The sequence below is a fragment of the Rutilus rutilus genome (assembly GCF_951802725.1).
Source record: "Rutilus rutilus genome assembly, chromosome: 16".
Classification (NCBI taxonomy): Eukaryota; Metazoa; Chordata; class Actinopteri; order Cypriniformes; family Leuciscidae; genus Rutilus; species Rutilus rutilus.
In genome coordinates, this window is record NC_140224.1 from 20,581,986 (window position 1) to 20,726,164 (window position 144,179).

The window sequence follows — 144,179 nt, forward strand, 5'->3', positions numbered from 1 at the left end:
TCAATTATTGAATTAAAACAAAGAAACATACCATAAAACGAATAAGAAATGTTTCAGACTCTGCAGTCAGATTTCTAGGTCACTAATCAAGTAAATTAGCTAACATTTTACAATAAGGTTTCATCTGTTACCATTAGTTACTACCGAACAAACAATATATATTACATATATTAATATCTTAATGTTCATTTGAACATTTACGTCTACAATAATCATAGCGTCCATCGACATTAGATAATGTACTCTAACATAAACAATGAACAAATGTACTTTTATTAACTAACATTAACAATGGTTAATAAATGCAATAGAAATATACTGCTCATTACTCGCTCATGTTAGTTAACAAATTAGACCTTATTGTAGTGTAACCGTAAATTTGCAACATTAATCATGTGAACACCTTTGTACAGTGAGTCAAATGTTCCTGCAACTCAAGTGTCTGCTATTAAAGCAAAAGGAGCACAAATAAAATACTAAAACATTCTGATAATCATGTTCGGTTTTCAATTCAACTTTTCACTCCAACTGAATGTCTTTTACAAAATGTATCATGAAAACTTTCAACTTTGTAACCCCTCTGCATGGTCATAGCATTAGACATTACATATAAATATTACGTGGAAAGATCCAGAGAAAGCTGGAAAACATCCAGTTTAATTTAGCATGAATGACACTGGTGAGGAAGACACAAGATCTCAGATTGAATTCAGACAAGAGCTTGGTCATTTACAATGTCTTTATTGTACGCCTGCCGTTTAAGTTGTTCAGTCACACTCGGCTGCGTTCGTCCAAGTGTGAGGTGAGGTCAGCAATTATGTTTTCGGTGATCCACCCACAGTACAAGTGACTCGATGTCCCGGTCACCGCAGCCATGTCTTTCAATAGTTACCATGGAGATTCCCTCTTCCCTCCTCTCAGAGACGGAACAGAGTAATGAGCAGAGAGGAGCAAAGAGTGAACTCATCAAACTGTCATCCAAAATGTTCAGCACTATTAAACTACCATTGTACCCTAGCATTTCCTCACTCCATTAGTATGATGAGGTGATTTAACTGAATTCTCAGACGCATTTGCATGATTAAAGTGTGGAGACAGATGATGCGAGTATCAAAGATCAAAAGTGGCTAATGTATTGCTAATGTAACGCAAGAACGTTCGTTCCTGTAAAAAAACCACCTGAAATCTCTAAATGTACAAATAACGGCTCAGTTTCTATAATGAAGGTTGAAGATAAAGACACGACCGCATGATTATTTAACTGGAGATGGTTTCAAACCAACAATTTTTTCAGGTCTTCATCCATTCCTCTTTTGGTTAATTGATCCAGACTATGGTAGCGATGGATGATATCATCTTCAGTAACTACCACCACTCGCACACCGTGAGTGTCATTCCCCAACTGACAACCCACTGCTGAGCTCACCACCATATCCAGCCCATCATGGCATCCTCCTGCATTTCTGTGGTAGTGACCAGAGAACACAGCTTTCACCCCTGAAATGAGACAGGTTGATATCACTAACAAATGACATCATTTGAAAATCATTCCCGAGAGAAATCACACACAATAGTCATTTCATGATCACATTAGTCTCGGCTTCGCACCTACAGATGCCCACAGTCCACTTGATGATCGACTGATACATATTGTTTACAAAACTGGAGGGTACTTTCTCAATTCGGCAAGCTCTAATCTGATTGGCTGACTCTTTACAACTTCCTGTCGCTTGAACTCCCAATAAATGCATCAACTGATTTAAAAAATATATTTTTATCCAAATCTCTTTAGATGTATAAATCCATTGAAATCAAGGTGTGTTTACCAGGTTGATTCAAGCTCTTTTTAAAGTCCGCGTGAACCGGAAGTTGCAAACGACTTTTCTCCAGTGTTGTGACGTATTTCCCAGTGAAAAGGAATATTGAACAGAGGGCAGGGTTTTACTTCAGCGCTCCTCCTCTCCATCTCTGCTCATAGCAGACTAACGGTTTGAGGGGAGTGGTTAAGCGTTTCCCAACCCAAGCCGTCAAACCTACATCATCAGAGAAGGAACGCCATTCCAGACCGGAAGTAACTTTTCAGACTTTGATTGAAGATTACGACGGCAAACCATTTTTTTCTGTGTATTAACTTGCACGGATTAATTTTTCACCACAAGACTAGTAATATGCGCTAACAAAGTAAATAGGGTCAATTTTGATTTCAGTTGGACTTTAACCCTCTGGGGTCCTTCGGGTTCAAATGGATTTAAATAAAAAAATGTAAAAAATCATAGCTTCATCGGAATGGTCCGAAATTTGGTGACTTTGTTGGTACTTGGTATATGAACAACCAAAAAAATTGGGGACAGGATTTGAATAGTCTAAGTGGTTGTAAAAAAAATTGTCACACTCAGGACCTTCGGGTCCAAATGGACCCACCATAGGAAATGAATGGGAAATTGGCAAAAATGTGAAAATGCAGAGTTTTTTTGTGCGTACAATCTACAAATCAGCCACGATCCAGAAAAAAAGCACACAACAGTGAAGGGGTTAATCTATAAAACATCAAGAGTGCAAAACAGACACATCCACACACACACACACACACACACACACACAAACACACTTTTATACACATACACACTAATAAATTCAGATTACAAAAATCTGTTTTGAATTTTTAAAAATCACAGCTTCATCGGAATGTTACGAAACTTGGTGACTTTTATGGTATTAGGTATGTGAACACACAAAAAATGTTGGGGTCATGATCCAAGCACGTCACACTTCTGTTCTTTGGTCAAAAATGACCCCTATAGGAAATGAATGGGAAATTGTCAAAAATATGAAAACAGAATTTTTTTGTACAATCTACAAATCAGCCAGGATGCAGAAAAAAAGGACTCAACAGTGAAGGGGTGAATCTCTAAAACATCAAGAGTACAAAAAAAACCACACACACACACACATTTTTTTTTTATAAAAATAAAATAAAAAAATACATATATAAAAAATGTCTATTATATTCAATGGGAAAAAATGGGTCATAATTATTGCATAAATATTAATTAAAATCATAAAATTATCTCAAAACACCAAAAAAGAAAAGAAAAAATATTATAAAAAACAAGTAAAAAAAAAATATATATTTTAATATTAATCCCGCCCTCCGGGTCCATTTGGACCCGAAGGTCCTGAGTGTGACTGTTAAACGAAGGACCCCAGAGGGTTAAGGATGAAATAAATAGCTGGATTTGCCCATGTTTGCAAGGTTACTTGAATCACTGAGAGAAATTCTTTCAGTTTTGAGAGTTTTGTTTGAGGTACTTCAGTAAACTAGGGGTACGTTTACACGACAACGACGTACAATAAAAACTGAAACGTTTTTTCTTTGTACACATGACAACATTGTCAAAACGATCCCTGTTAACACGAATCATCGAAAATGACTAAAAACGCTGTATTATGCTTGCCAGGCCAGTAGTTTGTGAGGTCAAGAAAGAAATGTGCCTGCGCACATACGCATTATTTTACTACAGAGCACTCGCGGCAAACATGCATGACTATACTAAACGTGTAATACGCATGTGCATGACGTCTGCGTTTTCAGGCCCCCATTTCATTTTCAGGCCCCCAAAACGCTGTTTTCTGTTTTCAGTTGAAAGCAGTGTTGTGTAAACGGCCCCTAGATGTACATTAGCAGAACTTTTCACTTTATTTTCAGAGTACTTATTACTTTTGGAAAGGTAGAAATGCTTTTTACAGAGTCCATACACATTTTCTGCTGCTTGTCAAAACAAAACAAAAACATTTAATTACACATATATACACTATCGTTTAATGTGACCACTGCTAAATGGTGTGAACTGTAAAAGTTTGAGACCATTACAAAATTAATAAAGATATTAATATTTAATTCAGCAAGAATGCATCAAATCAATAAAGTGACAGTAAAACATTTATAATGTTACGAAAGATTTATATTTCAAATAAATGCTGTTCATTTGAGCTTAGTAAAATCCTGAAAAAAACATTAGTTTCTACAAATATATTAATCAGCACCACTGTCTTCAACATTGATAATAATAATAAAAAGAAAATCTTGAGCACCAAATCAACAAGACTAGAGTAATAATGCTGAAAAATCAGCTTTGACATGTAACAGGGATACATTTTACATATTAAAATATACTATAATATTATATTATAATATTTCATTATATGTTATCTAGTGTATATATATATTTCACAATATAACTTTTTCTGTATTTTTGATCAAATAAATGCAGCTTTGTTGAGCATAAGACACTTTTTTCAAAAACATTTAAAAAAATCTACAAACTTTTGAACGGTACACATCGGTCAGATGGTCTCTTCCAGTCTAAAGTCTGTTTCTTGGCCAGTATGAGCTGCAACATGGACCACATTTATACTGAAGGGGTGGATTCTGGAATCTACTACTGCTTCAATGTATATCTAATGAGTTATTATAATCAAGGTATTAATCAATATTTTTCCTTGTAAATATTTAACGAGTTGAATGACTACCCTAGGCTTATGAGATTTTACTTTGTTATAGAAGTTACCAGTGTGATTACTGAAATGTTCCTTCCATGTATTCTCTAATGTCTTTATATATCTTGATATCAGAGAGATGACTGCGGGTCTAGTCTATGCTAGGAATACAGCAACATTGCTTGCTTATTTAGCCCGGCTTCCAGAAATGAAATATGGACTCGTTTTTTTAGAGAAAGGTCTTCAACGTGTGTTAAAACATCTACAGTATCTGTTCTTCTAGGGAACCATGATGACTATAGGTCACAAGGGTCATTGGAACCAATAGTTTAAAGACCCACTCCGATGAAAATCATGTTTTTCTAGGTGTTAACATGTTCTTGTGGCATTTTTCTGATGTTAGAGGACATATATTGAGAAAAATAAGCTCAAAGTTGTATTTCTGAGTATTTATGCATTCAAATGTCTGTGAATCAGTAGCAGGCGCTAAAATGCCAGCTAAAATAGACTGGAGTTGTGACGTAGTAACTCCACTGGGTGGGGCCACAAGCTCATACTCCCCTCCGCCCCGCCCGCTCAGGTTCTGACTCTGAGGCGTAGAGAAGACGATGGCGAATCAACACCTATGTGCGGTAGCGGGTTGCAATACTAACTGTACGTTCACACCGCCGCCGACTTGAGCAGCAAAGAAGCTCTGGCCGCCCTGTCAAGGACGCTTGTCAAAAAGTACGAGGAGCTTGTTGACGCTTTGGCCGCTCTGAAGTAGCAGCATTCTATGTTCGATCATGGGAGAAGAGAAGTGCCACACCATGAAAAGTAAACAGAATAAACAAGCAATACATTGACACTAGAAACCTTTTATAATGACAGCATTTGTATAACCGTTTTGGTCACATTATTATTTATTATTATTAGTGAGTGCGCGCGCGCGGCCGGGGCTTCTCTCTCTCTCTCTCTCTCCCCCCTCGTTCTTATATGCCCTGTCAAGCGCGCCCTGTTAAACTGGCAGGACTTAAAAACACATAATGATAAGCTTTCACTCTGTGATGGTTAAACTGCAATTAATCCGATAATGATAGGAAACCCAGCAACGGCGATGATCAGCTTCTCCTCCGTTTTCTCGGAAGCTCAAGTCGGCGCCGGCGGGTGTGAACGTACAGAGGAGAGGAGGGGGAGGGTCGTCTCCGTGCCAACGGCTCCGCCCACAACGCAGAGGCGAATTGCTAATGAGCTACTGCCGCTCTGCTGAAGCGAAGTCCCAGAAAACGGCACAGGTTTTGTGATTTTGGCTAAAAACGGCATAATCATCATTTAAAGACCACTGAGAATGTTTAAAAATAGCTCAAAATATGATCGGAGTGGGACTTTAAGTGACCATTTCTTAGCTAAAGTCTTTACTGTTTGATTAAAGTGTCCTCTCATTGAGAGAAAGAACGTATTATCTTGATGTTTTGAGAAGACTCTCCTGTTTATCATTAGAGCCTGGCCAAATCCAACCTTGAAGAAGCTGTGTGTGTGTTAGTATTCTTGGTTACAGGTTAAGGAATAATTGGCATTAGTCGAGATGGACTGACTTGTTTTCTTCGACATGCTGGTGCCTAGAGACAGTCTTGTGACCACGGAGGACCATTTGTACCTAACTCAGGGTCCTGGTGGCAGCCGTACAGACTATAGAGGTGTGCTACTGCCTATCAGTCCATGTGTGGAAAATTACTATGTTTATCTATTTCTTAGCCAATCAGAATCATTCAACCTGAAGCAAGAATGTATCTTAGACCTTGATGAAGGGTATAATTGCTGTGATCTTTGTAACTGTAAGCGGAGCGGCCTATGAACTCCTTGTGAGTCTTGAAGGTGACTTCTGCTTGATGAAACTACAAACTATCTTCAGTAAAACTTTTCTTCAATTGACTACACTCTTGACTCCGGGATCATATCTGGTTCTTTGACTGTAAATCCGCTTACAATACACAAGACTCTGATCAAACCAACATGAGGCCATGAGCTCAACACTGCAACTGAATCAACTGAATTTCCTGTCTGATTGACCATGTCTGCACGCTGATAGACTGAAAATCCATATCGGCATGGTGGGGGCCGCTTCAGATTCAGTTTCCCCGTTGATCTGCATAACCATTGTGAAGCTTCTCATCTCTCTCATGCAGCAGTGGCCGAGGCTCTGCCATTCAGGAATTTAAAGCAATGGACCGAATGCAGAATCACTATAGTTCATCAAACAAGTCACCCAGAGGGAAAGGCACAAATAAGCTCTCTCTATTGTGAAGGAAGTGAGATTGGAGGTGGCTCTTCCACAGTTCAGCCGAGGTTTCATTTCTGAAGAGAATTCTGAAAAGGTGGTACCCCCATACTGAGGTAATGGATGCATTTGGAAGCAGGAAACAAAATCTCACATGAATTTTTCATTCAGACAGAGCAAAGGTGCCAAAACCCACAGGGATGATGGTAAGACAGGAGATGGAACGCCAAAATACATAAAAGAAGAAGAAGAAAGGAGAAACTGATTATGGCAGGAACACAACATTGAGAGGTATAATTACAGATTGTTGCTTGCTGTCAAGAGTTCATCTAAATTTCACTAGTTGTTCTTGTTCCTCATGCACATGATAGCTATCTGCATGCTCTGTTGGACAGAGAGGAACACTGCTAATGAAACCACACAAACACCACAATTACAACTACCTTGACACTTAAAGGCTTACACAATGCAGCACATAAAGCAGACACCTTTTCAAAAACAATTAAAACAACGGGAACAAAACATTAGGATGAATTATAATTGCATGTAAATGACTTCAATAGGAAGATTATGCACATTTCAAGCATCTTTCACATAACCTCTAATCCACTTGATGGAAGCAAGCAACATAAACATGATGGATAAAAAAAAGAGAGTCCAATTATCTGGGGAAGTCAGATGTGAAACTGAGGAGGGGGAAGAAAAATCAAAGCACTTCTAAAACAATTTACTCTAAGGACATCCTCTCTACTGCACTACCAGATAGAATAATTAGACATGCAATACTGTTAATGACTGCACACATCTACTGTAACTACACATCAACCTAAACCTGTTAGGTTAACCTACACCTCAACCTAAACGCTATAGGAACTATCCGTGACGTTAGTATACGCTGATTGGCCAAAAGCACACGAAATACCACTTTACACAAATAGAGTAAAAATCAGGGCCTGAAATTTCTAAAAAAAAGTGATTTCTGATGGTAATGGTAATGGATGTGTCATTGTTAATGTATTTGGTCTTGGCGGAATAGATCTGCTACGCTGCTGCAGATTAAGTACAAAGACTTGCTTCTGCTAATACATTCACAAAAGGGGCTTTCACACCGGAGGAACCTTTTCACAGTTCCTAGAACTATTGGCTAAAGTACCCGTATGTTCCTGCGGTGCAAACACGCCGACTAGGAACGACTTTAGTTCTAGGAACTCCATTTGGAGGAACTAATTTAGCTCCTACTTCAGAGTAGGGTCTAAACCAGCACTATAGGAACTACTCGTGACGTTAGTGTACGCTGATGACCGAACGCACGCAAAACACCAGCACTTGACATTTTTAAAACAGCTATATGTAAACACACAGATTATAGCCTATATATTTACTCCAGAAACTAGATACAAACATGGAAAACAGTGATAGATGGGCCTCTAAACCTTTATGCTGAAGAGAAAATCCAACGCAACTTTGAGGGGACCAAGTCAAACATGATTATGTATTTCTGCTCAGCTAGCAACACTGGACATCAACCACACGGCATAGGCTAATAACTTTATTTTCATATACTGTGTACTTTCTATAACAATTCTATCTAATAACATGTCGCTAACTAATAAACAGAGAATGCGAGCATTGTTTGCTCTGGCGTTCTCAGCGCCGTCAAAATAAAGGTCCGTCGCTCTGTCAAAATAAAAGTCGCCGTGCTTGCGTCACTCCCTTACCCCTCCTACCAGTTCCTATGGCCACTTGGCCAGTGTGGACGCAAACAGCAAAACCGAGTTTGGGGGAGAGTAGTTCATAGAACTGTTTAGAAGTGGACAGTTCCTATAACTAAGTTCCTGTAACTACTTGGTCGAAAAGCGGCTATAGTTACTAGAACTATTGGTGGAAGTCCCCTGATTTTGGCGCATTCGCACCGCAGGAACTAGGAACTATTTTAGGTCTAGGAACTCTTTTGGAGGAACTAATTTAGCTCCTACTTCAGAGTAGGGTCTAAACCAGCGCTATAGGAACCATCCGTGACGTTAGTATACGCTGATTGGCCGAAAGTACGCTAAATACCAGCACCCGCCATTAAAAAAAAAAAGGCTGTGTACAGACACCGATTATAGCCTATATATTTACTCCAGAAACTAACTCTACGAACATGAAACAGTGATAGATGGGCCTCTTAACCTTTACGCCAGTGGTCTCAAACTCGATTCCTGGAGGGCCACAGCTCTGCACAGTTTAGCTCCAACCAGCTCCAACTCACACCTGCAAGGAAGTTTCTAGTAATCCTGAAGACCTTGATTAGCTGGATCAGGTGTGTTTGATTAGGGTTGGAGCAAAACTGTGCAGAGCTGTGGCCCTCCAGGAATTGAGTTTGAGATCACTGCTTTACGCTGAGGAGAAAATGGTACATTTCATGTCTATAAAAATAGCTATTTTTTCATGGTAGCCTATTTTATATTGCACAGTGTATCAAATACATAGGTCTTACAACAAGAAAAACATGATTTTTGCTTTTAATGCTATAATAGGTCTATTTCCACTATCATCTTGAGGTTTTAAAATAAACAGTTTTGTCCTCTGTTCAGATAATCATACTTATCTGTGTCTCTCTGTTTGGACATTGTTTTGCTTTGTATGCCTTAGAAATGTCTGCATTTTGTGCACGCTTGCAGTCGCTTCTTTTCTCGGCTGTGATTTTTGGCTGTGAACATTTCAGTGTGTCCATACTCCCACCAGTCCTGTAATCATGCTGATTAATAAGCTGTGATCACTTAACAACAAACAGTGCTGTTATGGATTTAGTTGTGGAGATCTGATGTAAAAGATGATCAAAAAAATGTCATCCCTGTGGAAATTCTGGGATTCCACACTAATGCCAACAGCAGTACTATGAACACAGCCCCCTTCTGTACGGTTTCTACAGTATATTCCCTTGAATTTTGTCCACTGCTCTCAGCGACTTATTTTCATCTCATGAATTACGTTATTTCATTTCTTGAAGATACATTTGAGAAAATCCCATTTATCTGCCTGTTAATTAATGGGCTCATTACTGCAAGAATAGTAGTATCTAGGGATCAACATGCCTTTTGGCTGAGAGAGGTGAAATTTGCTGAGAATGTGAGAGAATAGTACGTACCAAAAATAAACATTCACATAAAATAAGCCAGCAATCTAGTCCAATAAGGAAGTATGATGCCGTTCTGTGTTCAGTTCTCTGGAGACACACTAAACGCGCTTCTAGAAGTCTCTATTCCCAGCCACAGAACTAACGGATCTGCCAGATATGGATTATATGTAAATCCTCAAGTCTCGTCTATTCAAACTACTCAGACTGCATTAACGGTTTAGTTTGAAGGTTGTGTGCCTGTGTGCTCCTGCCTGTTTATGCGTGCTGTCATTAGGCCACTGGGATACATTATTCACAAAACTCTGCCAGAAATAATTTGCATGACAGAAGGAAGTACAAAATGATTTTGTGCAGGGAGAACATTGCTTATGCCGGTCATATATCGCACCCATTTATCACTGTAGATCCTTTAAATGAGGGACAGAGTTTTGTGTGTAGTGTAATTATGATTTAATCCAAATATGCATGAAAGGCGACTGGCATAGTGCTTAGCAATTTCAATCATGCTGATTCCTGTACACAGCAAAGCTGTTTCTCATCGGGGAAAACATATTTAAAAAGAATACATTACGTGTTTCACTTTTAAAAGATGTATATGCTTAAGGATGTTTGTGTGGTTTTGTTATTTTATCGCTATTGATCGACATTGGATATTTAAAGGGATCATGACATGGATTTTTATATTTATTAATATGTTCTTGAGGTTCATTTATAATGCTAATAAAGTTTTTTGCACAAAAAACAAACAAACAAATATATATATGCAGAAAAATTATTATTTTCAACCCTCATTATCTGTTTTAAGGGTCAGCTCCAGTGTCACCGGCCCACCGGTGGGCCCACAGCCATTACATACTTAAAACAGTAATATCCTATACTAAACCTAAACTAATCTTGACAAACTGATTTTCAAAATAAATTACAGAGGAGACGTAATTTATCCATTTGCAACAAGAATATTTTACTCCTAAGGTGTGTTCAGACCTTTATTTTGAAATAGCGATGGACATGAAAAATCGTGAAAGAATGGTAGAAACCTTAGTTTGTTTTCATGCCAAGAGTTAAAAAAATAACACCCATTAAATGTTTTAGAAAAAAAGGTCTGAAAATGTTTTAAATATAAAGAAAAAAATAATAGATTAACCATTTGTGATGTGGCAGCAAACTATAACGCACATACGTGTTCTTTTGGTTGAATTAATATCAAAATCTGCCAAACTTCCCATACTACTTCTGAAAATGATGTCTACTTAATAAATTATATGAAAATTGTGGACATATATGGTTCAGATCACTCAAGTCAAACCACATATGGAAATAGAGGCGCCCTTATATGGGCAGTAATGGAGTCTGGTTGTCACCGCCCAAACAAAATCTTACTGAAAGCTCATTTTTTGAGATATCAACCTAAAATAACGTGACTTGTTTAGATTTTTGGCTTTGATTTCCTTGCAGATTTAGAGTGCAACATGTTTTGAAAATTTATATTTTATATAAAAAACAAAATTACATTGTACATTTTCATTAACTCAAAAATTCTATAACTTTTTCACTTTCTTAATTTATTTCACTTCTACAAAAATCTGCCAAATGTCTTCTTTAAAACAAGACCAATCTTACGTCTATATTCCAAAGCATTCTTGAATTACAACCATTTAAGTTCGGAATGTGCATTTTCATGTCTAATAAAAAAAAATGGGGGTGACACTTAAGGGGTTTGTCAGTAAACGGCCACTGTTATGATTGGCTAATGTCATTGCAGGAAACAGTATCAAGGCCCACTCGCTATTGCACATGAGTAAGTTTATATCCATAAAAAAAAAAAAAAACATAATTTACAGACAAAGCATTATGAAATAATTTACTTGCGTCTTATGATGGAGCTGCTGTCAGATCCAGTACAGTCGGCTGCTTCATATTTCAACAAAAGTTTCTTTGCGAACTCTCCATTACACTGTGCCTTACACTTACACATGTATTTTTTTTTTTTAAATAATTTTTCTACCATCTGCGATTTACCTTAAACCAAATTACAAATCAAAGACATCAGAGTTGAAGAAACTGCAAACAGATAATATCCAAATGGATATTGCCAAACGGGGCTAGTTACAGTATATCTCTATGCCCTTGAAACATTCCTTATAATGATGCAAGACATTGAGATACACAAAAACACAGCCAAGCCTTTCCTAAAGGATATCTGATAACAATGGGTACTTCATCACACTGTAACCTCCACAAAACAGACTATTCTTCATTGTCTACCTAAAAACAACATGCTTGCCAGCTAACCTACAATTCTCAGCAGGTGACAAGCTTTCTGTTGATTAACCAAATCCCGCGCTCATTTCTACTGGAGTGTGCTGAATGAGAGCGTTAAGACAGCTGAAATAGCAGAGGAAACACTTGGCTTATCACTGCTAATTAACACACTACAAGATAGCACCACTGGCAGTGTGAGAAACGTTGAATGGTAATTTAAAATGAAATGGTTTGCATTACAATAGGGGGCTCAAAAACACAAGTTGCCTTTTAAGATAGCACAAGCTTCCTTTCTGCTTGTGCGTTTAGTGCGGTTGTCAAGAGTACTAATTTAGATTCAATCAAGGGTGTTTACAAAGCGCACAAACATTCTGTAAAAAAACTCACTTAATACTAGCTCAATCTTCTGTGCTCATAAGATGCCATCCGAATGGATCTCAAAGTAAAACCAAACCATAAATAAATACATTTCTTATGGGTCTTTTTCTGTGCCTGATTTAGAGGGAAAATGTGTGGAATGTATTTACTCATTGTAAAAAACAAATGTGTTAAACAGATGAGTTCTTTACTCTAAACATATCCTTCCACTAAAGATACACAAATTACTCAAAATATGAAATAAAAGAACAATTCTTAAAAGAATTAAGGGCATTTCAATTGACCTTTCACTAATGCTGGGTACACACCAAAAGATAATCGGGCTGATTTTGGGCCGATTTCCCCCCTTCCGACAATCCTAGCTATGTCCCGATTATCTTGATGGTTCAACAGATTATCTTATCAGATTTTCCCTTGGTGTGAGGTGTGTTAAGAGTGTCCGAACCTGCTCGGAAGAACGTCGGAGCCGCTCCGATCGCGAATCGTAAATATTCAACATGTTTAATATTTACGATCAGAAATCCTGATGTGTGGGGGGAACCCCGAGGACAAACGCGCGCACGTTCTGGAGATTATCACGTGAAACAAAACAATATCCAATCAGAAAGCGAGATGATGGAAGACATGGTCATTCTCACACACACACACACACACACACACACACACACACACACACACACACACACACACACACACACACACACACACACACACACACACACACACACACACACACACACACACACACACACACACACTTGCAGGAAGCAGTGTTAAGATTTAGTATTCATAAGTGTAAATTTGGAGGAAACAAGCCTTTGTTTTTCATTTTAAGAGCAGAAATTTTACAATAGCCTACCTAAACACAATATTGGGTTTGAAAAATAAGAAAGCTGCAAAGTGCGTTTCAATCCGTAAACATTTTCAAATTTTTGTTTAACTTTTAAGTTTGTCACTGATTATGTATATGTCTTTTTATGTTTGATTATCGGCTTTACTCTTTGTACCCCCCTGACTAATTGTAATTCTTAAAATCAATTAAAAAAAAAAGAAAATAAAAAAAAAGAAGCTTTTCTTCGAAAGAAGGGTTCAGTGAGGTTCTATAGATGGATTAAATAACTTTTTCTAAAGAGACAATAAAGCCAATAAAGAATAAATAAAGATTGAATATATTTCTGTATAATAGGTTATAATGGTGGGTACAATGGTTTTTTTCACGTGAATTTTCTGTGAAAATCCTTCCAAACACTATCGCAATTTCTTCCTTCATATCGTCCGCTATGCTTATTCTGAAGTCTCACGATATTTTGCAAGATTTCCTGTGTTCACAGTCGAGACTCTGGTTGAAAATCTGTTTGTGTGTGGTGTGCTCTCTTTGTCACATCATGGCACACCACACAGGAGCAAAACGCTTAAATCTAGGATTTTTTGTCCTCATGTTTGTGGTCTATCACATTTTGAAAATCTTATAAGATGTAAAAAATCTTTTGGTGTGTACCCAGCATTAGAGAACATCCAATAGAACTTATGAGATTTCAATGAATGGCCTGATATTCAATAAAACATGCTCATAATGGCTTATGATTGGATATTATTCTTACTAGAATGAATTGTGACATCACAGTGCAAATTGTTAAATTGTCAACTCACAAAGAAAAAGAAAAATCAATTACCTTTACACAGTTATTGAGATCTACCATCTAGACTCTATATGCTCATGTCCCAGGATTGACAGAAAACAAGATCAGCTCATTGTACACCAACAAAAGAATAGAAATAGGAAATTATTAGGAATAGAAATAGGAATAGAAATTATTAACATAAAACTTATCACAAAGCACAGAGAACCTGACAGACAGACATTACAGGGCATTAGAGTGTCAGTACAGCAGAGGAATATATAGGTCTGTAAACAGCTCAGGATATCAGGAACTGTGTATTACTGTATATGTATTCATTACAAATGCCACCCACTGAACAAACCTCAAAGCTAACAGACATCTGGAGTGATCAGCATGTTTTCCCCCAAGGCAGATGTCTCAAAAAAGGATCATCTTCTCAAAGCCTTGCTGCCTTTTAGAAAATGTGGTTTAAATCATAAAAATATCATTTGCAGCACGATATTAAATCTACGAGCTCAAGGAGCCCATGAAAACGAGTTTGTGGGCAGTGGCTGAGTTATCCTCTGACAGTGATCCCTGATATTTTTTTCAGTTTATTTCATTTTAGCATTCTTCGTGTTTTGATCATATAGAAACAATTATAGAAATAGTAAAAGTGGCGTTTCGAAGGAAGCTGTGGAGTGCATGTGCATCAAGCCCCTCTCTGTCGCCCACAGCAGTGCCCGACTTATTTACATTACACACTACTCCATTTCCATTAACACAGCGTGTATAAAATGAGAGATGAAAGTTCAAATCTAATATTAAAGATGTCACATCTTTCATGACTAGAGAGATTGAATCTTCCTGTTTTGCCCATTTTTTTAAATCGATTTTCAATATCGTTGCACCATGATGCATCTCTCTGGCCATACAAAGATCAATATATATTGTTTCTTTTGAACACTAACCTTTGGAACAAAGGAAGATGTGTGTTTTTCCCCCTCATGGCTAACATAAACCACAACCTAGTGGATTTACTTGTTACTTTCCCTACACAAACAGCACAGCTTGTTTAATAGTTTGTGGTGCCAGAATTACTGTATAACTGAAAGTAAATCAGTCTGACACATTTAGAGGAGCATATCATTTGATAGCTGTAACAATAACACTGCCATTTCTCTTTTCTTGAAGCTACATGATAACATCCTGTAGGAATTTCAAATTTGAACAGCAATCAGATTTAATGCTTTAAGGCAAAACTATTGAGTCGCTCGTTAATAGTGGAAATCTTTATTCAAGCAAAGGGACTGCAAACCCCAAAAATGCTCATTAGATATCAACACGAGAATAGAGTATTGAGTAATGTATGCTGTGTATTTCAACACAGCTGTTAAATAAAACAACATCCGCTCTGATCCAACCTTTTCGAAGTTCTAAAATCAATAATTAACTTATGCACAATATGCCTCTTATAGAGTCCATTCTCATAATAGAATCTCAAAATGTATATGGACAACTTGCATATTTCTTGTCTGTAAAGCTTTTATTATACATCCTGGAAAAGCACTCCAGGGCACTCACAGCATAATTAAAGAGCCATGGGCAAGACAAAAGCATTATTCCAGCATGTGGCCATAAATGTGCCATTTACTGCAGCATTCTTGCACCAATAGTTTCATGGTCTTGTACACCTTGTTTGTATTTACCAAAAAAATATATATATTTCTTTTTTTCTTTTTTTTTTTAAGTTGAGAAATCTAAAATTGCTTACCGGTAATTCTATTCAATTAATTTAACAGATACTTGTTTTCTGGATTTTTCTGGAATAAGTTTTTTTTTTATATATATACAGTACCAGTCAAAAGTTTGGAAACACTACTATTTTTAATGCTTTTGAAAGAAGTCTCTTATGCTCATCAAGCCTGCAGTTAAAAAAAAAAAAAAAAAAAAAAAAAAAAACAGTAATATTATGAAATATTATTACAATTTAAAATGATGGTTCTCTTTTTTAATATACTTTAAAATGTAATTTATTTTTGTGATGCAAAGCTGAATTTTCATCAGCAAGTACTCCAGTCTTTGGTGTCTTATGATCCTTCAGAAATCATTCTAATATGCTGATTTATGATCAATGTTGGAAACAGTTGTGCTGCTTAATATTTTTTTATAACCTGAGATACTTTTTTCAGGATTATTTGATGAATAAAAAGTTAAAAAGAACTGTATTTATTTAGAATAGAAATTTTTTGTAACAATATACACTACCGTTCAAAAGTTTGGGAACAATAACTATTTTTTTTTTTAAGAAATTAGTACTTTAATTCAACAAGAATGTGTTAAATTGATAAAAGGTGATGGTAACGATTTATATTGTTAGAAATGTTTTTATTTTGAATAAATGCTGTTTTTATGAATAAATGCTGTTAACGTTTTACTCATCAATGAATCCTGAAAAAAGTATTCCAAAAAAATATATTAAACAGCACAACTGTTTCCATCATTGATAATAACTGAGTATCAAATTATCATATTAGAATGATTTCTGAAGGATCATAAGACACCAAAGACTGGAGTACTTGCTGATGAAAATTCAGCTTTGCATCACAAAAATAAATTACATTTTAAAGTATATTAAAAAAGAGAACCATTATTTTAAATTGTAATAATATTTCATAATATTACTGTTTTTTTTGTTTGTTTTTTGTTTTTAACTGCAGGCTTGATGAGCATAAGAGACTTCTTGCAAAAGCATTAAAAATAGTAGTGTTTCCAAACTTTTGACTGGTACTGTATATATTTTTTTTAAAGAAAAACAATGATAACTGCACATGTTTATAGTTTTCATTGGTTTGCTGAATATGAAAAGTTTCACTTTTCTATGAAAAAAATAAATAACTGAATGATCTTTTTTGTCCGTATGGCTACTATTGTGGAAAAAGTCTTCCCCTCTTTGCAGAAATCACTCAAGTCATGGAGTTCCAGATGCTTTTGGTGGAGATAACAAAGCCGAGATGCCTGCAGAACATCTAACCCTCTCATTCAAAACGTATCCAGTCTTACTACTTGCTTACAACTTCGCTCAACCAATGAGCATTCATTGGTTTATCTTTAATATTTATTAACCCATCCTCCTTAATCCAGTTTAATTAATTCCTTATAATTTTGGCTTCTTTTTAATAATTGTGTGGTTGGCATCACAGAGGCGGAAAATCATGGTTTCATTAATTTCATTGTGCAGGCTATTCTACAAACATATCTTAAATGTCTAATAGAAAATATACTATACTTTACACTGATGTGTTATGTAGACTAGTAAAAAATGACTCATTATGCTTTTTTACATTTTCAACTTTCTTTAGTAAATATTGTTGCTGTCTGAGCATGAAAATGTCTGCAAAGTTACAAAGCACAAAGTCACTCCAAAGGGAATTATTCTCTATATCAATAACCCCGTTTCTGAACCCCATGAAATGCCTCGGTTGTAGTCTTGTGTTTTCTTTCATGAATGAACGTGTCACAATATTCCTCATTTAAGTTATTCCATGCCAAGGGAATGGGATACACACAAAAAAAGGGGTGAGGCCTGGTTGAGTTGTGTTAGAAGTGTGTTAAAACTCAGGGCTATCGTGAAGGGCATGACATTTACAAAACAGGCTTGACGTGGTTGTCAAATCACTGGTCCAGCCAACCAATCAGAGCACATTATGCTTTCTTTGTAGGGGCTTCATAGAGACCGGAACTAAACAGAGCGTTACTGACAGACTGGGAAGAGAGGTGCTGCAACAATGTATAATGTGTGAAAAATGTTCTTTTTTTGAACATTCAACAATGAAAACCTATTCTAGTAGGCCCCAAAGTCACACAAAAAAAGGTGCTGTTTGGATTTAAATAGACAAATGCTGAAGAGTTTATGATTGGATCATTATTGCAGTGATTATTATGTTATATGTTTGGCAACAGTTCTTCTAAACCTAACTGATAGAGTGTGTAGCTTTTCATATCTTAAACAACCATGTAGGAAGACAGATCATGGCCATATTCCAGGATGACAATGTCAAGATTCATCAGGCTCAAATTGTGAAAGAATGGTTGGGAGGGAGCATGAAGAATCATTTTCACACATGAATTGGCACCTCTGAGTCCAGACCTTAAATTCACTGAAAGTCTTTGGGATTTGCAGGAGACTTTACGGTGATGGACTCTTACAATACAAGATCTTGACCAGAAAATGATGCATCTCTTGATGAAAATAAATGTTGTGATGGAAATAATTTCCATCACGAGGTGCATAAATTTTTGGTCAAGATCTGACTTTGGTCAAGTCTGACCTGAAATGAGTAACTAAAACCGCTATTTATGCCTTGTAAAAGCAAAAATGCTCATTTGGAAATCAATATAATTACTGGTGTTCTTATGACAACATGAAGAAACAGTTTTAGTGTTTTGTTGCAATAAACTGTCAAATTAAGTCAGTTTAAATCTGTAAACTAAAATAAAAATAATTTATGTATAAAATATATGTTTAAAAATATATATTAAAATATGTTGGAAAAAACTATTTTGGTTACTATTTAGCCTATTTTTGGGGACAGGCTAAAAAGTCACTGTGGTAAAAAAACTTCCAATACTTCATGAAATGAGGTACGAACACTTGCAACTTGTCTTGTTTGAAGTGTAAGGCTCAAGTGTTTTCTTCTCACCTGCCTGTTTGAATCTCTGGATCAAGCGCTCTCTGATTCCCCTCTGCAGGTTGAAGTAGTCATCCTCTTCGTCCGGCGTACGGAGGAAGAGCGGAATGTGCTGGAAGACAAGCACGTGGCGGGAGGGGGTCTGGATGGCTCTCTGCAGCTGGCTCTCCAGCCAGACCTCATGGGCCTCCATTAACTCAGGGCAGCCTGATGAGTCGAAGAAGAACTGAGAGTTCAACACCAAACACAGCACCCCACCCACCCAAAAACTGAAGTAATCATCGCCCCAGTCACGGCAGAACTGCTCCACGGTGTCCGGAGTGGGTGTGTTGCCGAGGTCGTGGTTGCCGCTGACGAACACAAGAGGAATGTCGGGGTCAGTGCCTCTCAGTGCTTCTTTGAGGTCCTTAACCTGTTCTTCTCTGAACTCATTTCCTGAAAAATGAAAATAGATTTTTAAGAAAGTCAACATGAAATGGCAACCTATTTTCAGGACATTCAGAGCTTAATTTTAGGCAGAGAAAGTTATATTTCTATAGATTTAATAATATTATATTATACATACAGATGATTTGTGCACAACAGGACCAGAAAGCCTACAAATTACAAAAAACTACAGTTAAATCCTCAAGAGGAATATTGAGCACAGCAGGAACAGTTGGTTTTCCGTGGAATGTGAGTTACAGCGTCAGACATGAGGCATGTGATGGTATATAAGTACTATCTTCAATGGCTCCTTCCATCTTCAAAAGAATACTGAAGCAGGCAATATGTTGAGGATTCAGAACGAAGTTTCCGTTTCTTGAGGAAAATAAGCATCCTAACCACATTTCTCTAAAGTAAAGGCAGACTGTCAAGCATTGAGTTTTGAAGCTCGTTAATAACAGCCTTAGGTTACCTCTAATATGACAAGTAGGGCATCTTGCTAATTGCCTGCTGTGAATTTGAAACTCAATGAGAAGCGGAGCTGAAATTAGAGCTGGCATTAGTGACTGCAGTTTTGTGAATGCTAGACAAAGAAAACTAAACCAACAGACCATGATTTTAGTCTACTGAGCACCTCACTAAAATGTTATAGAAAAAATTTTTTAGAAATGCATTTTTTATATATATATATATTTTTATAAAAAGAATAGCCACACAGATCTTTTCCATAAGACAGTTCAAAGTGACCACGGCTAATCATTTTCATGATTACAGAAGAAAATAAAACTGCAACAAAAAAGTAGTCCATACAACTCTGTGCAATATCTTTATTTTTTTTCAGGTTTCAAATTACATAAAGATGACTAAATTATTTATTAAAAGTTTATAATAAATAGGGGTGCAACGATACCCCGATTCGAGCACATACCACGATTCGATACATATCACGATACTGAACTCACGATACGATATTATTGCGATACTCCAAAACATATGGTAAAAGGTTAACAAAAAATGTACTGTTGATTAAAATGCACAATTTGGTGTTATATTGTGGGTGTAAATGAATACATAGTGCCAATTAATGTCACGTGACCTCCCCGGAGACGCCATCTTTGAGGGCATAAGCTGCTGTGTTTACAAGGTTTTACAAGCAAATTTCGAAGATTTCTTCCTATTTATAATGTTACGAAAATCATGAAGAGACAAAGTGACAGAGATTATAAAGACACTCTATTAACACAAGACAGAGAGAGGTACAATGCGAAAATTTCAGTCATAAATGGTGTTGATCCGTATGCGCTAAACTGAGCACTGATTTTGCAGCTTTGGCTCAGATACTGTATTATCCATGTGTACCATTATCTGGTATTGGCTAGGAGTTTTAACACGTTAGCAATTCCGAGCCTGGAAATATGTGCATGAATATGAATATACACGGTATGAAAATAAATAAAACTCGCGTGCAAATTAATGTAACAGTTAATGCGGAACTACTTTATACGCGGGTTCTTTAGGGACATAATCTGAGATTGCAAGGCTGGAATGTGTGTGTGTGTGCGTCAGTCTGTGTCTGTGTGTGTGAGTGAGAGAGAGAGTCGCGGGCGCGATCGAACAGTGGAAACAATGTTGTTTTTGTATGTTTTTAATACCTCATCATTTTGTACATACAGGACATCATTCAAACTGCAAAGTGTTAACTTATATTTGTGTACACTCGCAATAAAAAACAACAAATTCTTGCGTGTTTTGAGGGAGTTTCTTTCCTGTTTATCCTCGCCAGCCATAACCTCCATCGTTGTTCTGACAAAAGCTTTGTCTTGTCACATTCATGAAGTCTAATGACGGGTATACTGTAAAATCCAAATTTAACTGAACCTCCGGCACAATTTGAACATCCATTGACCCAGCAGGAGATGACCATTTTCACTTTTTATCACGAAATTAACTTGTTTCAGCTTCTTCGTCTAATGTTCTGCCCACAGAAATGACGCCGGGTCAGCAAATGCCCGTATGTTGTGACGTCATGTGGGAACTATGTATAGGCTTGGGCTCGTAACCCAATGCACAGGACAATGATGACACCAGAATAAAAATATTCATTATTCTGAAGCTGAAAATACAGAATTATTTTAGACGAATATGCTTGCACTCTGTCACTGACTGGATATATTTAAAACAATGTATAGGCCACTTTTTACTGGTAACATAAGATAATTTGGCATTATCAGAACCCACAAATATTCCCCCATTGCATTATTATACATTATATTCAACATTACAGTATGTAGTTTTGACACTAAAAATCCACTATACAATATACAATCCACGAAACGTATTGTTGCATTTTTGTATTGTGATATATTGTTACACCCCTAATAATAAATGAATCAGTTAACAATAAATGACATAATTTTGAATTACTTCAACAAATAATAATAAAATAAAAGTTATAAAGCAACTTCTTTTTTCTGTGCTCTTGGTGTGAATGGGTCAATTACTAGTCTTTGTGATCAATGCCATTTCCCAATATCTGAATCTGAGCCTCATTTCGACTTTCTCTCTGAATTACGTAACATTCATACTCAACAGGTCCCCCCCTTCTCCCAGCAGTGCCAAATCCCACAGAAACCTATTAAAATCTTTCCCAGAAGAGATCTCTATCAGCTAAACATACAGAGAAGAGAGGGCTCTTTCAGAGCTGATTTCCCTCTGGTCAGCCCATTGATATGCAGCTGCTCCTCAGAGAACTTCACTTTTATCCGCTTTCAACAGCAATTAAAAGCCTAACGTATGTGGAAGGAGAAACAGAAGGAAGAGAAATCCTCCGCCTCACCTTCTGAAATGTCCCCCACCACAGCACGCATAAGGCTACGGGCGCAAGGCAAACGTTTTTATAGTCCCCATAAGGAAAGCATCAGGTTCAGTGCTCTCAAAATCTAATCACCTCCCTCGATGATCTCTCCTGCTGCTAGCCAGGAGAAGTCCTTGATCCGGAAAGCTCACAAGGATTGTGTGTCGATATCACGGAGCGGCCCTTCAATTATCGCGCGGAACTTTGCTTGTCCAACATGCTGCCGCTCACTGTTCATTACGGCTGGCAGAACGCAGGAGGGAGAGTGCTGGAATAGAATCAGATTTGGTCACCAATGAGGCTTGAAGAGATCACAGCACGTGTTTAATGAAGGAAATACTGACTGACAGGGCTGTTCAAAACCCGAGATTGCCAATACAATGACTCAATGGTGATGCAAAGGGACAGTTCACCCAAAAATGATTTTACTCGCCCTCAAAAAGTTACAAACCACCAAACCACAATGTTACATAAACCACAAAAAGGTTCTTTAGGCAGAATGTTCAGCTCTTTTCCATATAATGCTGTCAAGCTCCAAAAATGACAAAAAAGGTCCATAAAAGAAGTGAAAAATAATTATTACATTATTCTTTGAAAATTATCATTAAATTATTATGATTTGAATATGCACATATTAAAACGGAATGTGTCACAACAAATGGTTATAAGACATTCCTTTTGCATCACTGATGTCAATTATGGCATGACACATCTTGACGTGACATATATGAATATTCACTACTCAGCAAGGATGCATTAAATTGATCAACAGTGACAGTAAAGACATTTATAATGTACAAAAGATTTCTATTTCAGACAAATACTGTTAACTTTCTATTTATCAAAGAATCCTAAAAAAAAATTCCACAGAAAATATTTATTCGCACAACCATAATAAGATTATTATCAATATTGTTGAGCAGTTTTTTGAGCATCAAATCAGCATATTAGAATGATTTCTGAAGGATCAAGTGACACTGAAGACTAGATTAATAGCGGCAAAAAAATTCAGCTTTGCCATTACAGAAATAAATTACATTTTTAAATGTATTACAATGGACAGTTATTTTAAATTGTAATTATATTTCACAATATTACTGTTTTTATAGTATTTTTTAATCATATAAATGCAGCCTTGGTGAGCAAAAGAGACTTCTTTCAAAAAATGTTCTTAGAATTTTACTATTTCGCCTCCATTTCCTTTAATAAATTATTTTACACTAGGTACACAAAATAGTTACACTCAGGACCTTAAGGACAAAAATTTTAACAATTTATTTTGCAATTTTTAATCCCTGGGCCATTTAACTATAAAATGAGGCAGTCTTTGTTAATAGGCTTTCATTATGTTGGCAAGGCTTCAAAATTTAAATGGTTACTTTTTTCTTTTTTTACCAGATGGTGCCATTTTCTCAGGTTACTTTGGCCTATAAAGCAAATTCTCGCTTTATTCCTGTTTTCTGCTTCTGCATATTATAGAGCAAACTGGACAAATTATGCCACTATAATTGTGTAGGTGTGTTGGTATGGATGTCCGAGTGTGGGTTGTATGTGTGTAATAAAAAATATTGAGTGTGTGTGTAATATTTGAGAGAGAAAAACTATCCTGTGCTGCAAATCACAAATTCAACCACTGTGTGTATCAGTGGAGCTTTGCTGCCATCTAACGGGGAAAATTTGGTACTGCGCCCAAACAAAATCTTGCTAAAAAAGCAAATTTTTTGAGATACTCAACCTCAAATTTGGAACACAACTTGTTTAGATTTACGGCTTTGATTTTCAACCAGTTTTAGAGTTCAACATGTTTCGTAAAATATATATTTTATATAAAAATATAAATGATAAATCATTTTCATAAACTTTAACCTCTATAACTATTTTTTGTTTTTTACTTCAACAATAAAATGCTATGGGTCTTTAAAATGAGACCAAACTTAAAGGTAGGATTTTTCTAAAAAAAACACATTCCAAATTTGTTTAAACTGTCTTTATATACCAATACATAATTAAAATGTAAGTACTCTGAAAAAGAGAATATAAAAATCGAGTGACTGTAGACCTTTTAATCTGCAATAAACACAGCTCATTATTTCCATTCACTCCCACCCCCTCTCTTCTGAGCTCCTTCCAAAGCCACGCCCCCAAAACACATGAACGCGCGACGCCAAACGCTCAGGCTCAGCTGGAAGACGCATTTATTACCTGAGACGAGTGGAGAGGAAGGAGCGCAGTACATACAGTGACATCATGTCAGAATCACATGTAATAAAGTACCTAACTTTATCACTATGAATATGAACAAATAAGATTTCTTTTAGTACTCACTATCAAGCAAGCATATCGATACTGGTAAAGTTTGATTCGGTAACGAGCTATATTTATAAGGCAAAACTAAAAACAGGTTGCATTGATACACGTTTTTCCATTACCATCAGTTACACTGTGATGAAGGTGAATTTCGTGTAAGATTCATAACATATACGGTGTTTTGCATGTAAGAGTTTCCACGATGAAAACATTGTTGACTCTAATGAAGACTAACGTACACTCCGAGTCCGGAGACAAGTACCGCATCGTCGGTTCGAGGACAGGTCCGGGGTTGAGGGCGAAGCAGAGCAGGTCGTTCAAGAGTGCGGGCAGGATCCGAGGAAGTAGTTTTTGCCTTGTTTGCCTTCGCTGACTGCATATGCAGGTGCTTTGAGCTGAATATTTCCGGGAACGGTGACATGTGATAAGTGCACGCAGGGCAGCGCACGCAGTGGGGCGCGGGCACGAGACATGAAGGCATCTGATTGGTTCTTTACACTCGGACCGAGTGGCAGTGATTGGTCAGAGTTTTTACTGTCCTGCAGCTGCTACAGAGGTCTGATTGTTTTCATTCCTTTTTCTGAACACATAATGTATTGACTACTCTCAGGATGGAAGGACCATTTCACCCAGTATAAAACAAAGTGTTTCTGAACAGGATTACCTACCCTAGCTTTAACTCCCAAGCTTAACATTTTTGTGACAGTTTTTTGACACTTACATTTGTGTCCTCTAAAGACCTCAGAGTAACTTTAAATTGATGCACAAGGGTTAAAAAAATCTAACCGGCCCTTAACATTTGAACCAGTGTATTTGAATGTGAATGACATTTCAGAGTTCTGGCAAAGTTTTTTTTTTTTTTTTTGTGAATAACAGTTTGATTTAACAATTTGTAGCTTACACAAAGCTAACACATGGTTTTAGAAAACTTGGAATATATTGGCAAAACTTCTATTTTACCTTTGGTCATTTTTGGAGTTTGACAGTCCCTGGTCACCATTCACTTTCATTGTGTGAAAAATACCTTTTGCGTTCCACAGAATAAAGTTGGTCATTTGAGTTTGGAATGACATAAGGGTGAGTAAATGATTTTGGGGTGAAATTTCACAAACATCACATTGACATATTTCACCATTGAGAAATATGGTAGAAGTCCCTCAATCAAAAACATACAGCAAGCCTCCAGCACTTAAAACTGTACAGAGCAAGGATGAATGCTTCAGGTCCATGTGAGCCAAAAGAAGAAACAAGCGATAAGGAAGATACAGCAGCGCCTCTATTCCCAGGAGAAGATCAGGATGGCCCCCCAAGGTACAGATATTATTTTACAGGTGCACTATTGATAGCCTCCTGTCAAGTAGTATTGCGATCTACTGTGTGAGTTGCACCACACAGGACCTGCACAAGGTGTGCATCACTGAGAGTTCACTGCCCAACCTGCAGGATAACCGCACCACGCAGAGCGAGACTAAGGCCAATAAAATCATTAAGGATCCCTGCTGTCCAAACAGCAGCCTCTTCTCATTGCTGCAGTCAGAAATAGCCTAGCAAAGCCTTAGGGTCAATCCTCAGAGGTTCCGGAGGAGCTCCTGCACCCAAGCTATCCAGACACTTAATGAGGACTCTGCCAGGGGCTTGCAACACCAACAACACAGCAGAGATCTAGATCTTGCACATATACACTTCATCACACACACAAGCACTCACACACACAGAACATCATAAAATAACCATTTATTTCCCATTTTCAGAATTCACACCCCAGTATTCCAACACTTATTTGCTCCCTAACTACAGTTTTTGTTTGTTTTTAACGTGGCACTGAGTTTATTCAGCACCCAGCCATGCGTATAACTGTTAACACCATGGTAGAAAAGAACATCTTATCATCCAGCAGTGCAGCAGCTTGGGTGAGTAATCAATTATAAAATAAAACTTGGGACTACTCAAAAAGATGAGGAAAAGAATGGGATATTAGGCTATAGGGTAAAGTGGTAATTTTTGGAAGAAAAAAATTGGAGGCCTGATTCTATCTCAAACAAAAATAAAATAGATAATTGTTACTTTGTTTCTCATCTTGTAACTTTATAACTCACATTTGTGATTTTAGTTATCTGCAAGAGCTATTATTGTCAGAGAAAGTGTTTCTGGTGGTCAATAAAGAAGGAAATGGAATACAAACATTGTTGCTGTTTAATTACAATGGCGAATCCATCATGGTGGAGAAAATCAATCGTAAATGGAGGTTTTACAATCGCACTGAGCCATATCGCAATAGCGATTTTATTTTAATATATCGTGCAGCCCAAGTACAAGTACAAAGGAAAGTGGACTTTTGAATTTTACTGAACATCAGTAGTGAGGAAAAGGTCAATAAAACTTTGAGGGAGATTTCTCTTTCACCAACTTCTGCTACCAAAGTCCTGGGGTCTCATTTATAAAACTGTGCATAGGATCCTTACTAAAAGTGTACGTGCGCCTGAAAGCCAAGAATGGCGTACGCCAAAAAATATTCAGACTTATAAAACCGTTCGTACGCCAGAACCTGCGCAGAATTCACTTTATAAATCCCAGTCATCGGAAGATTGTGCGCACATGCGTCTCCACCCCGAAATAACCATATATGGAGCTTACAACGCCTAGTTTTACTATGCAGATCCTCATCTGCATATCATTTGCATATGATTATTCATCCACGTGATAACGTTTAACGTTACAAGACACATTACATTAATAAAAATCATGTAGTTGCCTATCCTTGCCTTGTTTTTGAATACATAAATCAAATAGTGTAAAATACATTTCAGAGAAAGTTTTTCTCAATCTTTTCCACTGTTCCAATTGTATTTTTAATTGATTTATATTTTTAATGGAAACAGATAGGCCTTGGGCATTATTTGCACGAAACTATTTTCTCAGACAATCTGGTATTATCATGATAAGCAATCATCTCTGTGGTTAAAACATTCAAACACAGCACGCCGCAGGAAAAGTGTTCAAAAAACATCGCAAATCTTTCTATTGATGAATGTTGTAACTTCTCAGTAATGATTTCATGTTTAAGTGTTTAACTCCATTAATTTGAATGGCATACTTAATCTAAATGTTTATATCAGAAGTAAAACATATATTTGCGTCAGTTTCACTAAACGGCTCAACGTGCTCGCTGGAGCGGACATTTAAGATGTCATTTTGTTTTGACATTTTGTCATTTTGTTAAAGACATTTAAGAGGGAAATATATGGATATTTGCTTCAAGTTATAGGCTTGGTGAGTGAAATTATATTTGTATTATCTATCTGTAGCCTATATGTTTAATTTCTGTCTAAAAGTGACCAAAAAGACACTGAACTCCAGCTCACCATCGGTGTCGCCAAACTGCTCCATCTCCAAAACGTTCGTACGCATGGGTCAGAGTTTGCGTGCAGGTGCGCAAATTTTCCCGTCAAGTTTGTTTTTATAAATCACAACTTATGCGTCGGAAGTTTTGTGCGTACGCAACGGTTATAAATGAGGCCCCTGATGCTTAAAGTCACTATAAAATTAAAACTGACATTTGTTGTTTTGTTTGGATTTATGGAATACTCCAGTAGTCAACATTATAAACGATTTATCCATGAAATTTTTTTTATTTATTTTTTATTCATGTGCCCTCGTGATCTTTAATCAAAATAACTTCCCTTCCCACTTGCAACGACATCTCTTTTATTCTCTGATGACATGTTTACTGGCATGAGGGCGGGACAACCTGTCACTCAAATGACATCACAGCAGTAGCAAATCACAATCATCCAACAATCCAATCATTTCCCCATGGAGCAAATCAAGTCCCCCTACATTTTTTCCTCTTTGAAAAGCCCTTTCACTCAGATATACGTCACAAAAGAGAAGAAAAGACAATCGCAGCTTCTGTTTCATACCGACTTCAATGAAGAAGTGGTGAGGAGGAAGTGGCGTAGGTCTGGTGAAGCCCGTGCGGAGCAGAGAGGGGAGACAGGCTGCATGACGGACATGGCGTGTAATGCATATGGCATCGTCTGCCTGCTCTTCTGGCCTGACACTAATGGGTGTTGACGCTCTTCCATGGCTGTGCCTTTACAGGCAGCTTATCATAACCTGACCTATAAATTACATTCAGCGGGGAAGCCTGGGTTCATATTAAATCAAGCAAATATGACACTCCAGAGTTCCCTCAGATTCTAAAAGGGGATAATCTGTTAAGTCAGCCATTGAAAAACCAGTTACTGTCAACATTTGGGTGATTTAAATTCATGTGGTGAGAAACATTTACGACTGCTTTAAATGTACTGCCGCTTTGATACTGGCACTCAAGCGCGAGACATTAGCGCAAACACCTGACACATGAAACCTGATGTATAAACACTCTCATCACCTTCGAAGGGGACTTCCAGTCGACACATTCACATGTGTAGATAACTGCCGCCTGATCTTTGGAGGTGATTTATTTATTTCCCTGTGTGCTTTGCAGTTTGAGCTGAGGCAATTAGATATGTGTCGAGATTGCAGGAATAGTCAGCTCATGCAGATGGTCCACAGCTCCATTTCAGACCAGCCATCTCAAAGATTAGAGACGATAGAAGAATAAAGAACTTGAAAAAGAGACTCTGCTCGGCACAGACCCTGCCTCTTCAATCATAACTGTAAAATAAATTAACCTTAACCCTTTCCCTGCCATTGACGAGTTAACTCGCCATTTATGAGAAAACGCTTCCTTGCCGGCTTTCTGTGCTATCACTGTTATAAGGTAGGGGGCACTATTACGCATCTCCTAAACGAGTACAGTATCTTTAGATCAAAACACAGGCAAGCAGAAAAGAGCAATCTCATATGCAAGCAGATGCTGATAAATAATGCTATCATCAACAATAAGCAGCATATAATGTTACTGAATGAAATGTCGACCCAGAAAGTGCTATTGGACTGTGCAAGCATTAGGGGTGTTGATGGGTGTTAAAAAAACACTAGAATAAGCTATTTTCTTTCTTTTAATATATATCATGTCCAGACATTCATACAACAAAATATTGTGGAGGCCATGACATTTTTGTGAAAATGACCAAAAACGCTGGTGGTGGTGGCTGGCAACTTTTTTTTTAAAAAGCTGGCGGGGAAAGAGTTAAATTGCACTTTTTGTGACTTATTTTTCAGCAACTAACCGACTAATAAATGGTCGACTAAGCCTCTTCTCGTCGACTAACGTTTAGTCCAATATTAGAGGGCAGCCCTACATTTATCCGCCTATAGACCCTCCCCTCGAAGAAATCAGGACAGAAGTGGTCAAGAAGTGGACAAAAGAGACGGATTAAAATACCAGGTCTAAACGGGAATATGAGGTTTCCCTCGTCTACTTGTGGTCCGATCCAACAAAACGCATCTTAATACCAGGTGTAAACAGGGCCAAAGATACAATGGTCTTTTGCAGGTATGAAACACTACAGAAATAATGTAACCAAATATAAACATAAATCACTGCATAGTCTTCCCCGATCATTATCACAATATATATTTATCATCATACCACCTATTTGGCACATCTCCGATTTTTTTGTCTGCTTAAGCCCTATTCGCACTGGATTAGTATTATCTGGGGACCTCGTGTGATTTAGAAATTACCCACCCACATCTGAATTAGGGCTGCACAATATATCGAAAAATTATCGTTATCGCGATAATAGTATATGCGATATCCGTATCGCAGAGAGGTGCGATAAATTGCATTTATTTTATGTGCCAAGCATTTGTGTGATGCATGCATGCATAGGTTGTTTATCCAAATTCGACCAATCAAATGGGGCCTTACTATCTTTATACCCGCCTCCCCAGTAGGTGCTATTATGCTATTGGCTAGATCTGGCCCAAAGGGGAACCTCGTGGCTCAGAGCAGAGAGTGGAAAATAAAAACTAATGGCGGGAGTAGAGACAAGCGAGGAAAATGACAACAGCGAAGAACCTGTGCCTAAAAAGAACTGTACGTCTGAAATATGGCAATATTCTGGCTTCAATAGAGAAGACGTGTCATAAATGCAGGTACTGTGAAAGGGGCCGTTCACTTATTGCGTCTAAAAACGTATGGAAAGCGCGGCCGCGCCGCTATCTCCTTCTTTCCACAAGCGCTTGCATCTGTCGTTGCTATGCAACCATGGCCTGCATGAGCTTGCGGAATTCTGGAAGCCTGGAAAAATGTGCTTCCATATTGAGTGCGCTTGCCGCGCGCCTGCATTTGAAATAACGAATTTGCACGCGCAAAAACGCGATATGTGAACATAGCCTAAGTGACGATGTCACTAGGTCGTGCCGAAAAATTTTGCCCACGTCGAGAGGAAACTAATCTCCACAGTCACCTGGAACGCAACCTCAGGGAGCAATATGAAGACTTCAAAAAGTGTAAGCCCAAATCTACCAAAACTGCTAACGAAATGCCAAGTAACAATAACAGAGTCTCACAGACAACCATTAATCAAAGTGTTGCATGTGTAACGTTAACTGCTTATGAAAAGAAGAAGAATATCTATTAGCCTTCCCGCTTATTTTAGTATGATCATTACATATATATTAATAACTTCGCAAGAATATCGGGAATATCGCAAGAAATATCGTTATCGCAATACTCAACAACAATATCGCATGTCGCATATTTTCCCAGTATCGTGCAGCCCTAATCTGAATTTCGTGTGGCGCATTCGCACGGGATAACCGAAGCCTGTGATTTTGCTCGAATTTACTGACTTATCTCCCGGATATGATGTCAATAGGCTATTGCTTGGAAATGTCTTGTCATTATTATAGGTCTAGCTGTATGATATATCATAAACAGAAGAATGTTCCTTACCACATGTTGCTATACATGTCATTCATCTCCATCTTTTGCTCTTCTTAAGGTTTTCAGCTTTCTCTTTCTGCAAATTGTATAGTTGTATCGTATCATGGTGTATAGCGATATGACCCAGCACCCAAAATACTATCAAAACACTCCAACGCAGCCTCCATTCTTCGCGAAAGATGGATAAAAAAAGCGCACAGGAAACAAAAACCTTGAAAAAATTATAAACGACCCCGCCAAATCACAGAGATGCCGATTCGCACGGGACTAATATTATCACGGGACCTCGGTGTTCGGCGAAATATGTTGGCCATTTGCGGGGGAATTTTTTACTTTACAAATTACAGACATGGCTGATTCGCACGGGATTAAGATCACAGACAACCTCCGCAATTATTACAAATTACTAGAGGTCACCAGGTAATACTTATCCTGTGCGAATAGGGCTTTAGATGAACTTAAACCCCAACCGACTGTGTTTACTTTAAAGGGATAGTCCACTCGAAAACGAAAACACAAAAGAATTTTGGTAACCAAATAGTTTAGGAACCATTCCACTGACTCATTGTACTTTTATGTACATACAATGGAAGTCAACGGGTCTAAACTGTGGGCTACCCTTTTCTTTTGTGTTGCGCATTAAAAGAAATACATGCATACAGGTTTGAAACGACATGAGGATGAGTACATTTACATTTTTTTGGTGGACTATCCCTTTAATACTTCACCGAGATGTGGTCTGAAATATCAGGAGAAACCTATCCGAACAATTTCAGAGGAAAAGATGGCTTACCAGGCATAGCATGGACCAGGTCTCCACACAGGATCATAAAGCGAGGTCTGGGCTGTAGTTTATTGATGGCCTGGACTGCCTGCTTTGTGAGCTGGACCTCCTCAGTCCACTCATCGCCTCCTGAATCACAGTCACCAATCCTCCACGCCTTCATCAGACCCAGCTGAGGGTCTGCAGCCTGGATGAAATAAAAAGGCCCGCTCCACTCCTTCTGTTCATCTGGGTAGGACAAGAGAAAAAAAAACATGAAGCTGACAAACTATCTACTGTAAAAAATCTAAATTATTAATGGTCTGTTTGTGTATAATGCATACACTGCTTTACATAATTAAACATTACATAAGATGTTTACTATCAAGCTGTTTTAAAGTATTTATAAAAATCTTTATCTTTATCTAAGTGAGAGTAAGCTAAGGGCACAGCCCTAACACCTGGAATGTGTCTTATAGAAACTTCAGCTGTATAACACCTTCACAGCAGCTCTTGTGTTATAAGGAAACAAAAATGGCTGGAAAAAAATATCAATTTTCACAGCTCTTACCCATGATTCTTTGAGAAACTTCCAGCATTAAAACTTGGTCAAAATATAAATGAAGAAGATACCCCTGCTGGGAACATCATACAAGCCTGGTCTTTGCTTTTCTCTATACTCACTTATGTAGAGTATGTGTGAAGAGATTCAAGCAGCAAGCCCCAAGAGCTAAAAGAAAAAGAGAATTTATATCTGTTCCAAATCCTGGCAGTGTAGCCAAGAAGGATTTAAGTCTCAAAATTAAATGTAACCTGTGTGTGTTTGATTATTAAAAAAATAACCGGCTCATAAGAGTCATTCATTGGAGAGTCAAACTACACTGGTTGTGCTCTATGTTTTTGATTCACTGAACAGAATCACCTCATAAAACTGAGTCATTCATTGGAGAGTCGGACTACACTGGTTGCACAGTATATTTTTGAATCACTAAAAAGAACTGGCTCATTAGAGTCATTCCCTGGGGAGTGAATCGGACTACACTAGTTGCACTCTATGTTTTTGATTCACTAAAAAGAACCGGCTCATAAGAGTCATTTACTGGGGAGTCAGAAATGGACTACACTGGCCAGAGGACTACACTGGTTGTACTCTTTGTTGTTAATTCACTAAAAAAGAACTGGCTCAAAAGAGTCATCTACTCAGTGGCCAGGCTACACTAGTTGCGGTGCATGTTTTTGATTCACTACAAGAACCAGTTCATAAGAGTCATTCATTTGGGAGTTGGACAAGATTGTGTAGTATGTTTTAAATTCACTAAAAAGAACTGGCTCATAAGAGTCATTTGTTCAGTAATTGGACAATGCTTGTCCATGCTGTTGATTTGATAGCAGTGTTGCAGTGCCTTAAGTAAAGTATAGGAAACTCTGTCAGCGCATTTCAGTACGCTATTTCGTCTGCACTGCAGAAGAATGCTCGAGCCGGAATTCTGAATAAATAAAATCTATTTTGTCATTGAACCTATGTTAAAATAACTTTTCACTTTTGAATGAGCTACATTTTAATTAGTAATGCAACATGAAGTTTCAACACAAATCTCTATGGGCCAACCAAGTTGTTTCAATCCGTTCGTTTTGTCTTTCTAACAAGATGAAGTGTTTGCTATGCTCCGAGCATCACTTTGGGAAAGCACAAAACTTGGTTAAAATAAATAAATAAATATAATAAAAACACATGATATCTGACCAACTCAAAAAGCATTTAAAATGTACCATCTGCTGCCTGGAATCTTGTTTGTTGTCTAACACTTTCATGTACAGTCCCCAGAGACTGGAAACTATTTTCAGGCAACTTTAAACAACATGAATTGAGAGGAGCAGACAAAGCTCCCGTGACAGCCGATAAGCACAAGCCTCTTTCAGCAAACATAAATCAGAGGGATATCTCAGATGACTCCCAGAGCTTTCAAATACTGCTAACCTAATCATAAGTCAAGATAAAAGCCTCCTGTGATAAAGCATTAAAATATCAACTCAACTCACAGCATCCACTAACAGCCACTGCTGTAGGCTTTTCACATTAAAAAAAAAAAGAAAAAAAGTTGCAGATGTCAACACTGCCAGTGCAAAGCAAAGAATAAGCAAGAAATTAGTCTGGGATGAAGATTTCAGACTGGATTTACATAAACAGTGAGCAGAGAAACCACACAGGGACAGAAAATACTTGAAACTCACCTGACCAAACTCAAATGAAACCCACCAAAACCAAAGATTGAAAGTCTTGCATGAAATACACATTTCAAATCTATTTTCTAAAACGCATTTTAATGATATTATTGTGAACAATTTACCTATGCATCTATTTTCCATTGTTTTATTTGGCCTCTTCATTTTAATCAAAATGTCACACACCACATTTTTTTCTTATACTCGTATGTCACAAAAAGAAAAAAAAGGGTCTGTTGCTACATCTGTTTCATCGCAACTTTAAGTTAAAGGGGGAATTCACCACTGGCGAGATTGGTGAAACAGCTATATGTGACTAGAAAAACCAGAGAAAAATGGCTTTGACATTCCCTTTTGCCAAAAACTTCAACACCCATAATGCACTTTTGATTTCGCCACTACCAACATTAGTGGTAGCAACAGATTGCTTCAGGAATGATGTATTTTGGAAGGCCAAAACCCAGATATAACTTCCGGTTCCATCGTCAAAGTCAATGGGTTTTTGATTAAATGCCTGAAATAAAGTCTGTGGTTAACACAAGGTCAAGGTATTTTCATGATTTATTCTACGACATATAATATGATAAGTAATCACAAACTATACTAAGTCAACCTTTCAGGGAAAATGTTTTTTAAACAAAGACTGAAAGAGTTGTTGGTGCTTACGGGTGGTGACATTGACATGGCATTTAGCCTTTTCTTCTGCCGATTGTATTTAGCTTCAAAAATCATAAAAGTTGTGTTCTTTTGCGGAGATTATCATGAAGAACAAAACGAGAACGAAGTACAAACTTTTGTTGGTCACAGAGCTTTTCTGCAATAACCTAAAAGCCAACTGAAAAATTCACAGAGGGAACCAGGGTGATGCTAACTTCTGGGTTAGCCTACAAAAATATGTTGTCACTGCAGCACTTTATACAAGAAAATCTGCGGATTTATTCTAGCAGTCATGTCTATTATTCTGATATGGAAAAACTATGCTAAATGTACTTAAATATTTTATTGCACATTATAGGACTGCAAAATAAATGGCCTTTTCAAAGAGAGAAAATGCCATATCTTTTGTAGTTATTGTCAAAGATGGTTTGTCCTTGCAAACTCTATGGTACGGTGGTGCAAATTTGTAATCACTTCAGTGAAGTGCAGCACTTCTGTTATTTATACAGATTTCCCAATTTCATGTGAATAATTGCATATTGTTGGTTTTTGTTTACTATAAACGTTTGATATGTTTAAATCTGTGTCCTCCTAAAGCACAAAAAAACAAAACAAAAAACTTAACCCACTTAGCCTGTTAGGTCAACGCCAGTTAATACATGTCATGTGACATGTTACAGCTTCTAACTAAATTGACCTGCAACTATCTACGGCACATTCCCAGGGTGGTTTGATATTTGTCACAGAATACTAACTTACCTGAAAGGTCTGTTATCAAAATAATAGTCGTAATAAAGAAGCGGTAGTGTGCTTGTCAAAGACTTGTTGGAAGTACACCCCGGTCAACGACTTTACAAGGAATTATAAACTTGGATTGCAGTGCTTATAAAATATATAAAAGACCAGAAACCAAAACATACTGTCGTAATAAAAGTTTCACTGCATCATATATAATGTAAATCGACGTTAGCTAGCCTCAGCTAACCGTACCTTCAGTCAGTCCCTTATAACTCCGATCCTTCGCCCTCAGAAAGATACTTTCGTCCTCTGCCATTGAAACGCGCTAATAGTATATGACAATAAAATGTTAAATCTGGATTCCCTACGATGACGTTTCGTTTTTCTGTTTGGCAACAAACATGTCTCGGTCTGTTGCTAAACCTGATAAAAACATTGGTTACTTAATAACAGTGCGTTCTTGAATCGATGCGTTTGGGGATGTATTAGCAATGCCTGAGAATGTTCGGACTCCTCTAGAAAACCATCGTCTGACTCGAAGATCGGCTCTTTAATGCTCAATTTAGATATATTTCTGACGTACAAATTGAGGGACAACGACATTACTGATATGGACCGTATTACTAAATTGATACAACGTTTAAATAAACAAACCGCAAAGAAATAACTAAAAGTTCACGGTAAAACTTGAGGATTTTACACAAAATCTTAAATTGGTTTATTTCTAAGTATCTTTTGTAATTCTTTAGAGTAGGCCTATAACTCGGTGGAATATTAAATCAGATAAAAGGTTGAGATAAATGTGAGATTCGACGATGGCACGTGTTCTGATTGCATTAGATAGGCTAGTCCAAAATGTATAGCCTTGTTAAATACATGTTTATATATATGTGTGTGTGTAATATATATATATATATATATATATATATATATATTTGCGATGTATGTAGGCTATCTACATAAAGCACACTTTTCATGCAAACAGGTTATATGTGGTAGCTTAAAATAGGTTCATAATGGTAGGCATATTTATATAGTCAGGAGCTTTGCATATTCATAAAGTAAACTTAGAGGCCTATATGTCCTTAATATAAAAAGTTTAATTGTTTCTCACGTTATTCTATTGGAAGACGTTGTATGCTATCTACAAAAGAATTGCTATAAGTAGGCTACTCTGGTTAATATTCAGCCATAAATTAAACTTTTGTCATAATTTACTTAGCAACCTGAATGACTTGGAAAAACAAACATTTAGCAGGATTTCTGATTTCCAATTAAAATGGATGGGGATCAGGGGCTGTACAAAGTAAATAAGTAAAAATTACAATTGAAAAAGTAGTAATAAACACCGAAACTGTTACATTGCAAAATCCAAATAGACTATCCATTTTGTCTTACATGTTTGGAGGGATGACACACTTAATTACGCAATTAAAGAGGTGGTTGATTATGATTTCACTTTTTTAACTTTAGTTATAATGTTGCTGTTTAAGCATAAACAACATCTGCAAAGTTACAACGCTCAAAGTTCAAAGCAAAGGAAGATCTTTGCTTTAAAATAAATAGTTTTTTAAGGACTACAACAAACGGCTGGTAGGGACTACAGGACATTCCTCCCATCAGGATAGTGACATCACTAACCCTAAAATGTACATAAACCCCGCCCCCGGAACACGCAGTCCATATTGAGAAAAGGAAGAGTTGTAGTAGAGCACATTTAGGAGTCTGCTCAAGCTGTCAAATGCAATAGCATGTCACTCTGTAGGCATCTTACAACAGTTCCCACACAAGTGATTTTATAGATTATCATGACAGAATATGCTAATTTAAGATAGTTAACTCCACATCAGCAACATAAATTCATCAACTAACAATTCAGAAAAGTCATGTTGCATTATACATGTTGTCACTTCTTCTTGAGTCTCTCCATCATTGTCCGACTCCAGTTTAAACATAAAAGGCAGAAGAGTTTCTGACACAGGAGCTCTTGAAGCTCCGCCCTCTTAGCCGCGAGCAGCAGCTCATTTGTATTTAAAGGGATACAGCGTTTTTACTGACCCTCAAAAAGGGACAACTTTAACATGCTGTAAAAAAATTATCTGTGGGGTATTTTGAGTTAACACTTTTACATACACACTCTGGGGACAACAGAGACTTATTTTACATATTGTAGGGGCACACAAAAGGGGCGTTATACCACCCCTTTAAATTAGATGATGTTAAAGGCACTGACGCATCTCGCAAAAGGGTTGCGCTGACCCACGCATTGCGCAAAGAAACCACAAACCTTTAACATTTAAATTGTCTTTTCTCATATGCATAGTCTAGTAACTTGCATGTAATGGAATTGATTTACGAGCTGCATAGGCTACTTATGTTGCGATTTTATTATTATTATTTTTAGGCTGGAGCCTTCAGAAGTTATTTTACGCACCTGATAAGAACGTATAATCTTTTACAAGTTGCATATAGTAACTCAAGTCAGACGGCAACTTTTCATTGTGATTCTTTACTACAAGAACACTTTTTCGTGTCCAATCCCTCCCATGTCTCCTCCTTCCCTTTACGCACTGTCTCTCCCACTCTCAGCGCGCGCGCTCCACAGTTCTGCCTCAGCTCTCCTGTCATCATCACAAACAAAGACAGCCTTCAGGGTAGTTGGCGCAGTGCTTTCAGGGGGCTAAAAGTACTTGAGAATCAGCAGAACAATTGGGATAGCGATCAGCAGCTGTCAGAGTGGACTTTAGAAAAAAAACCTGCAGTTTAAATTTACCTTTTTGAAAATGCAAACCTCTCCGAATGGCTTTGTTCACTCATGTGGATTTATGCCCTGCTGTCAGTGAGTCGTTTCTCTGTCTCAATTTGTCCTTCCAAGGAAGCCCCCAGGAGACTACAGGATGAAATGGACAGTCTTGCTGTTAGAATACTTCTTTGTGAAAGTTCTGGTGCTGCTGTGCAGCGCGGACGGGGAAGCGCAGCAGCTCGAGGGCTTTATAATGCTCTCAGGATCCAATGGGTCCCGGGATGAGGAGAGCGTTTCTGAACCTCCACATACTGAAGACAAATGTCGGGGTTACTATGATGTCATGGGACAGTGGGATCCGCCGTTCGTTTGTCAAACAGGCAATTATTTATTTTGTTGCGGCACTTGTGGCTTCCGATTTTGCTGCGCTTTTAAACACTCTCGATTGGATCAGAGCACATGTAAAAATTACGATACACCAGTATGGTTAACAGGACAGACACCGTATAAGAAAACCATAGACCCTAGACACGATCCAACCAAGGATAAAACAAACTTGATTGTATATATAATATGTGGAGTAGTGGCAATCATGGCACTTGTCGGGATATTTACCAAACTTGGACTAGAAAAGGCTCACAGACCTCACAGAGAGAGCATGTCTCGGTAGGTAACTGGTAGTCATGTTGGCTTGACTAAGTAAATTATTATTCATATTAGTGTATGGTAAAAGCAGTGTGTGCGCCAGTTGTGCGAGTCTGCACTGCTTTTAATGTTTTCCCTCCCCATGTAAACAGAGCTAGTCCGATGTCTTTGACTTTCCATCGTATCTCGCTGCTTTTTCAGAGTGTGGTGACATGAGCGTTACATTTTTGTCTAGTTAAGAAATGTTCTCTTTTAAAATTGCGCATCTCAAGGCGCAATTACATTGCGCATCTCTTTGTTTTTGAACAAACGATCCATTGTGAGTGATTGCTAGGGGCCATTCACACATGGTGCATTAAAAAACAACTATAAAGTGAATGAAGCAAATCGCAGGTGACCATTTTTTTGGCCATAATTTACAAAAAAGAAAAGTGGGAGAAAGAGGGAAAGCGCTCATAGCGTGAGACAGTAAAAGATGTCGGTCTGATGCATGTGTACACTGACCAAAAATTAGGCTAAAAGCTAATAAAAAAACGCACTCTGTGTGAATGGCATCTATAGGCTGAAAATTGTTTACTCCATCCAAAAATGGGTAAAAAAAAAAAGGCAAATAATTTCCTCACTAACTCAATATTTTGCAGCTTTTGTGCCAAAAATGTTGGTTGCCATAGCTCTGCATTTACTGTTGTGCCTATCCTGTCCAATGCATATTCATGCCTAATTAGAGCAAAAACAATCCTGTGATTGTTCATTATGGTTTCTAAATTCATGGATTTGTGTTATGCAAGCTCTCTTTTAAAAGGCTTTCTTGAATCACAGACCTCAAGAGATTCACATGAAAGCATGGTTTGCTTGCACATGTAAACCAAGAGAACTGAACAAACCGTTTTAGATATTACATCATATTGCATAACGTTTGGTTGTCAGTTTTTACCATTTAGTTACTCAGCTTGGATGGTGGAGGTGTAAATCTCTTGTTCCTACTGATATAGTGGGTCAAAACCTCTGATGAGAGCTGCACAGCCCACAGTGTGCAGGTTGCTGAAAGAGCGGCTCACAGAAAAACCTGTACTCTTTGAATCAGCACTCTGGACAGCGGCACCAATAGCACTGAATGAATAGATGTCAGTCTACCGACATTATATCACTGTATGCCGTTCAGCTGTGCTCTGATATCGAAATACAGAATGATTACACAATGCAAGGCAATTCAGTGCATACTAAGCTAACAAATTGCTTGTTCTTCAACAGAGCTGTTGCAAGCGTCATGCAAGGCGCCCGTCAGGGTCAGCATGAGGAGGCCATCGGAATGCACACACAGCATTATGACACTGTGCAAGCGAGAGCAAACAACATGCGTAAGTTGATTGTAACCTACTTCCTCTCTTTCCCCACGAGCTCAGCATAAACTATGCACTACATTTATGCTCCTGAAACAGTCTAAAAGCATGGTTTCTCCTGGCTCGAGTGCTCAGTATACCTCTACGCAATATAATGCACTTGTGTACTGAATTACATATAAATGATACATATATAACGCATATTAAGTATTCAAAGTTTTGCTTGTGGTGCAAAACTTTGTTGGTTCTGCACCACTTTCTTATTCTATATATAAAGATATATTTATATATATGTGTGTGTGTGTGTGTGTGTATGTATATAAGAGAAAAGGAGATGCTTAGAGCACAATGCTTTTGTGAAATAAGCCTATTTACTTCAACTATACCGTGGGCTGCCGCTGCAGTTGTGTGCATGGCATTGTTTAACGCCGGGATCGAAAGAATGGCTCCATTATAAATGTTTAAACTCTCATTTGTTCTGTTTCTGGAGTGATTACATCACCCACTCTGTGGTTATCTACTCCCTAAATATATCTGTGTTGAAATAATACAAAATACAGTGAGAGTATTGAAGCCCCCTTAAGAGGGATCCATTTTGGTTGACACCGGAAGTGAGTCAGTAGCTGGAAATCTAATTGTAAAGATAATGTCAATCTTTCTTCACTGCCATGTTTATTTTCATGCTTCGATATCTGCATAAGAAAGTTCTGAAAGCTTAAATGACTTTTTTTTTTTACAAAAACAAAGACTAAGAGCAATAATATATAGACTATGTTAGAAAAAATGGTTCTAAGAGCACTCAATTTGTGGGATTTTTTTTTTTTTTTAGCAGTAGCACAACCTTTTTTGGTGCTAAATAAAACTTTTTTATGGGTGCATAAAGAATCATCCTTTGTATGTGATATACAGAACCCCAATGGTGCTGTGAAAGAGCCTTTTCATACGAGTCTGAATGGTTTTTCTTGCTTTATTTTTTATTTATCCACCTGCTCTGCACCTGCACTGTATAGACTCTTAAATTTTTTAAATAAGAAAAGAAAATAGTAACCCAATACATTTTTAGCATTAGTGGATGATGTTTCTTATTCACATGCAGACAACCATTACATATGGAAAGTCCCACCAAATAATGAACAAGCTTTACTCACAGATTTGACCTTGAAATCAATGTTAGTTCTGTCATCAATAGACAAAAAAAGTCATTAAAAAAGTTGTTTTTACTCACCTCTTATTGACAGATCATGATCATTATTCTTGCAGTACTTGCTTGTAATCCATAAACCTGAGTGTAATTATCTGGACTGCTTTTAACCTCTGAACCGAGCGATTTAAAACACCGTCCCCCGGGTTACTCCGTATGAGATAATGATTTGAACCGAAATCAGGAGAACAGACACCGCATAAGCGAGTAATTCCAGCGACCTAAATATGAGAGATTTCTGAATTCTCGGGTTGACCCCTTAAGATCTTGCAATTAAAACACAGAGATGTGGTTTAAAGCTTAAAGATACTTTAAAGATGTGGTTGTTTTAATTAATTATCAAAGAGTGTAGATAAGAATAAAGGCTAAGATTCCTGATAAAAGTGTTTGATGCTGAATGCCAACAGCCCCTTAACAGATTTTGTAATAAATCTTGCACAATAGAAGTTCATACACTCTTAAATGTCATACACTCATACACAACTCTAGATGTGTTATTGAGAATTTTTAAAGATTTAAGGGCATAAAAGATGAAAATACGTTATACATTCCTAATTTATTTTCTTGTGGTAATCAGATTTGCTCATGCACATATGGACATATGGACTGAAATTATTTTTTCACATAAACCGATCCAGTATTCTTCATATTCCTCCTCTGAGAAGCTCACAACCCAGATGCTCACCCACCACCGTGTGCTGAATGATTAAGTCTAGTTACCTCACTGAAAGTGCAAAATTACTAGACCTTTTTCCCGAAATCATAGAGGATTCTGGAGGATATAGTACTGTGCTCCATTACCGTCACAGCTTGGCATTACGAGAGTACCCGTGATTTTAGGAAGAAGGAGAAAGAAAGAAGTCTTGAATACAGAATGCTTTATTTTTTGGTCATTGCATGAAAATAATCAAGACTTAAGCCCAGTGTGATTTCAATCATAGTACAGTATAGAATGTTCAATTCTGCATGTCAGTGACCTGAATTGAGGAACAAAAGCATTTCCTCCCACCGTGTACCGAGCAACTGAACCTCGCAGATGAAGTGGAGCTTTTTCCAGAGCCACAGCTCAAACTAATTACCTTAATGGGATTTCCCAAAAGAAACAGCAGAAATCTATTACGCTGTATTTATTTCGAGCTGTGCGCTAATGCAAACACCTGAACAAAGATCTGCTTACAATAATGCAGGTGCAGATGACACATCTGTATGTTCTGTATGGACTTAAAGGAAAAGTGAGAAATAAAACCTGTCTGTTTTCCTTCAATGGATTTCTCGCCTATTACATTCTTCATCCATGTGATTATTCTTCCCGTTGGCACTACTTGCAATCTATATCTGCAGTAGACTTCAGCAGATGATTTTGAAAAACTAACACAATACAAGACGAAGGCGTCGGCAAACACAATAGAATATGTAAAAACATTAAAAAGTACCATTGTAAAAAGCTGTAATATTAAATTAATACAAATAAAAACACCTGTGAAAGGTTATCCCATTTGTGACCCTGAACCACAAAACCAGTGACATGGGTAAATTGTTTGCAATTGAGATTTATACATCAGGAATCTGAATACATAAGCTTTCCACTTATGTATGGTTTGTTAGGATTGGACAATATTTGGCCGAGATACAACTATTTGAAAATCTGGAATCTGAGGGTGCAAAAAAATCTAAACATTGAGAAAATCCCCTTTAAAGTTGGTCATTTATGTTCGCGATTGTGCTGCATCCACTCACAAAAATATGATTATATATTTACGGTAGGAAATTTACAAAAAATCTTTATGAAACATGATCTTTACTTAATATCCTAATGATTTTTGGCATAAAAGAAAAATCAATCATTTTGACCCATATTGCCACAAATATAACCGTGACTGGTTTTGTGATCCAGTGTCACATTTCTTCGGGAATTGAAATCTCGTTAGTTTCACAACTAGAAGCTGTGCAATGTTGTGGCATCATTGATTCCTACTGTGAGTGACGACACGCTGACTGTTCCAAGATGGCGGGCGTGCCTACGTGTCTGGAGTGGTCGAATGAGGAATCTACGTATAGGATCATACGTATACCTATGGTCGACATATGCGTTTTAGAAAGTTTCAACTTTGACCAGTGTCTGCTCTAGTTTTCTCCAGAAGTTATGACCGATAAAATTACATTGTATTCTTTTAAGTAAAGTTGTGGCTCTCATACCATCTTGACACAAGTGCTTGTCTCCGGTATTTTGTTGTTTTTGTTCCGTCTCTAATATTTTTTTATAAGTTTAAATGTTACATATTAGTCACTCAAACCCATTTGTCTCAACTTCGGTCACACACATCTGCCATATTTTTTGTTTTTTTAACATGTTTTATTCGTGTTTGTAGAACTAAACCAAATCCTCCTCCAAAGTGCAATGGGTTGTGGGCAATATTAGCCGTTAGAGTGTGCACGGATCCACACTTCAAAAATCGACCAAAAGAGTAGGCCATCCAGGGATGTCTGGCATACTCTTTTCAAAATGCTACACTTTGGCTAATCAGATTGGAATTATCTAATTATTAAGATTGATAGTTTGCACATTGGTAAGCAGGGATACTTTAAGCTTAAGTGAAAGCGACATGATGTGTAGCCGTACGGTGTCCCATGCTCGGATGGGTGAAATGCAGAGCACACTACTGAACAAACACCCACTGTGAACACACACCCGGAGCAGTGGGCAGCCATTTTTGCTGTGGCGCGATTGGGGGTTAGGTACCTTACTCAAGGGCACATCAGTTGTGGGTAATGAGAGTGGAAGAGACCGCTGTTCACTCACTTTCCCCACCTACATTTCCTGCCAGTACTGAGACTCGAACCCGTGACCTTCGGGTTATAAGTCAGATTCTCTAACCATTAGGCCACAACTGCCCCCGTAAGTCATTGACTCACTCAGTCAAGTGATTCGCTGAAAGTCCCTTATTCATTCAGAAATGAAACAGCTGAATGCCTTTATGAGTGAATCATTGAATTCGTTCAAAAACACTGGCTGCATCCGAAAGCTTAAAAACGCTGCTTTCGTAGGATGCATTGCAAAGTAGGAAGGCATCAAAGCACGTCTGAATCCAATGCTAGCTTTACTTCCTGTCTCCTGAGATACCTTCATCTGATCGATTTTTGAAGGCAGCATAGATGTATCCTTTGCTGCCTTTGATATCCCACAATCCTGTGCTTTCCATTCTGTGACAGTTGAGCTAAGAAATAAAGATAGCATCTGATTGGTGGTCAGTTTGTGTGTAAATGTAAGTTTTTGACCAACGTCTTCCACTTCTGATATCATTTCTAGAAAGAAATTACTATTGCAGTAATTAAATATTTGGGAATGGATCATCACTAAAATGTTGTTCGGAGACAGTGTTATTTTCTAAATATTTTCTAGACAAGATGATGAATTGTGATCTGCATGCAAAAATATCAGTTTTGTAAGCTAGTCCTGTTTTATAACCATAAGATGCAAGACAAATCACAAATAGAGATTATAACTGTGTTAAGATCTTAATCTCTGGCATTTCTGGAGTTCTGGAGTTTTTTTCCAGCGGTAATAAAAATTTTCATTGATAATATAATTAATAATATCAATTACAACTACAACGCAAGCCATTTTCCCTGGACGTTGGCTATGTGTAAGAGGAGAGTGTGTGTACTCGTTGCGCACCCCCCACCACCACCACCGCCACCGCCACCACCTGAGGCACCATCCCATCCCATTTACTGGGCCACGGCTCTCGCTCCTTGAGGCAAGCAGCATATTTCTGTTGGCTCATCGACCGTAGCCACCATTGCTGCCATGTTACAATGGCAGAAGCCCCCCACCGGGATTGCATTCAGGTCAGCATGGTCTCCCCACACTCAGAGAACTCCACCAAGGAGAACTGGCTCTGATTTCACACCCAGAGGACAGGCTGGCAGCCTATTTCTTCCAGCACATTGGGGGAAGAGGGACATGTGGCCATCTGATGTGCGTCACTGAAATGGGGCTCATACAGGTCTGTTACTTGATGCCAGCGCTAATTTTACTTCGCATGCAGAACCCCGGTGCCCATTGTCACAAGGAAATTCAATCTTTGATGCTCCAATCCTAATAAAATGACAATTTTTTTTTTATAAATGTGAGGTTTAATTCTTTTTTTGCAAGAGAAAATGCAAAAGGAAAATTAACTCCTAAATGGTTTTATTATTAAAATGGAAGATGTTTACTAAATCTTGCCAGACACACCACTGCCAGTCTGTAGAGTAAGGTCACATTTGTGAAATGTTGTGGGCAAAAAAGGCCCATTGTCAATAGTGTAGTGATGTACAAAGCACAGCTTACACATAAGTCACTTTCAAATCATGCAGTTTTCTTTTGGTCAACACGGTGAATGCGTGGCAAACTTGAACCCATTGCAAAATCTGTGCAGGGAAATCTTTCCGTTTCATGCAAAATTTCCTATTGTGTGGGTGTCTACTGAAATGACGGGATTTTGCCAGAAAAAATGCATTGAACTATGGTGAATGTGACCGTACATTATTGTTGTTGCCGATGTCAGTTCCAGTCAAAACACATTTCACACTACTGGACTTGGATCGCAGACCTGCCAAATATCTCTCGGCATCAGCGCTTCCCTCAGACCGTGACTTTGATAATTCAAACATAGCAATCATGCACTATTTTGCCTCGGATTTGGGGGGTTTGTCAGCAATCTTCATCAACTGTCAGAGAGTGGAAAAACAGAGCTAAAATTGTGTAGTATGTGGTTGGCATAAGGTCTAAATGGAAAGCATTGCTCACAATACTGCATTTTGGAATGATTATAAATGTTACAGTAAATGTAGATTGCTGCTTTTGAGCTATATACTGTCTCGTACATGAATGGGTCAATGATGTGATGTTCATCTTTTATCCTATTTAATCTTTTTTTAAATACATTACAAATGCATCTCACACAGACAGTGATTCAAATACACCTCTTCTATGATCAGCATATTTTTTTTATTTTTTTATTAAAATTCATTTAGGTTTTGGTGGTAGTGGGGGTGGTTCACTGCTTATTACTATTTAAAACTTTTGACTGTAAAATCATGTGGTGCTACCAACATGTAAAAACATGCAGGTTGTAAAAATGTCATGTGTTGTGACTCCCCAAAAAAGCTACACGACTTTTAAAATCTGAACAGACTTTAAAACACTAGACATCATATACTTGGCAACTTTGTAAATGGTTACAGAGAAAACTGGGCATCAACACTAAGGGCCCTATCTTGCACCCAGCGCAATTGACTTTGTACACCGACGCATGTATCATTCCTATTTTGCACCCGCGCACAGCAGACTTTTCCCTCCACAGACGCACGTCGGTATACATTTGCGCTCCCCGGGGCGGTTCAGCGCAAAGAGGAGGCGTGTTCCGGCGCAAACGTTCCCTGATGCTATTTTGCAGGTTTAGAAAACAATTCCACCACTGACCAGGAAAACCGTTGCGCATGTTATTCAAATGCTATTTTAAGGGCGCATGCTTGGCCATAATCAATGTAGCGTGTGCACAACGCGCATGCACTTTGATTCTCTCATCTACACAGAATTCAAAATCATAAAATCATACATTATTACAATAGATAGATAGATAGATAGACAGTTTATTATAAAAGCATAAATCTACCTTACACATTTACCCAAATGATCATATGCCTGTTTAACCGAAGTTAATTTGGGTGGGTTTCTCCCATCCCCAATGTCACTTCTCTGTGTTTTACGGCCCTGGCGAGAACGTCGGTCTCCTCGGCTGTGAACCGCTCCTGGCGTGCGCCTGGCAAATCCGCCGTTATAATAGGAATCCGCTATAGAACAAGTGCGCCTGCTCTTAAAGGGAATGTGAGATGTCGCTCTGATTGGTTTATTTCACGTTACGCCCAAACCACACCTATGAGTAATGAAGCTACTTCAGACCAACCCATTTTAGATTTTCGTCGGGCGCAAGAGTCATTTATCCCGCCGGTATAATAGCAACAGCGCCCAAGACCCGCCCACAAAGTTACTTGCGTTTCGCGCTTGATACTTGCGTTTCAGACCGTTAAAATAGGGCCCTAAATGACTAAGGTTCACAGACTACCAGACTTTCAAGTCGTTCTGAACACAACAAGCTAGGAGATGCATGAATAATGAAAACAATGTTTGTTTGTTTTTAAATCAGCAAAAAATAAAATAATTTTTGATCACCTACTAATGGAATCAAAGTCTAAAGTTGTCTGTGCCCATCATACATTATGCGATTTCTGTGACATCTGTCAACTCCGACTGCCCACTATCTGCAGACTGGCTTTCAGTTTTGGCAACTAGTGTTAAATATCCATATTTAAAACTTCATAAACTATAATCACTGGCTTCTAGCAACGGCCGTTTTCGTTCACAAGAGAGTCGAATTCCAGCAGAAGAGTGACCTCTGACCCGATGACGTGGGTGTATCGTTTAGACGGCTCTTACGAAAACCACGTAACTCTTTTGTGAACGCTTGTATGTACGTTACCTAAAGCAACTGACTTTTTCGAAACCATATAAAAAAGCATGCACACAAGCAGTACATCTGTACTTGGCATGTGTGTTTTAAACTACATTCTTCCTTCTTTTTCAAAGATTTTACCTTTTCTTTACCTGCCGTGGGCATTCTTATTTGTTATTGACCTAAGTGTTCAGTATTGCAATAGATCTTACAACTCAATAAACAAGTATTGTGTATCACACCAAGAGCCTTACAGTTACTTATCAGTTACTTAGTGGCTTATGAGCACCTCAAGAATCTGATTTGCTGATCCTGAAGGCTTTTGTGCAGGGAAGATTTAAAGAAGCAAAGACGGATGGACGGGAAGGAAAGCTGTCCGAATGCTATTGATCTACTCGCTAGTCAAGCAAAGCAGGGAAGCTGAAGAAAACATCTTTTCTTTTTCACTTTACTGCACCATACCCATTGTCGAGATGTCCATCTGCCTGGAAAAAAAAATACAGTCCTGTTTCTAACTGATAGCTGCCACCATCCAAGACAGATAACACACACATGGAAGATGTTGAAATGACACCAAAGAGAATCGAATTCCGCTGTTACGGAACATTTTTAATCAAAATCCACCATTGGCTGACAGCACAATGAGAACAAGCACCATTGGAAGGGGTTTTCCCCTGTTAGCACCTACTGAATCACATCAATCCCATACTGCCTTTGTTACCTATAGATGTCATTCATGTATGCATTGATTTGAATCATTCCTTGTGGCTCTCCTCTCCCTACGCGACTGAGTGTGTCTGTTGTCATGGTGGACACGCTCATGCTTGCACAAAAACACACAGCTCCCAATCCTTAGATCAACACACCACTGCCCAAAAACAATGCATAATTCATTTCATGTAGCATGCAGAAGTGAGGGAAAATGACAGATTAATGTATTTTCTGCAGAACACTTAGCACCTCCAGACTGTTTATCATTTGACATGACAGAAACAGGAATCATTTCCGTCCTCTGTCTGTTCAACTTCAACTTTAAGTGGACAGCCAGCTTTCTTTATCACGGTTGAGGCCCTAATGAATAATAATGAGCTCCCCGAGAGGGCAAAAGGATATCCAAATGCAGTTTTACAGACAAGATTAAGTTAGATTCAATTGAATGTGCTATTTAATGCAGTGATTGTGGATGAGTGCCACTCCATCAAACACCACAGTGAAAATGAGAATGTGTTTATGATTAAATTCTCCTTCATTAAGTGAAATCCCAGACAGCAGGGGCAGGACTCAGGTTAGAATGTATAATGAGCAACAGAGACAGACTTACAATGTTATTCTGATTTTATAGTGATGGCAAATTTCCCCCAAAAGCAATGACTGGCATTAATTGTAAAACAGGTGTGACGGTGGATGGATCTGATGATCGGCGGTTTGAATCAGTGCTGTTAATAGGTTCCTTTGTGGGTGGGTGGGTGTGTGTGTGAGTGAGAGAGAGAGAGAGAGAGAGAGAGACTTTGACTTTGACTTTGACTTTTAAAGGTCTATTTATTTACAAAAAAAAACATTAACTTTTCACATTAACAATGTTTCCAGGAGAAAGAGAAAATTATAAAAAAAAATTATCCTTTTCAAACACAGATACACTTAAGTGTACATTTCCAAGCAGCCATCATTATCAACATCACAAATGCATTGATTTATTCCCATTCATATTTAAACATTTCAATGTCTTTGACCAGTTTATAAAAAGTAAATTCAATTTTAATGTGAGATTTTAATAAACCTTTTAAAATGGACACCACATCAGTTGATCCATCACCACTCAAAAGCTTTTTCCGTGACAACCATATGGCCAGTTTTGCCTGCCCAAATTAAAAATTAATTAAAACATGAACTTCCCTTCTATTATGACTATATTTTGGTCCATAAATGAAAAGGTGTAAGAACTTCCCTCTGAGTATTACACCACTCACATTCTAAAAACAAATGAAAAACGTTTTTTCTGCTCTCCACATAAAGGACAACCCCTCTCTGCCTGTGGGTCAAAATGTGCTCTGTCTGTATCTGTTCGTAACTATAATCCCGTGTACAATTCTCCACTGAAGAGATCTCTTCTCAAGAGGTGGTTTGTACATGGACCGCCAGCTACCTTTAGGGGAAGCGCCCAGCCCAAACATCTCCTGCCATTTTGACTCTTTGACACTCTCTAGTGTTTTAAGGTGCCATTTTTTAACACAGAGAGTATAAAAGTCTAGAGAGAGAGAGAGAGAGAGAGAGAGAGAGAGAGAGAGAGAGAGAGAGAGAGATCGGAGGCCCACAGCCATCTCAGGAGCATAATACATTAAACAAAGATCATTATAGCGATATTATTATTCATTCAATCAATATAACTCAGTGGCTCTCAACTGGTTTCGCTTCAGGTAGTTAGAAATTAATAATAAAAATGCTGAAAGAAAAAGATCAGTTTCCACAAAAATATTTAGCAGCACTGTTTTCAACATTGATAATAATAATAAAAACGTTTCTTGAGCACCAAATCGGCATGATAGAATGATTTCTGAAGGATCACGTGACTCTGAACACTGGAGTAATGATGCTGAAAATTCAGCTTTGCAATCACAGGAATAAATTGCATTTTAAAATAGAAATGAGTTATTTTAAACAATAATCATATTTCACAATATTACTGTTTTGGGTGGCACGTTGGCTCAGTGGGTAGTAGTTCCGGCTGAGCCAGGAGGCCTTTCTGTGTGGAGTTTGCATGTACTCTCCGTGTCAGCGAGCTTTTTGCTCCAGGTACTAAAGACAATGCAGGATATTGAAATTGGAATTGGAAAAACAAAAACTGCCCATAGTTATGAGTGAGAGTATGAATATCTGTGTCTGGTGTGTGAGCCATAGAAAGGATAAGAGGTATGGAGAATGGATTAATATTACTGTTTTTACTGTATTTTTGATTAAATGCAGCCTTGGTGAGCATAAGGGACTTCCTATAATAGGAAATCTAACAATTTTATTTAAAAAAACAACAACAAAAAACAGCAGAAGTGTAATTTATCCTTGAACCCACAGTTGCCTAAGATTATCTTCGTCAATTGTTTTTCTTTACATAGGTTTTTTTCCTATGCAGAGCATGTCAGGCAACCTATTGGCATCTGTTTCATTTGGCCGCTGCTTTTACCAGGTGACAAATTAATTTGCACCAAAATCCTGTGCCGAGTTTGATTGTATATGCACAGCCTTTGACATTAGGAACAATATCAAGCATTTTCTTTTCCTTTTTAAAAACCTATTTATTTTTGCTGTCCTAAGTATGGACAATTGTAGGTTGATGAATTAAATGTTTCTTTCAGAACAGACCTGCGATCAGGGTCGAGTCTCTAACCGCTATTGGTTAGGATATCCCCTAAGTTGTTGTGCTTGTTTCCTGTCCTACTTCTTTTTGAAAATACCAAAAGGGAATGAAGAATATGCAAGAAATGAATGAGAGCATGTCGAACACGTGCTGTATCCAGGTTTTTGGGTTGTGACCCACCAGTTAAGAACCACTGGCCTAACTAATAGCAGGAAAGTTCAAGTTGACACGACGCAGAAGTTGCAATAGTATGGAAGCTTGTTTCCGCCACAGAATAAAACATTTTAAGAGATAATTGCGACTTTTTATCTCACAATTGCGAGTTTACATCTCGCAATTCTGACTTTATTTCTCAGAATTTTTAGATATAAAGTCAGAATTGCGTGAAAAAAAGTCGCAATTGCGTGTTATAAAGTCAGATTTGCGAGATATAAAGTCAGAATTGCATGAAATAAAGTCGCAATTGCGTGTTATAAAGTCAGAATTGCGTGATATAAAGTCGCAATTGCGAGAAAAAAAGTCCGAATTCTGACTTTATAACACGCAATTGCGACTTTATATCTCGCAATTCTGACTTTATAACACGCAATTGCGACTTTATATCTCGCAATTCTGACTTTATAACACGCAATTCTGACTTTATAACACGCAATTCTGACTTTATTTCACGCAATTCTGACTTTATATCTCGCAATTCTGACTTTATAACACGCAATTGCGACTTTATTTCACGCAATTCTGACTTTGTATCTCGCAATTCTGAGAAATAAAGTCAGAACTGCGAGATGTAAACTCGTAATTGTGAGATAAAAAGTCGCAATTATCATTTTTTTTTTGGCGGAAACAAGCTTCCATAGTCTTTTCTTTCATATTGTGTTGTACACAAAAGTTTTGGTCTGTAAGATTTTTTGATGTTTTTGAAAGAAGTCTTTATTCTCACCCAGGCTGCATTTATTTAATAAAAAAAGACAGTAAAAACAGTAATATTGTGAAATATTATTACAATTTAAAATACTTGTTTTCTGTTTTAATATATTTTAAAATGTAATTTATTCCTGTGATGATCAAACTGAATTTTTGGCATCATTACTCCAGTCTTCAGTGTCACATGATCCTACATAAATCATTCTAAATATGCTTATTTTCTGCTCAAGAAAAAATTCTGATGTTGAAAAAATAATAATTCAGGATTCTTTGATGAATAGAAAGTTCAAAAGAACAGCATTTATCTGAAATAGAAGTATTTTGTAACATTGTACAATACCGTTCAAAAGTAAAAAAAAAATTAAAGAAAGTAATACTTTTGTTCCACAAGGATGTATTAAATTGATCAAAATTGACAGTAAAGACATTTATAATGTTACAAAAGATTTCTCATGCGACAATGAGGACTGGAGTAATGGTGCTGAAAATTCTCCAGAATAAATTACATTTTAAAATATATTCAAATAGAACACAGTTATTTTAAACTGTAATATTTCACAATAATAGAGTTGGACTGTATTTTGGATTTGAACTGTATTTTTGGATCAAATAAATGTAGCCTTGGTGAGCAGAAGAAACTTATTTTAAAAACATTGAAAAATCGTACTGAAACGGAGCGAAACGGCTTTCCAAAAAATGAAAAAATGTAGGGCGGGACTTGATTTTGCCCATCGGGTACTGATTGGATCATTGTGGTTTGCAATTTGCTGTGATCTCATGTGATTGACCGTTTGTCATCAGAGAAGAGATGTCGTTGTAAGAGGGAGGGAAGTTTTTTTCATTAAATATTATGAGGCCACTTGAAAAAAATAACGATGTGCATGCCATGGATAAACCATTTATAGTAAATACTGCAATATTCCATAAAAAATATGAATTGTTCATTTTGATTTCATGGTGACAAAGCCACATGTTGTTTCCAATACAATGACGTCACCATGGCATATCCACAAAATGGTTTACTTGTATATATCCAATTAACAGATGTTTTTTGCAAAGCTTTCTCTGCTGTAACATTGCAAGTGTGTTTCGCTGTAATCCTGCCATGATGTATGATATTTATAAGCTTCTCATCTCTTGAACTCTCATGTTCTCATGCTCTCCATTGGCAAAAGAGCTTCAAACTTTGCTAAAAGGGATATTGAGATTCCATATGAGATTACCTTTTACATGGATCGTTCACCCTTGGAAGAACTGCGTGCCTTGGCATCAGTCTTTTTCATTTAACGGCACGAGATCCATTGCCTTGCAGCGCCGTTTCTCTAATACTGCTGCTGTCACCCTGTTTCATATCCTGGAATGATCCTTCTATTGGAAAATAATGCCAAATGAGAGAATAAGAGAGGAGGCCTCGAAGAGGCTGTGTAGATCACTAGAGCACTTTGGACTTTGTGAAAATGTGATCTCGACAATATATTTGATATAAATAAATTCAGTTGCACAGCTCCCGAACTTTCATACACTGACGGATACGCTCATTCGGAAAGAGGAACAACTATCTGAGCTAGTTTGAGTGATGAATTTACAATTGCAGGACATTTAAACCAGCTATTCAATGAGTAAAATGCATGAAGAGACCTAGTTTAAATACTCCCTTTTCAAACTTTATTTATGTACTGTTTTACAATAACTTATTATTAATTTAACATATTTTCACTCGCACACTCCCGGAGGACCCCGGTTTGAAAACCTCTGCACCAAACCAATGAAAGTCATTTTTTAACTAAAAGGTTTAAAGAAAAGGTTTTAGGTTTCATTTGAATATCTGACAAGCAGTTCTTAATTTCATGCTTATTCTGTTTTATATTACAGAATATTCACTGCTAAAGATCATGCTTTATTCATCGCAAATAAAATTGCCATTCATTGTTTTCTCAAACACCTGAAGACAAAAGCCAAACTGTGACTTAATTAGCAATAGCCTTATATGACCTTACTGTCCACATCCTCAGTCGTACACACAGCATACAACAAAACCACAAAACAATGGTGTCCCAGAGAGGGCAATGAGTGTCTCACGGGCGCTGATACTTGACATCTGGCAATCACTGTGCTTCCCTCTTCCTGCCATGGCTGCACTTTGCTAATGTCAAGAGCAAGTGGGAGACACGCAGAGAATAGTCCTCTCTGATTTGCAGAAGATATCACTTGCGAGCTCAGATGCCCTTCTGCCATCTCCATCCCAGAGGGATGTGCAGCTCCCGAAATACCCTCCTGCATCTTTAATGAGAAACTGGAAAGGTATCTTATAGTCACATTGTTGACTTGTTCTCAGTCTATGTGCTTTGTGATAACCTTGACATATTTAACCTCAAACACCCTGAGGAGTCTGGGGATTTTCAGACAGATGCTATTGCAGTGGATGGTTAGAAGTGGATGACACACAGATAAATTGTAGTAAATGTATAGTAATAAATGGGGTATCAAAACAGATGGCGCAGGCTTGATTGACAGACATATGGTAAAGCAGATGCAAACACATTTTTCTCCACCTGCTAAAATCTCAAAATGATCTCTTTGTTGTAGGTTTCACTTTGGTCTAGCGATGTAAACAAGATCCTACGGGTTACTTTAAAAATTCCTTTATTCCTTTACTCCCTAAAAAGCACTGAATTGCATTACTTGGTTACTTTTTATGGAAAGCAATGAGTTACGTCACTTTTGCGTTACTTTTTCTCATCTGGGCTGGGCAACAAAAGTTCTGTTTTTGGCAAGTGTAAGGTAAAGGCCCTTTCACTCCAAAAGTGCAAATGAAAAAAGAAATGCAAATTCACTCCTGTACAGTAGAGGGTGCTGCTCAAACAAACCTTTCATCTGTGCGGCCATTCTGGACTCTCAATACTTGAGATCAGGAATTGGATACTTATTATAAAATTAAAATTTTGAATGCAAATGTTGCATTCAAGTGCAAGAAGACGCAAAAGAGATCTCAATTCAGCACTCGCACACTGTTTTCTGTGCTAGGCATATCCAGAACAGTGCACAAAAAAGCCGCTTCTCATATAGTGCACAAATACACACAGAATATCCACGTAAACAGTTAAGAACGCGTGTAACAGTATATTGTATACTTGCATTGGGTCTTAAAGTGACAGCAGCCCAATAAACCTACTGCTGTCTGTCATTAATCAAAGAACAGAAGGAAATCACTCACTGGTCTTGACTAAATAACTTTTGTAAATTTAATAAGGATTAATCTATATTTTATTTATAAAAAGAAAAGGTAACACTTTATTTTACAGTGTCCTTGTTACATATGTTATACATGTACTTACCATAGTAATAACAGTAAATTATGCATAATTACATGCAACTAACCCTCAACCAAATCCTAATCCTTTAGTAAGTACTAAATGTAGTTGCTTAATATTACTCAGCACTTAAATGTATAATTACACTGTAACAATGACACCTTAAAATAAAGTTTAACCAAAGAAAACTATGCTGTTATTTTACATTTAATAACAATTTTTTTTTTTTTTTTACTGACTGTAAATTTAAGTCTAGGTTATTAGTTAGTTGTTCTCTAGGCTGCTGTTTTTTTTCCCATGGTATTCAGCTGTAAAGACAAATAATAAATATGTTTGATATCTAAATATTTATTTTTACCATTTTGGAATCGCTGGATACCCAAAACCCTATTTGCTTTTCTTTAATCAAAACAAACTCAAAATTACACTTGTTCAGGTTATCTGGAAACAAAAATACAGGAAACAGAACAACACATTTTAGAAGATGAGATCTGACAAAGACTGAACAAAGCATGGCTATAAATACACAGGGACAAACTAGGGACTAAACAAGATGATTAACTAGACACAGGTGTGACACATGAGGGCCAAATCAAAAAGCATGGAAACTGATGAGGCGTTTCTCAATAGTTCTGACTTGCGTCCTTGGTAGTTTAGACTTGGCAAGTTCGACTCAGTACAGTACAGTACAGTAATTCTGCAAATCGTACAGCAGCGCTATTGATAACGTCACTCAGCTTGCTCTATAGCTACACTCCAGTTATCTGTATGTATATTTACAATAAAACGAAATATGTTATGCAACACCACCCTGCCTCTTTTCATTTTCATATTAATAGCCACACAAATGTGGTTCAGGCAGCAGGTACATTGACTATCTTCACTGCAACATATGAAACATATTAATACTGTATGTGGTTCAGGCGATATGTGCATATATACCCTGATTATCTTCACTGTTGTCACAGGTATCTGGACTCACTCATCTTTAGTTTCATTTTCATGAACTTTCAGTTTGTTGTCATCAGTCACGTTTCTTTGTCTTTGTTTCCCACCACTCATCTGTTCCCATGGGCACTAATTTTCCACCACAGCTGCACATCATTTAGTTTGTTAAATTGGTTTATTTAGTTCCTCTGTGTTCAGTCTTTAGTTGTCGGTTATTGTTTGTGTGTGTTATACACGCTGTTACATTTGCTACCTTCTAGTTTAATAAAACCTTGTTTATGTTTTATAATCCTGTTGTCTGTCTTCATCATTGTGACAACTGAAAAACACAACCCTGTCTTTTTGTTAAATATCAGTTTTAATGATCAATAATAGCCATTATAAAAGTATAAGTATAAAGTATAAGAAGCTATACAATAGAAAATAAAGACAAGCAAACAATTCAGGCAAACATACAAAGTCAGCGCTATAGTACAACGGTACAGTTATGATGGTTTTCTTCTCCACCATTGACGCTTTATAGTTGGTTTGAGATGCTTTTTATGATACCTGGCTGTTTCAAGTCCGCACAAGTCACCTCTCCATGCATCTTTGATAAAAGAGGCAGCGATTGAACACACCCGGGGTTTGAACTGTACTTGGCTAGATGTGAACTTTGAATTGAAACAGTACTTGGGTAGCGACTGATGACATTTCACAAGTCCACAAGTACAAAAAAGAATGCATATTGAAAAACGGCTATGAACTACGACAAAGGAAACACAGGAAACTGAACTAGGAACAGTGCAAAACCACTCAAAGTCCAACTCAAGCAAAACACTAACACAGATCATATGTTACACCACCTTCAGAGTTTATCGGATGGATGGATGGATGGATAGATAGATCTTTAATAACGCTAACAAAATTTTAGTTGGACATAAGTCTAATGTTTTTAAACATTACTAGTATGTACTCATTCAAATGTAATGTTCCTATAATACATGCAAAATGATCAAATAGAGAAAACACTCCCTTAATGTTTTTCTAATGTTCACATAACCAAGAAAAAAGTTTTTAAAACATTTTACAAAACTGGCTGTTTTGAACATTCTGAGAACATTAAGAAATAACATTTTCATATTTAAAGGGATAGTTCACCCAAAAATGAAAATTCTGTCATCATTTACTCTCCCTCAAGTTGTTCCAAACATGTATGACTTTCTTTCTTCTGCTGAACACAAAAGAAGATATTTTGAAGAAAGTCGGTAACCAAACGACTGATGGACCCCATTGACTTCCATAGTAGGAAAAAAAAATACTATGGATGTCAATAGGGACCAGCAACTGTTTAATTACCAACCTTCTTTAAAAAATCTTATTTTGTGTTTAGCAGAAGAAAAGAAATCATACAGGTTTGGAACAACTTGAGGGAGAGTAAATGATGACAGAATTTTCATTTTTGGGTGAACTATCCCTTTAATGGGAAGTTAGCAAAACGTTCTTAGAGCATATTTTTGTAAGCTAGGTCTTTATCCATGCACACACAAACCTCAAATCAAAGTGAACGGGCGTTATAGTCCTTTCTAACAAGGACAGATGGATCTCTCAAATCAAAGTGGGGACATTTTACGAATCAGCAGCTGCAGTGAACACAGGGCACATACGACGCGTTTGCTGTCCCATTCAGTTGCTGGCTATCCTCTTGATTTAATTGTTTCCTGGAGAGCAGAGCAATTTTGACTTTTCTCATCAGAAATTGTGTAGAAGAAGCTATCAAATGAAAGCGTAATGATTTTCCTTAACCGAGACGTCTATTATAATAGCACAGCACTGTCCAGCAGTGGCAGTTTGCTGTTTTAGACACACAGGAGGCTTCTGACCCAGATACAAGAAGGAAAACACCCATGCATAACTTAAGGTGCTACATCTTTTTCAGGCCAGTAATGTATTAACTATAGGGTGCTGGAGCGAGACAGGGTGGCATGAGAGAGTTGTTCTGCAAACCCTTGCATTCTTTCAAAAAAGACGGTGCTTTTCAAGGGGATTTAGTTGGCTGAATGATATTTGGGTTCCTTATCTGACTCAGTGGAGCATTTAGACTATCAGTGGTGTTCAGGCGGTGCCTGGATCTTTCCTTACATAATACGAGTAGTCGCATTTTAAACCTGTAATAGATTACCTTCAGAACCTTTGTCCATTACCTGGCCTTGAATGCATTTAAAAACTAAATCCAATGTTGTTTCACTCATAGCACTCCATCAAAATGATCAATTGGCTGCTTTTAATCTAGACAGATGTTTATGGAGACATATATTCATTTATCTCCATCAGATATTAGCTTGTCATGCAAGAGTTAGATTGGATCACTTTTTTTCAGATTGATTTTAATTAGTTAATTGCGAAACCAGTTTTTTTGCTGTTTCATTCCATCATTAGGCCCTACAATAAGTTTTGGGAGCATCAGTTAGAAAGAATGGCTTGAATATGATCATCAAAAGTATATCTGTTAATGCAAAACTGTGTTACTGTATTATTATTTGATTTATAACTGAGTTATAATGTTTTAAAATGTAAAAAACGTGCATATATTTTTATCAGAGTGTCTATTTAAACCAAGGGTAAATAGCCCACCTTGTTGCGTCAGCTTTTAACACAAATCCGTCTTTTTCCAGTCTCATTCTTCACCCATTTCCCATCGCATATCAGCTCAAAGAGGCGATTGTTTTAAAAAAAATGGAATCAATAAAGTGGAAATAAAGTGTCAAACGGTGTGGGAATAAAGTGTTTATCAGGAAGGGTAAGAGGGTGGGTTGGGGAGGCCTTTGGTAACAAGGCAAATTAATGTCCCAATAAGACTGCATTCACTTATGATTTTAATAAACATAATCACTGAAAGTTGTTATTATTGCATACTGTTTTATAATGTTGCCACTATTTGCACAAAGAATAAATAGCATCTAACTACTATTTACACTTTGTGCAAAGAAAATACTGCAATTTTTACTTAGTGTAAATAGCATCTATCTTAGTGTTATTAGTTATCCTTCATATTTGTGGTGGGTTTGAAAAATCTGAACTAAAAAATTCTTAGCTTTGAATCCTGTAGTGTATACATTATTTTCACAATCAGATTTCCACATACTCTTCTCATTTTGAGTGCCTGGCAGTTTCTCATTTTTAATTAAAACTCTTTCTCATATCAGCTCAGTGGATCTGAAATATATCGTGCTACATCTTTTGTCTGACTTTCAGGCAGTTTGAAATGAAACAATACTCTGACATTTGTAGGTTGTTGGTAATGATTCTGTGTGGATTTCTGTGGCGCTCTCTCATGAGAGGCAGCATCCTGCATGTCTAATGAGCACTAGTGAGCAAATAAACATATGGAGTGGATAATGAGGACATCAGTGTTTATAACACCAAGCAGTCCAATCTCACACTCTCTAAGAGTTGGCACATTTACGGATGTTTAACATGGTTTACACTGTATATTTGATTGTTTACCTTTTTATCATCATTCGCCCATTTATTTGATCATGTTAGTTTAGGAGTGTATATATATATATATACATACAGTATATCTTTCTCCTCTTGTCATGTGTCATACAGTGTGGAGTAGATGTGCACAGAAGTCAAGAAGACAAACTTTTATGATCAAGTGCACTTTGACCTCATTTTTAAAGGAAGAAAATGCTCTGCCACTCTCATTTAGTGCCCATTTAAAGCACAATAGCGGATCATGATAGAAGCAAACAGCTTTCATACACACACACTGCTTCTCTATCGCTCATATGCAGAAGTTTCACAGGATTGTGCTCTCTTCTCACATTCAAAATGAATTGTGACCTAACTTTTTCAGAGCAGCTTATACTTCTCTCCGGCTGCTGCTATCTGTCTGTTTGAATGGGTGTTGTTAATAGTGCCAAATAGAACTGGTCGAGTTAATCAAGTCAGTAAAATAGTTATCAAATTTGTCCCTGCACAAAGAGTATAGTAGTGGTTATAAGTTTGCATATACCTTGAAAACTGTTTATAATTTTAAGAGGGATCATAAAAATAGCATGTTGTTTTTTAACTAGTAAAAAAATTCTAGAAATTTGAAGAGTATTATTTTACAATAAATTACCGTAGCCAGATATATGCCAGTGTAAGAAATGTAATTGTTTACCACTGTAATTGTTTTTAAGTCACTGTAATGGTGATTAGTGTTTGCTTGTGATCTTTGATGATGTATATTCATATTCAAATTTCTGATCTAGCCAAGTCAGAAGTGTGACAAATGAAAACATTTGTTAAAACGATGACAAGCTAGAATATAAAATAAGCCAATTGGCTGATTTTAACTTAGTCAAACCATTTTTAGCATGAATATGATGATTTTATTAAGCATGAAGATTTACCAATGACATATCAGCAAATTTCCAATAACCAAATACCAATCATTAATTTTAAATTCATAACTGTTTGTGTGAATGTGTGTGTGTATATATACGTATAGTCTTTCATTACCTCCTAAAAAAAATAAAAAAATAAAAACTCTGTAATCAACTCGGCTGTCGCCACTCTTAAAAATCAGTGATTATGTGGTCTCTCTTCAGATTTGCTGAAAACAGCAACTGCTGTAAGCTGTCGTCTCACTGAATCTTTTCCTTAGGATATAGTTTTACAGTTCATTTCATTAAGTATCATCCTTCCCTCAAAGCTTATATACATAGATAGCTCAAAGCTTATATATATATATATATATATATATATATATATATATATATAGATATATACAGACCCTTTCCAAAAAAATTGAAAAGTTTATTTATTTCCATAATTCCATTCAAAACGTTAAACTTCCATAGATTATAGATTCAGGGCCCACAACTTAAACGATTTCAAGTATTTAGTTGTTTATTTGTACATAATTTGGGCTTCCAGCTCATAAAACCCACGAAAACAGGATTTCAAAAAATGTGAATATTACATGAAATCACACAGTAGTTACACAGTGATACCATGGTCATTGAACCAGGTTTTGGTTCTTTTGGCAGTGTGGGCAGGTGCAAATCCTGCTGGAAAATGAAGTCAGCATCTCCATAAAGCTTGTCTGCTGAAGGAAGCATGAAGTGCTCTGAAAATGTCCTGGTAGACGGCTGCGTTGAGTGGACAGCACAGTGGACCAACACCAGCTGATGACCAACACAGACTGTGGAAACTTCACACTGGACTTCAAGCATCTTGGATTGTGTGCCTCTCCATTCTTCCTCCAGACTCTGGGACCTTGGTTTCCAAATGAGATGCAAAATTTGCTCTCATCAGAAAAGAGGACTTTGGTCCACTGTGCTTTATTAAATCCAGAGTCAACGCAGCCGTCTACCAGGACATTTTCAGAGCACTTCATGCTTCCTTCATTTTCCAGCAGGATTTGCACCTGCCCACACTGCCAAAAGAACCAAAACCTGGTTCAATGACCATGGTATCACTGTGTAATTACTGTGTGATTTCATGTAATATTCGAATTTTTTGAAATCCTGTTTTCGTGGGTTTTATGAGCTGGAAGCCCAAATTATGTACAAATAAACAACTAAATACTTGAAATCGTTTAAGTTGTGGGCCCTGAATCTATAATCTATGGAAGTTCAACGTTTTGAATGGAATTATGGAAATAAATAAACTTTTCCATGATATTCAAATTTTTTGGAAAGGGTCTGTAGATGACATCAAAAGCTGTCCCACACACAGCTGTTAGCAAAGTGTCACTTAAAGTAGAATAAAATACAACAGATACGCCACTGTTACCGTTAAACTTTGACTGACAAACATACTAAGGTCTGTATTAGGGATGATCCACTGTGGGCTGTTATGGGCCGTTTTACATCCACATTTTTAAACCTGGTCCATCGTAGCAGATCACACTGCAGTCCACTAATACCAAAGTTGGATGTGATCCCAGCAAAACCTCAAAACCTTTTTTTCCTCAGTGTCAGATAACAATTGCTAATTAATGGGCTTGTTAATGTTTCCTTGTTTGGCGGACTAGTGGAGATGGGGTATTTAACAACACAGGAACAAACACGAAGGTCCATCAACTGCAAACACTGAGCTTGCTTAGCATGTGGGTGGTGGAACCCATACAAGAGGCACTGCAAACAGAGCATGAACGCGTGTGTTGCCATGACGAGAGCGATAGCACAAGGAGAAGATGGTGTAAAGGCAATTTGCAACCAAACACTTGGGAGGAAGTTCTCCCAGTGGAAATGAGTCAGCTTCTTACACAAAACAAAACAAACACTAAGATACCCAGGAAATTGAATAGAACCAAGCATGGGATCACTCCCACTTACTGCTACTTCTGTCAAATTTTCAAAAGAGTAGGCCGAAAAATCTGTGGTGTACAAAATGAACAGCATGTATACTTAACAGGAACGTTTTGGCCCAAGAAAACGACAAATGTCCTTCAAAAAAGAGGTGTTTATCTCTCCATTTTTATTATTATTATATATTCACTTTGATTGACTTCATGGAGTTTATTTTTCTTTTGAGACCTTTCTTTTGAGACCAACCTTGAGACACATACTTGGTGTGCTGCGGCTCACCACTCACGTCATTATGTGCTCAGCTCGCCACATACAGTTAATAATGTCTTGCTGACCTTTGCCCTTTGCCTGTTAAAGATGAAATGCCAATAGCAGCAGTGATTCATTGGGACTTTGGCAGAACCCTTACAAAACATTTACTGTACACAAATACACTGTAAAAAATTTGCTGTAGTTATGCAGCTGTTTGCCAGTAACTTACTGTAGATTTAAATTTATGCTATTTACTGGCAACAGTTTGTTCAAAGTTAAATGAACATTAAACATTAACAAGTCTTTGTCTTTACAGAATAAAACTATAAAATAACAATCTAATGCAAAGCATTCTGGGAACCAGAACTCTTCATCAACCTTTTTCTGTTTTTTTTCCTTCGATTTTGGTTCCCAGAATGCTTTGCATGAGGCTGTTATTTTAGTTTTATTCTGTAAAGATAAAGACTTGTTAATGTTTAATGTTCATTTAATTTTGAACAAATTGTTGCCAGTAAATAACATCAATTTAAATCTACAGTAAGTTACTGGCAAGCAGCTGCCAGTAATACTGTCATTTCTACAGATTTTTCTAACAGTGTACCACATGAATAAAAATATGACTTTTTTAAAGTAATGAAACGAAATTCTGGCAAAAATCAATTAAAAAGACACAATAAACAGTTTAAAAGTTAGATTAAATAGATTAATAGATTAAAATAAGATATTAAGTATTTAAAGGGCATGTAAAATCGCTCCCCTAACTGAAGAATTGAAGTCACTTATATTCACCAAAGCTACATTTGATCAAAAATACAGTAAATTCAGTAATATTTTGAAATAGAATTACAACTTAAAATAACTGTTTTCTATTTTAAATGTACTTTATTCATGTGACAGCAAATTCCTTGATGACAAAGCTTAATTTTGAGTTGCCATTACTCCAGTCTTCAGTGTCACTTGTGTTGGGGGTAACGCGAGTTATGTAATCAGATAAAAAAATTCAAGTAACTAGTAAAGAAATGCATTGCTTTTAAATTCACAACAAAATATCTGAGTTACCTCCTGTCCCCATGTTGAGAGAAATCAAGAGTGAGTGCAGAGGCGTTGTGTGAACATGATGGTTATTGTAGTTCTAAAGTAAATGTGAGCTTGCATTTACTCATCTCATTTGCACAAAAACAGATTCAGTATTCCTCAAAATGAATAAAAACAGTGAAATGCAAATTCAGAATATTACTCAAACTGGCAGTGCTTAAATATGCTAAATAACACAAATATACTTTATGTATTTAATCTCACTTTATTAACCAATGTCTTCGCTGCTGACCTTCGATGATCCAATTCAGCCATATTAATAGGAATAGGAATACTATTAATATTAATGCCTACGGAATATTGATCAACGAGATATGGCACTAAAACTTCAAACTTCTTACATCAAGCTTTATCAAAATAAAACTGAACACTTCAATATTGCATTTGACACAGTCACAGTTAAGCTCAAGTCCTCAAAAAGGGTATAAGTGAACCAATATCCTTCAAAATGGTCTCTTCAATATTATGGATACATAAAATAACGTGAACTCTAATTAAAGCCTAAAAAGTAAAAGCCCACTTGCACTGGACATGCTGGTTTTGGCCTCATCAGCAGCCATGTCCTCATCTCAAATATAAAACACTTGCGAACCAGCAGCTACCAACTAATACACTCACATTTGTGTAAAGTAGACTTGTTGACAAGTTTGGGTGAGTAAGGGCAAAACACACAGAATATAGTACCTTCAGTGCCCTGTTGATGGCGATATTGCTTCTTTTGTAACAGAAAAAAAAAAATGCTGCAGAAAAAGTTAGGTGCCATGTAAAATGTAATGCATAACTACATTACTCATTACAAATGTATTGGAATAAACACTCTCAGAAAAAAAGGTACAAAAGCTGTCACTGGGACAGTACCCTTCAAAAGGGTTCTAATATGTACCATTTAGGTACTAATATGTACACTTTTGGTACCAATATGTACCTTTGAGGGACTAAAATGCACTCTTTAGGTACAAATGTGTACCTTTTGAAAAGGTACCGCCACAGTTACAGCTTTTGTACCTTTTTTTCTGAGAGTGAAGAGTACATACTTATTCAAAAATGTAGAGAGTAAAAGTTGCTAATATCCTTGATACGCAGTCAAAGTACAAAGTGGCCAAAATGATGCTCAAGTACAGTAACTAATGACATTTACTCAAATACTTTACCACTGGTGCACTCAAAGTGTTCAGTATCATCCAATTTTGAACATTACATAAAAGGATGTAACGATGTACTTCTATTAGCAAATAAATAATATTTTTCGGCAAAACAAAGGAAAATAATCTGTTATTATTTGACAAAAACATTAGAGAAAAGAAGCGTACTAAGTGCTAATGGGTGTACAGTATAGTCTATAGTGTTTTTCAGAAGCTCTGTTGAGCAGTAATCTGTGTGATGTCTGGTGTGGTATGACTCACTGCGTGGCGCTCAGTACAGACGTGTGTCAGCAACCCTGCTGCAGGGCTAAGTGATTAATTAGTCACAACAGGAGCTCTGCGCTGACAACTCTGCCACGCAGGTTACACCTCTTTGATCGTCATTCACCGCTGACAATTCATCTCTATGAACAGGAGGAAGTCAAGGGAGGAAATCAATGAGAGCGGTTGTATATACATACCATCACTTATTCTTTGACTGTCACATCACAGGAGGCAGATTGGACCGGGTTGTGACACTAGCCGCACACACACACATCGCACAGCTCATTATCAGATCCATTCAGTTGGATTCTTCTTTCGTCTGCCTGCGACCTACTGTATGTACAAAAAGTTTTAGAGCCTTTAGGTGTCTGTGTCTTTTTTGTTATTGGTGGCAATTCCAAGTGACACTATAGTCAGCAGTAAGCAAGACATATTATTAGGGATGACTAAAAAAAATCTGTAAATTAAGACAAAATAATGATGCAACCCTTTAACAATGTTTTGTTTTGTTTGCAGAAGGCGGCCAGATAAACAACATGATGCAAACGCACCAGTATCCAGCCCTCAACCAGCTGTCCCATGTCTATGAGCAACAGCAATTGGCAAAAGAGCTCAACAAATACGCCTCACTGAAGGCTGTGGGTAAGGATGTACACTCGAAAGGATCATTATTAGCATGTCAGTGTTATACTCTCATGTGGATCTTTCCCGTACAAAACTCATAAATTATTCCTCTTATTGAACATAGCATTTACTGCAGAATATTTTAGAAATGATTTATGTATTTCAGAATAAGAGGCTTTGAGAGCTGTTTTATCACTGGATCTGTATTGAAAGAGAGTCACTGAACCTCATTACTGTTCACTTCGGAGTTTTCAAATAATATACACGTGTGTGTGTATATATATTGCATATATGAAATGGCAAAGCTTATTTTCAGCAGCTATTACTCCAGTCTTCAGTGTCACATCCTTCAGAAATCATTCTAATATGCTGATTTGTTCCTCAAGAAACATTTCTTATTATTATCAATGTTGAAAACAGTTGTGCTGCTTAATATTTTTGTGGAAAACGTGATAATTTTTTTCAGGATTCTCAAATAAAATGTTCAACAGGTCATCTTTTGTAACATTATACATGTATTTACTGTTCCTTTTGATCAATTTAATGAATCACCGCTGAAAAAAAGTGGGGGAAAAAATATTTTGAACAGTATTCACAGCCACTTTATTAGGTACACCTTGCTAGTACCGGGTTGGACCTCATTTTGCCTTCAGAACTGCCTTAATTCTTCTTGGCATAGATTCAACAAGTGCTGGAAACATTTCTCAGAGATTTTGGTCCATATTGAGATGACAGCATCACTCAGTTGCTGCAGATTTGTCGGCTGCACGTCCATGGTGTGAATCTCCCATTCCACCACATGCCAAAGGTGCTCTATTGGATTGAGATCTGGTGAATATTGAGGCCATTTGAGTATAGTGAACTCATTGTCATGTTCAAGCAGAGCCGGCACCAGTTGAGCACTAAAGAAGGGCTGTATGAAGTGACAAAAGGGGGTGGTGATGCAACACAAACAATCCCCAGATTTGAAAAACTTACAGTATATGGCCCATTCACGTATTTGTCAGACCGTAAACAAACCTATCGCTACAACAACTATGAAACTAAAATCTACTGAGCAAATACAGATGGCAGAGCATTGAATAATATCACTACATAAACCAGAAAGGAAAATTGCCTAGGCCAACATGTTCAACATTTTGACTCACCAAGTCTTGTCTTGTTTTGCCATTAAAACACCAATATTAAACAGTAACAATACAGTGAACTGACTATGATCAATTATCTAGCCCCCTAAACATGAAAAAAAAAAAAATCTCATACCTTTAGCCTTCTCAGTATAGAGTTGCATTCTTTATGGCACGGGAAGTTCGTAGCTTAATGTGTCAAATGTGCCAATCAAATGTCCGAAACAGACTGTCCTTTACTTAAATGTTGCTATTATAGCCTAATAGTAATGCTAGAAAGCCTATGCACTTGGCAACTGTATTTTTTTTTATAGTCTATTCTATTTCATCATTAAAATACATTTTCACATTCATTTCACATTCAAAGTTGTAGATGAGTGTATATACGGAAATTAATATAAACATAACTGGGAAAACTGAAACTAAACTACAATAAATTTGCATGACTTCAAAACTAAATCAAATAAAATATGAAATGGCATATTAGAAAACTTGACATCTTTACAACCACCTTGTATTAAATGTGAAAATGTCTCTAGCACTAGACTGAAATTCTAAAGGTGTTACAATTTTTTTAAATGTCATTACATTTAAAGACATTTAAAATAAAAACTAAATACAATATATAACCAAACTAAAACCAACAATGATAGTGCACACTAAACTGAAGACAAATACAACAAAATGAAAAATGTAAGACTTTATTATAACCCTGTGTTGAATTGATAAAAGTGTCTGCTAAACGCATACATGTAATGCCATGGTTTAACTGTAGTATGTTGCTACTATTGTTTCTCCAACTAATCACCTGAGAATTCCTCAATCAATGTGGTGACGTTCCTCCCTACCAGACAGCTAAATGTTCTGATTTCACCTTATCATGGATGATGTATACTATGAGATCATCGAGCAGAGAAAAACTGACCCTCTGGCATCATGGTTATTTTTTCTTATTTAATTGCCTTCTCCATGAAAATTCCCAAAGGTGCAGAATTGTTAGAGCTGATAAGTCCCAATTCTACAAATCAATACTTCTCTCTCAGTCCCTAAATACATATCTAAGGTCACTGAATTGGATTTCCACCCGACATAGAAAAGTGGAGCTTCTAATAAAGGCCTGCACTAGAAAATCCTCCCACCAAAACCCTTTGAGATCTGATGACACTATAACTCCATGCGTGGAGTCACTGAGTTTCGAGCCGATTGATATTTGAACTCTGTCTGGGGGCACTAGTTACAAAACCACGATTCATCTTGATTATGGCTCTTGAGGATGTGCACTGTTGAGCACTGTAATTGATTCACTCGTCTGTTGTGATGATCCATGTACCTGAATCAGGGAGCAGTGCAACTGTGAAAAAATGTCCGCCACGCACAACGTCTCCGTCTTCTCCCACAGGGGCAGACGAGCAATAAATAAGATTTATCATCACACCGCAGACCAAACTCGTTTTAAGCGTGAAAAGTTGATCTTCAAGGTCGTCAAAGCAGCCGACCATCAAAAGCAGATTGAGGAAGTCGCACTAGGATGCCCGGTACTCTAAGAGTAATGATCCCCTTACAAACATGAATCACCTAAAGGACACATAACCCAGAGGAACGCGACAGGCAGTACTTACACTGACCACAGATTGAAAACCTTAACTGTTTGTGTGTTAAACTCTTGGATTCAGATGCTAATGTTTCTGCAGGAAAGGTTGGACACTAACTTTACTATTGCACTGTGTACCAACTGTAATGGCTATTTTCGACTGGATGATTATGTCCAATATGTTGTTGTCATAAAATGGAAATTCCCCCTATCTATTTTCTAAATGCATGCTATTGATCTTATTGTGCACCATTCATCCATGCATGTTTTATTTTGTTTGTTTATTTATTTAAATTTGAGCTCATAGTTCATCGTCAAAATGTCATTGATCAACTCGATCTTCCATTAAATGACAGACTTCTCTCTGGTGATGTATGCCGGACATTTCCAATCATTTAGGATATGTTTACACGACAACGATATGCTTAAAACAGAGACAAATAACAATAACGGCATGACAAATCAGAAAACACAACGAAAAATCTGAAAACACAACGACAAGTCAGACAAAACGTAAAAGGTAGGTATATGTGGCGAATGGAATACTGACTGCTGATTGGAGCAGACATCTGTCAATCAAGACATGCAGAAAGTACGGCAAACTGCGGCAGGAGAAAGTCGAATCAATTTTTTTATTGATGTTTCATAGATTTGATCACTTACTGTACAATTACCCAAAGGTTTCTTCACAATAAACAGAACAAAAATTGACCCTCTGAACCCCCCAACCCCCAAGAGGTCCCCCAGGTCCAAGACACTGATCTGTGTAATAAAATTGCAATAAAAAGAAATTAGATACATAAATACAAAACACAGAGACAGACTGCAATATGAGAAACTTAGGATAAGTATAATAACACAGATCATCAGAGGTTTACAAGTTCAAATTGTCCCCCAAATTAAATTATTCCATCTTAAAGCTTTCTTGTCAGTTTATCTGCAGCAGGATGAGCAGGTTGCTCAAGGGTTGAGGCCCTAGCTTAATTTATTCTAGCCGTTGAAAGTTGTAACATTACTATATCATGAAACTGAAATAGCCAGTGTCGCACAGATAAATTATTGGGAGGGAGCCATCTTTGCGCAATTATCTTTTTGGCAGATGTTAGACCTGCCAGTCAGATCTTTCTTTGTAGCTCAGTGAAACCTAAATTGGAATCATCATTTAGAAGGAGCACAGCTGGTTGCACTGGTATATCTTTTCCTATCATATCAGACAGTACTGATGTAATCTTTTCCCAAAACTCACAAACCTTCTCACATTTCCACACCATATGCATGAATGTTCCCACTTGTCGGTAGGGGCAAAAATTACAGTTATGATTTGGAGATGGTTTTTAGTGAGGGAACGTTTCTTTGGTGTCCAGTACAATATATGACTAAATTTGGTCTCCTTTACCCAAATTGTGTTCAGTGGTAATTGTTTTTGCTTAACTTCAAGAGGGCGACGATAGACAGCTGACACTACTCTTCTTTGAGAGGGATTAAAGAAGCAACTGTGAACTGGGTGTGCTTCAAGAGCTGTTCCCCACGGAACCGAAATTTTCTTCAGATAGAAGAGCGTTATGTACCCAGTCCAAAAAACCATTACTTGAAATTATGCTACAAAAATTGCCTATCACAGGGAGCTATTGAGGAAAAAGTAGAACAGATGCTATTACTCCTAAATTAAATGTTTATATTGGACTGTTTTGGCACAACAAAACGAACATTATGTTCAATTGCTGTTGTTTGTGTAGAAAAGGTGGCACACTGTGTACCATCTCTAATGGCTATTCTTGGTTGAAAGGTTATAGCATAAATGTTGAAAATGTTATACAGATGTTAAAGAGGTCATGTCATAAATAATATATCATTAAAGGGATACTCCACTTCTTTGGGAAATAGGCTCATTTTACAACTCCCCCAGAGTTAAACAGTTGAGTTTTACCGTTTTTGAATCCATTCAGCCGAACTCTGGGTCTGGCGGTACCACTTTTAGCATAGCTTAGCATAGATCATTGAATCGGACAGGACCATTAGCATCTCTCTCAAAAAAATGACCAAAGAGTTTCGATATTTTTCCTATTTAAAACTTGACTCTTCTGTGGTTACATCGTGTACTAAGACCGACGGAAAATGAAAAGTTGCGATTTTCTAGGCTGATATGGCTAGGAACTATACTCTCATTCCTGTGTAATAATCAAGAAACTTTGCTGCCGTACCATGAGTCCAGCAGGCGTAATGATATGACGCAGCGCCTGAAAATAGTCCCCAGCTCGGTAACTTCCAACGTGACCGGGACTAAGTTTGTCTAACCTATTAGACCTATTTTTCAGGCGCTGCCTGCGTCATATCATATACTCTGCTGCACTCATGGTACGGCAGCAAAGTTTCTTGATTATTACGCAGGGATGAGAGTATAGTTCCTAGTCATATCAGCCTAGAAAATCGCAACTTTACATTTTCCGTCGGTCTTAGTACACGATGTAACTACAGAAGAGTCAAGTTTTAAATAGGAGATTGAATTTTTTTTTAGAGAGATGCTAATGGTCTTGTCCGATTCAATGATCTATGCTAAGCTATGCTAAAAGTGGTACCGCCAGACCCGGAGATCGGCTGAATGGATTCGAAAACGGTAAAACTCAACTGTTTAACTCTGGGGGAGTTGGAAAAAGAGCCTATTTCCAAAAAAAGTGGAGTATCCCTTTAAGATAGATGAAGGAAACTTATTTTTAAAAATGTTTTTGTTTTATAACAAAATCATAAATAAAATAAAAATGTGTAATATTTGAAAATAAATATACAGTACATACAAAATTGAGTATGAAATCTTCAAATCTTGAATTTATTTGAAAAATTAAAATGATGATGTTCATCTGAGTGAAATGGATTTTTTTTTTAAATGGCAGGGACTTGGTTCTATCCATCGGTTGTTGATATGATGGAGACAGATCTGAATGTGAGCTTGAGGTCTATTGTAAGAAAGGGGCGGGGTTTAAGCAGGCAGACTTGGGGGCTGTTTACACGACAACGTTTTCAACTAAAAACGTAAAACTTTTAGTTTCTCACTATATGAAACTTTTATGTATGACAACTTCACATAATTACAATCTCCCTTGAGCTGAACTAACCTCACTCTTCCTCTCTATCTTTTCATCAGCGGCCAAAGCCAATGGTGATTTCCTCAACAAGCAACACCGTCACTTGGTCGAGTTGGCGGCTAAGGGAAGCCTGCCGCTTCATTCAGTCAGAATGGAGCATGTGGAGCCCACAGCTTCTTATGTCACTGAGGTCCCGTGCCTCAAGCAAAATGGACAGAAGCCCAAAAGCATTAAAGCCAACGTGGCCCATCCCGCAATGGCCTACAGCTCCAATACAATCGCAAACCCCGGCATGATGAGGAGCTGGGAGAACGCAGAGACTGCGGGTCGCCGCAAAACCTACGGCCCTAGGAAGGTGTGCACGATGGAGCGAGTTAATGAGCTACACACTGCCCGCAGTCATCATTACCTACCAACGCAACCCTACTTTGTAACCAACAGTAAGACTGAAGTGACTGTGTAAGAGGCTGAAAGTGCTTCAAAGCAAGTGGCAGAGAGCCAAAAGTGATTATTGTCATGAAAGGACTCTCCACACTGCCCCTAGTGGACTGGAGGCACAACAGGGGTGAGCATGTTACGCTCTCACGATAACATCCACTGACTGTGAGGCCAGGGACACTTGGAAATGTTCACCACAATTTATATCCACTGTAACAATGATGTGTTTGTGTTCTGTCAATGGCAAGGTAAAAGGAAACAGATGTAAAGAATTGGCACACAAAAAGATTCAGATCAATAGCAATAAGATCTAAATGTGTACGGAAAGAATGGCTTTGGAGAGATAAGACATTACAGAAATGAAACATACCGGATTATCGATCCCAGATATTAAAGGGCTGGCGTGGAGTATGAAACACAGGGTGATGCTCTTATCTGAAATAATATACTGAAAATTTGTTGGGTGTGATATTGATTTGATGATGGTGGCATGAAGACACTGGGCTTGAGGCTGTGCCTTTTGTTTTCTCATTATAAAACACCTCGGTCAAGCAACTAAACAAATGACGCTTGAAATATGGAGTCAGAAGAGTATTAGCAGCGATGGTCACATTACTGAAAATATATAATAATGCGGAGGTAGCATTGTCATGCCATGAGCAACACTGTTAAAAAAACATGGAGGCTTGGACACAACTTGTGTTTTTGGAAATATGTGTTTGGTCTCCTTTTTGCGTTACATTCGGCATTACTTTTTTGTGTGTACTCTCAAATGCATACGAGCATGTTGAAATATTTGTCAAAATGTCATCAGTAGGTGTATCTGCTGCCACATGTAAGGTTGTTTTGCACTTTTACAAATGTGTCGTACAGAAGGTGCATTTTATTTCATTTTTTCCCCCCAAACAGATACGACTATAAAAGTATATTTATACCATTGCCAATATATTTATGCAGATTATACAGTACATTGTGCCAAGAAGTAGCTGGTTGAAGTTGTTGTGTTCAGCAAAATTTATTTAAATATAATGATTTATTTTGTTTTATTCAATAGTATGTTCAAGACAGAATGTTTCTAATGGAGTTGTAATTGTGGAGATGAAAACAAAATAAAGCTTTTTCTTTCCTCATTCTCTTCATCCTTATTTTCCCCTTCCATCGCTGTCTTTGATGCTAACAGGATGTTGCATTGTGAGGTTTTTGTAAACAGGTCGATGAACTTTGTTGTATCCAATTGAGTTAATTCAGCAATTCTCCTGCAATCATCTCCTCTGATTGCAGGAGAACCAGATCATGTGGAATAACTCTAGTCTAAGACGGATCCTGTCAGCCTCACTGCCTGGTGAAATTTCTTTCTCCTCCTTGCTTCTCAGTTATTCTGTTGTATGTTGTGTGCATGAGCAGTGAGCAGTGCCGTAACTGCTTGTTTGTGCATCGTGAAATCTTACTTTTGCAAATTATTCACTGTAGTTTTTTTTTTTTTTTCATCACTCACTAAAGCTACAATAAAAAAGAAGCATGAGAATTAATAAAGTATAGACTATAACTCTGCACTGTAAAGCCTTTAAATATTCCATAGCACACACTCTCCCGCCAAATTCGGAGGTCCATCAAAGGCTGTTGTGGTGTTTTGTTAGAAACAGCCAGGGAACAGGCAGCAGGTCTTTCATCTGCTGCAATACCGAGGAAGTCCCAGATGAGGAGCAGGGAAGGAAAGGGCTCTGATTGATTTGATTCAGGCACTTTGAGCAAGAATAAGTCAGCTAATCCAATCCTCAGCTGCACACATTCACCTCTGAACAGGTGCCTGGAAACAGCCAGCGATTGAATGAGCCCGTTTCTGTGGGGGCCTTGTTGAGCTGCCAGAAATCAAAGTTCTGCTCGGCGAATTAAGATCGAGGGTGCAAGTGACCTAGTTAACCGAATCAGTACCGGCCTGTTCAGTATACAGACACATTGTATCTGGAGAGCGGGTGGTCGATTGCATTTGTTTGTCGAGGTCCCAGGCTGAGCATTGCATTTTACTATGGCTTCAACGTCTATATGAACTTGAGAGATAAAACAAAAGATATTATTCTACAGAAAAACTATTATATTAGGCTTATCTGGCTCTCTATATAGGATGTACAGTATTGTCATGTATGCCAAGTTCCATTATATATTATCAACACCAGTGTGATTTCAAATTATAATGCAAAAAGTGATATATTTATCTTAATTCATTTAGCAGATGCTTTTATCCAAGTGACTTACAAAGAGAATTGTTAAGCATATGTGCTGCAATACAAAACTGTTCAGAAAAGTACGAGCCAGAACAGAAAGAGTGGAACAACAATGTCTAGATAACAGGGCAATATAATTCTGTGGATGAAATTTATTCAAATGCGTTCTTTATCAATGAATGATTCATTGCTAAATCAATTGATGCATGAATATTAGTTATGTCAGTTCGTTTCACACATGCACATAAGCACAAGAATTGACTAGGACCAAAAACCACAGCATATTCACAAATATGAAGCACTTACCGACTCACTGCATTTTATACTCCAGTCAGAAATTTCCAAATTATGCGCACAACCTAATTTCAATTATGGGAGAAATGAGGTTGAGAAATGGTATTGACTGTGATTAATGGACTGAGCCTGAGATAAGTCTGATTGTTATGAGGTTATGATTAATTTGAAGTTAGAAAATGATAATGTGGACTGAGAAACTAATCAGATTCGAGGGCTTATCTTTTTCTTTTCTTGTTTCAGTATTGCTACTTGTTCTTATCTATGAGTGTAAAATGCAATTCATTTTGTTTACAGTAAGTTTACATTAGGATATGTACCACATGGCAGATACGCTGTCTTTAAAACGGTAATGTAAATACTATTTTTGTGTAGTGTATTTGTATACATATGACATTTAATAAAGATACACTAAACTGATCTCATTGGTGAAAGTTAATTTAATTGTACTTTGATTTATTCATTATTTACTTATGATTGTCTACTGTTAAATTCACACTTATAGATTTTTATTTTATTTGTACAGGGTGTGCAATGTTAAGCTTGTATTATTCATCTCTCTTGTTCACTTTGGACCAATGAGGATGTTTATTTTAAAAAGCTTTTGTTTGTATGAACTACTGCAAAAAATAAATGAAAAAATAACAGTTGATCAATATTGTTAAAAAGTTAAATGTTCTCCTAAGCTGTTCTTTAATGAAGTATGCAAAGCAGTACTCACAAAGTGAATGTCCATTTTAGAAATGTTTAGGGCTATCCCTTGAATAAACTGAGAAAACATAAATGTTTACTATGTAATCTATATGACCTGACATTGCATCTGAGTGACTGAAAGATGTTGCATCTGTTACAGGGCTGCATCTGAATTAAAATGCAGTTTTGGTTGACCTACCTATGCTCTTTACATTTAAGTTTTCTGTCTTTCTCTGTTTCATGTGTAGACAGACAGACAGACAGACAGATTGCACAAAACAATCACTGATGCAATCTGTCATCTCGGACAATGATCTCTAATGGGGATTTCTTCAGAGACTGCGTGCACTGCTGCGGTTGATTCTGTACATTAAAGCCTGAAAATGTTATTCTGCCCGTCCTCGTAGTTTTTCTGGTTCATGGAGATGATGGGCCATTGCACCCACCAGTCCTCTGCTTGGTCTAAGGGCATAATTACTGAAAGCCCTACGAACACATTGAGTCTGCAGATCTAGCGCCTGTCACATGGTGAGTCACTGCAATGAGATTCAATTTCTCAACCTTCATCCACAACTGACATGAATATTTATGTATGAGGTACACTTTTATCTCCCACTGTTCCCCCCTGAGTGTTCGCCCCTGTAACACTAACTTCCTGTCTGAGACAAATGACTGATCCTGGGATTGGTCATGTGGAACATAAAAAACTTTCAAAGCACTGCTTCTCTTTATGTGAGAGAATAAACCAGTGCAAGGGTACACAAGAGACTCACCAATGAGATGAGCTCAGATCTTTGATTCTGAGAATGTGAGCATTTCCATCATGTCTTTGGCCTCAGTTTGTGTCAAAGGGCTGCAAATGGCTGCCAAGACTGACTGACTCCTGAGAAGCAGATCACATAGGACGCACAGGGGAAGTCGAACCATTAAGAACGTGAGTGAACAGGGTCATTGGAAAGATTTTACTGTGAAATGTTTTTATTTATTCATGAAACAGATATTGCTTCCACTGTAAACATGCGTCAGTTTGATTTGTATCTCTCAAATGAATCAGATGAACGGTTCACAAAACTGTTTTGAACTATATATTCATGAATGGGACTGAATCAGTGTGAGCAGTTCTAGACTCAACAACTCACTATCTGTGTCTGATTCCAATACTTTAAGAATATGTACGGATTTTGAGTAGTCCTTTAGGTATGCACTATGCAGGCGTGAGGTATGAATACATTCATCATGTTGCCATTTAATAGCATTTTATTCAAAAGTGAAAAACATTTTCACTTGAGCATTACAAAAACAATACTAAAATTCATCCTAGGAAGAAAATCTAATTATACCAGCAATAAATATACTGTATGGCGTTGAACATTTTAGTGCATGTAATATGCCCATGCCAGGATGTCAGGGGACCACATGATGCTGAATCAATTCACAGGAATTAGTCAGTCTTCCCATCACTAGTTCTAAAGATGTCTTTTAAAAGCAAAAAACGAAGCATTCTCTTCCATTCCGCGGCACTCTGTTTTTGAAAAGCATCCTATGTGCACGGCCCTTTAAAGTATACCTCAGAAGAAGCTCAGAACACGGAGATTCAGATTGATACATAAACCATGACGGGTCGTAAGACAGGTCATCACCGGAGGGACTTGAGCTGTAATAATATTCATAGCGGTCCTTTAGTCTACCGCAATAATTAAGACCTGAGTGGCAGTTTTGGAAATTCTAATAATACCCTTTGTTACTGTCAGGTTTTCTTTAGCTTCATTTGTGCTCCTGAATAATGTTATGATGAAATTATGACAGGTGAGCGCTCGGCGGAAATGAAGCTCGCATGGGCCATTTTAATGCCTTTAGATCCAACAATTAGGTTTTCATAAAGCCCATTCTCATTTTATGCCCATAAAGAATGTTCAGAGGAAGAGGAATTTTCTCATCAGTGATAAATTATGAGTCTTGCACAGCATATCCAGAAAAAAAAAAGCTGGGTCAAGTAAGACGCCACAACCGTCTTTTAATAAGCCCCCGCTCTGCGGTCCATTTCAGCAAGGAATATTTCCTCCTCGCAATCAGAAGTAATTTACTGCTTATACTGCAGGTTTAATGTGAAGTCGACAGTCTGGCGGTGGTCACAAATTTTGGAAAAACTGTGAGAACTAGACCCCCAAAGCCTTGATGAAACCCAGCCGTTGCCATGGCAACAGAACTTGAGCCGCCTGCTTACAAATCTCTTTGTATGTTTCCACAGCAACGACTGTAGATAGGTGGAGAGGGGGTGGCGATATGGAGGAGTGAGTGGGAGAGAGTGCTGCGTCCATTGTTTATGCCCTGGAATTCACTAGAGCGATCATACTCAGCAGTTTCAACTTAGTGTCCAAACACCAAGAATGATCTCCCAAGACAAAGTTGGAGCGCAAACTAAATTTCAAACAAATCTTTTTTCTTTTTTTTTTGGAACCTAGAGAGATAACAAACTATGCATATTCATTTAAACATCAGACAAGCCCTCTTTTAACACCACTTAACAACATTCATTACTAAATGAGAGTCAATTTCGCTATAAGAACTAAGATATTTCTGTTTTGAAGCCTGTAAAAAAATCACGTGGCTTGTAAATCAGTTTGTTCAAGCAGGGCTCTAAAGATTGAAGGATTCTATTCTTGTTACTTACCAGATTTTAACCCAAATCATGGATGTTGGCTATGAGCATCTGTTAACCATAGCAAAACAGAACAAAGCAGAGCTAAAAACCACTGCAGTACAGCCCTATCATGCAGTATGACACAGGAGGTAGGCTATATCAATAATTACACTAAATTGATGTTATGGTGTTTCTCATTATGAGAGAACAGCAAGTACACAAACAGCGCACACTTCAGCTGAGAACACACGAGCTTCGCTCCACACTCAGGGACAATAAAGCTTCATCCCACTGAGAGATGCTGCTTATCTCAGAAAACAATTAGAATGGCAGGCATCAAGCAAACCGCAAAGAGACTCAGGTACACACACACAAGCGCAAACGCATAAACATACTCATCGGCACAATACATCTTCCTATTCATGCGAGCCAGACAGGATCCTATCTCAGTGTAAGCTGTGGAAAGATCTAATAATGGAACATGAATATAATAGCAGAAGATCATTTCAGCTATACAGGTACAGCTATACTCGTACACATCTAAATTCAGACGACAGTTACATTTTTCTGGGGCTCATTTTTTACATTTATTTTATTCCTACATTTATTTTGAGCACTCATAACAACCTGAAGCAGTACTGTGTCTTCAAATCCAGAAGTTTTCCTGTGGGCAATAAAAGTTTTATAATTACTTTTGGTGCAGAACAGGCCTATTTAGGACTGATAAGTCGTTTAATTTGTTATACTAGTGATTGAGCATAATAAAGCTGCCAAAAAGCATCAACTTCAAACAATTTCACATGAAGAAGAAGAGTGCTAATTCTTTCTGCAGGTTTCATTGCTACACCATTAGTTGTCGACAAGTGACTGTTATGAGCGAGTCACTGAATCATTAATTTAACCAATTCGTTCAAAAACACTGAAATAAGAACAAAATAGCTACTGTGTGTTTCTCAGAAGAACAAAATGATTAATTCATTCAAACACACTGATTCATTCAGTAATGAAATAAGGGCTGCATCTGAAATTGCAAACTTCCTACTACATAGTAGGCTAAAAACAGTATGTGACAAAAGAAGTATGTCTGAATTCACAGTACTCATAAAAGAGTAAGCAAAAAGTACCCGGATAACCTACTTCTTCCGGCAAGATTCTGAAGTGTGTGTACGATGGACACTTTACTGTTATGGCCACAGAAGAGGATTTATGAATGGCAGTGAAGTGACATAACTGATGCTGGTAGGACATGTAGAATGTAGTATGTCCAGATTACATTCATACTACACACATTCATAGAACATAGAACATACTTTTTTAGCGGTCGTGAAGTAATTACTTATTTAAAATAAGTACCTGCTCAAGAGAGTATGCGATTTCGGACGCAGCAAAGCTTTTATGGGTGAGTCATTGAATCATTCACTCAATCAGTTTGTTCAAAAACAGTGTTTCAGGCAAGAACAAAACAGCTACTGTATGTTCCTCAGAAATGTACAATGGTTAATTCATCTAATTTATTCAACTGATTCATTCAAACATACTGATTCATTCAGGAATGCAAGCTATTTCTGTGGGCGAGTCATTGAATCATTAACTCAACCAATTTGTTCTAAAACACTGATTCAAGCCAGAACAGTTCCTAAGGAACTAATGTTCCTTAGGAAAGCACAACAGTTGATTCAGTTTTTTTGGAACTTTTTTCACTGGAAGGGCAAAAGTAGTCAAAGTAATGGTAATGTTATGTCTAAAATGCAATTGACTCGATTTTAACTTCTTGTTTATTGAACTGTTATATAAAAGCAAAATTACATTTGTGAATTGTTTTTAAACAACGCACTCGTGAATATAACGTCAGCAATCTTGCTAGTGTGTTATTGCTCAATTAAACCAACAATATTCACCAATAGACAGAAGTGCCTGTCAACTACTTTATGTACTGATTGTTAAAGGTAATTCCCACGCATATCACTGAACCTGAGTTTCAAAGGCTTCTCATATTTCTTTCTCCATCAGCAATTTCTTGCACTGTTTACAGTGTTCAAAAGAATATGGATTGCACTAGATTTGCTGATGGCTGTGGGAAGCACTGACTCCATCAAGCCACTGAAAGATTCATCAGTTTCCTCATCATGCTCAGCCACAACAATCATCCATCAGTAAGCTCACCCCTCCACTTATAGACAAACTTTATACGTGCAACTTAATGTCTAAGTAGCTTTTATTTAGGACAGCTAATAACATTTAATTAACTTGGGAATCAATGAACACGTTGCATATGGTCCATGGTGGTGTGATATCATAACTGAAATTTTAAACAAAATGAACTAAAAAAGTTCTTCATTCTCAAAATCAAATACAAATAACATGCAGAGGAGATGCATACACAGTATAATGGAGCTGTTTCTTGTTGTGTAAACGTTTCTCCTGTTTCATGCAAATTTTCACACCTCGGGCATGAGCCAACCTGGCCATACTGGTTGTGCCCTTGTGTTTGGCCCTTGGCCAGCATTAACAGATGGCTGAATGGATGACAAAGCTGCTGGAACCCTATTCAATGAGATGTGAATGTGATTGTGCCCATTTGTGAGGGCGCTGTAAGACAAACGAGCTGTTTACCACATGAAATTATGAACATTACAAGTTTTCTGTGATCTTTTCAAGTGATCAGCGTGTGTAAAAACACAGAACACGTACAATACACAAGAGTTTGGAATTAGTTTCATTGCTATTCTGTCTCCACAACATCACACACCTGCATTTGTCACACTTCATAGTATATGGCGTGCATGCAGACTGAAGATGTGCAGGTGTTGCCATATACAGTGAGGGCTCTCCACACCAATCAGATCTGACCAAGGGTGAAGCATCTCCATAAAGCTTCACAAGAGCACACTCAAATGCTCATTTCCGACAGCTGGAGTAATTCTCGCCCCTCCAAAAAGAAAGAAAAAAAAGAGCTATGGAACGTGGTTGAAAATGAAAGTCGCTATGAAACGACATTATATGGCTACTAATACAGCATACAACATAACAAGAACTAAATATATACATGCAGATCATTATTAAAGCCTTTCAAATCAGGGCTATTATAATGGTGAAACGCAAAAGAACCTCTTCAGGGAACAGGCTATGCAGTCGCATATGATGCATCTAAGCTTTCCAGAGAATGACTGCAATTTCACATATCAGCATAAATGTTGTCTGCTGATAATGTTCTGGAGCTAAAACGAAATGCATTTGTAGATGAATAGAGCTGACCTAATTATACACAAAGCCATTTTTATATCTCTAACATGATTGAGGCACAGTAGTTTATAGGACTTTAGTGTTTGATGCAGCCCCATGCTGTTTCTAAAACTATACAGAGTATGACAAATGTTACGGAAAAAAAGAGAGATTTTATTTCCGCATATTTGGAGTATTTATCTACATTTACCCGACACTTTTTTTGTTGTTGCTTTATTGCCTTTTTACAGTTTCAGTATCTGCCAGCACAAAATGTTAATATTTAAACAAATTTAGGTTGCAAACCAATAAAATGGGGTTCAGATTCATTCACAAAGCTATGAAAAGAATATTTAAAAGGGATAGTTTCCCCAAAAATGAAAATCTGTTATTTACTCGCTGTTCCAAACCCATATGACCTTCTCATCAAGTAATTACCAAAGCTTTCAAGCTTTAAAAAGGTCAGAAAGGCACCTAAAAATTATTATAAATGTGATACACATAACTTGTACACTATAATTTAAGTCTTTTGAAGTCATAAAATAGATTTGTCTGAGGAACAGACCAAACTTTAAGTTATTCACTCATTATCTTTCCCTCTAGGGGCTGTTAAATGCGGCAACTGGATCATTAACTTGGTGCGTTAAACTCGTAAAATAATCATGAAGACTGGCTTTGTTAACTGGATCAACTGGTTAACTGACTAAAAATAACAATTCGTTCGAGCATCAGCCATCAGGCATTGCTACTTTTGTCTGAACATGAAGATTTTCAGTGAATAAGGACCTTAATTTCAGTCTGTTTCTCACACACACACACACACACACACACACACACACACACACACACACACACAAAAACTATTGTATGGCATCAAGACTTTAGATTATAATAAAAGAGTGGTAGCTATATGGACTTCTTTTATGATATTTTTACTGTAGCAAATGAACTCAAGGGAAATATTAATAATTAATTATAACTAATTATAAATATTTGGATCAGTAAATAACATTAACCTTGATGTGTAGACGAATTAATATTTAATCAATTAACTCGTTCGTCCAGCGAACACTTAAAGGTGAACTAAGTAACTTTTGTACCTTAACTGAACAGCTTCGGAGTCATTGGAATGGTTGTATTACTTATTTCGGGTTGAATGGTGGTAGTTTCGCACCCCCCTGGTGCCCGTGAGCGGAAAATCTGCACTTGCAACTTTGAGCCGGTGGGACACCGGCCGCCGCGTCAGGAAGTATCGCGTGATATCAGGTCTCGCGATGTAAACAATTGCTTTACGGCCAAAAGAAATCTGCTAAAATGCTGTCATTATTGCGCTCCCTCATGCTGTTCGAACCCGAATGAAGAAGACGTTTTAAAGAATGTCCCATCTGCTTTGATGTCGTTGATCTACTAGCCTCTGCTGTCTGAGAATCGCCAACAAGTTTTTACAACAGTGTTGTCAAATATCTATTCCGAAGCTGTGGGGGGAGCTCTAGAGAGAAACCTGCGAGCAAAAAGCGAGAATACAGCGAAGAAATCCCGAAACTACTGATGGATGGTGCGTTCAAGTCCTCCTGGGAAGTTCGTACGTACGAGGTGGGAAGTCGTGCTTTAACGGCATGTGCGTTCAAGTCACTTTCGTTGCAGCAAAATGGCGGAGTACTTTCTCTTAATTAATTACACAAAAATACAGTATGGTTCTTAAACTCTTGTTCTAGAAAATGAAGAACAAAGAAATGTGCATCAGGTGTACTTTGTATTTTTATGTTTTTAATTAATTTATGAAGCCACTGCCAACTCATCGTTACATGTTGCATAGTTATATTATAATACTATCATATTCTGTGTTGGCGATTAGCTAACTGCGCTGTAAAAAGAAAAGCCTGACAATATCACAGCTAAATACCTTTACGTAGTGTGTATTTCGCCATGTTAATCACTGACACGCCCCCAACTCGTAAAGATCGGAGCTTTGAGAAAATCCCGAGCTCCCCACTGGTATTTACGACATTGTGGTGGCGTTCAAGTGCGTTCAACTCGTAAATACGATCTATACGAGATGACTTGAACGCACCATGAGCCCTGCTTTAAAGGCCAAAGTATACCTACTTCACTTTTTACGCATACACGAGGGTCAGCATACCCACTGCATGACCCAAATTTCATCATCAGAAGAGGATACGCGTACGCGCGCATTTTTTTTTTTTAAAGTAAACAAGGTGGCAACCGTGCCCTGGGGGCGTCGATTCTCAAGTTAGTCAAGTAAAAACTGCATAAACAGAATAACAGACCAGAAGCAAATTTCATCATCAGAAGAGGATACGCGTACGCGCACTGCCGGATTTTTGTAACCGCACGTACTTTGTATATGCGCATTTTTTTATTTTCTTTTTTACAAGTAAACAAGGTGGCAACCGTGCCCTGGGGGCGTCGATTCTCAAGGTAGTCAAATAAAAACTGCATAAACAGAATAACAGACCAGACTGTGACAATGGAGACCTACATAGACGAGATTGTGCGAAGTGGTTAGAAAGTACCTCATTTTGTCAAACTCTAGCATGAAAGAATACAAAGATATTTACTTGAGTTGTAACTCGTGGCGAGAGATTGCTGGCAACACTTTACTGTACAATAAGGTTCATTAGTTAATGTATTAACTAACATGAACTAACCATGAGCAATACATTTGTTACTGTATCTGTAAATCTTCGTTAATGTTATAAAAATAAAGCTATTCATTGTTTGTTCATGTTACTTCACAGCGCATTAACTAATGTTAACAATGTTTTAATAAAGTATTAGTAAATGTTGAAATTAGCCTAACATTAACAAAGATTAATACATGTTGTATAAGTGCAGTTCATTATAAGTTTATTATAACTAATGTAGTTAACTAATAGTTAGGGAAAGTTAGGCATTTTTTTGCCAATCTTTTTTACCATGTGTTCCTATAGGTGTCTAGTAACACCTCCCAATTTATCCACGGCCAAATCCTCGGGGAAACGCCTGGAGAGGCAATCAAAGTTGGGGTGCCCAGACGGCGTGGGTAAAAATAATGATTTGTTTTTTTTAACCAATATTACCTTTTGAGAAGTCTAACTAGGTGTTTTTAGGGGTGCTGAATCTATCCTAGCCATTAGTTTTGAGTAAAAATGACTCCAAGTCCATACAAAAACCACATAAAAATGGTTTTATTGAACAATTACAAAGCAAAACTTACTAAATCAGTTTAAAATGTAAACCTCATCCAACTCCCCTACATCTCCCTCACTCCTGTTATCATCTGGCTGGTTGATGTTCTGGCAAGAGTTACCATGACAGTTCCCACAAACAGAAATACGCTTGACGCCTTGCTTTTTACAGCACAGTTGCAGCTGACAAACTTCAGAGGGTAGTGCAGTTCAATGGGATCTGTTGTAGGGACTGGTGCATAACCTTGTTCTCCTTGTTTCCATCCATACTCAAGGACATCCATGATGGACTTTGTAGCAGTATAGCTGATCTCTGGTCTGGAGATATGCCCGCAGAGTGTGCTGTGCTGCAGCTCCTGTAGTCGGAGGCAGTTTCTCAGCTGCGGCACACTTGCTGAAGATATCAAATCTTAAGTCTTCCAAATCTTCAGGTGGATTTCCGCAGAATGTGAGCTTGAACAGTTCGCAGCCAGCTTTGATGATGTCACTTTTCTTGGCTCTGATGTCATTGAACACGTCCATGGCCCCCTCTGCTTTGTCAGTCTTGCAGAGCTTGGTGGTGAGCAAAGTTGGTTTGCTAAATCCAGAAATTGCTGATACGGTATTGCAGCCAGAGAAGCTGTGTAGGAAGATCAGGTATCTCTCCGGGAGGGCCTCCCGGATCTTTCCGACGTCGTAAGATGTGTCTTTAAGGTAGTTTGTGACGTCAGAAACACCAGCGATTTTAAACCGCGGTTTTGGTTCACTGCAGATCTTTTTCGACCTCACTCAGACCGTCACCACGGTCTTCTCTTGAATGACAATTCTTCCACCTATCCTCGAGAGGCAGAGGTGGACAAAGTACACAACTTCCTTATTTGAGTGAATGTACAGATACTACTGGTCAAATATTACTCTGTTACAAGTAAAAGTTGTAAAGACCGATTTTTACTGAAGGAAAAGTACAGAAGTCTTTAAAATGTTATAACATAATACTTATAATACTTAAGTAATTTTAAAGACAAGAAGACTTCTGTACTTTTTACTAAAAAAAGTAAAGTTAAAGACTTCTTGTCTTTAAAATTACTTAAGTATTCTAAGTAAAAAGTAAATGTCAATGTATTGTTTTATTATTGTTGCATTGTGGTATGTAATACTTACAGTACCTTATGCCTCTGAATCTATGCCTGCCTACCCTCATATCAATATCACATTTATTTCTAGAACACAGTTCCAGTAGTGGGATTGAATGTGAGATTGAATAAGTGCACTCAATAACGTCCACAATGGTTTCGGACACCCAAATGGCTGCTTGGCCAAACCCAACGTTGAAAATGAAAATCAAGTTGATGTCAGAATCCAACGGCAGATTGACGTTAATCTCCAACGTTGGACAGACGGGTTGACGTCAGAAACCAACATCAGTCGAGTTCTGATGTCAACCCGACTTTCATTTCCAACCAAAATGCAACCCTTGCAACCAAAATCATCCCCTTACTTTCTACTCAAGGACCTTGACAGAAATGTTGTGGAGTAAAAAGTATGATATTTGTCTTTCAAATGTAGTGAAGTAAAAAGTTTCCATAAAAAATAATACTCAAGTAAAGTACAGATACTCAAAAAGTGTACTAAAGTACAGTACTCATTTACATTTAGCTGACGCTTTTATCCAAAGCGACTTACAATTGCTATATATGTCAGAGGTCGCACGGCTCTGGAGCAACTAGGGGTTAAGTGTCTTGCTCAGGGACACATTGGTGTCTCACAGTGGATTCGAACCCAGGTCTCTCACACCAAAGGCATGTGTCTTATCCATTGCACCACCACCACCACTACTCAAGTAAATGTACTTTGTTACTATCCACCTCTGCTCCAAGACCTAATATCAACAATGTCAGGTGACTGACCTTAGGGGTTGGCTACATAACATCCAGGTGAACCAACCACTTCCTCTTCCCTGGAACGCCTCATCTGAGACCGACACGGTAGAGCACATTTTTGATTAGTGAACCATAGATCACTAATCACCAGATCCCATTGCACTGCACTACCTTCTGAAGTTTGTCAGCTGCAACTGTGCAGGGGACTGTGACACTCTCAGGTGCTGCTGTAAAAAGCAAGGCGTCAAGCGTATTTCTGTTTGTGGGAACTGTCATGGTAACTCTTGCCAGAACATCAACCAGACAGATGATAATAGGAGTGAGGGAGATGTAGGGGAGTTGGATGAGGTTTGTTAAATTTTAAACTGATTTAGTAAGTTTTGTTTTGTAATTGTTCAATAAAACCGTTTTTATGTGGTTTTTGTATGGACTTGGAGTCATTTTTACTCAAAACTAATGGCTGGGATAGATTCAGCACCCCTAAAAACCCCTAGTTAGACATCTCAAAAGGTAATATTGGTAAAAAAAAAAAAAACATTATTTTTACCCAGGCCGTCTGGGCACCCCAACTTTGATTGCCTCTCCAGGCATTTCACCGAGGATTTGGCCGTGGATAAATTGGGAGGTGTTACTAGACACCTATAGGAACACATGGTAAAAAAAGCTATTGGTAAGATTTTTTTTTGCAGATTGGCAAAAAAAAAAAAGAGCCTAACTTTCCCTAACTATAATGTTAACTAACTAATGAACCTTATTGTAAAGTGTTACCAGACTGCTCAAAGCTGCGCACATGAACGAAGAATTATCAATACTTCTACAGCATTTATTAATCTTAGTTAATATTCATTTTAACATTTACTAATACATAATTAAAATCAAAGGTTGTATTGGTCAACATTAGTTAATGCACTATGAACATGAACAAACAATGAACAGCTGTATTTTTATTAACTAACGTGAACAAAGATGAACTAATACAGTAACAAATGTGTTAGTTCATTGTTAGTTCATGTTAGTTAATGCTAACTAATGAACTTCATTGTAAAGTGTTACCGAAAAATAACTCTTTCTTACAGGGTACAGTACTACTCAGAGCATGAAGCTGTAATCACATCCTCATTAGAGACTCCAGTACATATGAGCACGAACCACACACAACTTTACGTGACACGAACATGACTTTATTAACTAGACTTAACACTTAGACTAATCTAACATACACAAACACATGCACACAGTTTAGCAATGGAAAGAAAGCTGAAGCAAAATACGGGAAAGCAAGAAGTTAAAGCATTGTTTGACATTCAGCAGATCTACTGTACAGCCTTGAGCAAACCATCAGTTTCTTAGTTCTGACGCACCCTTCTTTAATAGGGGTAGGGATACTATAATGTATCAACTAATGAGACTAAGTTTGATACTTGCGTGTCTCGCCCCTTTTGAATAAAACTGACCTGATGCAATTTGTTAAGGCTCTAGTTGATCTCTGCTGAAGTTGTTTTGATAAGAGAGAACCAGTTTGAGTCAGGATTATTGATGAGTGGAAAGACAAGGGCAGCAGCATGGCGCAAACTTAGGGGTCCTTACAAGACTTCTAACTTCTATCTTCAATTTCTCAGAATCAGCAAAGGGGAAGAAGGGAATGGGGGCCTGATCTTGTGATCAATGATCTTTAAAAAAATGAAGATGGGAGGCGAGTGAGCCAATAAGGAGTTGTTCCTTTGGAGGGAAAGATATAGCAAAATGTAATGTAACTGAACATAAAGGAAATTAAGGGTGTGTTCACACTTGGCGGGTTTGGTTAGATTAAAACTAACTCTGGTGTGATTGCTCTGTTAGTGCATTTCATTTGAATAAGAGTGAACGTTGCAATCTGAACTCTGGTGCGCACCAAACAAGTGAAATTGAGACCCCTGAAAAGACACCTGAAAAGTTCAAATGATATTTGGCACAGTTTGAATGAAATATGAACACAACATGGACCAAAGACATGTAAACGAACCAAAAACAGGGCATGATGTCACAAGATGCGACCCTAAAAATGACAGAATGCTCAAGCATACCTGTTTTTTCTCGTCATGGTAACTGTCGATGTTGCCTATCACAGTTCTGTACAGGCATCAGAACTGCGTCTCCTCACAGCAGATATTATTTTTTGTGTGTGATGGAGAGATTCCTGCTGCTGTTTTGACTCCTTTACACATTTTATAAGCTCTTCATAAGTTGTCAGCTTCCATCATATTCCATCATATGTACGCACAAACAGTGAGTGCATTTAGCCCAGCATACAGCATTGGTTTGGATGTTCGACAAGATGCGTAGCAAAATATACACCATGAAAGCCTTTTTTTTATTATCTTTTTTTACGTTCGGAGTTAAAAATGACAGTGTGAACGCTAAGCAAACCAGGACTAAATGTATCATTTTCTTTTTGATACATATTTCGATACTCACTTGTTTCATTTGCTCCGGATTAATATTGTTGGTGTTACAGGGCTTGAATTTCAGCGTGGGATTGTGAGTATTGTGCATATTTTTACTCATTCCCATTGATTTGGTGCTAACACCCAAAGTGTGCGCATATAAAGCCACCTCTCAGTACTAAATTGAGTTCTTTTTCTCTGCTTATTGTGCTTAAACAGTCAAATACACACAAAATAATGTCAAAATGCTGGTCTTGGGGAGTATTCACATAAACACAGCTATGTTTTAAGTGAACGTAAACAGTTGAGAAAGAAAACGCATGTGTAACAGAATGATGGATCTGTGTGTCAGGTCTTAAAGTGACAGCAGCCTAATATACCTACTGCCAAATTATAAGATAATATTAATAATATCTATATGGCAGATTTTCCCCATGGTTTCAATGTCAAAGTTGTGGCCAGAGAAAATACTGAGTGAATTAACAAAAAAGTTAATGTCAAGCCCTGCACAAAACAATGTAAAAGAACTTATGAAAATTGGGTAGGCTACATGATTGTACAAGTGATTATATAGAGAGGTTAGGATGGACTGTTTAGAAAAAGGATGAATTGAATTTAGATTGAAACTCTATGTTCTTTTGAGTTGTAAACCAGTCTTATCTGCGTTACCACGGTAACCAGAGACCTGGTGTTAGCTGCATTTAGAGTGTTAGTTGCTCTTCTGGGGCAGTGCCTTGGAACTCCATCTCATGCTCGTTGGGTGAGGGGTTGTTACGTAAAGTACAGGCGGAATCAATTGCAAGTAAAAAGACTTTTATTTGAACAAAGTTCACTCAGGATGAAACTCAGGAGACTCAATGTTCACTCGTGAAGAGGCTCAGGAAACTGTGGAACATCAGGTGGAAGACAACTGATCTCACGCAGCAGACAGCAGGAGAGCGGTGATGCAGGGACTGAGATGGGCGATCCTCGGAGAGTGACGAGTGAAGTACAATGGGCGAGATGTTGAGAGAAGAATCCAGAACAAACAGGAAACACGAGGAACAGGCACGGACACGGAAAGCTTCGACAATGATCTGACAAACACAAGACGAAAGACAAGGCATTAAGTAGGCTGGCTAGATGGAATGCAGCTGGCGCTGATGAGGATCAATCAGCGGTAACGCCCACATGAAACAATCAGCGCAAACGAGACACACACACACACATATACACAGACACAAGACATGAGTAAGACAATGGATCTACCAACGGTGACAGGGGTTTTGTGGACTATTTCTTAAATTTAACAAATAGTTGTGTTTCTAATCTGTCTCAGGTCACTACTTTATTATTCTTCAAAATGTCTTTTTCTGCTCCAGAGAAGAAAGAAAGTAATACAGTTTTGGAATGACTAGAGGTTAATTGACAGTATTTTCGTTTTGGGTAACCTTGTGTTCCACTAAGGCATTTTGCAAAAAACAAATGTACTTTTTGATCATGAAAAACTAACATTTCCTACATGAGCATGTGGTGTTTTTCTGTGTATTCTAGACAGTCCCTGCTGTCATTTGATTTTCACTTTCATTTGAGTTCCCTTTTGAGAACGGTTCACTCGTATTGCGTCTGCTACATGCTATGGGGAAAACTCCTTTTCTCGAGAATATTGAAGCCTTTATTTTAAAACGCAGTGTAGCTGCACATTGGCTGCTAATTGGCTGGGCTGCGGGAACTGTACGAACCTATGGCGAAGCAGCGAGGACACGCGAACCTATCAGTGCACTTCCCGCCTTGTGCGCTCCAAAACCCGCCAAAATGGGCGTGGCTGCTGACTATATAAGCGACCTCGACGATTGGCTCGTTCTGGCCCAATCGGAAGCAGAGTTACAAACCCACAGATCCTGGCTCCTCAGCCATCTAGAATGCCTTGGGCTCAGGATCAACTTCTCAAGAGTGTACTGTCCCCCAGCCAGCGTATAACCTTCCTGGGAACAGTTATCGACTCTGTTCAGATGAGAGCCTGGCTCATGCCAGACCGCGCTCTCAAAATTCAACAGATAGCTGCTTCGTTCAAGTCGGGCTCTTACCTGCCCTTCAGAACGTTTCTAAGGGCACTGGGCCTTATGGCCTCCGCATCCTCAGTACTCCAACTAGACCTACTGCATATGCGTCCCCTTCAGCTCTGGCTGAAGCCCCAAGTCCTGGCTCATGCGTGGCGGTTCGGCCACCTACGCATCAGGGTGAACCACGGCTGTATCAAAGCCCTGGCCCCTTGGAAAGACACCAGCTGGTACCAATCTGGTGTAAGCATGGGTCTAGTCTCGAGGAGGAAGGTGATTTCGACGGAAACCTCCAACCTAGGTTGGAGGGCTCTGTACGAGGGCAGACCAACCTCCGGCCTCTGGTTGAAGAAGCGCCTACATATCAACTGCCTCGAAATGAGAGCAGTCTTTCTAGCCCTAAAAACCTTCCTCCCGAACCTGGCGGGACACCACGTCTTGGTCAGGATGGACAACATGGCAGTGGTGTCATATATAAATCACCAGGGTGGTTTCCGGTTGAACAACCTGTACACCATGGCCAAACAGCTCCTTTTATGGGCACACGCCAACCTGCGTTCGCTAAGAGCAGCGCATGTACAGATATGCTATCTCGTGACAATGTCCCTCCCGGGGAATGGTCTCTCCACCCTCAGACGGTTCATTTAATTTGGAGTGTCTTCGGGAGGGCAGAGGTACACCTCTTCGCCTCAGAACTCTCACTGCCCAACATTCTTTTCAAAGAACAGGGATGCGTTGCCCACGAATGGCCCAGCCGTCCTCTTTACGCATTCCCTCCGGTCTCGATGCTCCCTCAGGTGATCGAACGGATCAGGGAGAGTAAGTGTGCAGTCCTCCTAATAGCCCCTCTCTGGCGGACCCAAGCATGGTTCCCTGAGTTGATGCAGCTGCTAGAGACAGCTCCCTGGCCTATACCGCTGAGGAAGGACCTCCTCACGCAGGCGAACAGGACAGTCTGGTGCTTTAAAATAAAGGCTTCAATATTCTCAAGAAAATGAGTTTTCCCCATAGCGTCTAGCAGACGCGATACTCGTTCCCGTTACTCTCAGGGAACCGAGTACGTTTTTCCTCATAAAATGAAGGATCCGTGAAAAGGGATTTACCCTCAGGCGTTGTAGTGCAGCATTTTAAAGTAATTGCCTGAGAAAGGAAACATTTTGTGAGGTTTTTTTTTTTTTTTTTTTTTTCTGGATCCTCATCTTCTACATGGAGTTAAATTGAACGTATGATATCTTCCTCAGAGGGTCGTCTGTCTGGTTCCACAAGATGTGGAAACTCATAAACTTGCTTTAATCTCACATTGAGATGCTGAGTGTATCCTAAAATGGTGGACGTGTCTGCGTTTGCAACCACAAGGCAAATCTTCACAGTGACTAGAAAAATTAAACAGACTGCAAACTTTCAGAAAAAGTGACTTACCCACACCTGTTCCACAGTGCATTTATAAATGATTAATTGCTCATTAATATTTACTGTATGTGTAAAGGGGATATGCAGCCTTTGTCTGTATGGATTTAGATGAATGCATTTTCTTTTATATTTAGATCATCTTTGTATTTCCATTGTCAAAGTTGACAATGATGTCAGCATGCTGTTTGAATGATGCAATTGTATGAAATCAGTCCTAGATTTTGAACAGTTTCTCATTTGTAGCATCCAGATCACCCAACACACCGATACGGAGCATATTGATTATATTAAGATTTCAATCTGAATATTGATCCAAAGACAGGTTGGAACCCAACATATTGTAGCTCTTCACCTGATAAGATGTTGCATTAAAAATATGGAGCCAAAAAATAAACCATTTTAAAAAGCCAGTAAAAAAAAAAAAAAGATTAAATAAAAAAGATAAGATGGTTTATGACCCAAAATGGCCCATAGTTGGGTTTATGGCCTAATCAAATGTCCTATCTGTTAATTTATTCAAAAATGCATTAAAATGCAATTGAATATGATGAGCATCTTTTAAAATCTTTTTATTAAAATACATTTTGATATTTTTGGGTGCAAAAAGTATCAATAGTCATGTGCTGCCAGATCCACATGACTACAGATACTTTATGATATGAAAAACAAAAAGCAGGACCCTTGCAGTCCCTTATGACTTTGTGTCAAGGTCAACAAGTCTTCTACCTTTTTAAAAACATAATGATACTGTATTTACAGTATAAATTCACCACATAATGTGCATAGCTAGGATACCAAAAAGTTTATGAGTTTTAGTAAGTAGAAGAAAATGCTTTCTAATATTTTTCTTTTATTGTTGACGTCAAAGGGATGTTCAGTAGTTCCAATCAAACTCTGCAGTATTTATCTGTCATTCGACGCTAGCCAAGTTAGGTTACAGATGCCAACATGGACAGCTTTTGTGACATGCTCTCATCCTATGCACAATAATAGACAAGAATGAAGGAAATACGGCCCATTCTACATAAAATACAGAATCTGGCAGGAAGTACATGCTAATCATACTAATATTAATCTACAAGTGCCTGTCATCGCCAAGATAAAGCTATAACAATTATGAATTGGGTAACACTTTAGAATACTGTTCCATCATTAATAAATAACTACACAATAACAAATTAGTAACGCGATATTAACATTCTAGTAACTGCTATTAACTAACTAGTAACTCTGATTAACAAATTAGTAAGTAATAGCGCTCAGTTGAATGAGGTAGCTCACTATTAGCTAATCAACTATTTTTCATACCTCCCAGATAACTACTAAGAACATCTATACAGGTTCATTATTAATGTGAATAATGCAAAATTTATTAATTCTAAAGTGAAGATCATGGTAACCCAATAGAATGACCCAAGTGTTACTACAGTACTTCCTTCTAAAGGAATTACTAATTATTTGGAACAGTATTCTAAAGTGAAAAGCATAATAACTCTAGTAATGACTGAAATCGTTGATAGCTTTTGGGGTTTTTGTAAGGTTTTGGATAATTCATGTAGTAACACTTGACTCATTACTATTCAAAATCTCAAAAGCTTACAATGACTTCAGCCATTACTAGAGAGTTATGATGATTTTTACTTTAGAATGTAATTAGTAATTCCTTTGGAAGGATTTGGTAATACTTAAGTCATATAGTGGGTTACCTCAGAGTTAATTATACATTATGCATTGTTAAAATTAATTATAAACCTGTATATGCTAGTTCTTAGTAGTCCTGAAACTAAATAGTAGTTGTTGATTAGCTAATAGTGAACTACTTCATTCAACTGAGGTATTACTACTAAATTATTACTTACTAATTTGTTAATCAGAGTTGTTAGTGATTAGTAGTTATTAGAATGTTAATATTGCGTTACTCATTTGTTCGTGTGTAGTTATTCATTAATGACGGAACAGTATTGTAAAGTGTTATCATGAATTGTAAGCTTGTCAATGTGTCAGTCCTGCACCTGTACAATTTGGACTGAATTAATCTGAAGTTTGATGGTGGATCAAAGCTGTGACATAATGAGATAGTGGACAACAGGATTCCTAAGAGGGCATATCACAGACAAATAAGCAAGATTCAATGGCAGCACATACCGTAGGAGAAACAACCAGAGCTAATCCAAACTGACCATGAGGAGCTCTGAGACGCATACATGTAAACAATCCAGGCCCCTCTGGCCTTGGGCTGGTGAATGCAATTTATCCCTGTCTCTCTTTATAATGTCATTTGCAACAAGGTACTTCTTTAGATACTAGCTTAGGGGGCAAAAACCAAAGCTCCTTATCAGTAAATCGAGAATTGTTTTGGATCCAGCCCCTTTTACTGTGTTGCTCCAGGTTAAAATTTAATCTCGAATAAGCACTGCAGAAATCTTTTGGCAGATATGGAGAATGCGAAAGTAACACATGGAAGCAACTGAGCGTTGTTGTGCACTCTTCATACACGTATCCCCCCAGAGACCACAGCCCAGATTCATTAGACCACTGAGATGTTCCAGTGCTCAGCACATCCTTAGGTTTTCATGTTACATAAGTCAGTGTGCAGAACCGTGTTTTTCACTTTGATCTTTTTAGCTGTCAAGGGAGAAAAAGCAAATATACAAGATAAGCAAGTAGCAAGACATAATAGGATAAGCTCAGAAATCATTGCTTGACACCAATAGAAAAATCCAAAATTGTTACTGCAACGCTAAACAGTCGATTAGCGCCACAGGAACGATTCGAGCTGACATAGTGCCAGATCACTTTACTGATCATTGTACACATTCAGTGCAGATATAACACTTCTTCCATCACAGCACAGGGAAGACACTTGAAAAATTAGGGAGCTCAACTCTATTCTAGATTCAACTATTTAAGACTAAAATATAATTGGGGGGGGGTGTTATACAAATTTCATAAGAAGAGGTGATTTGTGTAAATGCTCTTGGGGTTTAAATAATTTTTTATAAATCTTTTTACACATGCCTGGTACAAATATGTGGTCTTGACTTTTGTTTCATAAATAGAGCAAATACTTTTTGTGTAATTTGCCAGGACAGAATTAAAGTAAAAGGGCAATTCCGCGCAAAACTGTCACATCCATAACGCCAACTAAATACCATGGCATTGTGTTGGCGTTATGGATGTGACAGTTTTGCGTGGAATTGCCCAAAATTTTTCCAACATTTTTACAAAAATGGTACATTTTAACATGAGGGAAACACTGCAACATGACCATATTTTAAAGGGATAGTTCACCCAAAAAACATTATTTACTCACCCTCATGTCGTTTCAAACCCGTAAGACTTTCATTCATCTTCAGAACACAAATAAAGATATTTTTGATGAAATCTGAAAAATTTCTGTCCCTCCAGTGATAACTACCAGTTTGACGCTTCAAACGTTCACAAAGAGATCGTAAAACTAATCCATAAAAATTGAGTGGTTTATTCCAAAATTTTCTGAGGAGACACGATCGTTTTATATGATGAACAGATTGAATTTAGGCTTTTATTCACATTTAACATTCATTAACTCCCACATCAGTTCTGGTAAACAGAAGCTCAAGCATGTTCACTTGACGTTCGAGAACCAATGTGGTTCATTCTCGTGTTACGCACGTTTGCTGATCAGTGTTTATATATGAATAAAAGCCTAAATTCAATCTGTCCATCATGTAAACAATAGCCTGGATGCCAGCCGAAATTAGCCCCGCCCACAACATTTTTAGGTCGGGAAGTTCGGTCTGGACTCGATCCGTTGAGGAGCTATTATGCCCGAACAAAAATTGTTCGGACCAATCAAATTGTCAGGGCGGGCTTTATACGATGATGGACAGATGAGCAACGTAATCATCTACATCACCAACGAGCGCTTGGGTTGAATTCGTTAAAGGGATACTCCACTTTTTTCGGAAATATGCTCATTTTACATCTCCCCCAGAGTTAAACAGTTGAGTTTTACCGTTTTAGAATCCATTCAGCCGAACTCCGGGTCTGACGGTACCACTTTTAGCATAGCTTAGCACAGATCATTGATTCTGATGAGTCCAGTAGCATTTCTTTCAAAATGACCAAAGAGTTTCAATATTTTTCCTATTTAAAACTTGACTCTTCTGTAGTTAAACCGTGTACTAAGATCGACGGAAAATGAAAAGTTGCGATTTTCTAAGCCTATATGACTAGGAACTACTCTCATTCCGGCGTAATAATCAAGGAACTGTGCGGCTGTACCATGAGTGCAGCAGGCGTAATGATATGACGCAGCGCCTGAAAATAGGTCTAATAGGTTAGACAAACTTAGTCCCGGTCACGTTGGAAGAAGTTACCGAGCTAGGGACTATTTTCAGGCGCTGCGTCATATCATTACGCCTGCTGCACCCATGGTACAGCCGCACAGTTCCTTGATTATTACGCCGGAATGAGAGTAGTTCCTAGTCATATAGGCTTAGAAAATCGCAACTTTTCATTTTCCGTCGATCTTAGTACACGGTTTAACTACAGAAGAGTCAAGTTTTAAATAGGAAAAATATTGAAACTCTTTGGTCATTTTGAAAGAAATCCTACTGGACTCATCAGAATCAATGATCTGTGCTAAGCTATGCTAAAAGTGGTACCGTCAGACCCGGAGTTCGGCTGAATGGATTCTAAAACGGTAAAACTCAACTGTTTAACTCTGGGGGAGATGTAAAATGAGCTTATTTCCGAAAAAAGTGGAGTATCCCTTTAACAACAAAGATGACTGCCGCTGGAGAATTGAGACTTCACGAGTTCACACTTACAAATAAGTCAGATAGAATAAATGCATATTTGACTTGCTGTCCGAGGAGAGGCTCCGGGCTCGGTATTCGGCCCGAACCCAAAGTACTCCCCTATTCCAGGCTGTGTGTGGAAGAACAAGCCGAGAGTTTAGTGGAGGGATGCTGAAAACTGTCAAGGAATGTTAGGTGAGTTGACAATATGTTTCCTCTCATGCTGATAGGGTAGACCTGGTGTTTGATGACAAGTTGATTGGATTGATTATGTGAACGCGCTCCTGCCGAACTTTGTTTATGAAATATTATGTGTAGATTCCGCCATCGCGTCTGTTATAGAAGATATCGACAGCGCATTAATTTTAAAAAGAGGAACAGAGAACCGCGATCAAGGCATTTGTCGATCGGAAACATGAATGAAAACTTACTCCGTTGCTCTGATTGGTTGTAGGTCTATCCACTTGAGTGCAGAGGCATTTTCCTTCCTGATTCGGTTGAAACACGCTCCATAATCAAAGCTCAATGGAGCAGTATCAGACTCACATTCTGACTAGAATCTGAGTATGACGAGTCAGGCTAGTAAAGCAATTGTGTCTCTTCAGAAAATTTGGACTAACCCGCTCAATTCATATGGATTAGGTTTATGATCTCTTAATTAACTTTTTGAAGTGTCAGGGTGCCAGCACTGCTGTCAATGGAGGGACATAAAGCTCATCAAAAAGCTCATCAATTTTATCAAAAAGATCTTCATTTGTGTTCTGAAGATGAACGATAGTCTTACGGGTTTGGAATGACAAGAGGTTGAGATCATTAAAAAAATACAAGATAAATTAAAATACAGTGTCAATAAAAGTATTTTTACAAAAGAAAAAATAATTTCAGTGAAAATTTTTACTTTTGCAATGGTTGAGTTCAAGAATGTAGAACTAGTATTATTCTTAAATCTTAATTGATGTCAAACATAAGACCTCTGCTGAATTATGTGAAGTTTGTTGTTAACCTATTGACTTCACCTATTTTTGCTCCCCAAAAATCCAAAAGCCATTTCCATATTTATAGTCTTGTGCTATGAATAAATCACAGACAGCTAATGGCCTTTGTGCGTTGTAGTAAAACATGTTTTAATGAGCTTCATTAAGTTTCCTATTTGTGGTTGCGGAAAATGCCAGGAGTAATTATTTTTCATTTGTATCACAATGTGCTTTTTCGCTCTCAATACTTTTTCACATTTGTTTTGCCATTTGTCATGCCAGAGGGCAACACACTAACCACCTTACAAGTCTTGATCAAGAAGTAAAAACTTCAGAGATGTACGGTATGAGACAATTGTAAACTGCCCTCTCATATCCCTTCATCTATAATCACAATCTCGGCTAACAGTGACATAATGTAGACATGAAACTTAAAAAGAAAAGAAACTAGGCACTATATGGAAGTTGAGCTGCACATATGGAAGTACATCGCTCAACCATGAAGAAAATGATGTATTCATTTGCTGCGCCTCACGGGTCATTATTTTTAAAGTCTACATAACAGTATGTGCAAGATCATTGGAACAGAAATGATCGAATTACGTCTGTATCTGCGTTAAGGAGACTGACGGATTATACTGGGTGAACATGTAGAGGAAAGAGGCAGTGGGAGGCAGGCAGATGGTGAGGACACACCTTTTGTACTGGCAGTAATATGGGAAGTGGTGCTGCGTATTGTTGGAAAAGAGAACGTCTTAGTGGATTTTGTGGAGCAGACAGGCCCAGGCTTCACAAGAAGCAAAACTTCCCCCCTCCTCACGTCCACATTGAAAAGCTCAAATGGGGAGCTAAGAGTTTTGAAGACAGGGAGAGAGAATAGAGTGTAAAAAAAAAAAAAAAACAGACAGACAGACAGACAGACAGACAGACAGACAGACAGACAGACAGACAGACAGAGATGAGATGTAGTACAAAAACAGGTAAGCTGGATGATAGTGTGGGGAAAAAAATCACATTTTACACTAATTGTAGACCGTAATGATTACTTGCAACCAAAATTACACACCGGAGCTTTACAGAAAAGTGAAGGGCTGATACAATGGAAACCTTTTCTAAACTTATTTAGAAAATTCTAAAAATAAAAATAAAATACAAAATGCACTGTCTGGCTTTAGGAGCACAGAATATAATTTTCAGTTATTCATTTAATATATACAGCGGGGAAAATAAGTATTGAACACGTCATCATTTTTCTCAGTAAATATATTTCCAAAGGTGCTATTGACATGAAATTTTCACCAGATGTTGGTAACAACCCAAGTAAGCCATACATACAAAGAAACAAACAAAAATAAGTTCAGAAATTAAGTTATGTGTAATAATGTGAAATGACACAGGGAAAAAGTATTGAACACATGAAGAAAGGGAGGCGCAAAAAGGCATTGAAAGCCAAGACAACTGCTGAAAACTTACAGTAATTAAAAAGCAATCCAGCCCCCTGTCAGTGGAAATTAATAACAGCTGGTTCAGTCCCAAATGATGGCCTACAAAAAGGTCTCATTGCCAAGGTGTCACACAAGACACATCTCATGATGGGTAAAAGCGAAGAGCTGTCTCAAGACCTTCGCAACCTAATTGTTGCAAAACATAATGATGGCATTGGTTATAGGTGCCATTCTAAGCTTCTGAATGGTCCAGTGAGCACTTTTGGGGCCATAATACAGAAGTGGAAAGACAATAATTTCACCATAAATTTGCCTCGACCAGTGCTCCTCGCAAGATTTCTGATAGAGGAGTAAAAAGAATAATCAGAAGAGTTGTCCGAGAGCCAAGGATCGCTTGTGGAGAGCTTCAAAAAGACCTGCAGATAGCAGGTACTGTGTTCTCAAAGAAACCAGTAAGTAATGCACTCCACCGCCATGGCCTGTATGCACGCTCACCACGCAAGACTCCATTACTGAAAAAAAAGCATGTTGAAGCTCATTTAAAGTTTTCTGCACAACATTTGGAAAAGCCAGTGAAACACTGGGAGAATATAGTGTGGTCACATGAGAGCAAAATTGAACTGTTTGGATGCCATAATACACACCATATTTGGAGGAGAAATGGCAGTGCACATTACACTAAAAACACCATACAACTTGGTGTTGGCTCTTGGACAACTCTTCTGATTATTCTTTTCACTCCTCTATCAGAAATCTTGCGAGGAGCACTGGTTGAGGCAAATTTATGGTGAAATTATTGTCTTTCCACTTCCGTATTATGGCCCCAAAAGTGCTCACTGGACCATTCAGAAGCTTAGAATGGCGCCTATAACCAATGCCATCATTATGTTTTGCAACAATTAGGTTGCGAAGGTCTTGAGACAGCTCTTCGCTTTTACCCATCATGAGATGTGTCTTGTGTGACACCTTGGCAATGAGACCTTTTTGTAGGCCATCATTTGGGACTGAACCAGCTCTTATTAATTTCCACTGACAGGGGGCTGGATTGCTTTTTAATTACTGTAAGTTTTCAGCAGTTGTCTTGGCTTTCAATGCCTTTTTGCGCCTCCCTTTCTTCATGTGTTCAATACTTTTTCCCTGTGTCATTTCACATTATTACACATAACTTAATTTCTGAACTTATTTTTGTTTGTTGCTTTGTATGTATGGCTTACTTGGGTTGTTACCAACATCTGGTGAAAATGTCATGTCAATAGCACCTTTGGAAATATATTTACTGAGAAAAATGATGACGTGTTCAATACTTATTTTCCCCGCTGTAAGAAGTTAATATTGAGTTGCTTACAGTGCTGTTTAAAAGTACGATGTTTCAATGTTTTTGGAAGAAGTCTCTAATGCTCCCCAAGACGGCATTTATTTGATCAAACATACAGTAAAAACAGTAATATGGTGAAATATTATTACAATTTAAAAGAATTTTAGTGTCACATGATTCTTATGATTCTCTCATTGATTTGGTGCTCAGGAAACATTTCTTTATATTATCAATGTTCAAAAACAGATGTGTTGCTTGGCGCATGGCGAAGATGAAGGAGGAAGGAGCCAAGGTGGAGCCATTATAGGTTTCCTGGGGGTTGACCAATAGAGGCAGAGCTAGCGACCCCAGCGAAGCCTTGAGGATGACAGGCCAGGGTGACATCGTAGATCTGGAAGTCCAAGGCAATGCTTGGCTCATGGCTTGAGGGACCGAGGTAAGGATGGGGGCCTGACAGAGTGGGGTGAGGCCCGTGATGGTGAAGTGGCCCAAGGGGGAGCTGAGGTGCTGTGAGGCACCAATGAAGCATGAGAGTCCAGGGGACTGGACGGAGCCAGCAGTGGGTACAAAGACAATGGGGTGGGAAGAAAGCAGGGAAAGCAGGAAAGCACGGCTTTAGCTCCAGGGCGGACTGCGGCTGGCGCTGGCTCCAGGTCCGTGGTGGGCATGGGTTTCATCCTAAGGTCCGCGGTGGAGGATCTCTGTTTGTTCAGGGCACTCCGAACTGGAAAGATTGTGTCCTATCTACAGTGGGCAGAGAGATGGCTAATGGAGGAGGTACTGGTGCTGGGGAGTCGAAGTTAATGTTGTCTTCCTCAACAACTACCGTATTGAGGGAGGATCCATGTGCCCATAAGGTGCACAGGGACCCTCCTCCAATAGCAGCTTCTGTCTCAAGATGTTGTCCATCCCACTCCAGAGGAAGTATTTGAAGGCTGCATCATTCCACTGTGCCTCGTGGTACAGCTCCAAAAACTCCTCCACATACTCAACCAGCATGCATCTGTTTTGCAAAAAACAGTCCATAGTTTTACTTGTTTGAGGGTTGGTTATTCTGCCGCAACGCTGTGGTGGCAACCCAACATGAATGACAAAGGTATTCAATTTAAATAGTCTTTAATCCACAAATCCACAGGAGAATCTCAGAAGAACATACATGCAAACCACACTTAATAATGACGATAACCGATCGTAAACTGAATCAGCAGAGTGGACTGTTTTATTATTAAAAAAACTATTTTAGTGTTTCTCAATCATGGCCATTATGTTTCAAATAATGACAATGACACTTTTGTCTGTAACTGACAAAGTTGAAGAAACCTCAAAAAAGGTCAATCCCACACAATGTCCCAGTGTCCACATGGCTCAGTGCTTCCACCCTCAGTGTCTGTGTCCTTCCAGGTCAGCTGTTCTGCTCCATTAGGTGGACATATAAGGGTGGTCATTCCAGACACATAATTACTTCAAGCCACAAATGGAACATTCCAGGTGAAGGTGGAATGACATGGTTTCATTTACCAATCTAATGTGCTGCTTCAGTCAACTAGATGTTTGAAAATCATGATGGATGTGGTTTATGGAATAAAAGTTTGTTGCAATAAAAAATAAATAAAAAATCAGCCCACCCAATCGTGACCTTGGCCCACTCTGAGCAACCACCCACCAACAGAACTTGTTTGTCATGAATATTAAAATTGTAATCACCATCAGTTGGTTATATATTAAAGTTAAACAATGTAACTCTGGAAAGAAATATGGAGACTTTTTGTACATTTAGTAATATTGGAGTAAATGAACAGAGGAGAAGAGCTCTTAACATTCTTCCATAATCCACAAAAGGAAACTACCCAAACAGAGCAATTTCATGATCACTGAGGTGTTTTTTGTTTTTGTTTTTAAAGTAGGAACAGAGCAGAATAATCTTACTGAAACTCTTCTGTTCTCTCTGGAAAACCATCTGAAGAAAGCAAAACATCAAAGCTAGCAATTACACTGAAATGAAAATTATTTGCAATGATCATCATCATAATAGGCACAAATATCAGTCCATGTAAATAATGGTTTGCATTTACTGTCTCTTATTCATGACTGTGTTTTGAAACTCACTGTACAGCTCTCTAACAGCTCAATAGTTTTACTGGAGTAAATATATATTGACCTTTCTGTGACTGCTGATGCCATACTTGTTTGCTATAGTGAATGCAGGCTACAAAATGCACAAAACTCAGACGGTCACCAAACGGTCAGTTTCCTACTGTATGTTATTGTAATAATTTTCTCCAGAGTAAATGGTACTTGAAAGCTGCAGTGCAAAACAAATTACTGCCATACACAGTGCAGAGTGTAATGGTGTGCAAGTGAATCTCGGGAGTCCATCAGTGATTTGTGCTGGAAAACATACAGTATTGTTGCCACTGTTAAAGGAACACTCCACCATTTTTTGAAATAGGGCTTATTCACCTTCTTTCCTACATTTAGATAGGTGGGCAAATGCATTTTTGTCTCAGTGCATGCATTGTTTTAGTTTGACAGGGTCGGCGCTAGCTTAGCTTAGCATAATGAATGGAATCCTTTGTTGCCAGCTAGCATGTCCTGAGTAAAAGTGATATAAAAAATAAAAATAAACCACCTAATTACTTCTTGTGGCCTGCGTATTCACAACAAGTACAAATAGTGATGCAGATTAACACTAGGCGATTTCCTAGGCAGATATTGACTTGGGACTATATTAGGGGGAAGGACAGGCGAAGCACTGCTACTTGGGCGCAGAGATATCACGCCCAAGTAGCAGTGCTTCGCCTGTCCTTCCCCCTAATATAGTCCTTAATATATAAGTCAATATCTGCCTAGGAAATCGCCTAGTGTTAATCTGCATCACTATTTGTACTTGTTGTGAATACGCAGGCCACAAGAAGTAATTAGGTGGTTTTTTTTTTTTATATATATCACTTTTACTCAGGACATGCTAGCTGGCAACAAAGGATTCCATTCATTATGCTAAGCTAAGCTAGCGCCGACCCTGTCAAACTAAAACAATGCATGCACTGAGACAAAAATGCATTTGCCCACCTATCTAAATGTAGGAAAGAAAGTGAATAAGCCCTATTTCAAAAAACGGTGGAGTGTTCCTTTAATATTTTTCTCCAGTATTCCTTCTTTTTCCACATACCCCCTCAGATTTTGAGACAAATGCAACTTGTCCTAAACACTGTGGCAGGAATCACATTTATTCACATAATTTGGTCAGTCCAATCAAATCCACATATTTGTGTTGAAAGTGTTTTAGCATTTTAGCATGTTTTATCTCAGGGCACCAAGTGTCTCAGAACAACCACTAGTGTCCCATCGAAAAATGTAGAAAATTCTTAGAAATGTGAAAAATTTGTGTGACTGGCAGTTTGATATTTTTCTCTCTCCTGTTTTCCCACAGTGCTACATATTCGCATCTTCACACATACACCACCACAGTTGCGAAGTGGGGAAGATCAAGAACAGATCAATGTTATGGACCTGTCTCAAATGGCACACTTGATGTTGACTTGTAGCTCATTTGCAGATGTGATGTACCCTTTTGCAAAGCCTGCAGGGGTATGATGGCATTTTTTTGACAGTTGATTTGATGGCTGCACATCCATGATGCAAATCTCCAATTCCACCATTTCCCAAAGGTGCTCTATTGGATTGAGATCTAGTGACTATTGAGGCCATTTGAGTTTCACGAGTTCACACTTATATACTGTATAATTAGATAGGGTAAAGGTTATGCAAATTTGTCGTGCTGTCCTGGGAGAGGGCTCGGGCATTGGAATTTGGCCCGAACCCGAGTACTCCCCCCGGTTGTTTAATTTTTAATGTTTAATTTTACAATCTATAGCTTCGGTTACATACTAGTATATGAAACATATAAGTTAAAAGACATTAAAGGTGACATATTATGCCCCTTTTCACAAGATGTAATTTAAATATATGGTGTCCCCAGAATGTGTCTGTGAAATTCAGCTCAAAATACCCCCCAGATAATTTATTATAGCGTGTCAAATTTGCCCTTTTTGGGTGTGAGCAAAAACGTGCAGTTTTTGTGTGTGTCCCTTTAAATGCAAATGAGCTGCTGCTCCCCGCACCTTTCAGAGGACGGCCGATCCTTAACACGAGCTTCGGATACTGCAGCAATAACAGAACACGCGAATCTCAATCATCCAAAATCTCAGAAATAACCAGTAGCGGAGTGCAGCCTTACGGAGAGACTCAAGAAGAGATTGCAACTTTTAGACTGCACCTGGACGTTCCTGAATGGTTAGTGGATACATTTATGTAGCTAGTTGTTGTAGAGATACATTGATTCATCTCATCGACTTGCATGTACCGTCATGTTTAACTTTTACATAAGTTGACACAGTTTCCTGAGGTCTTTATAAGACAGCTGTTAAATTTTTTGGTCAAATAGTGTTCGTTGCTTATCTGTGCAGCCAACGACAGAACAGTTTGCATACTTTGCTTGAAACTTTTGCCATTGCATTAGAACTGGTTACACTTGTCGCTTGCGAAAACCCAATGTCGACGCCGTGGGTGGAAATGTGCAGGGGCGTTAATATTATAATAAGATCCCCTTCCTGCATCAGAAGGGGAGCGGAATCTGATCGGCTTATTTTGGACATACTTGCACAGAAAGGGTTACCAAAACAAAGTTACTGGGTTGTCACTTTTCACATTTTCTGGGTTGGTAGATGTACCGGGGACCCGATTGTAGCACTTAAACACGGAAAAAGTCAGATTTTCATGATATGTCCCCTTTAATGGTCATTATAACATAGTCCAAACAACTTATATAATAAAGTGATTTTGTCTGATTTGTAACCCATAAAAGGTGCTTTGAACCAATCGGATTGCTTGGGTCCTAAGGTGGGACTCATCTCTATTGTGGGACTCATCTCTTCACCACAAAGGTATCAAAAGGTTAAGCCTTGCTGGACAGAGAAGGAGAAAACATGGACACTCGACCGGGAGGGCTCACGCAGCGTCCGATGGGAGATCAAGACTCACGGAATCGGACGGGAAAGTCTCGCCAGACAGAGGAGGAGAAAACATTGACGCTAGACTGGGAGGGTTCTCGCAGCGTCCGACGGAGAAAGTAAAAAACTAGCTGATGAGGGTTTGGTGGGCTTTTTTGATGTGGAACCAGTTGGTCCTAATGTAGCTTTAGAAAGCGTCTGAAGACCATCTTCTGAGAGCTTGGATCTGCTGCTGGGAGAGGATGCTAAGGTTGCTGCCCCGATGCGGAAAGAGTGACTGGAGAATGTTTTTTTTTAGCTTTGTCTGTCATGCTTGTTTAATCAAATAGGAAATTTGTTCACTATCGAGTACTGATAAGTCTAAGATTATGGGATAACCTTTTGGGTCGAATTTGGAAGTGAATGCGAGTTCCAAGCATCTAAGAAAACCAAAAAGGCTTAAATAAACAGATTTGAGCCGCCCTACCGGGGAGGCCCGCACTGCCTCAGACGGGAGCAGCTCACAGTGCCGGGCGGATGGGCCCTACCAGCCAATGAACAGGAAAAACGAGGCACGAATCGCCTGACCGGGAAGGCCCATGTGGCCTCTGATGGGAGCAGCTCACAGCGTCGGGCAAGTGGGCCCTACTGGACGAAAGGCAGGGTGAACGACATTTGAAGCGCCCGGGTGAGACAGCTTTTGCAGCGTCCGACTGGAGTTCAATACTCACGGCGTCGGACGGGTAAGCCTCACCGAACAGAGAAAGACATAGTTGCTCGACCGGGAGAGCTCTCACACCATCCAATGGGAGTTCAACACTCACGGCACCGGATGGGTAAGCCTCGCCGGTAGTTGGCTGGGGACTGTTGCACATGGGCAAGCTCCTGCGGGGGTGGAGGAGATAACGCTGCTGCGGCAGTGAAAGCCAGCTGGACGGAGAAACAGATCCTGCGGAAGTGGAGGGGACAACACTGCTGCAGTGGTAAAAGCCAGTTGGATGGCGAAACTGAGATCCTGTGGGAGCAGAGGGGACATCACTGCTGCAGCAGTGGAGAACAAGTTAGCCAGAGAAACTGAGATCCTGTGGGAGCAGAGGGGACATCACTGCTGCAGCAGTGGAGAACAAGATAGCCAGAGAAACTGAGCTCATGTGGGAGCAGAGGGGACATCACTGCTGCGGCAGTGGAGAACAAGTTAGCCAGAGAAACTGAGATCCTGTGGGAGCAGAGGGGACATCACTGCTGCGGCAGTGGAGAACAAGTTAGCCAGAGAAACTGAGCTCCTGTGGGAGCGGGGAGATAACCCTGCTACGGCAGTGAAATCAAGGAGAAATAGGACAACTGCGGGAGCGGAAGAGAAAACACTGCTGTGGCAGTGAAAGAATGAAGTGGGCTCCTGCGGGAGCAGGTGGGAAGACACTGCTGCGCAGTGAAGTAGAAGAGCTTGCTCCACTAGCGGAGGCAACCTAAAACTAGGGGAAGGCGAGAGGGGCGGGCATTGTTGAACGGGGTGCGGCACCGGGGAAAGCCGCGGTGTGTGGCTGAGTGGAGGGAAAAGGAGAGTGGGGCCTGGCAGGTGCGGAATCTGGGGCTTGCTGAAGGCCTGTTGCCGCGGCCTGACACTCGTCTTCTAGTGTGAATTACTGTCTAGGAAGGTGAACGCGGCCAGAAATATCCTATCGATTTTTCCTTGTACAGTGAGGCCTGGAAATTAACTGTATCATACCCAAAGAATTCAATGGACGTGGCTGGACCCATGGTTTTATCCTGGCCGATTGGAATCGAGAGCTCAGCGAAAACCGTGCGGGGCTGAGAGATCGATTATTAAATGTTTTGTAAATATTATTTGATGAGAAAAAGCCTAAAGCGCTTCATAAGCATATATTTTTGCCTCTGACCCATCGGTTTGATACAGTGGTTAGATTCTGTAATTGTTGTTTGATGTTGAATAATCATGAAATAGCAAAGTACCATCTGATTTAGATGATTGTTTGTTCCACAAGTATTAAAGTAATTTGTAATTTGTAATTTGGGGGGGGGGGGGGGGGAGGGGGGGGTGGTGCATTCAAAATATAGTCATCTGTCTAGATAATAGTCTGAGTCAAAGTGTGGACGAATGGAGGGCCCAAAGGCTCAGTTCATCATTTGAGTCAGGGCATACCAATGTTTTTTCCACACTTAGCAGGTCATCAGCTGGGCCGTGTGTGTAGTCAGGGTGAAATGGATATTGTTATTCTCATGGGTGAATCTGAGCATACATGTGATCTAACCTCTGAAAGAACGCAGATGTGACGATCCTTAACACCTGCGTAAATTGGACCGTCCATATGGTGCAGATGCTGTGGCATATGACCCTATTTATGCTGCGCCGTATGGCCATTTAAACAAATATGCTCTAAATAACTAAAAATCATGGTCTAGTTATGATGACCTCATAAACTTCATTCACTACAGCTGGACAAGAATGTCTAATTTAAACCGTCAGTTGATCAGCTAATCAATCAATAATCACAAACAAGAACAATGCAAATAAAATTAGAACAACTATCAGAAGAAGAAGCTTTATCTTGATGAGGGTTTGATCTTGGAGATTTTAAAGCAAAGAAAAGATGAAGGAGCTCTTGGTACAGCCGCATGTGACTGGAATTTGGATGACTTTGATGAAGTTGTTTATTTCTTTGCTTAGAGGCATTTTTCTCCAAATTGTTATTCTGCTGAAATATGGATTTTATTTTTTCTTCTTTTTGTTGCTGCTGTATGTGTGGCTTGATGATAATCACACAGAAACTCATCTGATTTTACATTCCTCACAAACGCCCTCATACAAAAGAAAAATCACAGCATGAGATGTTTCCATGGTGACATAAGGCGGCATGAAACGTTCAGACTGCATGTGATGCACATACATGCTAGACAGAGACAATATCCTATTTATGTTGGTAAATCTGCTAACATGACATGACATAAAAATTATGCATTATCAAAACAAGCAGTTTTTTTTTTTCAAGTAAATCTATGTAAAAACACCTCATGCCTGACATGAGATGCATTAATGCACTCTAGAGAAACAATTACGTATTCAAGAGGAAGAACTGAAGGGCTATCGTGTAATTGTAATTGACCATGCAGGCATGCCGATGACAAGTGATGTGCTCTACAAAAGCCATAAAATGCCCATCTTCCCTGGGCCACACTCCACAAGAATGTGTCACTATAGGGAGCATAAAATTGAGATATCAGCCTCTGGAACATACTGTATCATGCAACCGCAGTGTTCAAGGACAAAACTATCATGCACTTTACAAGGAGCCTGTCATCAACTCTCTGTCGCCAAAGTGCAGGAACAGATCAGGTGGATCAGAAGCTCAGCAGGGTTTTAAAAAAAGTAGGTAACTTGCACTGGTATATATTTCAGTGCCATTGCTTTGTCTCAAGATGCACACTAGTAATGTTTTTTTCTAAGGCATGTTTATAAAAGATACCAAAATGTCCAAATCCTGGCTTAGTCTGTGAAACCAGGCCTATAAACTATAATCACTGGCTTCTGGCAACTGCAGTACGCAGAGTCAAGTTCCGGCAGAAGGGTGACTTCTGAGTCGACATGACATATAGGTGTAGCGTAAGCTTAGGTGAGAATAGACTTCTCTCAAAAAACACGTAACTTTCCCATGAATGCACAAACGCCCGTTGCCGGAAGCTACTGATTATAGTTAAAGTTTTAAATATGGATATTTTTCTTACAAAACACCCATCACTTCACTTCAGAAGGCCTTTATTAACCCACTGGAGAAAGCTGGGAAGAGCCAGGATATTATTTAATATAACTCCAATTTCGGCTGAAAGAAGAAAGTCATATACACCTAGGATAGCTTAGGGTGAGTAACTATGGTATAATTCATTTGAACTATGCCATTAACTATTTCCATCTTTAATTGTTAGTTCAACTGTCACAGAATGGAAAGCACAGGATTGTGGGATATTAAAGGTAGCGAATGATACATCTATGCTGCCTTCAAAAATCATTCAGATGAAGGTATCTCAGGAGACAGGAAGTGAAAGTAACATTGCATTCGGACGTGCCTTGATGCCTTCCTACTTTGGAATGCATCCAGCAAAGGCAGCATTTATCAGGTTTCGGAGGCAGCCAATGCTTCCCCGCCATTTACAGGAATTTTCCGGCTTTCCGTGTTTTCACTGTTATACGGTAGGGAGCGCTGTGACATCTTCTGAAAGAGTACTTAATCTCCTGATCAAAACACGTGAAGATGATGCAGAAACAAGCAATACCATATATGTAATCATATGCATATGTAAAATAACGCAATCATCAACATTAAACAGCATATCAGTCAAAACTGCCGAAGGTAACTGGATGAAATGTCGACCCAGGACGAACTATAGGACTGTGCAAGCATTAGGGGTGTTGATGGTCTCGATTTACTCCATCTATGCTTTAATAATCGTTCTGAAACTGATCTGGATGTAGTTTTTGACAAAAACTATAGTTTTTTGCTCAAAATGTTGCTTTTTTATGAAACTTACCCACATTCAAGTGCATGAAGCTAGAATAAAACTTTAGCTAGAATAAAACAGATTTTAATTTTTGTTTTGTTTTTTTAAAACACAGAAAGTCTATTCTTTCTTTTGATATACTGCATGATCAGATATTCATAAAACAAAATATTCTGGGGGCCATGAAATTTGTGAAAATGATCACAAATATTGGCGGTGAAAACAAACGCTGGTGGTGGCTGGCAACTAAAAAAAAAAAAAACGCTGGCAGGGAAAGCTTTTATAAATGTGCCTTATAAAAAACATCACTGGGGTGTATCTTGAAGAAAAACAAGTGACATTGTGATGGCCAATGACATGGGCACACAAAAAGACTGTAACTGAGAACATGCATGCATATATGCGTCCTTATTTCTGGGTTGTTTACACATTATTTTGGGTTGTTGTTTTTAGTATTTCATGATTAAACATTTGTTGCAGATACCTTGGTTACAGATCACGCTACATATGCAGTTCATAATGACACAGATTTGGTTCATTTTCACTGTTTTATTTTCAATTTGTTTTCTGCCATAAATTACTAGTTTGGGTGCACACTTTCTAGTTATTATTGGTATATTGTTAACGTTTATTTATTTGAGTTTAAGTTGCTTACGTGGGAAGAGCGGAGGTTTAGGTCTGGGACAGGCTGCCAGTTTGCTGTTATTTTGATCTGTTGGGTTAATCCATGCTGCCAATTAGCTGGGGGGTGCAGGATTAATTGTATGTTTGTTTGTTTATTATAATTCTATGTATATTTTGTTGACTATAATTCTTTGGGTATAATACTTTGTTTATGTTCAATTTCTTCATATTTCTGAAATTAATTATTTTATTAATTTTAATTGTGTTAAGTGATGTTTGTGTTATTCCCTGTGTATGTGTAATGGACTAGTCATTTGTGTATAAATTTCCCATGTCAGTCATTTGGGAGGTCATGTTTTTTGTTTAGTTTCAATTGCTGGTTTGATTACTGTTAAAGGGATAGTTCACTTTGAAATAAAATTTTGGTATGTTTTAGCTTACCTCAAGGGCATCCAAGATGTAGGTGTCTTTTTTTCCGCAGTAGTTTCAATTTTGATATTTTTAGGTCAAACCGTTCTTGTCTGTCAGTCATATAATGCAGGTCGATGGTCACTGTCTCAAAACACAAGCACAGAGTCCAAATTAAAACAATTCCCCATCGTCCAAATTAAACAATTCCCCATCGTAAGTACACATTGATGGCCTAAGACACGAAACGAGCGGTTTGTGTGAGAAAACGAACAGTATTTATATCGTTGTTATCTCTTGAACACAGCACACGTCCAAATGATCTGACGGCGCGGGCGGGTATAGATATATAAATAGATGTCGCCTTGGCTACTGCAGTTCATTGGAACGAAACCGTAGCCAAGCGACATCTAGTGTATACATCTATACCGCAAACCGCTCGTTTCGTGTCTTAGGCCATCAATGTGTACTTACGATGGGGAATTGTTTAATTTGGACGATGGGGAATTGTTTTAATTTGGACTCTGTGCTTGGGTTTTGAGACAGTGACCATCGACCTGCATTATATGACTGACAGACAAGAACGGTTTGACCTAAAAATATCAAAATTGAAACTACTGCGGAAACAAAGACACCTACATCTTGGATGCCCTTGAGGTAAGCTAAAACATATCAAAAATTAATTTCAAAGTGAACTATCCCTTTAAGTTTGGTTCTGTTCAGTTGACCCTTTTTATGGGCCCAGACCTGACTTTATTTCGTTCAGTTTTCAAGCAATTTAATTTGTATATTTAAATAATTTTAATTTAATTAAAATAATTTTCTTTGTTTGGAAATCCTGCATGTTCCTGCATAAGCAATGTGTTTATTATCAAGAAAAGTCTCAAAATGAATAACAAAAATTATAGTTACATTTTAGAGAAAGTAACTTGCTACATTACAAGCTACATGGCAAGCATTATATTAATATAAGTACAACAGAAATAAATAAATTAAACCATAGTAACGCCATGGTACTTTTTGGTACTTTATGTTTGTATACTGTTTTGATTGATAGCCTACTCATTTGGTTTGGAAAATGTCTTTACCTGCAGTCCAAGTTCGCTTGCTGCACATGTGGGTGTTGAACGTGATGAAGATATTTGTTGATTGTAAACAATATTTGCAAGTGTTTATAAAGTGGATTGTAAGTAAATATCCCGATAGTGTGTGCATTGTTTGAAAAGCCGCTGTAAATGGAGAGCGTGAGTTAACTGTTCGAATGATCCAGGCTGAATCGTGAATGGTTACTAACCCGTTTGACCAATTCGTTGAAAAGAAACGACTCAGAAGAATGATTCTTGCTCTGATTGTGATTCTTAACAACCGTCAGAAAATATGGACATTGGGCATGATTGCTGAAATATTGTCTCAGCGATTGTAGAGCATCACGATTCTCCTGCGATTCTGAATAGACAACGAAACTAAATAACATATGTAATTTACTAGAGGTTCTGACAAAAAGTTAATTACTGCAGTCTATTTAAAATGTATAACTTTTTTTTTTTTTTTTTTTTTAAATCTTCGAATTTCGGTTTTGAATTAATGATTAATTGACTCACTCATAAAGACTTCCCTTGTTTTATTAAAGCTACAATATGTATTTTTTTCGCCGCCAGAGATCGCATTTTCAAAACAATAACAAAGACGAAACTTGATGACGCTATGAAGGAGAGTGGAACTATGGGAGATGTTTTCACCATCCAGAGATGTATAGAGTTCACGAATCATAAATTATATATCAGCTAATACATTTGTTTTTGTATTACCTGTACGTTTGATCACACTATGTTATGTCATCGTAATGATTAATGAATTAGCTGCCAGGAACATGAAATGTAATGCTATATATAGCCTGTTACTAATATGTGACTATTTGTCAAATGATTTGGTGGTTTACACGTTTAAAACAAGTACATTTGAACAAACCCACAGTATTTGCAAGTAATGGCTAAATATTTTTGTGCAACACTTCATTTCACTGCCATAGACTTGGTCACCAGACTTGATAAAAAGCGTTACTTAAGTACAAACAAAGTGCAATAGAACTGTAGTGTACAATAAATAATATTGTACAATAAAGTCTCTGAGGACAGATCAAGTCCAAGTTTGTCGCGAAGCTCTCCCCATCTTGAAAACTATTATTGATCCTTGTTTTATTTCTCCGTTTTTCCCAAAGCCTGCTTGCCTAAGTTGATCTATGTTTAAGTTTTTTTGGATTTTCTGTACTCGCCAATCTATAATCATGAACCATGATGACTGAACGACACAACAGCGGTGTGCGAGATGTTGTATCATAGATATCCATACATAGAATCCTCATTAGCGGCGTATGTATAGTGAATCTATGTATTATGTCTATGGTTTCTACAAGTGGAAACCGAGGATAGCGCGGATATTACGTCATTGATAGGTGACAATGACCAGGGATGAGACATTATTAAAAACTGGAATTTCTCTGGATTTACAAATCCTTGGGAACTTTTGGGATAATGTAAGTACACAACTGCATGAAATATATCACACTGTGCAACTGTTTTTTTTTTTTATTATATTTTATTACAAAAATCATACATATTACCTTTAATGATTGAATCAGCGTTTTTAAAGGATTAGTTCACCTCAAAATGAAAATGTCCTGATAATTTACTCACCCCAATGCCATCCAAGATGTTCATGTCTTTCTTTCTTCAGTGGAAAAGAAATTAAGTTTTTTGAGGAAAACATTTCAGGATTTTTCTCCATACAATGGACTTCAACGGCCGCCAAATTGTTGAAGTCCAAATCAATGCAGTTTCAAAGGGCTTTGAAGTGCTTCAAAGGGCTCTGCACGATCCCAGTCGAGAAATAAGGGTCTTATCTAGCAAAACGATCGGTCATTTTCTATAAAAAAAAAATACATATATATATATATACTTTTTAACCACAAATGGTCTTGTACCATCTCTGAGATGCTTTGTAAGTGTATTACGTCATCACGTTGGAAAGGTCACGAAAAAAATAAAAATAAAAAGTTTTTTTCAACTTTGAGGTTGAATTATTTTTGCTACTTGTAGCAACACTGCTTACTCTCTTACTTTAAACTGGGTGAGGAGAAAGTATTATAAAATTGAAACCCTGACACCTTTAAGAACATTTTCAACCGCCTGAAAACAAAACAGTATACTATTACTGCCTGTACAGCAGTTATACATTAATAATGTCCCTTTTATGCTGTTTCTTGTTGATGACAATACATTGCCAGGGAACGTAGCATGTGAGAGATTGTATTACTGCCCCAGCTGTTCTGAACTGATTAGCACAAAGTCACACAGCTACAAAAAACAAAACTAACAATCTAAAATAGTGCAAACATTGACAAAATGTTTGTCATTGTCTTTTGTGGCTGTTTTCCACCAATCCACCCATTGCAGGTGTTGCTGTTTTATTATTGTTTTTATTTTTAAAGGACATTTCATTTTTAAAGGACATTTCACACAATCATTTTTAATAATAACACCACCTTGCATCATATTTGCTGAATGAAATCCAATATTTGTTTCCTAATTTTAGAGTGCTGATTCCAAAAATAGTGATTGTTTTGCTCTAGCACATCACACTTTCTCACAAAATATGATCTGCATTTTGTAGCATTTCTGCTTTCAACAATTATTAGTAAAAGGAAGAAGTCTTGCATTGCAGTTTAATCACCAGAAAAACACTCCGGTTACTAATGTAACCTCGGTTCCCTGAGATAACGGGAACAAGCAAGGGGAAACCTTTTTTCTCAGAATACTGAAGCCTGATTTGTTCATATTTCAGCAGCTACACAAACCAATGCATTTCAGCCCACCAAAAAGGGCGGAGCGACTGCCATTTCATCAGAATTTTTCGACTGAGAAGTGGCAGCGTCGACTTGCGTGCAGCTATATAGCACGGCAGGGTAAGCAATGCTCGTTCCCTTTATCTCAGGGAGCCAAGGTTACATTAGTAACTGGAAAGTTCCCTTTCGAAACGGTCTCTCACATTGCGTAAAACACGCTTTGGGGAATGATTTACCACAGCACCATGCTATAAGCGCAGAAAAGAAGCTGTTCCACAAGCCCAGTCCTAGGGCGCTACCACAAGGGCCCTAGGCAACATAGCCTAACTAGTGAGGCTCAGGCCACGTAGCTGGAGCATGAGCAAAGCCCAGTTCAGACCACTATTTAGGAGTGCAGGACAATAAGCGGACAAGATCGGTGACTGAAGGGCAGGGACGTCCAGGGTATAAAACCTAGCAAAGGTAGACGGCAAAGACCAGCAGGCTGCCACACAAATATCCCAAATGGAGTGGGCCCTCACTACAATGGGGCATTCAGAGCCCACTGAAGCATAAGCCAGGGCTATAGCATCAACTATCCAGCGGGATAATCTCTGATTCGTTACTGGCAGCCCTTTAGAACAGCCTCCGTAGCACAAAAAGAACTGGTCTGATTGACGAAACTGGCTAGAGTGCTCCACATAAGTTCTGAGGGCCTGGACTGGGCAAAGTAAGTTAGCGTCCTGCTCATCATCCAAGGCAGGGAGAGCTAACAGAGTAATGATTTAAGTGTAAAGAGGCGTATTGTAGACAGCGCTCTGGCCTCCGCAATAGTGCTGGTCACCCTCAGCAAAGGCTCCCATCGAGGGACTACAGATGTAGACTCGGTTTGGGGATGCCAAAAGGACCAGGACGTGGTGCCCCTATAGCTCCCCAACCTGAGTTGGAGGCATCTGTAGTAACAACATTCCATCTGGAGGTCAGCCCCAATTGGACGCCTGTCCGATATAGGCGGGAGTCCTTCCAAGGTCACAGCGGTGGTCCACCCTTAGGCGCAAACGACCCTGGTGCCAAGTGTGGGACAGGATTCTGGCTTTCAGACAGTACTGCAGGGGCCGCATCACTCCCGGGATGGCCTCCCACGCTTGAAGCAGGGTGGCAAGGGGTCTGAGCTTTTCGGGTGGTAGTTCGCTGCAAGAGGGTTGTTGCAAAGAGGAAAAGTGCTCTTTATAGCCAGTGGGTCCGCTGTCACAGCGGTAGTTTGCAGTGGGCATGTGCAGTGTGGGTGGGATGGGCCCAGCGTTGGCAGTGTGAATGGCGCCTCCAACGCCCAGACCTGAATAGGGGGTTGAAAGGTAAACTTGGTGCGACCTAACCCTCTCCTCTTCTCTCCTGATGGATCAGGACAGCTTCTGCGATTCAGGGTCCAGCTTTATCTTGGGACAGAGGCCCTGGAGTTTAGGAAAGGGGTAGCTCTTGGTAGGCTGAGGCCTCTGTCGGAGCTCAGGCTCTGACTTGGACTGAGGCTAAGCAGGCGACGGGGCAGGCTTTGTGGGCTGTTGAGTCAGCAAGCTTGAAACAGCCGGCAAACTAAAGCACTTGGGCAGGAAGTGGCGCGTGGCTTGCAACGACTTCTGTGCTGTGGTGAAGCGTTCCACGAAGCCATCTACAGGCCTGTGGGAGTCACTGGGGAATTGAGGAAGGTGGTTCTGTCTGTGTCCTTGATCTCTCTGAGGTTTTACCAGAGATGCTCCAGCACCAAAACTAGCCATTGACCTGCCGATCGCCTGGGCTGTAGACTTTGTAGCATGCAGGTCGGTCGCGCTACGTAGCTCTTTAAAAGCAGATGGATCTGGGCCTGACTCATCCATGCAGTAGCGTTGTTAACCACCACGCAACCTACACAATTGTGTAGGGCCCCGCAGGTTTTGAGGGGCCCCCTGCTGACCAAGCAAATAAATCAGTTGATGACATTGTTACAGCAGCTGTTGACCTCAGTTATTAAATATAAACATTGCTTCCATAAACAAATTTAGAATTCTGCAAACATTGTTTGTTGATCAATGTTAACATGTGTATCACATTTATTAAAAAAGAAAAACTGAAATATCACATGGTCCTAAGTATTCAGACCCTTTGCTGTGACACTCATATATTTAACTCAGGTGCTGTCCATTTCTTCTGATCATCCTTGAGATGGTTCTACACCTTCATTTGAGTCCAGCTGTGTTTGATTATACTGATTGGACTTGATTAGGAAAGCCACACACCTGTCTATATAAGACCTTACAGCTCACAGTGCATGTCAGAGCAAATGAGAATCATGAGGTCAAAGGAACTGCCTGAAGAGCTCAGAGACAGAATTGTGGCAAGGCACAGATCTGGCCAAGGTTACAAAAAAAATTCTGCTGCACTTAAGGTTCCTAAGAGCACAGTGGCCTCCATAATCCTTAAATGGAAGACATTTGGGATGACCAGAACCCTTCCTAGAGCTGGCCATCCGGCCAAACTGAGCTATCGGGGGAGAAGAGCCTTGGTGAGAGAGGTAAAGAAGAACCCAAAGATCACTGTGGCTGAGCTCCAGAGATGCAGTCGGGAGATGGGAGAAAGTTGTAGTAAGTCAACCATCACTGCAGCCATCCACCAGTCGGGGCTTTATGGCAGAGTGGCCCGACGGAAGCCTCTCCTCAGTGCAAGACACATGAAAGCACACCTGAAGGACTCCAAGATGGTGATAAATAAGATTCTCTGGTCTGATGAGACCAAGATAGAACTTTTTGGCCTTAATTCTAAGCGGTATGTGTGGAGAAAACCTTCTCCAGAGTGCTCTGGACCTCAGACTGGGCCGAAGGTTCACCTTCCAACAAGACAATGACCCTAAGCACACAGCTAAAATAACGAAGGAGTGGATTCACAACAACTCCGTGACTGTTCTTGAATGGCCCAGCCAGAGCCCTGACTTAAACCCAACTGAGCATCTCTGGAGAGACCTGAAAATGGCTGTCCACCAACGTTTACCATCCAACCTGACAGAACTGGAGAGGATCTGCAAGGAGGAATGGCAGAGGATACCCAAATCCAGGTGTGAAAAACTTGTTGCATCTTTCCCAAAAAGACTCATGGCTGTATTAGATCAAAAGGGTGCTTCTACTAAATACTGAGTAAAGGGTCTGAATACCATGTGATATTTCAGTTTTTCTTTTTTAATAAATGTGCAAAAATGTCAACAATTCTGTGTTTTTCTGTTAATATGGGGTGCTGTGTGTACAATAATGAGGAAAAAAAAAGAACTTAAATGATTTTAGCAAATGGCTGCAATATAACAAAGAGTGAAAAATTTAAGGGGGTCTGAATACTTTCCGTACTTTTAAATGAAAAACACTTTCCGTACTCTGAATACTTTCCGTAAGTTTAAATGAAATCTGCTATCTATCTTTACATTTGTGTCCCGAAGATGCATAAAAGTCATATGGGTTTGGAACGACATGAGGTTGAGTAAATCATGGCATTTTCATCTTTGGGTGAACTAACACTAACCAAATTGGCGTGTGCGATATATATATCATATATAACTGGTAGTTTTTTTACAACATCAACAACAACATTTAATTTAGGTTTCATTTAAATACACGTAATACTAGCAACAACAAAAAAATCGTATTTAGTTTATAAAATACACACTGATGTCTATATGGAAGCGGCATTTAAAACTGCTAATTTGACACCGTGTTTTATTCACGTCAGAAATACATAGTGTAGATAATTAAATAGTTTACTTTTAATTTTACTTTTTATTCTTTTCCCAGTTCACTGGCCACTTACTTTCATGTCTTTCAGGAGGAACGGATGAATTTGCGCGTTTTAAGTTAAATTATACATTTAGAATACTTATTATTGTTCTCAAAACTGAAATGTTTGACATTTAAGTGCTGCATGCATTAAAGCTGATACATATATTGATACGTATATACCTGTATAAATATGTGTGATGGTAAGCTTTTATTGATATTTTTGAACTTTGCATCATCAAATTAGGTAAAAAAGGCCATTGGTGTAAAGGCCATTGCTAAAGACTGACAAGGTCTCCTGTGGGTGGATCGTAAGCATCAAGACCTGCAAACCCTGACAACGATGAACCTCCCTTGAGAGCAACAAAGAGCATGAGAGGTATTAAGCATACAATGTCATGACTCAGTGAAAAAACAGCCTTAATGCTTGTACACTTCTTGCGTGTCCTTACATACCTCAGATCTACTTTATTCACTCCTTTGTCATCAGGGGTTTGATTTCACCATTAAAGTGGTGTGAGAGAGATGACAGTTCAAAGTGTTCCTGTAAGGTTTCTCTGGCATCGCCGATCAGTATTCACTGCCAATAAAAACATGCTCCTGCTAAGAGGAGGCAGTGATGGTGTGATGCTGTGAAGACTGAAAAGAAAGTAACTTTTGTTTCATGCACGCTGAGATAGAAAGAAAAAGAAGCGCAGAAATGTGTGAGGAATCGCCCGCACCGCGTGAGGAGGGGAAATACCACGGTAAATAAGTGTGAAATGTAACACGTTTGTGTGAAAATCCATGACTGCAGTTGAGGGAACAGAACTTTGTTGGGGGAAACTTTGAATTTTTCTGAACTTTCATCATGAAGACCTTCCTACAGCACAAACCTCCAGACCCCTGCGTTGCAAGGCTTGTTTAGTAAGGAAACATCCAGGAATATCAATCTAAGGGCTGAAGGTAGAAAACGTAGACCTCTGTCGACTTGCACATCATCGTTCATCTGTCCTTTGCCATCAGACCAGACGCAAAGTGTTTGAACTGCTAGATAAATTAAGCTTACCACCAAATCTGTCCATACTGACAACCTTTTGGGAGTGTTGGTGGTTGACTTTCCCTGTCATGATTATAAGTCACAGCAAATGTAGCATGTTGTAGGGCGTGATATGTTTGAGGAAGGCTGTGAAATGCAATCTTGCTCAAAAATTGGCTTTGTAAGTGAGATTTTATTAGGTATTTAATTTAAAATGACAGAAAACTCTTGCCCTCATGCAGCGTTGTGATTGACTCTCTCTTTTCTTCCTGGGGGTTTCAGCTTCAACCATCAGTCACTATTTGAAATGATTAAGAAAGTCCAGTTAGACCATATCCTAGTTGCAAGGCACAGTGACTTTTCATGGCCGGAGCACTTTGATTCTGAAGAGGAAAATGAAGAAATAATACTATGTAATTGCCAAAACACTTCTAGAACCATAGGGAGAAAAAGAAAGCATCTGGACAAAGGGGAAATTAGTCTGTAGACGCATTCCTTAAACACTGCAAAAACAGCTATTGAACACTTCCATTGAAAATACCATTGGAAAAAGATACTGTTAATTTGACACAATTTGAACTAAAGGCCTGTTCACACCATGAACGATAACTATAAAAAAATATAGCTGCAAGCAGCAATTATCGGGGCCAAGCAGAATAAGATGACAAGACATGGCTGAAAGTGTCAGACCAACTGCAACAATGAGCAGTTAAAGACATTTAAAGAGGATTTTAGGCGAAATGGCTGAAAAATCCTTTAAACAGTAATAAAAAATATGATTTAATGGATTGTCACTTTTGACCAATAGGTGGCGCAGTTACAAAACTGATGTGATGTGGTCAGAGTGAAGTGGCAATGACACATACAAAGTTTGGTGTCAATATGTCAAGGCATTGCAGAGATAAAGCCTGAATAATGCTTTTGGCATCATGCCTCAAATTTGCTGCTGCGCTATAGGAAAACGGTTTTGTCAATCGACACGAAATCCATAACTTTTAGTCAGCACAGTCTGGAGAGGATACGATTCGATTTTGGTGAAATTCGAAAAGAGTAGGTTTTGAATGAAAATCAAGATGGCGGTCAGGAAGTTCGGCCAAATAAGGAAAACTTGGTATCTATGTTCTCGGCTTGACCCAAGGAATCTATTAAGACCACTGGCATTTCAATAGGCAGATTTATTCAAAAGTTATTAGCCTTTTTGGAAATTTTGTTATAACTTTTCACGCTCCTTCAGGGCATTGTGCTGATGACCCATACCAAGTTTCGTAACAATCCGTTCATGCATTCTTAAAATACAGCATTTTAACACAAAATTCAAAATGGCCGACAGCCAAAATGGCAGATATGGTAAAATTGGAGACCAATTTAATGATATTTGGACAAACTGTTCAGAAGTTATAAGCAAAAATAGCCATTTTTCATATCTCCGGACCAGTAGGTGGCGCTGCGCCGAAACGCTGCATGTTGCCTCAGGTCATGCTTGTGATGACATGTACCAAGTTTGGTCTGAATCTGATAAAGCATTGCGGAGATACAGCCTTACGTCTGTTTTCGCAAGCGCTACGTAAAATTTGTTCGTTGGTTTATCGAAAACGGTTTGACGAATTTCCATGGCGGAAAATGACGTCATATGGTGCAATCGAATCGTCTTGAGCTCAAGAATCAGAGGAAAAAAGAATTTTGTTTCTAGCCCATGTGGTTAAAAAGTTATTAGCATAAACATGAGTGCAACTTTGGACAGTTGGTGGCGCTAGAGGGAATGAGTTGGCGACTCCAAATTTGCTATGCTGATAGGTCAGACTCTCCTCTATCAGTGTGCCAAATTTCATAACTTTCCCGCAAGCGGTTCTATGGGCTGCCATAGACTCCAAGTCGGAAGAAACGGAAGAATAATAATAATAATAGGAACGGGAACAGATACAATAGGTGCCTACGCACCTTCGGTGCTTGGCCCCTAATAACTATAACGATAACAATATTAGCATCCACACTGTTATAAGCATGTGCTGCAGTTTTGTCGTCTGCTGCTTTAAATGTTCAAGCTCTTGCGGTCGAGTAAGATTCTGATTGTGATTCCAATGAAATTGTTTCTGTGTTGTTATTGTTATGTTGTTATTGTTATAGTTGTGGTGTGGACTTCCCTATTCTCATATATTTGAAATGATTATGACAACTTTATAGTTAGATAGTTCTTGTTCTCGGTGTCCTAGTAATCACATCGTTCTCTACATGGAACATCTGATTGGTTCCTGTTGCATCAGCAGCCAATGAGCACGCTGCTCAACTTTCAAATACTTGGTCTGTGTTTGCTGTCGCAGTTGCATCGCTTTCAGAAACCCTCCATCTTCCCCAGCTCCACCTGTATAGATCTTCTACGGGTAGTTCATGTATGCTCCTGTATATTCAGAGTTCATAAAGAGATTGCAAAACTAATCTATATTAATTGAGTGGTTTACTCCAACTTTTCTAAAGAGACATGATCACTTTATAGGATGAACAGATTGAATTTAGGCTTTTATTATTAGTTTTACGATCCGATTATGAACTTTTTGAAGCGTCAAAGTGGTAGTTGCATAGACTGGCAATGAAAGGACATCAATCTCTCAGATTTCATCAAAAATATCTTCATTTGTGTTCCGAAGATGAAGGAAGGTCTTACGGGTTTGGAACAACATGAGGGTGAGCAATTAATTACATAATTTTTATTTTTGGGTGAACTAAACCTTTAATAATGGGTTAAGCTCACAATTAAACAGCTTCTTGTGGGCTTTCAGCAAAATGTAATATAAATATAAAACACGAAACTACTCAGAAAACAGCGAAAATGGATAATGTAATGTACAGGTAAGGTATTATTCAAAAAATATCAAATCATTGTTTTGGCCAGAAGAAATTGCCTATAATAGATTGTATAAAATTACAAAATAAATAAAAAAGTGACAACTTTTTAATGAAAAATACACTTGAGAACAGTTTAACCTTCAGTTAAAATCTACAGTACTTTCATTATAGTTGACTCTTGATGAATGTACAATGTGTCTGTGGTTTTATCATGTAGAAACAGCAAAAATATTATTTAAATACAAGTTATTGAGATACAACCGTTCTCCAACTAGTCTTGGTCTCCCCTATTTGAGGTCAGGTGTGGTCTCATATAAAATATACTTAATATTCAGCAATTTTATTGACTCGAATGCACTGACGCTATTGAATGAGAGCTGAACTAAGCTGGATGATGACATCACTGTTTTCTCCAGAGCTGCTTTATAGATGAATTGAACTCATTCCATAATTGATGAACTTAACACAGTTATTGAACCAAACTGAATAATGACTATTGTTTACTATTGACTTTTTAGAGTAGAACTAAAATCTGTTTGCATCATTGAATAACTGTTTTCATGTTTACTTTGGACAGGCAGATCTATAGAGCTCACCTAACAAGTCACTTCCTGTCTAAATCTATAGAACGTGCTTAAGTATCCGCTTCCTGGCGTTCCCAAATTAGACACAGTATGTTTGCTTCCCTTCTCCAAGTACCTGCTCTTTGTTTTTGAGTGTTTTCATGTCTCGCAAAGACTTGTACACCCTAGATTAGCATAATCACAATAATTGAATCATAATTACATTTGCAATAAACACAAAGACTCCATGCAAAACAGCATATAAATAGCATATTTCTAATGGGGCCAATCTTCTTGTGATGCTGCCTCCAGTTTCCGTTCTGAATCTTGATAGGCTTGTTGGATAGGGACTTGATTGGGATGTTGGGTGACTGATGTTGTTTGTGTTCCTCAGATAAAATGACACATACTGTGCCATGTTTTCTTATACGCAAGGCCCTTCTCTCTTACCTCGTTCCCAGATGGGCCAGATATGATGTTTCCTCCCAGCTTTTCCATCAAAGCAAACCGAGCCAACAGCAACAGATGATCCCCAAGCAAAGCTGAATTACCAATCTAAATCTGGCTTGTCTTCCAGCCCCGGCTGTTTATACAAGCGACACATGTTGTATTTAAAACCTGTCGGCTGCTTCTGCTCATTAAGCATTCGATTTGGGATTGGGTGTGAGTTTTGCGGTTGGTTAGCGCCTGACAGCATGTTTCCTCCTGTTTTATTGACTGTTACGATTATGTGTCCACAGTAGGTGGATCCAGTGTTCATTTGTACAGTTTTATTTTTTTTATTTGTCGGTAACACTTTAGTTTAGGGTCCAATTCTCACTATTAACTAGCTGCTTATTAGCATGCATATTACAAGGATATTGGCTGTTTATTAGTATTTATAAAGCACATATTAATGCCTTATTCTGCATCCCTTAATCCTACCCAACACCTAAACTTAACAACTACCAATTAATAAACAGTCATTAGGGGTTTATTGAGGCAAAAGTCATAGTTAATAATTAGTTTATAGTGAGAATTGGACCCTTATCTAAAGTGTGACCTTTTGTCTTTTGACCCAAAAAATAATAATCTTTTCAATTTAGTCAATATTTTGTCACATCAATTTCATTAATTTTAGTCAGTTTTACTCTGACTAAAACGTCATCTAATATTACATATTGTCACGAGAGGCAACAACGACGTTATTTAACAACTATGCATTTATTGAACATACTGCATAAATCCCGACTGCCAATTTCCCCAGGTTCCCATTATATATACAGGTGGAGTCCCGCCAATACATGTCCAATTTAACTGGCCAACATAATAAGGCTGGTTCCACCCATATAGACAGTATTGTGAAAAGCACTATACAAATAAATGTGAATTGAATTGAACTGAATTGAATTATCTGTAACATTTTATAATAAGATACAGTAACAAAGCACTTATAAATCATTTGCAAACTATTAGTTTATTTGAATAGTTTACAAACTGTAGTTAATACATTAGTAGACTATATACAAATAGTGAGTTGGAAACCTAACGTGTGTGTGTGTGTTTAATGTATTTGTAAATATTTTAAGGAACATGGAATATAAATGCAATTAATGTCAAATAAAGGCTGGTAAAAATTAACGAATGACATTTTCCAATTTTCCGTGATCTAGAGTTAGAGCTATTAATGGTTAAAGCATTTTCTAACTCTTTACATATGAGCTAATTAAACAATAATAATTTGTTAATTACAGTGACAATGAATGAATGACTCACTATTTGAATATAATCTATGAATCTATTAATGTTTATAAACTACTAGTTAACTAGTTTGCAAATGATTTGTAAATACTTTATTACTGTATACTTATTATAAAGCGTTACCGAATGATCAATGTTGAAAACAGTTATGTCCTGCTTAATATTTTTGGGGAAACAATGATACTTTTTCTTGAGATTCTTTGATGAAATAGAACATTTAAAAAACAGCATTTATTTGAAATAGAAATCAAACAGCAATATAAGAACAGACGAGGAAAAAAAAGGTAAAGAAAGAAAAGAAAGTTCTTATAATTTGAAATACATATCCTCAAGGTATTCAGTAATTTAACATATTTTACTCTTTCTCTCGTCCCCCCCCTCTCCTCTCCTCTCCACCCAATCCTCCAAACAATAACAATGATAATCAAGTAATATGATTTTATGATTAATATGGCTATCTGCGCATCCCCGGGGGAAGGACGATTGTATAACATTTTAGCTGACAAAAAGAAAGTGCAAAATTAATCACACATTCAAACATCTGACAGTACACTGTTAACTGCTTGCTGTGAAAACCTGATCTCATGAAATAATGTTACAATGATTACATTATTGTAATAAAATATTGTAAAATCTTTATGCTTCACAGTTATCGACTATACATCTTTTGAAAAGATCACTTATTAATGTTCACACTGCATAGAAAAATTATATAACGATTAAGAAAACTTGCAATGAAATATTTGTATTCTAGTTTGAAAGTTTGAGACCACAGAGGACTTAAATAATCTTCAAACATCCATTTCTTTAAAGATATTTCTGGAGTTTAAAATACTTTTTTTTTATACATTCACAGCCAGAGTTTTGAAATGCAAATCAATTATATAAAAAAGATAAGAGGGAAAAGAGAAGAATAAATGACTGTTGTCTTAGAATTCCCACTAAAATACTCAGGACTGTTTATACAACAACCTCGATTTAACTAAGGTCACTGTGCTCCGCAGAGAAATTCATGGAAATCATATTCAGCTGAACAATAAATGTTAGGAATGGATCACATGAATAAAACAGCTCATTTAAACAAAATACTCAGAGTGCCAAAGGTAAGTACTTTCATTTTTAACTCACAGGACGAGTGTATCCTAATAATGCAGACTTGACAGTAGAGTGAAATAAATTACCTGTGTTTTTCTGTTTTAAATGTTGCTAAGCCATGACCAGGAGCACAAGTAACATTATCTAGATGGTCATTCAAGTGGAAGTGCACAGATTGTCTGGCCTGTATTCACTCAGCTGTGAATAACACTCTCTGTGCTTTCTCTGTAGACTGCGTCGAGCAGTGATCTACTTCTGACTGCCAGCACAGGAGACTGCATGGGGCTTGGGTCACTGTTGCCAATTAAGAGATGTTCCTGGAACAACATTCCTGTCTGAAAATGTAGTCCTAACCCTATCCATACCCATAATGGCACTGATGTAGAAGCACCTAAACCTGCTTCTGAGCCTAAACTTAACATAACTTTAAACTTTCTCTCAAATCCAATTGGTCGATTGGAATGTTGTTCCAGAAACATCGAAAGCCGCTTTTCCGCTGTCAGGCCAACAGGTTCTAAGGACCGTTTATTTCTACTAGAGCTTGGATCAGCAAAGCACGATTACACACTGTTCTTGGCCCGGAATTCCCAGCACAGTTGGCCACTCGGGATTGGTCTCTTGTCTGTTGCGTGGCTTCAACTTTCTCTGTAGCCAAGCGCACTATTTGAGCGAAGTAAACACAAGTTAAAGGCATGCTATGTACGATTTTTGGATCAAAATATCCAAAAACCACTAGAACAATGTTATTTATTTCGATGATTTGTGTACTTATATTATCCCAAATGTTTCTAAGAATGTTTAAATCCAGACAAATACGCAGTTTCAATGACTCGCCTATCAATGACATCATCCGCGTTACCCTCGATTTTACCCTCGATTTACCCTCGAAACCAAAGATTAGTGATGGGGACGAGACCGCCTATGCCGAGTCCGAGTCAAGACCGAGTCTCTGAAGGGTCGAGTCCGAGTCGAGACCGAGTCTTTGAGGAAGCAAGTCTGAGTCGAGACCGAGACCATAAAAACATGTCAGTTCTCATATTCATGATTTAATATCACCCCAGTTAATAATCAACAGTTAGGCCTACAGACTAAGCTAGATTGGGAATTGTTTAGAGGAGCAGTCTTAACGTCTTAATATGGACTATGCTTTTACTATCATTAAAAAACTCCCTACATGCATCATCTTCTGCCTATTTTTCTAAACTGCTTCAACAGTGCTGCTCTGTCATCAACATGTTAAGCCCACCCTGACTTTTTTAATCATAGTTAGGACATGCAGAGCAAATTAAAATGTTCTAGTGGTATGTATTCTAGTGGACTAGTGATGGGGACGAGACCGCCTATGCCGAGTCCGAGTCAAGACCGAGTCTTTGAAGGGTCGAGACCGAGTCAAGACCGAGTCTTTGAAGGAACAAGTCCGAGACGAGTCCGAGAAAGCAGAAATCGGTACTACAGTACATCACTACCAAAGATGCTTTAATATATTATGTGTTTTATTAGACAGGTGAGCAACTGTTTGGATACATTCATCAACAAAAAACTGATCATTGTTATACTTTTTGTTTAAATCTCGTTTTCTTGATTTACCGCGAGTACATAATATCGTTCTAGATCACTGCAGTGCAACAAGTGTCTCATATAGTAGCCGCCGAGTAGCATTATAACAACTTTCTCGTTCCGCTCCAACGGCTTTCGTAACGTTAATAAATCTTTAACACATCACTGGCCATCCATGAATATGATTTCTGCCCGTGTCCCTTCGTATTCTCCACTGGCTGCAGAGGTGAAGACAAATCAAGGCGTCAATAAGCTATGCCTATGTTTTGAATAAGCGAACTCTAGCGGCGAAAAATTATATAGTGTGCCTTTAATAATAACATTTTCAGTACATCCCATTGCGTCTTTAAACTTTCGCATTACCATGGCAACGACTGACTTATTTGTTTTACATCCCTAAGAGCGTCAGTTATCAGCCCCACAGTGGAAAATGATCCACGGTGGTCGGATCGGCATGGGATGGAACGGTTAAGCAGCAAGAACGGTTTGCTCTGATGGTGGAAAAGTGGCTAAAGATGTTGATCCAGGAGCGTGTTGCATCCTAAGGCTAGTTGGCTAGTTGTATCGCAGTAACTAAAAGGTTTCAAGTCAAAGGTCCAATTACACAGTTGGATTATGGTATGTTTACATGACACCATTTTCAACTACAAATTGAAAACTTTTTATGCGGTTTGGCCATTCATTTACACAACTGAGTTTTGAAAACGGGATTTAAAGTGCAAGTTTTTGAAAACGATACCGTTATCGTCTCTGTGTAAACTTCAGAAAAGCGAATTTGTGAAAACTGTGAAATCATGCGCATGCGTATTATGTGTTCAGGCTATAGGCGCAGTGTTTCTTTACAAAGCGACATCGGCAACTACTGGCCTGGCCTGAATTTTACAGCGTTTGTAGTCATTTTAGCGGATCAGTGTGAACAGGGATCATTTTAACAGCGTTGTCGTCTGTACGTGAAGACGCAAAGGAAAAATGTTTCCGTTTTTTGTACATCGTTGTCATGTACCCGTAAAAGCCCGATTTTGCTGAAAGGCCTATAACTGTTTAACCCCATAGAGTGACAACATGCCCTACTTTTAGGCAGCGGTTCTCAACCAGAGGGCATTAGGGAGAGGGCATTTCATCTTATTTAAAATTATTAGCTTCTTTTTTTTTTACCATTTTGACAAAACATTCCATGTCCACAATTATTCATTCCCTTTCGCAATAATCAATGGCAAAGCCTTTATTTTTCATCACCACTGTCAAACGGTTTTTATAAGTGGTGTTTTAACACGTTTTTTGCACATTTCCTCTGGGATTTAGGACCACTCCTCTTTTGCAATATTCCCAATACCGTTCAAAGTGCCCTTCGAACTGAGCATGTTCGCTCCCGTCGGACTGGAATCTCACTTAAGATGGCAGAATACCCAGTGAAGTCCACTTCGCAGTCCACTTACGCTCGAATGGAACGCACCTTTGGTCTTCTTTCTTGCACCTATTTGTATACTGAATTGTAATTAGTCATTTCTTTCCTGCATGATGACAGCAAAGCGACTACGATGCAGCATTTCATTAACATAACCAAAGCCTAAAACCTCACTTAAAACCTATAACACTATTATTTTGCTGCCTTGCAAGAACTATTTTGAGTAAAACCAATTCCGAAAAAACAAAAACAAATACAAAAGTGACACTTTGTACCCCTCAAGGCTTAGGTGACAAAGTACAAACCTATATGACCCATTTTTACATAATCCATTTATTTCTCAGTGACCTGGAGATGTTGTGGAAAATTTAAATGATAGTTTTGAGTCAAGTTACCATGGCAACAAAGGTAACAAGCTCAAATTCAACCACTGTTGACCACATTTTATATTTTTTAAGACTTTAAGCCTTTAAAACACTTATTTATTAGCCCAAACTGGAGCAAACGCAGCCTTGTCACTGTGCTAATGAGTTACCTTACAAAAAAACAAAAAAAGATTGTGTGTTGGTACTTGTTTTTATTCATATATTCATTAAGCTGCAAAAACAGCTGCTTCCTGTCACATCTGGGACAGAAACATACTCTGTTTAAGAAAAACCATCATATACAGTTGCTTACTAGTACAAAAGGTTGCAAACAGGCACATATGCAAAGCACACACATGATCTGCTACTGTGGCAATTCTACATAACATTCAATTTGATAGTGGACTTTTTACTCATTTAAACACATCATGGTTCATGTCTATGATCATCATATACATAACATGTTAAAAATTATAAATACTATTTATTAATGATTTCCAATCATCTTTGTGCTCGTAGTTAAAATAGGGCGAAATGATCCGCTCATTCATTCAGTGGAGGTTCCCCTGCTACGAAATTCTCTTCTGTTCAGTTCACACAATGCGATACGCCCCCAACCGCGCCGATTTCTGTGTAACAGTACTCCCGAGGTCATACAGGATAATGGCAGCCTGGGAAATTTCAAATGAAAGGTTTTCTGGGACAGACAACAAGGGCTAGACATACCCGTATAACACTTCATCGTGTTCTGACCCTCACCAGATATTCCATCTAAAAAGTGATTGTTTTGTATATGTATTATAAGTGCAGTCATAATACAATTACATTAACTTTGTGCCTCATACATAGCAGAGCATGGTAACAAAACCTATATAAAAATAAAAATGAGTCCCATGTGTCGCAGTCAAATCATATTAAGATGTGCAAATAATTTCCAGACGATCACACAATTCTCATCGCAGTTAGTCAAAATGGCATCCTGACTTTTCCCAAAAACAACATCTTTTATAAATCACTAGGCACAATAGTAACTGAACGTTCTGCCGCATTTTCCTGCTGATTTTGTTCATCGTTCCAGCTAGTTGCCGGCAGTGGCGGTATGTACATCCATAATAGAAGAAAAGGTCCCGGGCTCAGTACATCCATACTGATGAGTCCTATGGATTGCGCACAGAGGTTAAAGGTCACCGCTTTGGGGTTCAGGGTTCCGGGAATCCCGGCCCGAGTTGCGGCCTAGTCTGGGGAAGCGGCTGGAGGCTTTGGATCGGGCAGTTTTGGCTCCACTCTCATTGGCCGTCGGGCTGTCCCTGTTAGAGAACAAACGCAAACATGGGTAAACCCCCAGGGCACTTTGCTCTTTCTTCTCCTGCCTGACTCAGGGTGTTCATTTGTGTTGTAATACCTTTGGAAAACCGATAGCTCCCACCAGGCAGTGGGACTGTGCATTTACAGTGACTAAACGCTCATGCTTGTCAGAGTCCCCGCTGTAGGTAAATAAACAATGAAACAAGCTCTCCGCAATTACGTTGTTTCCTTATATCCTCACGGGCCGCGCGCTGACATCACCGGTAACTCAAGGCTAACAAACTGAAATTGAAAGATGCCTGCATGTTGAGCACTGAGCAGAAAGCCCCCGAGGCTGAGTGTGTGTGTTAGAGACAGTGTGTGATCTGAGGGAGGGCTATATAGACATCAGCTGCAGTTGAGGGTTAGACACTATACATACCCAGCTGAGGCTCACCGTACAGAGACAACTCCAGCCTGGAAACCATGACAACTATGTCACTCATGAGCTGGAGGAGCCTGGGAGCCAGTGGCGATCCTGGCTCACATGGTGCCCGCTCCCAAACTACACATAAATATAAATCAACAATGTACATAAAGGAATGGTACTGTACATACTGTACTGTATATTCTCTGCTTGCTAAAAATAAGAGAAATATTACAAATAAAGAAGAGATATTAATTAAAAATAATTAAAGATAGAATAATGCAATTAAATACAAGAAAAAATAAAATAAGTTACAAGTTTTTTTAATAAACCAATTAAAATTGAAACTGTTTATTAGTGGATACCTAATTGGAACTTTATTATGAAACTTGACTAAATTGCAGGAATAACGTATTTTTGTAGGCCAAAGCCCAGAAACCAGTTTCATTCCTCCTGAAGTCAATGTTTTTTGGGGTTAAATGCCTGAAATAAGGTATGTGGTTAAAAGAAGCTCAAGATAGTTTCATATTTAATTCTACAACATAAAATACATCAGTATTACCTCCTTGTGATTATTTTAAAGCTTTAACTTGTCTTGAAAAAGGGCGTTACTAACAAGTACAGGTAAACTCATCACCTTATAGTCCACTTTTGCACTCTAGCAACTATTCTAACTCAAAATTTCAAGGAATTATTATTTTGTTCTTAGCTTTTTACTTCTGGTGATTGTATTTAGGCTTTAGAATTCATAAAACTTGTGTTCATTTGTAAAGATTATCATGATGAACATTGTAAGAATCAAACTTTTGATGAACACAAAGTATATTTTTATAGAAATCCAAAAGAGTATGGAAAAATCCTATTTTGGATTTTGTTGAGGGAACCAGGGTGATGCTAACTTTCAGGTTGACCTACAAAAATACAATCACTGCAGCACTCTATAGGTAAGGAGACTTTTTTCTATTTTATTTCTATATAGTCTTATAGATGGTGCAGACAGTGAGCAGGCAAAGCAAAAGCGGGTGGAAAAGCAGGAAGGTTCTTGGAAAAAACACACTGGGTCACAATTGGAGGTGGCAGGTGGAATGAAGGGCGACTGCAATGTTGTGAGACTGTCATAGATGAGTGACAGAGAAGTGGTGTGCATGTCTGAGAGTTGTGCTCCTGTATCACCTATGTCAGGATCCAGCCCTGCAATAACATTCATGGTTTTTTTGTGTTTGTGGCCAAAACTCAAGGCAAAGGCATCATAAACCTGGCTCTTGTGGGATGGAAAGGCTGTGACTGCATCCAATCGAATTCGTACAGTGACAGTGTGTGTTTACGTGTGTGTAAACTGAATGTCAGATATTTTAGGAGTATAGAACCACAGCGAAGAGCAAATAAACGATTTTGTCGAACTGAATGCACCAAGATTTGAAGGAAAATGTGTGTGAATTTACAATACATTTCCAACCAATTCAACCAAGTCACAACAACAGAAACCATAGTCTGCTTAAACACAATCAACAAGATGTTTTCATGTCTGCCAACCTGGAGATTAAACATTAAGTGTTGAATAAAAAAGAAAGCAATTTTTATATTTTTAAATATTAATATTTACTGTTTAATACAATAAAATAACCCAATTTTATAAATCCATAGAAAATCCACATACTTTTTCCCCCCTGTAAACCAGTTATTTGCTCTATGCTGTGGTTGGATGATAACAAAACATTTGTTACTGTATTTGTTAATCTCTGTTAACGTTAGTTTATAAAAATACAGTTGTTCATTGTTTGTTCATGTTAGTTCACAGTGCATTAACTAATGTTAAAATACAAATTTTGATTTTAATAATGTATTAGTAAATGTTGAGATTAACATTAACAAAGATTAAGAAATGCTTTAGAAGTGCAGTTCATTATTAGTTCATGTTAACCAATGAGGTTAACTAATGAAACCTTATTGCAAAGTGTTACCGATAATTATAAAATATCTGACACTCACATTACACAAGCCTAAAACACAAGGCATCATGGTGAGAATTCGATTGGATACAGTGACAGCCATATCCTTTCTATCCCACAAGGCATCAGTTATGACCAACTTATGCAAAAAATCTATGGTTCACATACTTTTCCTGTAATTGGATCATCTTAAAGTGGGGGAAAAACAGTGAATGTACTTTTCTGTTCTCAAAGAGGACCAAAAACATCAGTTTAAAAAAAGCACCTTTGTGAGGGCATGATGGGACAGCCACTTATGAAGCAGTCGGTCTGAAAGCAGGCTAATCTAGCTGTACTGATTACGTATAACTAAAAGTGTTCGAGAGGTTTCAAAGGAAATGAAATTTAAACAGTAAGCCAGAAGTGTGGTTACGCAACACACATCATACCATGATCGGCTTCTCCTCTGCTGTATTGCTGCTGTCAGATCGGCACAGGGCTGAGAGAGAAACGAAGAGTGCTGGACGAGGGGAAAAAATGAGGAGGGGAAAGGGAAAAAAAAAAAATACAGGAAAAGTGAAGTGCCGAGCAGCTTTCAAACAAACTTGAGCAGCAGGGAAGAAGCTAGAAGCAGGTAAGTGGAGTGCTGCAATGCCCCCCACCAGTAAATCTATCCATCTCTCCATCCACAGCTCAACACACTCACAAATGCAGATATTCAATGGGTCCTTGCGGCAGAAGGCTGATCTGCAGTCTAAACAGAAGCCTGAAAGAGCCTCCTAATGTTACATAACCTGTGAGAACAGAGATTCAGCTCTTTCTTATCCATCTATCCCTTGCATCCCTGCTGGAGAGGCTTCTTGTTGTGGATTTAGGCACATAATATCTATGAAGCAAATTTTGAAACAGCTCAACCACATCGAGCATTAATGGATGTGGCCAATAATGCTCAACCTCAACAATCAATCAATCTGCTCACCTTAGATTTTTGAGCCCAGTGAATTTTGAATAATACAAAACAATACAATAATATTTATCTAAAAAAGGATGCATTAAATTGCTCAAAAGTATCAGTAAAGACACATAATAAATATTAAAAACAGTTTTAAATTAATGCTGTTCTTTTAAACTTGAAATTCATCTAAGAATCCAGAAAAAAAATGTGTCACAGTATCCTCAAAAATATGAAGCGGCACAACTGTTTTCAGCATTGAAAATTAGAAATGTTTCTTGAGCACCAAATTAGCATATTCGAATTTCTGAAGGATCATGTGACACTGAAGACTGGTGTAATGATGCTGAAAATTCAGCTTTGCCATCAAAGGAATAAATTACATTTAAAAATGTATTAAAATAGAAAAGTTATTCTAAACTGTTTTTAATCACAATATTAGCGTTTTACTGAATTTTTGATCCAATAAATGCAGTTTTGGTGAGCACAAGAGACTTTCAAAAACATTGGGGAAAATCTATTTTGAACCTGTCTGCCTGTATCCTAAACGAAAATGACCTAGTAGACCAAGTCTCACACTTACTTTAAGAGATACCAAGTTGCTAAAAAGTGTTTTTGTCTTTGTTTATGTCTAATCTCGCCTAGAGCACCAAGTGAGTCAAGACTGTCACTAGAGCTCCATCAAAACCAAAATGACAACCCTGGCTGAGACCACCTTTGCTGGAGGCTTTTTGAAGCAGCCCTGCTCAGTAAAGATGTATAGACGTCAAGTGTCTTCCATTTCAAAGCTGAATTCTCTCAAAGTCTGAAAACGCTTTTTGTTCTACAGAAACCTTCTCACAAGAATGTCTTTTAAAAGACCTTCGCCATCCTATACTCAAAACTGACAGTGACAGTCAGGAGATGCCAGGAACGGGCACACAAGAGCTGTTTTAACATGAAAGGATTCCCTGGTTGGCAGCGCGCGCTCACTATAACCTCTGTGCGACAGCTTTCCACTCTGTCTGTTTGCCAGGAGGCGGCTTTATTGGCATGGATATGTAATCGTCAATGTGTTTAAATTGCTGTGAGCATCTATTCCAGGTCTGAGAGCTGCTTCCAGAGCACAAGAACAGAATTGTTAATCACATAAATCACACTGGCAAATTTATCGAGAATAAACACAGTTGCTAGACAGCACATGTTCAGAAACACAAGCAATCAATGTGTGAACAGCGCACTGCATATACTGTACACAAAAGTAATCCAATCCACATGGACTCAAGGACTCTGGGAGCCCCTAAATGAGGACTATTGTGACTAAATGTGATGTTAATCATACATCACATCCAGCGCTCGCTCTCTCTACCTAAAAAAGCAGCTGGACTCATCTGTCCTTAGTACTCAAATTATCTCCAGTCATGCCAAGCAAAGAGCCATTATCTTCTCACAATGTGCCAAGGGTCTCTTTTAATTAAATCATTTGATTTGATTTAAAAATTTGATGTGAGGGTAAAATTGGTTTTTCTTTTTTTATTTCCTGTTTATAATCACGTCACGCTGCCAGAGCCGGCGCTAACAATAAACCATTGAGATGCAGCGTGTGAAAGGAAGTCTGACCTGATAAATCAATGAGCCAATCGGAACAGACAATTGGCTGGTAAAATGCAGGATGTCAGCGGAGTGTAAGCGAATCAAACTTCCCGTTAAAGAACAGCTGTGAGATGATGGTTTTTTGATGCATTTGTTCTGTGTAGAGTGGGCAGTGTGGGATTTCAGAAAAAAAGAAAAGAAAACACCGTGATATATTCACTAGCCATTGTAATCTAGCTTAAACAGGTGCTGAAAAAGTCTCATTGGTATTTAAATGAAGTCACTCGCATTCTATTCAGCACAAACACACCTGTGCATGGAAATACGGTTTTAGGAAGTTTGTAAAAATCAGTGCTATTTGCTTGCCATAATTAACGTTGCGCTGTTATCACCCACGGAAAGCAGGCAGTAAATGGGGTTTATTAAAAAGTGATTTTTGTGTACTTTTCATAATGACAGCAGTAATTCATCGAATGATGATCAAATATTGGAGGAGAGCATTATAATGGGGCATATATCCAGACACTGTGTAGCCAAGTGTATTTTCTGCATTTTAAAAAGCCAATCACAATGAAGCGATCCCGGCAGTCATACCATAGCAATGGTTCTAAAGAAAAATTCCAAAGAGGCCTCAAAATGACCTAAAGTTATGTAAAATAGGGCAACAAGTATTAAAATAAGCTGAAACAACTAAAATGAAAGATATTTCTTATTTTAACTGCATTTATGAGGTTTAAAAGTGTGATGTCTTATGTAAATTAATGAAATCTTAAAACTCCATGGGCATTTCTTTTTATAATGAATATCCATTTTTCTAGTCATGCCAAGCTCTAAAATATTTTACTGGGGAGAAACTGTGAGTGTAAAATATTTATTTAAAAAAACTCATCCTTTCGCAGTAAATCATGAACAAAGTAATGTAAATTCACTAGTTAAAAAGAGTGGGAACCTTCAACATTCACCAACATTCAGATCTTCAAACTTCTGAAATCCTTACATTTAATTCACAGAAACAAGGAGTTTCAGTGTCTGTGTCTGGCTTTTGAATATTGCTGTGGACAATGGGAGGCCTTGGAGTCAGAAAGATTAAGAACCACTTTACTAAAGTATACCAAATTGCATCTTCTGCATCTTTCAAAATCTAATATTCAGAAGCAACCCACAAGATTGCAAACTCGGCGTGCATATAGCATTCAATAAAAACTTTATGGCCTTATTTGCTTAATTCCTTTAGTGAATCGGGTGCAGCACAACAGACGGCGCGCATGAATATGGCACTATCGGTGTCATTTCTTTATTCGGCATGCATTCGTGGAATTTGAAAGTTTGATTGCCGTGGCTTACTTGAGTGACAGCTCAAAATGGCATGCATCTTTCATCGAGGTAGGAAAATACAGTGTCATATAGAGTTCATGGAGCTGAATTACATACAGTTGATGGTTACTACATGTGGATTATTGCGTTAGTTTGTGTGTGTGTGTGTGTGTGTGTATACTCACTGGCAGAAAGGCAGTAAATGCAGTAAGGTCTCCTTTGTGGGCTGGGCAGTGAATTCAGGCAGTGTCTGGATCAGTTTATTCATCACCATACGCAGATATGACTGCAGCTGTTTCCTCCTCTCCTCTACAAACTTGGCATCCTGCAAATTCAAACACATACACACACTATGTAAAGTACTTGATTATAATTTTAACTGTAGTGTGTTATTTGATCATTACAAATGTGTAAAATGAACGTAAAGAGAAAAAAGGATTGGTGCGTCCCAATTCGCATACTTTCCGTCCTAAATAGTATTCGAAAATAGAATTAGTACATCCCAAATCGTAGTATGTTGAAATGAGTGTTCCAAAGATACCCGGATGGTCTACTATTTCTGATCAGAATCCGAAGTGCAGATCGATGCGCACTCTAACGGCTAATATTGCCCACAACCCATCACGCGTTGGACGAGGATTCTGTTAGAACTACAAAAAAAAAACTACAGACATGGAGGACGCGCGAGTCCAGCGGTTATGTAGATCAAGGGGTTTGAGTGATTAATTATCAGTATCTAACCTGACAAAAAAAATGTATTCAATGTTGTCTACATTATATTGCATATGCAGCAGCATTGTGAACTTTTGTAAAGATACGTTTAGCCATTAACTTTTAAATGCATCAATATATTCAAATTGCAAACACATGAGGTGAGTCTCCGCATGAAAGACCCACGACTGGCAGATGAACGTGCAACGACATTTCTCTCCGAAACAAACGGTAGGAAATTAGATTAGATTGAATGGAGGATTTTAACTCTGACAAGATGATTGACAGGGCAGTTTGCGGTGACAGGATGCGACAGAGCTGTCTGTTAAAGATGACGAAGTAGTATGTCCCAAAGCTTGCCTACTCTTTTGCTACACACTCAAAAGTATAGAACTGGGCCAGTATAGAAATAAACCTCAGTATTGAATATCAAATAAATTAAATGTTTAAAGCCTATTAAATGTTAAAAATGATAGCTTTCAATTATACTGTAATGCTGAATGGCTATAATTAATGGCTAAAAGAAAAACATTTATAGCGCTTAGTAGAAAGATGCAATTAAACAAATATTTAATATTAATTGTTAATATTATTAATATTGTTAATATTATTGTTGTTTCTACATTATTTGGAGATTCAATGTGAAAGTATTACAATATAAAAATTAGGGCTGTCAACGTTAACACCTTAACGCATGCGATAAATGAATTTTTGTCATCCTTTGGCTAGCTTTACATTATATGATGCCGCTCTTATTCATACAAATACTTTTAAACCATTCAAGTGCGACAAGACAAAAGAGAACGCGCTTCTTGTGAATGACCTGTCTATGTGACACACACACGATGCACAGAAAGACGCCAGGCCAGTATCGTACACACAGACAGCGCACCAGAATATAGTTCTCTTTCGCGCTTGAATGAACAATAACACACACAATTATGCCAAATGTCCGTTTTGTCGAGTGTCCTCATAACATAAGAACAGTCTTAAATGAGTTAAAGTCTTAAATGAACGTAAGAGTTGTGAGAGAATGAGACGCATGTGAGATCAGCGTCTCTATCAGCAGCGGCAGGTCTTAAAGTGACAGTAGTCACTAATTATGTCTGTCAGGAAAGTACAAAGGTAACAGAGAAAATTACTCACTGCCTCTTGAGTAAAGAACTTTTGTAGCTTTGATAAGGATTTGTCTATATTTAATCCATAATGTATGTCTTGCGGACTGTTTGATAACTTTATTCAATTTCTGTATATTGTTCTGTATATGTTAGACAGGTAGGAAGGGCACAGGTAAATATGACATTTATTAAGGTTTACATGAGGATTGTTTAAAGTTCACTTACATTTTAAGTTGTTATATTTTTTAAGCCTAATAAATGTTTAAAAAAATTATAGCTTTCAATTACACTGTAATGCTGAATGGCTATAATTACTATAATTAATGTTCAAAATTGGGGGGGAAATCATTTTTATGGAGACATGACAGAGCTGTATTAGTATCAGTGATACTGACCTTCATTTATAAAAATATGCCATTAAACACGTATTTAAAATATAGTGTCTTTATGTTGTCTCTACTTTAATTTGGAGATTAACTGTGAAATTATTACATTATAAAATACATAAACTAAATATAAACCTATAAAAGCTTAAGTGTTTTTAATTGCGATTAATCACAGAAGAAAATGGATTAATTGAGTTCATTTTTTTAATCGATTGACAGCACTAGTAAAAACATGAACATTCTGTTAAATTTCTCCTATCGTGTTCCAAATGAAAGTGAGAACATGATTATGATTCATCCAAACATGACAATATCCCTTTAAAAGCCTGTTTCATCAGGACCTGCATTGAATTTATAGCATCAAAACATCAGCATTGCGACTGTACCTAGCATATCAACTTGATGGATAACCAGATCAAAGTCTGCGCTGTGGCGGGGGTGACATCAAAAGCAAATGAGATAGAACAAGGGACAGCGGGAGAGAGATTGAAATGTTATTAATGTCCCCTTGATGGCTGATTAATTGGCGCTGATGCTCCAGTTCTTGCATGTGTGTGACATCAGTCATGTCTCACGTGCTGAGGGGAAGTTGACTACTCTGAATGCTCTGGCATCACCCACTCCATTAGAGGGCAATGGCTCAATCACCCAACAATAATAAAGAGCGTTAGAAAGTGTGTGTTTGTGTGCCATCTAAACCACTGTCACCCCGCATTTTAGCATTAGTGTGTCATCAGGGCATGAAGTTCTAATAGTGATCCATCTCCAACAGGCATGAAGAGGCATAAAAGTTGATTATGATATGGGATATGTGGAGGAGATCACTGCTGTCAGATTAGTTTACCCATGAGGGCTGTGCCTGCCAGGGCTAATTTAATGCTCCGGCCCACGTCATCTCAGAACTCTCTTTAAAGGTGAGAACCATGACACCAAGAACAAATCTTTGCTCTTTGTGCACTTTACAACAATAACATCATGTGATATGCACTATAAAGTACATTAGGGGGGTCTTCAAACTTTATCAGGCCAATAATCCCTTAGAGGGGACGGAGACAAAGCAGGGACCCCCTGTTTCACAGTCTATTAAAAGTTGCATTTTGATTTTAAGTCTGATATATATATATATATATATATATATATATATATACAGTGCAATGCATAAGTGAATACACCCATGCTAAAGTTTACTAAAAAGAGGAATAAAAAATCATATTTTGGAAATTGAACTTAATGCCTTAATTAAAAAAATTAGGAAAAATACAACCTTTAAGGACACCAATTTTCTTTGTGAATGAATAATGTATCGTAAATAAATAAATGTTCTTCCTTAAAATACATGGTGCATAAGTGAGTACACCCCTATGTTAAATTCCCATAGAGGCAGGCAGATTTTTATTTTTAAGTATTTTTTTTAATTTTTTTTTAGGATACTATGCATCCTGATAAAGTTCCCTTGGCCTTTGGAATTAAAATAGCCCCACATCATCACATAGCCTTCACCATACCTAGAGATTGGCATGGGGTACTTTCCATAAGATCATCTCTCAATGCAAACCAAACTAGCTATTAGGCTAACTGAAATAAAACCATGCCAATCTCTAGGTATGGTGAAGGCTATGTGATGATGTGGGGCTATTTTAATTCCAAAGGCCAAGGGAACTTTATCAGGATGCATAGTATCCTAAAAAAAAATTAAAAAAAATACTTAAAAATAAAAATCTGCCTGCCTCTATGGGAATTTAACATAGGGGTGTACTCACTTATGCACCATGTATTTTAAGGAAGAACATTTATTTATTTACGATACATTATTCATTCACAAAGAAAATTGGTGTCCTTAAAGGTTGTATTTTTCCTAATTTTTTAAATTAAGGCATTAAGTTCAATTTGTATTTGCATACTATATATCTATCTATCCATCCATCCATCCATCCATCCATCGTACAGGTATACATATACAAAATATAAATGTATAAAAATTGCGAGATTTATTTCTTTTTGTTTGTTTTTGAAAAAAAAAAACCTTATTCCAAGTATACATTTACAAATTATGTGTAAACATTTATAAAAACTGCACCGACTTAAGGTCGGTATGATTTGGTAGGTCTCTTATGATAAAGGGCTCCATTTGAACAAACATAATCAATCTAAATGTCATATATCTAATCATATATCTAATATCCCAAATAAACATTTTCAAGATCCTTTGATTAATATAAAGTTAAGAGTAATATATAAAAGAAGAGCATTTATTTGAAATAGAAAACTTTCGTAACATTATAAATGTCTTTACTGTCACCTTTGATGAATTTCATGCATGCTTGCAAAATAAAACTATGAATTTCTGTCAAATAAAAATCTTACTGACCCCAAACCTTTGAACGAACAGTGATGAATAAACTAATTAATGCACACAAGTACACCTAACAGGATAAACTGGCTCAAGAGTGTTAGTCTCCTTGAATAGAGATGTGAGAGAGAGAGAGAGAAAAAAAAAAAAAAACCTTCTAAATCATTCCTAGTTTGAGAATGTATTATGCTACTAATTGGATTCTATCAAGATAACAAGATACTAAAAAACCCTTTTCACCAAGGGACCCTTAAGGACCAAACACCTTGATAAACAAGCCAAGCACGCGCACACATGCTCTTATGGCAAGTGCATCTAATAGCTGATGTTTTAAGCTGTTTATGAGTGCAGCTTCACTAGGACCTTCAGACGATCTGTTAAAACAAACACCCGCTTGCAATTCACGCAAACAACTTGTGGCAAAACCAACAAAGTGCTTCACAATCTCTTAAGAGAATGAAAATGTGAAAATTCTCTGCGAATTATTTTCTCAGGCTTCTGTCTTCGGGCCAGTTTTGTTTCTTTCCATAAACGATAGGCTCCTCTCCAAATTCCTCAAAGCACAGTTCTGCTGATCGTCTGTGTCTGACAGCGACAGGCAGTGAGACAGAGAAAATCACAGCCAGACATTACCATTATAGCCAATAAAGACTTGCTGGGGTGCTTCTCCATCTTCAGAGATGGAGATGTCTGGACCAGCTGGACTAGCTGTTGCCACACAGTGAGTTGTGTTCGCTTTTGTACAAATCACACGTGATTTGTCCATGTATGGACGTGTGCAGATTTGAATGAAGGAGACACGTTGTCAAAATGACAAAGTGTGAGGGTGATTCAAGTTGGTACAGCAAAACCCATCATACTCTCCCTGAGATTTAAACAGTTATGACTGAAAGAGGTGATTTATCACGCTGACCCTCCCACTGAAAGTTGCTGTAAAAGTGGTTGTACGGGGAAAGAGCCTCATTCATCCTGCAAATAACAACTGATGGTACATATTTACTCAAGCTTAAATCCTTTCGATTCTGTAGTAAAGCAGTAGCCCGCGACTGCAACTGTTTAACAAATTTGATTTTCATCAAGATAATCAAACAATTAAAGCATATCTGTAGTAATTAACCAGGTATGATGTGAGAGGTTATTTGCATTTATGGATTTTCCAGACCGTTTAATCCAAATGACTTATAGTGCATTCAGGATACATTTTGTAAATAAAGTATTTTTTTTCTATGATATCATATTTTAGTTCATGTTTATTTTATTTCAAGTAGCGAAAATTTTTTTTTTATGGTTTTAGTTTTATTTAACTACAATAACCCTCATAAGAAGCAAGTCAGTCATGAGAGATCATGTATTTTCTGTGTTCTCTCTGCACATTTCTTGTGCTTTTTGTCACAAGAAAAAGAAAAAAAAAAACATTGCAAGCGTCAGGCATGTTGCATATGCATACAAAATGCAGGAGTCATAATTTATTCACTTTGAATAGTGAAAGCAGAAATGGCAAACACTGCATTAATGAGAACAGGGCAGATCCTCCTGGGGCTGTCATCTTTAATGCAAAGATAATGTGGAGTTCAATTAAAGCTGTGCCCAAGAAGCCTGAAGAGACAACAGACTGTCTTCTATATTCTGCGCCTCCCTCAACCTTTTGTTTAAGCCAAATTGTGGTAAATCAATAATATATGATGCAGGTAGCCGGTACCATAATGACCATGTGTTATGGACTATAAAGAACCTTCCAATCTCTTGCACTCAGGAAAATATGGATACAAATGTCTCAAACCAGGTGTTGGGAAAGGCCAATGATGAGAACAAATGGGTCAGTAAATGTACGAGGACCTGCAGAGAGTCAGTAAATAATTCAACGCACAGCAGAAGGTGGGTCAGAAGAGAAAGTCTCAACCTCCAGTCAAGTCTTGTGCTAGAAACAAATTATTCAAATGATTTGTGTTCACACACACAAAACAAATTCAATCCAACAAATGTTCATTATTTACTGACCCTCATGCTGTTCCAAATCCATATCCTGTCATTTCTTTTTGCAATATACATTTGTAAAACAATATTAATAAAACAGTTATATTCAAATAAATTAATGAGGACCTATTAGACCTTTTTACAAAGTCTTGATTTTGTTTTTGGAGTCTAGAATAGGCTTTCATACTTCAATGTTCAAAAACGCATTAATTTTCACATATTTTACATTATTGCAGCACCTCTCTTCCCAGTCTGTCAGTAACGCTCTGTTTAGTTCCGGTCTCTATGAAGCCCCTTCTTCCGAAAAGTGCAATGTGCCCTGATTGGTCAGATGGATCAGTATGTTGTGATTGGTCATCAGCTTCGAGCGTTTTTCGGAAATGTCACGTCTGGTACCATAATCACGCTGGATCCAGGGTGAAAAAAAAAAAAAACAGCGTCTCTTGGACATGGCGA

The 144,179-nt window shown here is 38.1% G+C and overlaps 3 protein-coding genes across 5 annotated transcripts in view; 1 reads left to right on the forward strand and 2 right to left on the reverse strand.

The window, feature by feature from the left end:
* Positions 1 to 514: 514 nt before the first annotated feature.
* Positions 515 to 36,389, reverse strand: cpped1 (calcineurin-like phosphoesterase domain containing 1). The gene is made up of 4 exons (XM_084435045.1): positions 35,869 to 36,389; positions 32,029 to 32,247; positions 18,820 to 19,242; positions 515 to 1,497 (listed from the first exon to the last, which is right to left on the reverse strand). The coding sequence occupies exons 1-4, from the start codon at positions 35,930 to 35,932 to the stop codon at positions 1,274 to 1,276; spliced, it is 930 nt and encodes a 309-aa protein (XP_084291171.1). The 5' UTR covers positions 35,933 to 36,389; the 3' UTR covers positions 515 to 1,273.
* A 1,842-nt stretch (positions 36,390 to 38,231) lies between these two features.
* shisa9a (shisa family member 9a) lies at positions 38,232 to 75,825 on the forward strand. Its single transcript, XM_084435190.1, has 4 exons — positions 38,232 to 39,025; positions 40,256 to 40,362; positions 66,131 to 66,256; positions 72,096 to 75,825. The coding sequence occupies exons 1-4, from the start codon at positions 38,514 to 38,516 to the stop codon at positions 72,497 to 72,499; spliced, it is 1,149 nt and encodes a 382-aa protein (XP_084291316.1). The 5' UTR covers positions 38,232 to 38,513; the 3' UTR covers positions 72,500 to 75,825.
* Positions 75,826 to 130,111: 54,286 nt separating this feature from the next.
* Positions 130,112 to 144,179, reverse strand: part of LOC311306097 (sorting nexin-29-like) — a 117,605-nt gene continuing 103,537 nt past the window's right edge. For all 3 annotated transcript variants that reach the window (XM_084434281.1, XM_084434282.1, XM_084434283.1), the window contains 2 exons: positions 137,370 to 137,509; positions 130,112 to 131,014 (listed from right to left, as the gene is read on the reverse strand). In XM_084434281.1, coding sequence (XP_084290407.1) covers positions 130,885 to 131,014; positions 137,370 to 137,509 — 270 coding nt within the window. In that variant the 3' untranslated portion in view covers positions 130,112 to 130,884. The remainder of the gene's footprint in view (positions 131,015 to 137,369; positions 137,510 to 144,179) is intronic.

Bases quoted from the DNA above. Each gene is read 5' to 3' on its own strand.
- cpped1 (XM_084435045.1), bottom strand. From the start codon at position 35,932: ATGGCAGAGGACGAAAGTATCTTTCTGAGGGCGAAGGATCGGAGTTAT. The intron at 32,248-35,868 runs GTACGGTTAGCT...TGTCCTACCCAG, and splicing joins TTATAAGGGACTGACTGAAG to ATGAACAGAAGGAGTGGAGC. The intron at 19,243-32,028 runs GTAAGCCATCTT...TTCATTTTTCAG, and splicing joins CCTGGTCCATGCTATGCCTG to GAAATGAGTTCAGAGAAGAA.
- shisa9a (XM_084435190.1), top strand. From the start codon at position 38,514: ATGAAATGGACAGTCTTGCTGTTAGAATACTTCTTTGTGAAAGTTCTG. The intron at 40,363-66,130 runs GTAAGTTGATTG...TTTTGTTTGCAG, and splicing joins AGCGAGAGCAAACAACATGC to AAGGCGGCCAGATAAACAAC. The intron at 66,257-72,095 runs GTAAGGATGTAC...TCTTTTCATCAG, and splicing joins CGCCTCACTGAAGGCTGTGG to CGGCCAAAGCCAATGGTGAT.